Source organism: Lagenorhynchus albirostris, chromosome 3 (assembly GCF_949774975.1).
Source record: "Lagenorhynchus albirostris chromosome 3, mLagAlb1.1, whole genome shotgun sequence".
NCBI lineage: Eukaryota > Metazoa > Chordata > Mammalia > Artiodactyla > Delphinidae > Lagenorhynchus > Lagenorhynchus albirostris.
In genome coordinates, this window is record NC_083097.1 from 124,061,203 (window position 1) to 124,205,381 (window position 144,179).

General features: G+C 36.8%; 3 protein-coding genes and 1 long non-coding RNA gene across 4 annotated transcripts; 3 read left to right on the top strand and 1 right to left on the bottom strand.

Moving 5' to 3' along the window:
• The first annotated feature begins 13,973 nt into the window (after positions 1 to 13,973).
• Positions 13,974 to 83,770, top strand: SPINK5 (serine peptidase inhibitor Kazal type 5). The gene is made up of 26 exons (XM_060143921.1): positions 13,974 to 14,101; positions 15,408 to 15,433; positions 20,644 to 20,771; positions 22,622 to 22,691; positions 33,568 to 33,695; positions 35,421 to 35,487; positions 38,940 to 39,067; positions 40,493 to 40,567; positions 42,693 to 42,827; positions 44,301 to 44,382; positions 45,496 to 45,620; positions 46,058 to 46,139; positions 46,486 to 46,613; positions 49,588 to 49,636; positions 57,426 to 57,553; positions 58,204 to 58,264; positions 60,763 to 60,890; positions 62,455 to 62,566; positions 64,029 to 64,156; positions 67,771 to 67,843; positions 68,744 to 68,871; positions 69,025 to 69,103; positions 75,413 to 75,543; positions 77,988 to 78,075; positions 82,304 to 82,413; positions 83,467 to 83,770. The coding sequence occupies exons 1-25, from the start codon at positions 14,047 to 14,049 to the stop codon at positions 82,313 to 82,315; spliced, it is 2,346 nt and encodes a 781-aa protein (XP_059999904.1). The 5' UTR covers positions 13,974 to 14,046; the 3' UTR covers positions 82,316 to 82,413; positions 83,467 to 83,770.
• Positions 57,284 to 64,194, bottom strand: LOC132517190 (uncharacterized). The gene is made up of 3 exons (XR_009539620.1): positions 63,841 to 64,194; positions 62,202 to 62,317; positions 57,284 to 57,603 (listed from the first exon to the last, which is right to left on the bottom strand). It is a non-coding gene; the product is annotated as an uncharacterized LOC132517190 (long non-coding RNA).
• A 13,552-nt stretch (positions 83,771 to 97,322) lies between the features above and the next one.
• On the top strand, positions 97,323 to 102,570 carry LOC132518409 (double-headed protease inhibitor, submandibular gland-like). The gene is given in 4 exon segments (XM_060146372.1): positions 97,323 to 97,389; positions 97,992 to 98,005; positions 98,535 to 98,665; positions 102,525 to 102,570. Coding segments are annotated over 4 exon segments (258 nt in total).
• A 7,269-nt stretch (positions 102,571 to 109,839) lies between these two features.
• LOC132518522 (serine protease inhibitor Kazal-type 14-like) lies at positions 109,840 to 114,848 on the top strand. Its single transcript, XM_060146470.1, is given in 5 exon segments — positions 109,840 to 109,907; positions 110,755 to 110,800; positions 113,640 to 113,661; positions 113,664 to 113,775; positions 114,726 to 114,848. Coding segments are annotated over 5 exon segments (294 nt in total). The 3' UTR covers positions 114,772 to 114,848.
• Positions 114,849 to 144,179: the final 29,331 nt, after the last annotated feature.

The window sequence follows — 144,179 nt, forward strand, 5'->3', positions numbered from 1 at the left end:
GTTCTAAGTTACATCTCCTTTGACTCTCAAGAAGGACTTCAGCATGTATAACTTGAACAGCTACCAATAATAATAGTTGCTTTAGCCTTTTCACACAATCATGTCAATCTGCTCAACAATTCTGTCAAGTGAATGATACTCTTATCATGATTTGTCTGAGATCAAAATGCTAGCAAGTCACACATTTCCAAAAACCGCTTGTCTCCTGTGGTGCAGATTGGAGAAGTAATCTTCTCTGTCCAGACACTGTTGGGATCCACCTCCAGGAGATGGTCCAGGAAAATCCTGAGACACTTTGCTTTAGCATTATGAAGTGGGGGTTTGGAAGGATGAAAATCTCCCCCACCCCATCAAAGTAAATCATGACATTTACAGTTAGATCATATCGCTTAGGGGATGAAGGTACTGAGGATGTGTGGTTTTAATTGAAATAATTAGGAAAAATCATTCTATTTGTCTTAGCCCTCATATCTTCATCTGTAAACTAAAGGGGGGAGTTGGATGACTTTCAGTGTTCTATCTAGCCCTAAAAATACCTAAGGAATTTATAGAAATAGCATTTTTATTCTTAAAAATAATACCTACTTGGTACAAAAAACTTATCAGACAAGGAAAATGAAAGGAGAACATTAAAAAATCATAATTCCACCAGAGATAATAAATGTTAGGATTTTCTTGTAAATCCATTTCTATCTTCCTTAATACTTAAGTGTATAAATGTTTTTAAAATAGTATGATATTTAATGTCAGTTTTTTTCCAAAGGTAAGTTTATTGAAGTGAAATTTATAAAGGCAAAATTTAAACTTTTGGGTGTACAGTTACATAAGTTTTGACAATCACTTATGTAACTACCATCACCTCAAAATATTTTCATGTGCACCTTTGTGGTCAATCCTGTATCCTCTCCTTTGATTCATAGCCCCTCGCACCCTCTGATCTGATTTCTGCCCTTGTAATTTTGTCACTTTAAAAATGTCATATGGGGACTTCCCTGGTGGTCCAGTGGGTAAGACTCTGTGCTCCCAGTGCAGGGGGCCCGGGTTCGATCCCTGGTCGGGGAGCTAGATCCCGCATGCCACAACTGCAACTAAAGATCCTGCGTGCTGCAATTAAGACTTGGTGCAGCCAAATAAATAAATAACTATGTATTTATTTATTATGAATATTAATAAATATTTCATAATAAATATTTATCATTTCATACGAATGGAATTTTATATCTGGCTTCTTTCATTTAGAATAATGTTCTTGATGTTCACCCATGTTGGAGAAGGTTCATTTCTTTTTATTCTTGATTAGAAATCCACTGTAAGGATGTACAATAGTTTTTTTTTAATCCATTCATCAATTGATGTACATTTGGGTCATGTCTGTTTCTCAGTGATTATGAACAAAGTTGCTATAAATATTCTTTTGTAAGTTTTGTGTGAACATATGTTTTAATTTTCTTTTGAGTAAATACTTAAGAGTGAGATTTCTGGGTCCTATCGTAAGTACATGGTAAACTTTATAGAAAGAACATAGGATTTTGTAATCTACATTTTTAAAAACTTTGTTTGGAATTTTGCAAAGATAGTACAAAGAAGTCCTGTGTACTCTTTACCCAATTTCTCCCAATAATTAAGTCTTACATAATTATACTACAAAATCAAAACTAGGAATTTGATTTTGATGAAATGTGTGTGTGTGTGGTTCGATATTATTTTATCGAATGTGTAGTTTTGTGTAATTAACACATCAATCAGGATATACAATTTTCCATCACCACGAAGACCTCCCCCATGCTACCTCATTATAGTCACATCTACACCCCCCACTCCCCATCCAACAGCCATCATTAACCCCCGGCCAATATTAATTTGTTTTCCATGTCTGTAATTTTGAATGTTATATAAATTGAATTACAGTATGTGCGTTTTGGAGATAGCCTTCCCTTACTTAGCATAATGCCCTTGAGATCCATCCAAGTGGTTACATGTATACATAATTCATTCCTTTTTATTGCTGAATAGCATTCCGTGGTGCAGTGTACTAAAGTTTGTTTAACCATTCACCTACTGAGGGACATTTTAGTTGTTTCCAATTTGGGGCTATTACAAATAAAGCTACTGTGAATGATTGTGTGCAGGTTTTTGTGTGGATATAAGTTTTCATTTTTCTGGGATAAAGGCCAAGATGTGCAACTGCTGGGTAGTATAATTAGTACGTGTTTAGTTTTTTTAAGCAGCTGCCAACTTATTTTCCAGAGTGGTTGCACCATTTTACATTCTTACCAGCAACGTATGAGAGATCTGGTTTCTCCCAATACTTGCCAGCATTTGATGGTCACCATCGTTTATTTTAGCTACATTCTGACCTCCCACTCTTCTAAAATTACTTTCTACTCTTTACTTTCTCATATATTGATGCAGTCAAAAGGTATTACAGGGCTTCCCTGGTGGCACAGTGGTTGAGAGTCCGTCTGCTGATGCAGGGGACACGGGTTCGTGCCCTGGTCCGGGAAGATCCCACATGCCGCGGAGCAGCTGGGCCCGTGAGCCATGGCCGCTGAGCCTGTGCGTCCGGAGCCTGTGCTCCACAATGGGAGAGGCCACAACAGTGAGAGGCCCGTGTACCACACACAAAAATAAATAAATAAAAGGTATTACATAGTCTTTCATGGAGACCCCACATTATTTTGCTCCTGGAACTTTGCGTATGTCATTGTGCTAAAATATCAGTTACATTCCCATCACCACATGTTCAAATATTCTCAAGCCTCAAGGCCCACCCAATCCAAAGTCCACATCGTTCAAAAAAATCATTACTATCTTCCAGATAGAAATACTGTATCTTTCCTGGACACTTCATTTGGACTTATTTTAGGACACTTTAATATTTTGTTTGGGACTTCCCCAGTGGCGCAGTGGTTAAGAATCTGCCTGCCAGTGCAGGGGACATGGGTTTGATCCCTGCTCCGGGAAGATCCCACATGCTGTGGAGCGCCTAAGCCCATGTGCCACAACCACTGAGCCTGCGCTCTAGAGCCTGGAGCCACAACTACTGAGCCCACGTGCCACAACTACTGAAGCCCGCATGCCTAGAGCCCGTGCTCCACAACAAGAGAAGCCACTGCAATGAGAAGCCCGCGCACCACAACGAAGAGTAGCCCCCGCTTGCTGCAACTAGAGAAAGCCCACACACAGCAACGAAGACCCAACGCAGCCAAAAAATAAATAAATAAATTAATTAATTAAAAAAATTTATATTCTATTGAATTATTTCTGAGGCAAGTATTGTCTTCCTTACCAGGTTGCTGGATTCCTTAGCGTAGAAAAATTTTTTATTTTTTTCTCCTTACTTCCAGCACCTATGGTTTTCAAGCTTTCAACTACTGAAATTCAACATGACTCCTACAAATTGATACTGATCTAAATTTTTGATTGGCATTAATATCCTTATAGATAAGTATACAAGAGAAAAATGCTTAATTTCACATCTCTGTGTTGAACATTTTCTTAATCCTATACCATCTTTATCTTCATTGCATCTAGTTAATTTCTACATAGCGTTCAAATTTTATAGTTTAAAATCCACTTATTCTACCCTAGGCCCAGATAGTAGCAGCCCATGCATGTGATCTATTAAGTGTTACTTATGGTTTTTCTGCCATCCCCAGAGGCATAAAAGACAATCTCTCCAAGGCAGCCATGTGCTTTATATCTGGACAGATTTCATTGTTAGAGAGCTTTCCCTTTCAATGGAGTCATAACAGCCTCTTACTAACTTCAGTCAGGTTCTAGCTTTACTTTCTTGGGTTACATGGAGTAAAACTTTTTCTTTTCTGCTTGATCATAAAGAATTTCAAGACTTTCCTAAGTATTCAAAATGCCAATGAGTAACAATTCTGGCTTAAGGTGAGTTATAAACAGATACTATGATTTATAAACATATGAATGCTTGGTTTTCATCTAATGAAACAATAAGAAATATTCTCTCATGTAATTTCTATAACTCTTGACTACCTCTCCTTTGTTAGGTACAAACACTTTGAGTGGTCAAAATGTCCTCTTGGTGAACTGATATCTTTGTCATCATGAAATGATTCTCCTTATCTCTGGTAATATTCTTTGCTCTGAAATCTAGATTGTCTGATATTCATATAGCCAATCAAGCTTTCTTTTGATTAATGTTAGTATCATATATCTTTTCCCGTCCTTTTACGTTTAACCTATTTCTATCTTTACATTAAGGTGTGTTTCTTGAAAGCTGCAAATAATTGGATTTTCCTTTTTTTATCTAATTTGACAGTCTGTCTCTTAATTTACATATTGACATATAACACACATGTTTATGTCTAATACATTTATATAGAATATATTTACATTTAATATATATTTTACATAAAATATATAGGTTTAAATATAATACAGATTATTGATATGGTCAGAGTTGAGTCTGCCATCTTTTTGTTTTCTATTTGTCCTTTCTGTTTTCTTGTTACCTTTTTCCTTTTTTCTGCTTTTGGATAAATCAAGTATTTTATGATTTCATTACATCTCCTTTGTTAATTTACTACCTATAGATCTTTAGTTCTTACTATTAAAGCAGTTATTTTTAAAAGAGATTTAAATAATAAGGAAAATTCTCATATATTTACCCATGTCGTTATCCTTTCTAATGATTTTCTTTCCTTTGTGTAGATCTATATTTTCATGTGGTATGTTTTTTTCTCTTGCCTGAAAATCTTCCTTTAATATTTTTTCCAGTAAACGTATGGAGTAAGGGATGAATTCTTTTAACTTTTATACATAAAAAAGTCTTTATTTCACCTTCACTTTTAAAAGATGTTTTTATTGGGCATAGAGTTCTAGATTGACAGAATTTTCTTTCAGTACTTTAAAGATGTTGCTTCACTGTGTTTTTACTTGTGTTATTTCCAAAGAGAAAATCTGCCGCTTTCCTAATCTTTATTATTCTGTATATAACAGAGCCTTCTCTCCCTGCCCCACTCACCCACCCCCTGCAACTGCTCTGAAGATTTTCTCTTTCTCACTATTTTTGAGCAACTTGATAATGATGTGCCTTGGTATAAGTTCTTCACATTTCTTGTTCTTGGAGTTCATTGAGATTCTTGACCTGTTGGTTTATAGTGTGGAAAATTTGGGGCCATTACTACATCAAATATTTTTTTCTGCCTTCCCAGGCCTACCTTTGGGGGCTCCAATTACACTTATATCAGTCTTCTTATATTAGTTGTCCCACAGCTCACTAATGCTCTTGTCTTTAGGTTTTTTTCCTCTGTGTTTTATTTTGTATCATTTATATCATATGTCTTCATATTCATTCATCTTTTTTTCTATGACATCCAATTTATCATTAATCATATTTAGTATATTTTTCATTTCATACTCCAAAGTCCAATTTGTATTTTGTTTTTATGTTTTCCATATCTCTACTTTATATTTTCGAATATATGGAACACATTTATAACTGTTTTAATGTCCTTGCATTCTAACATCCGTAACAGTTTTGAGTTAGTTTTAATTGATTGATTTTTCTCCTCACTATTTTCTTGCTCTTCATATTTTCTTGCTTCCTTAGCATGCTTGGTAATTTTTTATTGAATACCAGACATTGTTAGTTTTATATTATTGAGTAGTGAATGATTTTGTATTTCTATAAATAATTTTTAATTTTGTCCTGGGACACAGTTCTGTTAGGAAAAGTGTATGTATCCTTTTGGATCTTGCTATTACCATTTGTTAGGTAGGACCAGAGAAATATTCAGGCTAGAACTAATTATCCCCTACTACTGAGACATAGCCCTTTTGAGTACTCTATCCAATGCCTTATGAATTTTGAGATTTTTCCAGTGTGGTTGACAGGAACAGGTACTAGTCCTGACCCTGTATGAACATAGGGTGCTATTCTCTCTAATTATTTCAGGTGGATCTTTCTTTGGTCTTGAATAGTTACGTCATGTGCCTTTGGTGATCCATACTGTGCTGAATGCTTAAGTGTTACTCATATTTCTAGGGTACCCACTCTGTTCAGCTCTCTCATCTCCAGTATTCTGTTTTGGTAAATTCCAGCTGCCTTCATCTCTCTGGAATCTCAGCTGTCTCCTTAACAGAGTCTGTATGGCTGTGCCTGAGTTTCTCCTTCATTCTCTATGACTTGGAAATTTTCTTAAGACAGTAAGTTGGGGCAATTTTAAGTCGCAGCTTGTTTGTTTACTATCTCTCATGGATCACTTGTCTGCATTTCAAGAGACTGTTGTCCCGTATCTTGAAAACCATTGTTTCATATATTTTATGTTTGTTTTTATTTGTTTGTTTACTTATTGCAGGCAGCAATATAACTCCAGTTCCTATTACTTTCTTTTGGCTAGAATCATGAGTCCAGTCAATTCTTTTGATTGATTTTTCTTCTTAACATAAATTCTATTTCCTGTTTCTTGGTTTGTCTGATAACTTTGGATTGTATGCTAGTCGTTTTATGTTTACTTTGTTCAGTGATGAATATTTTTCTTTCCTCTAAATGTCCTTGAGGTTTGTGCTGGGACACAGTAAAGTTACTTGAAAATACCTTGATCCTTTCTAGCCTTGCTTTTAAACTTTGTTAGGTGGAACCAGAGCAACCTTTTGTGGTTAATTTTTTCTCACTACTAGGGAAATACCATTCTCAGATCTCTAACTAAATGACAGATTTTTCCCTTTGATTGGTGGGAACACAAGCCATCTCCTCTCCTCTTTTACTCTGGATATTATCCCCTCTACTTCTTAGCACCCTTTTTTCCACAGCCTTGAGTAGTTTTCTCACACACAGTTACTATCACTCAGTTGAAGACTCTAGGTGGACAATTTGCTGCAAATCTCTCTTTGAAGTTCTCTCTTCTTGGTATCATGCCATGTAAATTTTACCTCCCTTGGTCTCCTCAACTCTTAGCTTTGTATCCTCATCTCAGGGAGACTGCTGTGCTCTACCTGTGTTTTCTCTCTCTATTCAACAGACTGGAAACTATAGACAGTAAGCTGTGGCAATGTAGAGCTAACTTGGGTTCTATTCCCACTCCCAAGGATCATGACCTGCATTATCTAATGTCCAGTGTCAGAAAACTCTTGTTTCATGGAGCTTTTTTTTTTAACTAATTTTTTTCTTTTATTGTTTCAGGTGGGAGGAAATATTCTTTCCTTGTTACTGCATTTTGGCCAGAAGTGGAAATCTTATCATTAAAAACGAAACAAAACAAAACCTGGTATATCCTGGTAAACATATTTTTTTGTTTCTCTTTTCAGAAAATAACTCAGTTATTTTAGTTTTCTTATTTGCCTTCTCATCATTTTCTTCCTAATGAAATTATGAAAGCTTCAAGCATCTTTCACAGTGTTCCAGAAGGTTTATTCTGTATAAACTACATGTTAGTCTTCAGTAGAGTATCTTTTCCTTTTCTTTTTTCCCCGCTTTTTCTTTCTTTTTTCCCCTTTTTCCGTTATTATTATTATTTTTTTGATTTTGGTTGTTTGATGTGCAATATGTTTTTGTATGCAGGTAGTAAATAAACTTTGATCTTCAAAAAAAAAAAGCCAAAGGGCATAGTGAAAAGACAATGGAATCTTGACTGAGTAGACTTCAGTCTGATTCCAGCTTTCACCACTTACTGTTTGTATCTTTGGGAACGATCTCTCTAAATTTTAGTAAAATGGGGATGCTAGCAATAATGTATGTCCAACCTACTCAGAAGGTTGTTCATGAGGCCCAAATGAGAATATTAAAAATTGTAATTTGTAAAGCATTTTACATGTTAATATTGCCCTTCATCACCAAGATTGGTTCAAACTTGATTTTTTCTCTCTTTCAGTATATTTGGTGTCCTTCTGTTCCTTTATTTTCTTTCTGAATACATGCCTCTCTTTTGTACTCTTTCCATGTTTTCTTCTTTCCTATCCTAATCTCACTGAATTTGTGTTTAGACCTCTGTTAAATATGAGAGAGTGTGAAAAAAATATATCAGAACAAATACATATATATATATATATCAGGAAACTTGAATTGCTGTCACAGCTCTTCCACTTATGGCTAACAGACTTGAGGAAAATCATTCAACCATGATGATTTTCAGTTTTACTGACCATGAAATGGAAATAAGATATTATCTGCTTACCTCAAAGAGTTAATGTGAGGATCAAATATATAAAATATAGACAGTATATAAATATTTTTATATATACATATTGTGTACAAATTAGTATTGCATTCTATTATTATATAAATATCCTATTATAAAAATAAATTTTATATGCAATTGCTCTATAAGTACAATAATAATAAGTATATTAGTAGCCTTTATTAATGTTAGTAACTGCATAGAATTCTTAAATAATTTCCTATACAGTTTTATAATACTTCTCAGAAGCATAAGTAGTATTTTCTATCTAGAAGTGACAGAAAAAATAGACTAAAGCTGGTTATTGCATTTTCCAAGGTTGTGTATGTAGATGACAAATGTCCACTACTTACAGCTTCTTGCTCAGAAATATTAAAATTACTTTCTGGAAAAATACCTTCTTAAATAGAGGTGTTTTATAGTAAGGACGTGGTGATGAAGTGCATTAATATCATGTGGGAGGTGTCACTCAAAATAAACAAAAAACCCACTAAATGCAAAATAATTTCTATATTCACTTTTAAATTCACTTTTAAATAACTCCTGCCCCCGTCCCCAATAGTGTTAGTTAACTAACTAGTAATATAGTGGAAACTAAAATTCAGGTAAAAGAAATGACTACAGCAAAATTTCATTCTCTGATTCATTTAAAATATATATTTTTAAATTTTTATTGGAGTATACTTGATTTACAATGTTGTGTTAGTTTCAGGTGTAGAGCAAAGTGAATCTGTTATACATATACATATATCTCTTCTTTTTTTTTTTTTTTTTTTTTTTTTGTGGTACGCGGGCCTCTCACTGTTGTGGCCTCTCCTGTTGCGGAGCACAGGCTCCGGACGCGCAGGCTCAGCGGCCATGGCCCACGGGCCTAGCCACTCCACGGCATGTGGGATCTTCCCGGACCGGGGCACGAACCCGTGTCCCCTGCATCGGCAGGCTGACTCTCAACCACCGTGCCACCAGGGAAGCCCCCATTCTTTTCTAGATTCGTTTCCCATATAGACCATTACAGAGTATTGAGTAGAGTTCCCTGTGCTATACAGTAGATCCTTATGAGTTATCTATTTTATATACAGTAGTGTGTGTGTGTCAATCCCAATCTTCCAATTTATCGCTTCCCCTCCTTTACCCCCCCGGTAACTATAAGTTTATTTTCTACAAGGAATGATTCATTTGGATTAACTGAATTTTTCAGATGATTGAAGGCTATACACCTTTTTAACCCCAGCTTATTTTTTTAAGAATTGCGAGTATCATCAGGGAATTCCCTTCTAGAGGCCAAATATCTGTATTATATGCTAGTTTTACTCTATGGACATCGTTTTTAAAAGATTTTCACAGAGTCAGGTGAACAATGATTTGTATGATTATTTTCTTCTTCCACTAGAGTATAATTTCTTAGAGATTAGAGACCACATCTATTTTATTCACAAGCTTAATGCTGGGCTCTCACGTGATAACAGATAATTGTATGCATTCAGTAAATATTTGTTGTATTCATGTGGGGAGTATTATAGAATCTATTGGAATACCATAACATCTAACTTTGGACTTATATTTTTAACTTGTTAAATCACATTTTGGTAATTTGGCCCCATACCTGAGGATTCTCTGATTTATTATTCATTCTTACTGCTTTTTTCTGTCTAGTGAATCAAGATTGTTGTATGACACAATGGTTGGTGCTATTTAACTTGCTACTTGTTTGAATGAAATTTTTAAGTCTTAAAACCTAGATGTGAGCCACAGCTTGACTGCTCACAAACCATGTGGCCTGGTGTAAGTGACTGTGCACAGGCATCCCTGGTGTCTCTCTCTACATCCAGATTTCCTCCTATAAGGGCACCAGTCAGTTTGGGTTAGGGCTCAACCCTAACGGCCTCATTTTAACTTAATCACCTTTGTAAAGGCCCTCTCCTCGAACACAGTCACATTCTGCAATACTGGGGTTTAAGACTTAAAAATATGAATTTTGGAGGGACACGGTTCAGTCTATAAGAGGAAGTGTCTGAGATAAACTAGTTATAGGTGTAAATAATATGGTCACTACAGTGTGTGTTACTTTAGAGCTTGGACTCTGGATTTCACTGCCTTTATTTTCATTGAGTGTTATCATTTGCAAAGACCACGGCTTACAGGCTGTATGACCTTGGAAAAGTTATAGAATCTCACCAAACCTCCATTTTTTAACCTGTAAAAAAAGAGAAAAATGATACTCTTTATTGTTGTACCTGTCACTTAGTAAGTGTACCATAAATGATAGCAAATTTCTTTGCAAATAATTTAATAAAGATATATATATACCACCTTTTTCTAATTTTGCTTATAAATCTAACAGTTTTCTTCTTATTGTATATACACACACATAAAAGTATTTCACTGTAAAATATGCGTTACTTTTTTGCCAAAACTCATTATACTAGCTACTTCAGAATTAATTCATTGTGATTTTTTTCCCAAAGGACTGTAGCTCCACAAACTTGTTTTCTACAGTCAGAATGAATCCTAGGAGACTTGAGAATGTACAGAATTTTCAAGTGATGGATAGTGTAGGGTCATGGAATAGGAGTTCCAGTAGCATCAGCTGTAGGGAGAAGCTGGATATTGTATTTAAGAACAAAATATAACCTGATACATAAAATTTAATACAGTTAAAAATTAGGTATTAAAACATTCCTGTTTTCTTAATCCTAATCTAACATAAGCAACAATTATGTCTATAAATAGTAGGGTCTGTATGCTTAGTGATCAAAGAATGCCCATCTCATCCTGTTCTTAGATAAAATGACATGCTTATCTTTATAGTTTCTCAGCCTTTCTAGACAAACAGAAAGGAACTCCCAGAGAAGGAGTAAAGGTACCTGTTAATGGGACATTTCAAGATAAGAAGGGGGGTAAAATCTATTTTCCAGTTAGTGTCTTTTAAAAAAGGAGAATACAGACATGTTAAATTAATGGGGGAAAACATGAGAATTTTAGGAAAGGAAATTAAAAATTAAGAAAATAAAAAAGAAATTAATTCATCTTCTAAGAACTGTTAGGACATATACTTTTTCAGTCATGGTCACAACGTAATTCTTTTTGTCATTATGGGTTTACGGTTGTGTGTGTGTGTATGAATGTGAGAGCAGCGGATAAACATAAAGGACTGCGTTAGCAGTAGAATGTTGAACCTAGTTTAAAGCACTGTTAACGTCCGGATTCTCTTTGAACTGTCTGAAATGCTATGCGATGGCCACATAGGGTGTAAAAGGTGAGAAAGTGGCAAGGCTGGTATTACCATCCAAGCTAGTTCCTACTCTGAGGTTTATTAATGGCGCCATTTTGGGCAGGTGAGGAAAGGACAATAACACCTACTCTGCTGCATCACTGCATTGCATAAACAAGTCATGAGAGCTAATGGATGACGGATTGTTTGGAAAGATGCGGAAGGTGATTTAATTGTAAGGGACTATAATTATTTATTATTGTGATCATCAAGGATATCTCAGCATTCAGAAGATCTGAACAATGATCTGCTAACTTTGGATTTTGGAAATAACCTTTGTCTTTAGTAATATTACTGATCTACAAAATCTTGTTTACTTTATATTTTTCTTATCTCTTCCCTCTGTGTCAATATCCTTGATGTGAATTCAGATTCTGGGCCACTCGATACATGTTTTGAATTGTAAAGCTTATACTTTTTACAACCTAACTCCATTCCTTTTTAATGAGAAGAAAAAGGGTTTTACACGTTTGATGAATAATTGAAAGAGCTGGCCACCCCCCAAAAAAAATAGAATTTAGAATTTCAGGAAAGTACTCTGATAACCTAATATAAAAGTACTCTATTAACCCAAAACTCAGTTCTCTAAAACCTCAGTCCCATTCATTTGAATTTAAAGTCCATGGTTTTCAAAAATAAGGAGTGATTAACAGAGTGTATGATTAATCACCTCTGGATTTACATTTCTAAAATGAAATGCAGAAGTAGGTCTGATGACAAGAGCCGGCTGACATGTACTTCCAGTATTGGGGGTGCTCACTGAATCTTCTCTTGGCCATCTTATTCTGCTGGAAGAGGTTATCAGTCTGAATCCTCTTATTCATCATTTCAGAAGGTTCTGGGTGTTAGTAAGGAACTCTTCTTCAGTAAGAAAGAAACCAACTCCTTCAACCTTCCCTCATAGCAGGGATACTTTAGAGATGCAATCATCTTTTGGTTCGTTACACCCTATCACTACTTCCACTCCTGGAAATACTGTCCATTTGGGCTAGATTTGGTGTTCATCAGAACATAGTACACAGTCACCAATTCTATTGTAAGGCATTAAACTTTTCTATCGTATGGTTGGGACACATTTCATATGGTCTAACAGAGCAAATGGAAGATTAAAAGATTAGTATTGGTATGTCATTATGCAGAGGAGGATTTTTATAGACATCAGTGATGACCGAAACCTAGCAATGACTTTGACAAAGTTTAGATGGTTAATACTTTGATCTATTTCAGGTGTCATGGTTTAGAACACAATGATAGGATGAAAAAGAGAACCTATATCCTGACTTTTTGATTTCACTTCAGAATGTTTGGGGATTGTTATTTCTATTCCGAGTAAACTTAAATCTGTCATTGTGGACCACGTTTAAGAGATGTTGACTTTTCTCGGAGTCTTAGAAATTACCTAGTAAATCACATCATTATAATGAGATAAAAATGCAAGGCCAGCTATCATTAACTATAAAACTTACCACATATGCTTGGAATTGTTCTAAACAGTACACGCACACACGATTTACCTCTAACTCTTACAACAATTGTACAATATAGTTTTACTGTATTTTACATATTAGGAAACTGAGGCTGAAAGCAAATAAGTGACTTGCCCAAGACAACATAGCTAGTAACTCGTGAGTCAGGATTTGAACCCAGATCTATAAATGCATCAAAGCCAGGTTCATTTCCATTACACTGTGTAGTTGCAAAGACAGGAATAGAAACAAATTTTCTGACTCCCTGTCCCATTCTTTTTCCATTAAGCTAAGACAGTCAATTTTCTAACCTGTGATAGTCATGCAATTTGAACTTGTTTTCCATGGGCACTAATTTCACTAACCCACTGGAAAGAAATAAAGCTTATAGCACAGACCTTAAGACCAATGATTATATTTTATAGGAAAGAAATTAATTCATGAAAAAAAGAAAGGGAAATATTCTAGCTTTGATGGGATTCAGAATATTGACACAATCTCAGCGTTGGATAGCCTTAGATCAGTTTTCTGGAACAATATTTAAAAGGGCTTTGATCCCATCAATTCTAACTTATATATGTGTCTGTGACACTGAATTGAGACACTTTAGAACAGATGCAGATGGAAGCAAACGGAATCCTAGGTGCTCTTGCTATATGCAGCTTTCTTCAGATGTAGAAATCTTTAAATCTTTACTTGGCTTGTAGGACAACCCATCTGTCTTCTTTTTCCCTCCCCTCCCACTTATGAAGGGAGCTGAGTTAGAAACATGTTTGTCTATGAGGAAATGTGTCTGGTGTTGGTGAGGAATTCAGTTCTGATATAGGATTATGGAGTACTAAACTTTGAGCAGGGTCCTTGGACATTATCTGTTGCATTCTAGGGGAGGTATCATGAAGACACATTAGAACTACTTTAGAAATAATATCTGTTCAAATCTGCCACCTTGACAGGATCCTAAAAGATGGAAACTAAATTGATGTGGTATATTAAGTTTAGCATGACCTTGAACAACTGGTTTTACAGTTTGGCGGCTGTTGTGGGTGTCACCCATAGTATACTATAAAAATGAGCTGCATCTCCACAGGTTCAGTCTTAGAGCACCAGCTGGTGAGCAATGCAAGGAGCAGTCGTGTAACCAACTTACATCGTCTTCAACATGAAGATAGCTGCAGTGCCAATGCTTCTGACCCTGGCTCTTTGCCTCATACAAGGTGAGCAATTTACCTGTAGTCTAAGCCTCTTGCCACACATCCTAAAGCTCTGGACAGGGACTTGTCTCTCTCCCTCCTTCTTCAGTGTGTGTGTGTATGTATGTATGTATGTATGTGTGTATATATATATATCCCTGAAATACCTTGCCAGACGTAGAGTTTTGAAGAATTACATATGTGGTTTTATAGCTATGTTATCTTTAGAAAAGACAAGTAGTTTGAGATAATCTGAATTTTTATCCATCAGAAATCCTTCCATTAATTCAACATTAATTCTGAAAAGCTAATAGATTCTTTTCCATATTCCCCTCACCAAACATAAAAGTTCATAACAATATGAATTATATATATTATACATATGTAGGATATTAAGCCTATGAATTGATGCTGATATGAATTATGTGTATAACAGATATTTAAAACTTACATGTACTTAATATGTATATTTTAATACTATATTTGTAAATAAAACATTAAAAACTCAAATTCAGTCATCTGTTTTTATTTTAAAGCAGTAGTGCTTTCTAGCAAATTTTATTTTTGTGTTTTCAAATCCTAAATGGATTGAAAATATTTCATCTAATTGGTAAGGGACTTCTGTGGGAGCTAGGAAGTAGGTTTTTGCTTTTGCTATTTGAATTTGAAGGGAACACAAGATTGCCTAGACTTAACCTGCTATGAAGCATTTACATATTTTAAAAGGAAACCTCAGAGATGGAGAGTGAGGAGACCATTATACACAAATGATGCCCACTTTCCTAAAAAAGTGTATAGGTACAAAAAAAGTCTGTTAATGAGAGAGTATATTAGTCTGTGAGTTTAATCTTAATATTTACCAGATCTCTAATTTTTGTGGCTATAATGAGGAGGCGGAGCTACCAGAATTCAGAAAATTTAATTTTATGTATATATATGATATAAACTTTATGCTACACTATACCTTAAAACTATAATTGATATATTTGATAGGTGTACTATGTTATAATTTTAAAAGAGGCCTGCAATACTTTGTTCTGAAAGGATCTTTTAGAAATTAGATATTTTGAGGGGGTAAGAAAGCATATGAGTAAGTATTATTTTTCAAAGTAATTGGAACTTTATGAGCGAGAGATCTTTGTGACTGTATATACTGCCTGGTGCAGTGCCCTCACTTCATTTGCCATGGTAAATTTTAATGTGTTCAAATCAATTTGTGGTTTTAAAATATACTGCCATTAAAATAAGCAAGATACTACACTCAGTAAATTGTTTTACTTATTAAATGTTTTACATTCCCTTAACTTTGGTTTCTGTATTTTTGTCCCAGATGCTGCCAGTGAAGGTGAAAATCAGGTTAGTCCTGCTTTTGCTCTTCATTGAATTCATTCCAAGATCCCTAAAGAAAAATGTTCTGTGGCCAACACCTTCATATTATAATACAGATATATAATACTCATGGGTACTAATAGCTTTTGTTAAAAACACAGAAACAGGTCTTTATGAATCAAGACATGAATCACACACACACACCAGTCAATGTCTTAATGATAATGGATATCTGCAAGAGGCAATCTACCACACTAAAGGAGTGCTTTAAAATTCCATAAACAAACACACTAGTGAATTACTATTGTTCAGTTTAACAGCTGAAAAGTCATGATACACATAGGAAGCTGAAATAACTTTTCTTGTGATCATTATGCAAAAAGGGGCTGTCTGTATCTTGTATATAGTCAGTGTATATATTTCATTCAATACATATTTACTGAGCATCTATTGTATGTCAGATCCTGTTTGAGATGCCAGGGATATAAAAACAAAAAAGAATGCTGCCGTCATGGAGCTTACATTTTAGTGGAAGAAAACAAACAAGTTAATAAGTAAATTAGTAAAATATATACAACATTAAATAATGATTAGTGCTAGAAGAAAAATAAAGCAGGATGGAAGACAGGAATTTCTGGGAATGGAGATGGTATCAGTTCTTATGAGATAGTCAGGTAAGTTCTCTCTGAGAAGATAGCATTAGAACATGGATCTAAAGGTGAGGTGGGAGTGAATCATGAAGTTACTTGTAACTCTCAGCAGACCAGGCAGAAGCACCTGTGATGGCAGAGGCCCTGACTCTGGAAGGGTCTGCACCAACTCTAAGGGATCTTTTGATTGAGAAATGAAGGAATCGTTTTCTATAGAAATTAAACATTTTTTAATCTATTTGAAAGACACGTTGAAAGAGCCAATTATACACACACACACACACACACACACACACACACACACACAACTGTGCCATTATTTCAGATTGAAAATATTTCTACTTATGTAGCAGATATTTGCTATGTTTCTCAAAGACCACGAACATTGAAAGAATAAAATAGTAAAAAGATTCTTTTCTACACCAAAACTCTTATAAATGTGGTTAAAATACTCTTGCTGTATTTTATTGTTACTTTTTTTTTAAAGAAACTTACAGGAATATTCTAGAGAATTCCATTATAGTCTCTATTATTTCATTTAAGTTTTTTTTTTTCATTTTAACATCTTTATTGGAGTATAATCGCTTTACAATGGTGTGTTAGTTTCAGCTTCACAATAAAATGAATCAGTTATATATATACATATGTTCCCATTTCTCTTCCCGCTTGCGTCTCCCTCCCTCCCACCCTCCCTATCCCACCCCTCCAGGCAGTCACAAAGCACCGAGCTGATCTCCCTGTGCTATGCGGCTGCTTCCCACTAGCTATCTACCTTACGTTTGGTAGTGTATATATGTCCATGCCTCTCTCTCGCTTTGTCACCGTTTACCCTTCCCCATAGCCTCAAGTCCATTCTCTAGTAGTAAGTCTGTGTCTTTATTCCTGTTTCACCCCTAGGTTTTTCATGACATTTTTTTTCTCTTAAATTCCATATATATGTGTTAGCATACGGTATTTGTCTCTCTCTTTCTCACTTACTTCACTCTGTATGACAGACTCTAGGTCTATCCACCTCATTACAAATAGCTCAATTTCGTTTCTTTTTATGGCTGAGTAATATTCCATTGTATATATGTGCCACATCTTCTTTATCCATTCATCCGATGATGGGCACTTAGGTTGTTTCCATCTCTGGGCTATTGTAAATAGAGCTGCAATGAACATTTTGGTACATGACTCTTTTTGGATTATGGTTTTCTCAGGGTATATGCCCAGTAGTGGGATTGCTGGGTCATATGGTAGTTCTATTTGTAGTTTTTTAAGGAACCTCCATACTGTTCTCCACAGTGGCTGTATCAATTTACATTCCCACCAACAGTGTAAGAGGGTTCCCTTTTCTCCACACCCTCTCCAGCATTTATTGTTTCTAGATTTTTTGATGATGGCCATTCTGACTGGTGTGAGATGATATCTCATTGTAGTTTTGATTTGCATTTCTCTAATGATTAGTGATGTTGAGCATTCTTTCATGTGTTTGTTGGCACTCTGTATATCTTCTTTGGAGAAATGTCTATTTAGGTCTTCTGCCCATTTTTGAATTGGGTTGTTTGTTTTTTTGTTATTAAGCTGCATGAGCTGCTTATAAATTTTGGAGATTAATCCTTTGTCAGTTGCTTCATTTGCAAATGTTTTCTCCCATTCTGAGGGTTGTCTTTTGGTCTTCTTTATGGTTTCCTTTGCTGCGCAAAAGCTTTGAAGTTTCATTAGGTCCCATTTGTTTACTTTTGTTTTTATTTCCATTTCTCTAGGAGGTGGGTCAAAAAGGACCTTGCTGTGATTTATGTCATAGAGTGTCCTGCCTATGTTTTCCTCTAAGAGTTTGATAGTTTCTGGCCTTACATTTAAGTTTGCTGATTAAAGAGAGGTTCAGAAACTTCTATTGCCTAAGTAGAGTGGGATGGTAGGGTAGAAAAAAAGCCTGGATTTTTGAGAATCGAAGAGCATGCTCATTTGGATATTTCATACTGGAAAAAGAAGGGTATTGTGTAAGTCTTACTGAGCATGAAGCCATGATTTTCTTTTTTCAGTGTCTATGATAATGGGTAGTATTTTCGGTGGATATTTCAAATTTTGCACTGATATTTCTCATACTGCTGAACTCTATTTCACTGAAAAACATTTTAAAAACAAATTTAGCCACCTCTCATGTTGGCATAAGCAAAAAAGAATATAAAACATAATTATTTATCTGGAAATATTTCTGATCATAGTCTTTGGATATTTTGTCAGAAATGACAACTATTAATTTAGTCTTTCTTATAGTGCTGGAAATTTTATTTTCCAAGTTCAGTAGCTCAAGTTCTTTCTAGTACAACATAAAAACATGTTGAATTTTACAAACATGAGCCAGAATAGCACAGAAAAGCACTGGAGTAATCTGCAAGGATCTTTACCATATGCTTAAATTTGTCATCCCAGAAGAGTTAATATGAAGCCATGGCAACCTTGATGAAGCTCTAACACAGAGCAGGGGTGATGCCAGCTCCTGAGGGGTTTATGGTGATGCCTGGGGAGGAAAAATGGAAAACACTGGGCAATATCACAGCCAGTGAAGGAAAACAGAAAGAGCTTGGCCCTACAGGGCTCCAGTTTCTCTGAGACAAGTGGAGAAAACACAAAGAGCAACTATAACAAACAAAACAAAACAAAAATGAGCCAAAGACTGGAAGTTAGATTGCAAGTAATCGGTTGCTGGGAAGTCATCTCACCAACTCAGGATTCCTTTACGGTCCAGACCTGTTCCTGTTTCAGCCCTCTCTATTATGGTCATTGGGAGGTTATTTCCTTTTTCCCAGAGAAAAACACAACTGCTGATTTCAAGTTTTATGGCCTTTTCCTATTTCCCAAAAGAACACACTGGATAACCTCATAACTCAGAAAAATAGCATCGAGTTCCATCTTTACTAATTACAAACTGTGAACAAATTTCTTACCTGTTCTCTGGGACTCAGTTGTCCATTCATATAAAAATAAAAGTGTGTCTTTCTAGGATTTAGGTATTTTTCTAATTATGACACAGGAGAAGTCCAATTCAGGAATTATCTTGATTGAGAATGTTCTTTTTCAGTTGACCACTAAAAACTATTTAAAGCTTTATTCTAGTGTTATCATGAATCTTTGTTTTCAGCACTTTCTTTAAGACCTACCTCACAAGGGATATATTTCTATTACAGAGTCACCAGGCTGTTCTGTGGTTCTATGACAATGTTTTTATCTGGACTTTATAGAATCAGTTATGTCCAGCCAGCTAAGCAGTAACTTGCAATACTGGCATAAGATACTATAGAATCAGAGACCAGACACGGATCTCAAGAGGCCCAGTTGTCAGTCTGTTGCCAGAAATTATTGCTCTGCTACTCAGATAAGATCACTGGGTGGTGGTAATACTCTTAGAGATGTTTTAGTAGGTCACCCTTAGCGAAATTTCCTAGGGCTGGTCTCTGAAATTATTTATTCTTCTTCACCATTAATCATTCATTCTGCAAGTGCTACCAACTGCCTTCTGTTTATAGGATGCTAGGTTAGTTACATCATTATCCATTAGATGGTAAGCACCATTTAGGCAAGGATCCTTCCTGCCTTATTTATTGCTGTATCCATGACACCCAGGAAAGTATAGTATCCTCATAATAAGTGTTTGTTGATTAACTGAATGATTATTATGAAGATATAGGAGGCTGAATAGAATTCTATAATCTGTCCTTTGGAAGAGGTTGCCTATGTCAGAGTTGGAGCAAAGGCTTGATTGATTTACTTATATTTTCTGGTGCAAGGATCTTTATGCTTTGTATTTTCAAAGTCAAAACAAAACAAAAAACCAAAAGAAAAAAAAAAGAAAACATAGATTACAAAGGCTTTAAAGGACCAGTGGATTTCCTAAACTAATAGGTAGTATAACATTTTAAATCAGTACTTTACTAGGTAGTGCAAATGCACCATTAATGTTAAGCTCCTAGAAAAAAAGTGAGTGACATATAGCAGGCCTTCATCAAATATATTGCAACATTTTCATATACCTTTTAATGGCCAATATTATTGAACTGTGTGCTAGGTATTTTATATGCATCATCTTAGCATATTCCAATAATAATGGCAATAGCAACAACAACTATAATAATAAAGCAGGAGGAAGAGGAGAGGTAGAGAATCTAATTATTGAATATCTGCTATGTATCAGGCACTCTTTGAGGGATTTACATGCTTATGATATTTAATCCACATGAAACTTATGAAACACATATACTTATATCCTCTGTTTTTACAGATAGAGTAAATGAGCCTTTGAGAAGTTCATTTGCTATGGCTATTGGGCTTGTAAGTGAGAACCCTGGAAGATAAGCTCAGATCTTTTGACTCCAAGTCCCTTGTTCTTCCATTTCACTAATGACTTTAGATGAATGCTTTTAGGTGAATTTTCAATCTCCAACAGACAATCCAGATTCATTACTTTTATTTGTATTATCTGTATCACCTGAGTGAATGTCTTCCATACAAAGCGGGTGGTGGTCATGAAATAATATTGTTCTTAGAAGGTAAAGTCTTGCTTTGATGAGATTTCTGTAAGCACTTTTTTCATATTTTCCTAAGGAAACATGCAATGAATATAGGGCACTGATGAAAAATGGAAAACTGTTCTGTTCCCGAGATAAAAACCTTTTTCAAAGCTCTGATGGAATAGTGTTCATCAACAAATGTGCCACATGCAAAATGATACTGTGAGTAAAATTAAATCTTTCTTTCAAGTGTTTTGAGTTACCAGTTATTCTCTGAACTACTAAATGTATTATTTTTATTTTCTGTCAAATATACTTTTCTAAATCTAAGTGGGTAAATAAAAATGCTTAGCAGATCACTGTGATACCTACCATCAAGTAAAGTTGGATAAATGCCACCCACTTGGAAAGATTTTAATAATCACTCATGGTATTCCAAAATATCCCAGAGGGCCTGGTATCAGTACCTCATGTAACACTTAATAGTTTTTTGAGGATGTACTTCCAAGTTGAGTTTTCTGACCCTGGGAGAAAAGAATTCTTGAGCCTGTTAAGACCTGACTCTGTTGTACCCCTGAGAATGATGCCAGACTCTTCTTGTGAGAGCCAACCAGGAGAATCAGGATACACCCTGACTCTGTGAGCTGCCAGTGTCTTCAGACATCTAGGATTATGCTAGCATGAGACGGACCCTAGGATTGACTGTGGCTTCCAACTCCCCACAACTCAGAAAGAATTAATATCCTGGAGGTTTACTGACATCTTTGCAATGCTTCTTAACTATTTCCTTCTCTCCAGTGACACTCCATAGGTGGTAAAGGCTTGAGTTATCAGTTGCAAGTCCTCAAATCAAAGGGACCGAATTTGGTTTTGAACAGGGAATTCATTCTCGGTTTCTGACCACCATCAAAACTTCAACTCTGGGGGCTTCCCTGGTGGTGCAGTGGTTGAGAGTCCGCCTGCCGATGCAGGGGACACGGGTTTGTGGCCCGGTCCGGGAAGATCCCACATGCCGTGGAGCGGCTAGGCCCGTGAGCCATGGCCACTGAGCCTGCGCGTCCGGAGCCTGTGCTCCACAACGGGAGAGGCCACAACAGTGAGAGGCCCGCGTACCGCAAAAAAAAAAAAAAAAAAACTTCAACTCTGGTACCAAGCCAACACAAAACTTACCCACTGAAGATAATTATATTATAATCAGCTTTTAAAATGCCAAGTTGGTAATGTGTCATTTAATCTGACATAGTCATTAATATTGGGATAACAAAGCTCTGATCACATGTGCTGCTCCTAATGAAGACACTGTAGGAAGATGAAGGAAGGCAGGGCAAAATTTAGGGAGGGAGGACTCCCAGGGCAAGTTGAACAATCCTTTCTTAGCCTCTTGAAAGCTGAATGTAAACCAGCAGGTGTAATATTTACTAAAGAGTTTCCTCCTTGTTACATAGGATGTTTTGTTAGGAGACTGAAACTATAAATAGAATAAATTTATTGAAAAATAATTTAAAATAAAAATTAAATGCCTTTAGACATACAAGGCGGGTTATTTATCACTTTGAGGTCACTCACGCAATTATTATCTTTATTACTTACGTAAATTATATTGGGATAAACTTGGCTTCTTAACCTGGAAAGGAGGAGACTGTATGAGGCATTAAAGTTATCTTTAAATTGCTGAATTTGCTCTGTGGGTCCTTAGAGATTGGAACCTCAGACCAAGACAGGTGGGTAGATTTTGGATCAATCTGAATATGGTCTTTCAAAGAGAGCATTCCAAAAATGATATAAATGGCTTTTAGAGTTGGTGACCACCTGGATGATGGAAGTATTTAAGGTGGGTAATCAGTTATACAGTTAACAGTAAAGATTCTTGCCTTTAATAGAACCACATTTGAGATATATTTCAGCACTGAGGAGAGATTTACAGTACCTGTGGTTATTTCCAGACATACCTCCATTTCTGACAAGCTAGATTAAGCTGAGAAGAATAGCCAAAATTAACTTTACCATGTATGATGTTAGACCTAAAATTGGTCAAGCATATCTGAGCTATTCTGTTCTTTGCTATCTTCCAGAGAAAAAGAAGCAAAATCCCAGAGAAGGGCCAGGCATTTAGCAAGAGCCAGGGCTACTGCCCCAGCAAAGGTGAGACTATTTGGAGTCAACTTGTCATATTTGCTTTAGAGATTATGTTCAACTCTATTCAGATCTCTTTATTTCTTAATTACTAGGTCATACCTGTTGTGAGGCCAGCTACTTAGAAGGGAGGGAACATGGCGTAGTCCAGGGGTAGGCTAAATATCTGGTACAGCTTGTCCATAGGTCCAACCCATGACCCAACTCTCTGAAAACATCTGGGGCACTGACAGATGCTAAGAGGTGGTGTAAGCCAGTGTGATGTCTGCCTTCCATGGCCATTTCTCATTTCTACTGTCCTGTCTTAGCTCCAACAAGAGAATTCACGGGACTGCAGAACTAAGTTCAAGTCTCAGAATTCGGACAATTTATGTATATCTGGGTCTCAGTTTTTTCACCTGTGAAATGGAATGTGGATCAAATGAGAAACTAAGTTTTAAAAGCCAGCTACAATGTTTAACATGTGTTAGCAGACATTTGACTCATTTTATTTCCTTTCTCTTTTCCTCTTTCTCTTCCGACTGAACATATTTTCTAATACTTGGAGATTTCCCCTAATTCAAGTAGACTTGCTTATTTGTATCTATTTTGCAAATTGGGATTCAGGCTAATATTTGTTGGAGAAAACTGTTCTGTGGTAAAAAATTGTTTTAATTAAATAAAATGAAAGAAACTATACAGATGCAACCCAACACATAACCATTTCCCTTTATAAATAATTTTTTATTATACAAAAATTCTTATTTATACAAAAAAATAAAAGTTATAGGCCCAGACTTGTTGAAATCTCTGTCTACAATGTCTTACAATAAGTTATTGACAAAGCTGGGGCTATTGCCAGGTATTCTGACAGCTACTCATATTATTCCAGGTCTCCTATGTAGCTTCTTCTCCAATATCTTCTTTCTCTTCCTCCTCTCCTGCCTCTGACACATAACTAAAATGATCAGTCAGGGAAGGCACACCCAAATTACATTAATATCCCTGGTCTAACCAAGCTACCATTCTCCTTGTCAGTGTTACTCAGGACTGTCTGAGCACCTCAGCCTCCGCAGTAGACCGAGTCAACCAAATCTTTGCCCGGGCTCAACCAGTCTCACTTTTAAAACAATGACATAGTCACCACACAATTGGTCAATAACTACAAACTCTTTGAGCAAAAGGGAGCTGCTTCTATGTTCCCCCAAATCTGTGAGGATCAGAAAACTTTACTGATACTTTTCAAATCTGCCTTTCTTTGTGACATTTAGAGAGAGGCTTATGCTATAAAATCCATTCTCTTCCTCCTCCTCTTTTTTCTTCATGAAAAACTGATATATCATTGGTGTTTAAAAATATAAAATACAAGAAAGTGACAAACAAAAATCCCCCAAATACATACACACACATACACACACACACATCATTCTTAAACCTACTGTTTTAAAACATTACTAGTGGTACGTTTTCATATGTAGACACACATTTACTGAATTTTAATGAAATAGGATTTTTAAGAAATAAAATGATAGAATATTAAGACATTATACTTCTCTGTTACCATTTTATGCCTGAATTATAATTTTGACCTCTAGATAAAGTTCCTATGGTTACATGTTTTGCTACCTAGGAAATTATTTACTTATAAATTAAGGCAGTTAATATTTGGCTGTTTGCCTTCAAGTAATTTCTGTCTAGATGTTTACTTGTCTGTGTGTGAATAGATTAATGCAATTATAGTATATTTTTATTGTTGTTATTTTCCTCTTAACTGTAAAAGAAAACAATCTACTTTCTCTGCTTAGATTTTTCCCATCAAAAATTAACCCTTTTCTCCACACCCTCTCCAGCATTTATTGTTTGTAGATTTTTTGATTATGGCCATTCTGACTGTTGTGAGGTGATACCTCATTGTAGTTTTTTTTTTTTTCTCATTTTAGTTTTGATTTGCATTCCTCTAATGATTAGTGATGCTGAACATTCTTTCATGTGTTTGTTGGCAATCTGTATATCTTCTTTGGAGAAATGTCTATTTGGTCTTCTGCCCATTTTTGGATTGGGTTGTTTGTTTTTTAGATATTAAGCTGTGTGAACTGCTTGTAAATTTTGGAGATTAATCCTTTGTCAGTTGCTTCATTTGCAAATATTTTCTCCCATTCTGAGGGTTGTCTTTTCGTCTTGTATCCTCTTGCACTGTTGGTAGGAATGTAAATTGATACAGCCACTATGGAGAACAGTATGGCATTTCCTTAAAAAACTAAAAATAGAACTACCATACGACCCAGCAATCCCACTACTGGGCATATACCCTGAGAAAGCCATAATTCAAGAAGAGTCATGTACCACAGTGTTCATTGCAGCTCTCTTTACAATAGCCAGGACATGGAAGCAACCTAAGTGTCCATCGACAGCTGAATGGATAAAGAAGATGTGGCACATATATACAATGGAATATTACTCAGCCATAAAAAGAAACGAAATTGAGTTATTTGTAGTGAGGTGGATGGACCTAGAGTCTGTCATACAGAGTGAAGTAAGTCAGAAAGAGAAAAACAAATACCGTATGCTGACACATATATATGGAATCTAAGAAAAAATTGGTTCTGATGAACCTAGGGGCAGAACAGGAATAAAGATGCAGATGTAGAGAATGGACTTGTGGACACAGGGAGGAGGAAGGGTAAGCTGGGATGAAGTGAGAGAGTGGCATGGACTTATATATACTACCAAATGTAAAATAGATAGCTAGTGGGAAGCAGCCGCATAGCACAGGGAGATCAGCTCAGTGCTTTCTGACCACCTAGAGGGGTGGGATAGGGAAGGTGGGAGGGAGACTCAAGAGGAAGGAGATATGGGTATATATGTATATGTATAGCTGATTCACTTTGTTGTAAAGCAGAAACCAACACACCACTGTAAAGCAATTATACTCTAATAAAGATGTTAATAAAAAGAAAATTAACCCTGCTTCTTACTCTCAGAATAAGACGCTTTGTTCAAGAAGTTTCCTCCTATAGACATCCTCTCTCTCTTGCATCATCAATTTATTCTTCATTACTATGTATGTCATCCTTTAACCTTATGACTCTGATATGCAATCCATCAACAAGTCTTGGTTTTGCATCCAACATATATTCCAATTTGACTCCTTTTCATGATTTCCATTCCTACCACCCAAGTTTTCTGAAATCCTCCATAATTTCTAATCACTAACATCTTTGGCCTATGTAGAAACTTTTGTTTTTTAATTGATCAATTCATTCATTCAGTGTTTCTCATTGATTTAAGTTGCCAACTTTGTAGGATATTAAATTCATAGGTGTGTATGTATGTGTTTCTAAGTTCCCTTTTTTGTTCATATTGTTCATTTCTTTAATAACTAATAAGACAAGTCCCCTTTCTTATCTCACTTTTTCAAAGTTGACTTACCTATGCACAGATACATATTTTTCCACATATATATTTGAAATAAAAAATTTACTAAGTTTATAAAAAATCCAACTTGAGTTTGAGAACTCAATGTGGTAAAGGCTACAGAGAATTTATAAATTAATTTGGGTAAAATTGACTTTTTACAATAGTAACTTGCCAAGTCAAAGGCATAGAATATCTTATTAATTCATATAATTTTTGTGTATCTTATGAAATCTATAAAATATTCTCCACAGGTATTTTTTGCCAATACCTAGAAAATTTGTAATTTTATTGCTCTTTTGAGTGGTATTTTGTTGTTTATGGTATTTATATCTGATTATTGTTGGCATAGACAAATTCTATTGATTTCTATAGGTTTATCTTCTGTTAAAAACCTTTATGATATCTTGTTAATTCTTATAATTTATCTTTTAATTCTGTTGTCTTTTTCTTGGAAGTTGATCACATCATCTGCAAATAATAGAAGCTTTATAACTTCCTTTTCAATCTTGTCACTTCTTTCTTTTTCTTTCCTTATATCATTGGTGAGGATCTAGAGTTCAATACAGTAGTTCAACAGTAGCAATGATAATGGACTTCAATCTGCCCTTTCTCTGCCTATATTAAATGCAATATAGCTAAAGTTTCTCCATTAAGTGTATTGTTTACCATAGGTGTTTTTCTATAAACTTTAGTAAGTTTAGAAGTTCCTTTCTGTTTTTATTCTTCTGAATATGTTTTGATCATTATCACATACCTTCTCTGCAACTATTGAAATAATATTACAATTTTTCTCTTTCAGTCTATTAACGTAATACATTTTTTGATAACCATGCTAAATGTTAAATCATTATTATTTTCTTAGGGTAAATCATAATCATAATGCATTTTTTAATACACTGTTGAATTTGCATAGTTATTATTTAGAAAATTTGAAACTATTTTTGTAAGTAAAATGAGTCTATACTTTCCCCTTGCTAATTATTCTTATCTGGTTTGGGAATCAATATAAAATTACCCTGAGGGGGTGGCACTTCAGACTATTGCTGAATAAGGAGGTCAGCTAATTCCCTCCCCAAAGAACAACTATAAGGCTACACAAAATTGAGTAAAACAACCATTTTAGCATTCTGGAAATTGACCAGCAGCCTATGTTAATCTGACAATCAGTTATGCTTGAAAAACTGTTGAACTCTGGGTAAGAGCAATGGGATTCTATGATGTTCTTGCTTAATGATAGTCCCATCTCACTCCCATGGCTTGGTTGATATGGAGGGTCTACCAAAACAGAGCAGGCTATGTGGATCAGCAACTGCACTGCAAATGTTGAAAGGGGTTTATTTAATTTTGAGTAGTGGGCAACTGACATATCCAGAGATATTTTTGGTTACTCCAGTAAGGAGAATGATCTTAGGTTATAGCAGTAAGCATATTTCTGGCTATGTCTTCATAACAGGGCAGCAGAGACAAAAAGGGACTAAGCAATTCATAAAGTCCTGGACAATCATAGGGATGTGTGCAAGCACTTAGAAGACACAAGAAAATCCCAGTGGAAAGCAAATGCTAGGGTAGACGTAAAAGTAGCCTGAAATTTGAATACCCTCTCCTACATACACAGGTCCATCTGTGGAGGATAGACACCTTACTAGCTTGAGCATAAACTCTGTCTAATCATTGGCCTACTGCTAAGTTACACAGATCCAGGGAGAAAAAACCTAAAAAGTCAGGCTTAAAAAAAACAAAAAACTATAGTCATCCCTCCATGTCTATGGGTTGCACATTCATGGATTCAGGCAATCACAGACCAAAAATATTAAAAACAAACAAACTCCAGAAAGTTCCAAAAAGCAAATCTTGAATTTGCCCCATGCTGGCCACTATTTATATAATATTTATATTGTACTTACAACTATTTACATAGCACTTAAATTATGTTAGGTATTATAAGTAATCTAGAGATAATTTAAAGTATACATGAGGATGTGCATAGTTTATATAAGGGACTTTAGTATCTATGGATTTTGGTATCCATGGGGGTCTTGGAACCACTCCCCCAATGGATACAAAGGTATGACTGAATAAACATTTTCTTAGCATACACATCAACAGCTGCACACTATGGGAGAGCAAGAGATCAGAGATTTAGCTCAACCAAAGAAGCAAACAATAAAACAGCGAAAATCATCTTTGGAATAAAATTATAAATTGAGTTGCTAAACTATATTATCCATAATGTCCAGTTTTCAACAAAAATTATGAAATAGGCAAAGTAAATAGAATATATGAACCATAGTTGGCGTGAAAAAATGTTAATGGAAACTGTCTGAGTGGTTCCAGATATTAGTTTGACAGAGACTTAAAGAAGCTATTTATAAGGTGTCCAACACTAAAGAAAACAATATTTGAAGAGTTAAAGGAAAACGTAATAACAATGAATAGAGATTTTCAGTGAAAAGTTATATATAACACCCTCATGTACACTTGTATATGTGTGTGTGTGTATATATATATATATATATATATACATATATATGTATGTATATATATAACCAAATGAAAATTCTGGAGATGAAGGGCACAATAACTCAAGTTTTAAAAATTCAGTAGAAAGGCTCAAAAGCAGCTTTGAGATTGTATAATAAAAGAAGAATTAGTAAACTTGAATAAAGATTAATAAAGTTTAACAAAAGAAGTACAGAAGGAAAAAATATTGACAAAAATTGCACAGAGTCGCAGAGTCCTTGAGACATCAAGAATGCCAGTATGTGTGAAATAGGAATGCCAGAAATAGAAGACAGAGACTGGATAGAAAAATTATTTGAACGAATAACGGCCTAAAATGTATCAAATTTGATGAAAGAATGAATCTTTATATTCAAGAATTTCAACAAACTCTAAATGGAACAAATCAAAGAGATCTACACTTGGGCTCATTATGATCAAAATGTTGAGATCAAGAGAATGTTTTAAAAGTAGCAAAAGAAAAATAACCCATTATATATGACTGGCTTCTCATTTAAAATAATGACGGTCAGAAGGCAATGGAAAGAGTTGCTCAAAGGGCTGAAAGAAAAAAAATGTTAACCAATATTCTATATCCACAAAAATTACCCTATAAAATTAAGGCAAAATGAAGATATTCCCATATCAATGAAATCTGAGAGAATTTGTTGCTAACAGATCTGTCTTATAAGTAATAATAAAGTTCTTTAAAGGAATGACCACCAGATGGTAACTTGGAATTAGAGAAAGAAATAAAAAGCACCAGAAATGGTAAATATAGGGGTTAATATGAAGTACTCTATAAATATGTGTCCCTTATTTTCACCTAGCTTCTTTTAAAGATATAATATTGTATATAGCAGTGATTATAATGATGTTTTATTGGGTGTACAAATATAACGTGTATGATAGTTACAGTACGAAAGGAGACAGAGAAAATAGAGCTACAATTGGGGCCAAGTTTCTATATTTTACTAGAATTAAGTATTAATTGGTAGTAGATTGTGATAAATTAGGATGCTTATTGTAATCACTAGAGTAACCGATCAGAAAATGACATGTATAATAAATGCATAAAATCAGCAGGAGAATAAAAAAGACGCACTAGTAATATTTAACCCAAAAAGAAGACAATAGTGGAAGAATAGAGAAGTAAAAAGAACAAGAGTATATTAAAAACAAATAGAAACATAGCATATGTAAATACAATCCTATCGGTAAATGGTTTTAACATCCCAATCAAAAGGCTGAGACTATTATATGCTAAAAAAAAAAAACCCCAACTATGTCTCCAGTACATACTCCTTAAATTCAAAGTTTTAGAAAAATGTATTTTAAGTCTATTAGAAATGGGGCATTTTGGGGAGAGAATATCTCAGACCAGTATATCAATTAGTTAATATACTTATTGATACATTCAACTTTCCTCCTGCTTAGTACACCATCGGAGGTGTTTTCTACTTTTTTTGTAGCCATGTCTCCATTTTGGTTTTCAAATGCATTAGCATATGGATACTCACAATATGCTTTCATTGTATTATTTCTTAATGTTCAGTTATTTCCAGTATCACTATATATATTTTTAAATTGTCATCTTCTCTTTCTTTTTTTTATCAGTTGTACTAGAAAACTATAACATTAGCTTTTTTATTAATTTTCTCTGTAGTTTCTGTTCTTTATGTTATTCATTCCTATTTGCTCTGCTGCTCATTTTACAGTGAATTGAGCAATACTTAGTCTTTAAATTTTAACTTTCTAAATTTCATGACAAGTGTATTTGAAGGTATCAGTGATCATCTGTCTCAGATTTGTACTTGAAGTGTTTTCATTTGTCATTCTTTGCCAAATATTTCTTAACTTTCCTCCCTCCCAAATTTATTTAGTAACACATTATTTGATTTAAAAATATGTGGTACCTTTTTTTCCATTTTAAATTAACTTAATTTTATTGAATTGTGGTCAAAGAGCATGGGCCATATGACACTGATCCTTTGGAATTTCCTAAGACTTTCTTTGTGGCCTGATAAATATTCTACTTTTATAAATGTTTTATATCTTCTGAAAAAATGTTTATTTTCCGTTTCTTGGATGTAGTTTTCTATTAAAATCTAATGACTTAAGTACCTTAATTTTTTCCTTTGATATATCAGCTTCTGAGAATTGTGTGCTAAAAACTCTAACACCATTTATTGATTTATTTAATTATATTGGTTATCACTTGACGTATTTAGAGCCTGTATTATTGAATGTATGCTCATGATTATTATACCTTCTTGTTCTTTTCTTCCTTTTACTTTATGTAATGTCCTTCTTTGTTACTTATGATGCATTTGGGACTGAATTCTATATATTAATATTTTTGCTTCTGCTCTCTTCTTATTCACTTTTGCCTTGTATCTTTTCTTATCCTATTATAATATTTGTGTGCTTTTTAATTTTTCTGTAGTAAATTTTTTTCTGCTAAAGTGAGTTAGAAAATACTGAAGCCAAGCTTCAGCCTCTGCCTCTCCTGGTTAAGTGTCAGGAGAGGACAAAGGATAAGACTCAGAGCTGAAGGTTCTAGAACCAGTGTTAACTCCAGTTTGCTGCCACTTCACCATGTCAAGAATCCATCTGTAAGCTCTCAGAAATTGTCAGCATCAGGAAGAATTGTTCTCTGTAGTCCACCAGCCCTTGGGGTTTGGAGGAGGAGGAGGAGGTGGAGTAGTAAACGCTTACACCTGTTTTCATCACCTCCCAGCTGGGCTTTTGATCTGTCCATCACCCTGCCAACATCTGTGACCTAGTAGGCTGCTGTTGATTTCACTGGTGAAGCAGGAGAGGAGTGATGGCCCCAAGTTGATTGCTTGGATCCCTATCCCCATGCTTCTGCAATTTCTCCAGAAATGATTTTTGAGAGAAAATCAGCAGCTTTTCCTTACGCTCCTGCTTTTTCCTTATGCTCCAAACACACTTCTCTTCTTTCTGCCCCTTAAACAGGAGAATCTAGTTCCTATCACAAATCTTTTGCAATTGCAGTTCTCCATGTCTGGAATGTTCTTTCCACAAGTCTTTAATGCCCGGCTCCTCCTCATTAATGCCATCTCACCTCAAATGTTACCTTTGCAGAAAGATCTTTCTTGACACTATATTTAAAATAGCCCCTATTCTGGGTGCTATCATATCGTGCAGTTTATTTTTCATAGCACTTGTTATAATTTAAAGTTTTTGTATTTACTATCTCTTCCCCTATTTAACGAATGTAAATCCGTTAGAGTACGTATTCCTTTTCTCTTTTTTTGCTGTGTCACAGTCTAGTGGAATGCCTAGAGCCTAGTAAATGTGTAATGGGTTTTGAGGAATAAATGAACAACCAAGTGAATGGGGTAGCACATATGGCCATGACTTAACCTGTTTTCACTCTATTTTTAACTTCTTCCTAAATATATGACATGAAGAGTGGGGTATGTTTCATAGATTTTCTTTTCTAGTTTAAATTCTTTTTCCTTTTTAATTGTCTTCTAGGAGAGTTCCTCAGTGTAATCTTCTGGTTCAAAAATTTATTTTACATTTGTGTCTATCCTACTTTATTCTTGATATTGTGTGCCATACTAAGTCACAGGTCCATATCCTAAGTTTTCCAAATCTATAATAAAGACATTTTTGTTATGACAGTAATGACATCAAAAAATTCGTTTTGCAGTGTTCTTTGGTTTTAGATAGAAATTAAGTTCTGAACCATATTCTTTGGTTTTAGATAGAAATTAAGTTCAAGTTAACTCTGAATCAGAATATCTAGCTTATGTCACAATGATGAGTTGCCAAATAACGTTTCAGTTGGGCTAACACCTTCTTTCTATGCTAAAATTCTGTGAGCCTGTGATAATAGGGGAAGTGAGTGAGGTTACCCCCATCAAGACATTTAGCACATTGTATTTTTTTCTTTAGATTTATTTAAACTATATTTTTTGTCTTTTTTAATTGAAGTATAGTTGATTTATAATGTTGTGTTAATTTCTGCTGTACAGCAAAGTGATTCAGTTATATATATATACACACACACATTCTTCTTTATATTCTTTTCCATTATGGTTTATCATAGGATATTAGCACATTGTATTTTTTTTAGCTGTATAGCATTATTTTTATGAGAAAAAGACAAATATATGTATATGTGTGTAAATATGCTTTTGCTTTTATATGCTTAGGGAAAAAAGGGAGATACCTAAAAAATCACAAATACATTTATCCCTGGAAAGTAGGATTACTCTAGGATAGTGGTTTTCAATGTTTTTTGTCTTAGGACTCATTTAAACCCTTAAAAATTATTGAGGACCCCAAGGAGCTTTGTTTATGTGAGTTATATCTATAGATATTTATTGTATCAGGAGTAAAAACTGAGAACTTGAAAAATATGTTTATTTTTCATTTTAAATTACAATAAACCCCTTACATGTTAACATAAATAACCTATTTATATAAAAAGCCACATTTTCCATAATTAAAGAAAAACAGTGAGAAGGTAACATTGTTTTATCTTTTGTAACTCTTTTATTGAAGTATAGTTGATTTATAATGTTGTGCTCATTACTGCTGTACAGCAAAGTGATTGTTATAGATATACATTCTTTTTTTTAATATTCTTTTCCATTATGGTTTATCATAGGATATTGAATACAGTTCTCTGTAGCACGTTGTATTTTAAATGTCTCTTTGTATCACCCAGTAGATTGTGAGCAAGTTGAGGGCAAGGATTGTGTTCTACCTTTGTTCTAACACATCATAGGTTATCCACGTTTACTAATAAATGAATAAACAAGTAAACGAGTTCTATAGTTAACCATGTGAATTATACAGTACTTACTGACCTACTTTTACATGACTGGCATTGCTCTAGGTAGCTAGTGTGCACTAGGCAGAGGGGCACTGGGCTCTATAAAATTTCTGAAAATGGTGTTGTAAGCATTACCATCCGGATGGTAAATGTGAAGTTTCTTTCCCTGTTCTTCAGGATATATGTAGTGATTTTCGGCCTTATGTGAAGGATGGAAGACTTGGATGCACAAGGGAAAATGAACCAGTTCTTGGTCTTGATGGAAGGACACATGTCAATAAGTGTGTGATGTGTGCTGAGCTATTGTAAGTATCATCACCCCCAAGCTGGCCAGCAGGTGGACCTGATGAGAATGTACTTGGTTGCTATCCTGAGAACCACTCCACAGAGAGATAAAGTCCTTTTCCTCAAGCATGTTATCCTTTGTCTTTATAAGGTGAAATGGGCCTTGCTCCCAGAGTGGCTTCTTCTCTTTTTAATTCATATTATCTGATAAAGTTTCTTTTTTTCTTTTTTCTTTTTTTTTTTTGCGGTACGCGGGCCTCTCACTGTAGATAGGGCTTCCCTGGTGGCGCAGTGGTTGAAAGTCCGCCTGCCGATGCAGGGGACATGGGTTCTGCCCCAGTCCAGGAAGATCCCACATGCCGCGGAGTGGCTGGGCCCGTGAGCCATGGCCGCTGAGCCTGCGCATCCGGAGCCTGTGCATCTGGAGCCTGTGCTCTGCAACGGGAGAGGCCACAACAGTGAGAGGCCTGCGTACCGCAAAAAAAAAGAAAAGAAAAGAAAAAAAAGGAGTAGATAAAGCGGTTATGCTAGTTATTTAATTTATTTAATTATAATGACTTGAAAATGCACAGTGTTTTATAAGGCATAATATTTCAAAATTTAAAAGGTGCTCTCTTGTGGAATAATCTAAGTCAGTCATTTGACATGTACTGCTTCATTCAGGCATGTATAGATACTCTCACTGAAGATGACAGTCTAATTTAAAATAATGTCATGTGGCTGGATTTATTAGTTGTATAAAAGGTGGGACTTTATGAAAGGGAAGAACTGTTGGGTTAATCTTTCTCTCAGTGCCTGACACTGCTCTGAGCACTGAGACACAGATATGAGTAAGATCCACAGAGTCTTTAATATTCTGACTGTTAAAGCATAGATTCTCTAATCCGTTTGTCAGCAAGCCTTAAAGTGCTCTATTTATATCACTGGATTTTTAAAATCAGGAGAGAGAAAGATTTAACAGATTAAAGGACTTCACATCTGTCTTTGAAAATTATAGTATGCTGTGTGGAATTCAAGGGCATGTCCTCTCAGGTTTAAAAATAGTTATTATATCTGGTTTCCAGACAGGAAATCATCCTCATTTCCACTTTCTTATCTAGGAGGCATGCACTTTTAGTGCTCAAACCTGCCCTAATTCTATGATTCTGTGTTTCTTTCCATGTGCTAGCTAAAAAAGAGAATCTGACCTCCCTGACTCCTGGTTGGTTTTTTCCTCTGTAGAACTAAGATAGTCTTGTCTATCTCCAAGTTGAACTGCAGTTAGATAATAGATCTGAAAGGACTTAGAAGCTCAGTTCAATGTAGCTTTTATTGACAAGGGTGCTTTTACATGAAGGCAAACAAGTACTTTACAAGGTTTAAAAAAGCTATACATAAGGGTGTGGATGACAACATGTACTTCAAATGCTTAGTTTGGTTTCATCCTTGTCACAGCATTGTTTTAAAGCTCTTGGTTCTTCCTGTTAAAGCAAGTTTTCGTGACAATCTTGTGTGTCAATCAAGGAGTCACACCCATCCAGTTTTACAGAACAAGGCTTCTAATTGATTGTCAGTGAGTCAGTTTCACACCCATCCTTATCTTTGGCAATTTTCTGGCTCAAACATTCAAGACAGGCAAAGCTTGTCTCATGTAAGTGGATGGGTTGAGCAAGTTGAGCAAAGGATATGGAAGTGCTTAGCACAGAACAGGACACTGAAGATATGATAAAGTCATAAACCGACCAACTATTTTCCTTTCTTAACAGCTTAAAAGAAGCTGAAGAAAATGCCAAGCGAGAAGGTGAAACCAGAATTCGACGAACTGCTGAAAAGGTAAATTTCTCATCAACACAATTTGGTTCTTGTGGACATAAATATTAACAATTTATACTTGAACCTTTAAGGTAATTCAATCATGTCATTGTTCTTCATTATTACATTGAACTTTTCTCCTTAATTTTAAAGTTTCCCAAGTTGAATTCCTAGTACAGTATTCCTAGTATAATATTCCTAAGTATATTAATCACTAGATTCAAAGTTAAAATAGCATTTCCCACCTAAAGCTCAAAATACTCTGCTTGCTTAAAAAAAACAAGAGAAGACAAAGTTTATGCAAATTAAATTCTGCTTAGTTTCCACCAGACTTCTCTTTGACTTAGTGTAAATTACTTTTGCTTTGAATAAATTAGTTAAAAAAGCAACTTAATATAAATTTGACAGGAATAACTTGAAAATAATTCCAGAATCTTTTAAACAGTATATCCACTGGTGTATTTTATGTATATTCCCACTGATGCAAATTAGTTATTCATTTTTCCATTATGGTTATTATGTTCAGAGAGGCATGCAATTATAAAGGTCATGCTTCTGATTAAACAAAAACCTCAAACAATTATTGATATTGTTTTTAAAATAACCTTAAAATTAAGGTTTTTCAAATTATTCGATGATTTAGTTTTTCAATCTAGTATAAAAAATTATTCCTTTCGTTAATTGAATATGCATTGTAGATAACACAGCCTGGATTTCTTAAATCACCAAGGTTATTAAACCCTACTTTCAATGAAAGTGATAGCAGCTACTTTGGTAATGAGTAGTCTTTTGTTGAAAAGTCAGAACACCTGAGTTTTAGTCCTTCTCTGGGTGTGTGAAACTGAGCAACTCATCTCTTCTGTCCAGGTCTCAATTTTCATTATTAGTAAAATAAGGAGGCTGGGTAAATGATCTCAATTTTACCCTCCTGTTGGATTCTGATTCTGTGTCCTGCACCCTTTGGTGCTAATAAAAAGATACTATTTTTGTGGATTGTAGGGCATATGTTTTCCTAAGGGGAGACACAGGTGCAATTTTTGGTATTTAAGAGCTGAACTTCCACTTCATAATGCCATTCAATGAAACAAATGTCCCACCCTAAATAGGGCATTCAGAATTTAAATTAAGAAACATAGAGCATTCATAATTATCCATAATGTGTTCAACACTCACTGAGATTTGAAAAGCAATTTTGTTGTGGTGGTTGTTAAATTTCAGTATAACACTTTGGGTCATCTTGTGATATTCAACATTTTATTACTTCATAAACAGGGAGTTTCTTTTCCCTTGTCTTTCATCATGCCTCAGCTACTTTTCCTTCTTTTTGTCTGTGGCTGGGATCATTGTTTTGGTGGGGTCATTGGACATGATTATGTTGAACAGGACTGCATTATTGTGATGGCTCAATATTTGCCCCATAATTAACCTGTCAGTGGGTTGATCACACAGCAGCATTTCTTTAGAATCTCCTTGGATGAATCACAACTTATAAACTGAAATTATCATTGTTTCTTTTATGGGAACCATTGAGCATCAATTTTATTACCACACTGTGATTATCAGGTGACTGTCTTCTGCGTCTGTATTCCTAGATTGTTACAACCAGGAAGTTCGGAACACACCCATTACTCCTCTAAAGACAAATATCTCCTCATTAGATTCTCTTTTAAAGTGTCCTAATGAAGTGTGAGTTATATATTTTTTAAAATCAGAGAATACTAGATCTAGAAAAGGTCCTAAAGAGCAGCTATTCTGAAAACTGCCTTTGTGTTGGTAGTGAGACTGAAGTCTCAAAGGTGATGTGACTTTGCTATGGTCTCCCAGTGAGTTAGAGCCACAGTTTAATTTCCCTTCTGACTCCAAACCACACTCTTTTTTAAAATAAATTTTTTAATTGAAGTATAATTGATATGCAATATGTTAGTTTCAGGTGTACATCACACTGATTTTGTATATATATATATATATATATATACATTTCAAAACAGTCACCATGATAAGTCTAGATACCATTTGTCACCATACAAAGTTCTTATAATATTATTGACTATATTCCCTTTGCTGTACATTACATCTCCATGACTTATTTATTTTATAATGGGAAGTCTGTACCTCTTAATCCCCTTCACCTATTTCCCCTACCCCACTGGCAACCACCAGTTTGTTCTCTGTATCTATGAGTCTGTTTTATTTGTTCCTTTGTTTTGTTTTTTTAGATTCCACATATAAGGAAAGTCATACAGTAATTACCATTCTCTGTCTCACTTATTTCACTTAGCATAATACCCTTTACAACCCATCCATACTGTCACATGGAAAGATTTCATTCTTTTTCATGACTGAATAATATTCCATCCATCCATACATACACATTGTATATATGTATATATCACATCTTCTTTATCCATTCATCTACTGATGAACACTTAGGTTGTTCCACGTCTTGGCTATTGTAAATAATACTGCAGTGAATAAACCATACTCTTTATGCTCACATTTTTTTAGCTGAAATGGGAAGATGAGGGTCATACAGTTGAAAAAGGCCACAGGGAAGCATTTTTATAGATTATATTATAGTAATATATGCTATCAAGTAGTGTTTTGGTATAGTGTTTTAAAGTTTATATATATATTTATCATATATAATTAAATATAACTTTTGTATACACACATACCCACACACACATATATATGGCCCTTATCAAATAGAATTTTCAAAACACAGAGAGAAACTTGAAAATACTGAATTCAAGCATCAATCAGGAAATTTGTGTGTATAAACCTCTTCTGAATTTTGGGAGGAAGTCACAACATTTTTAGGTTTTCTAAATAAAGATTAGTCTTGATGGTCTGCATTTCTAAGTGGGTAATGAAGGAAAATTAGGTTCACTCCTGAGGTTTCCACCTGCAGTGTTAGAAATGAACATTGATAAAGGTGGCAGAGTATATATAAAAATGGTCCACAGATCCACAGAGGAAACAAATAGAGTAAGCATAATGCTGTTGGATACCATCTTATTCCTTTTTCCTTGCAAACTAAGTAAATTGTTCTTGACTTGTTCCATATTAAGTAGCTCTTAAGTATCTCATCTTACAGATTCTATATTCTGCTCATTGGCAACACTTTTGTCTTGGCTGCTGTGTTTTGTTACGTCTTTGTTGGAACCTCATGACAGATCTTTTATTTATTATCTTTTTCCATAGATTTGAAAGTGAACAAAAACTATCTGATTTTAGAAAGTATTTGCTCAGCCTTATTCTTTCCTAGGATCTTTTACCTTTTAATAAATACACGACATAGTATATACAGGTACCGAGTAATTTGACAATGTAATTACTATTTCTCATTAATACGTTGTGTGTGTTCACCAACACTTTCTAGATATGACATTCTTTGACTATAAATCCATGATGCACATTTTCTAGATTAAAGAATAGAAAAGTGCTAAATGTAATTACTTGTCTTTTTAAAGGATTTCTGCAAGGAATATGAAAACCAAGTGAGGAATGGAAGACTTTTTTGTACACGGGAGAGTGAGCCAGTCCGTGGCCCTGATGGCAGGATGCATGGCAACAAATGTGCCCTGTGTGCTGAAATTTTGTAAGTATAGATGTGGTTTCTTTGGAGTTACTCAAAAGGTGAAGTGGAGAGTGACTAAAATGATGAATAAGAACAATGTTCATGGGAATATTTGTTGTTGAGAATTTTTGAGCTGTTTTATGTCCTCTACAAATCATAATACCACCTAATAAGTAGGCTCTAATGCTATACATTTCTTTTTTAATACAAATGGATTCTAATTTCCAGTAGGATGACTGGATTACAAAATACTTGTTTACATTTCTCCCATGACCTTTGTAGGCCTTTTTATGAGCTAGTCATAGTACAGAATGAGGGTTAAAAGCAGGCACTAGGACTTTGATTCTTTTCCTTCAGTAATTACCCCATTGTGGCAGAATAGATGGGATGCCCACAAAAAAATCCATGTTCATATGTGAACTGGATTAACTCTATCTTTTCATCTTGGACATCTGACCCTGGGGGAAGAGCAAATCCCACAACATATAAATTATGGCACTTATAAAGATGGCTCAGGAAAGGTCTCATCACATTTTTTTTTAGATCCTTGAACTCTATGAGCTCTTTCCTACACTTTCTGACTGCCAGTTCTTGTTTTGGCCAGCTAATGTCTCTTCTATGGTTTGCATTTCAAGATTATCCTTCCTTGGATGAAATCTCCTAAAATCACTAATTAAATTCAATCTTTATAACACTTGATAATTTTATTTTATACTAGTCATCATAGCTGGTATTTGTATAATTATTTCTAGTACTATTTGTTGACTGTCACTCTTCTCTACTGGTCTGTAAGTTCTAAGAAGATAGGGTATGTGTTTATACTGTAAACTACTGAACTATATGCCCAGAGTGCTTTCCAATGCTTGCTGAAAAATAATTACTAACCAAATGTTGAATAAATAAGTGAATGAATGAATGTATGGACAAAGATCCCTGCTCTCAAGAAGCTTAAGGCTAATAGCAAAAATAATCCTTGGATGTACACACACACACACACACACACACACACACACACACACACACACACACACACACATACACATACATTGCAAGACAGAATGAAAACTATCCTATAAGAGAAGAATATACAAGTATGAAAACACACTGAAAGATGTAGAACTCATTTCCACTTTGAGGTATGGGATGTCTTCTTAAAGAAGGTAGAATTTAAGCTGGGGAGGTTTAAAAGGGAAGATGACAAAAAAAAAAGAAAAAGATTGTTACAGTGGAAGGAAATGGCAAACTTAAAGGCAAAATGCAAGGGGTTCTTTGGGGAAATGGTGAAGATTTCAATTTCATAAGGGGCTTTAGGGTGGTTTGAAAATGTTTGTTCTAAAACTCAGGAACACTTAGCTGTTTTTTTCCACTTGCATCTAAATGACCATTTTGTAGCTTGAAGATTCAAAACATCTATATTCACTTCCTTATTTTTGTTTCTTACTCCAGCAAACAGCATTTTTCAGAAGAAAAAAATAAAGCAGATGAACGCCTGAGAAAGGCTAAAGAAAAAGTTAAAAGAAACTGAGGTGAGGATTAGTTTGATCAATTCAGTTACGACTTTTGTAGGGTGTGCATGTGTGTACTTTACTCTAGAATGCATTTTCAATATTTATTTATTTTTCCTCCACTACTAATGGGTTTCTGGAGACTAATTTTTAGTTACTATTTTATAAGATTTAGAATACTTATGACATTACAATTTTCAGCTCTATTTGGAGGAAATTAAGGCACATTAATAAAAACAGTTCTACACTCCTGAATGAAGGTGATATATCAAGGCTTATCTGAATTCAAAGCTGATATACATTCTTCAAATGTGTGACAGTTGTTTTGGGGTTTTCATTTTGAAAGCAATAGCAATGTAAAATTTTAATATGATCGTTTTAAAATCATACGACATTCTACTTTTAAAACACCTCTTAACTAGTCATCTCCCTTTTTTCCACTGCTGTCATCTTAGCACAGATACCTAATAGCTTTCTTTTGCATTGATACATTAGCATCCTGCCTGTTCTCTATACTTCTAGCCAACATCTTCCTCAATCTTCAAGATTCAATTATTCTTCCATGTTGTTTTCACAGAGTAGGAAATACTTCCATGAACCAATGGCATTATGAAAATCTAATGTTTACAGGTATTCTAGAGTGTATTTGGACCATTTCACTCCATTAAAGAGACCCTATTTAACTTATTCCTTAGAGTTATCCCACCTTCTATGAAGTGTAGTTCAGTTTCATAAAATAGCTCATTCCCGTAGTCCACCTTCTGCCTTCATGTAACTATATCTTAATTGCTAAGGCCTGTTTCAACTGCTTTCTTTCCTTCAGTCCTAGGTTACACAGTCCTTTTAATTTTAGCTGTTAAATGTCCCTCAACTATCCTATCTTTCACTTTCAATTTCTTCCTTCCTTTCTCTCTTCCTTTTCTTTTTCTCCCTTCCTTCCTCCCTCCCTCCCTCCTTCCCTCCCTCCCCCCTTTCTCCCTTCCTTCCTTCTTCCCTCCTTCCTTCCTTCCTTCCCTCCTCCCTCTTTCCCTCTCTCCCTCCCTCCCTTCCTTCCTTCTCTTCTATAGTTTCCCTAGCTTCAGTCTTTAGTCACTTAAACCCTCCACACATCCGACTGGATAATCTTTCTAAAACAAAGATTTGATTAGGTCCTTCTCTGCTATAAATATTGTTTTCCATTTCCTAAGAATAAAGTCCAAAGTCCTTTCAAAGTTTAGTAGTCTGATTTTGACTTTCTTCAAGGTCTCCTTTTAACGAGTTCCCAAACCTTCCTCTTTGTGTCCTGCTAATTCTTTAGCCACTATACTCCTGACTGTAATAGATTATCTCAAAATAACATATTCTTTTACGCCTGTGTCTTTGCATATCATAATTCCTCCTGGAGGACTTTTTTGCCACATTGTTCTCCTAGGCACATTCTAAAGATACAACTCAAATATAAGCTCTTCTCTGAACTTCCTTGGATCATTCTTTCCTATATGCTAGTGCATACTTAATTTAGACATGTGTCATATCCCTTAGCTTTTTATATTGCAATTCCTTATCCTTTTCACTTGACATAAAAGCGCTAAATCACATTCATATTTAATCCCTTTAACTTAATATATTTGTTGAACACTTAAATGGATGAATCTTAATTTATTTTTTAAATTATTTTTGGCTGCACTGGGTCTTCATTGCTGTGCACAGGCTTTCTCTAGCTGCAGCGAGCCGGGGCCACTCTTCATTGCAGTGCACGGGCTTCTCATCGTGGTGGCTTCTCATGTTGTGGAGCACGGGCTCTAGGCGTGCGGGCTTCAGTAGTTGCAGCATGTGGGCTCAGTATCTGTGGCTCGTGGGCTCTAGAGCGCAGGCTCAGTAGTTGTGGCTCATGGGCTTAGCTGCTCCACGGCATGTGGGATCTTCCCGGACCGGGGCACGAACCCGTGTCCCCTGCATTGGCAGGCAGATTCTTAACCACTGCGCCACCAGGGAAGCCCCAAATGGATGAATCTTACAAGAAGAGAAATATCACAAAACTTTTGGACAATTATACATCCTAAATGTTTTATTTTTTTATCCTTAATTCCTCTTTTCCAATATCTTTGATAAAGAGTATCTAAAGTTTATAGAGAACCATATCTAAACTGTCTTATTTTCTTTATTCAGAAACTCTGCAGTGAGTATCAGGATCATGCAATGAATGGAATCCCTTTCTGTACCAAAGAAAATTACCCTATTCGTGGCCCAGATGGGAAAATGCATGGCAACTTGTGTTCCATGTGTCAAGACTTCTAGTGAGTACAGAGTTTTAAAATGTCGAAGAGAAAAGGGAACCTACAGTAATCTAATAGAACTAGCTTGTTTCATAGATGGGCAAACTGGGAAGGGAGTTCAGGAAATTACATGGAGAATGTAAGTAATAGAGCTGGGAATAAGTACCTAGAGCATTTATGCCAAGATGTCTGTTAGCCCCGACACTCATTCTCTTAGCACTGGAACATCCTGACTTATGCAAATATCAAATTCTCCCTACTGCTGAAGCTTCATATTGTGAACCCGTTGTACAAGTTTATAGGCATCTCATCTTCCAGAGAGGCAAAGACCCAAAGTTAACACTTACTGCAGAAACTGATTATTGAAGTTGCCCATGAAACAACCATGAACTCTTATTAAATTACAGTAAATGTTACTTCATATAATGTGACATTTCTCAGTAAGTTATAACTGAGTTTGGTTTCAAAATTTGGGACTGTACTCAGTTTATCTGATTGAGTTCAGATTAAGTAGTTGACTACATTTACAATCTTTGGTCTTTTGTAATTTGATTGACAACCAGGTATGGTTGAAATACCATCAGTTAACTGTACATACCATGCAATTCCATTGTACAAAGCAAATTTGGCTCATTTGGTTTATCAATGTATGGAAATTATTATTTTTCCACCCATCCTACATTTTCTTACAGATAACACAGCCATGAGTAAGCAATACAGGTAAACTGAATTAATAAAGCTACGGCATACACGACGTGGTAGACAGAACATAGACTTGAGAGGAGAAATTTGGGTTAGTTGTTGTCATATCCTGAGATTATAAGCAAAGCCCTCACCACCTCACCTTGTCTCTGTGAAACAAGGGGACCAGTCAATGTGCTTTATTAAGGCCACTTTCAGGCTCCAGGTGTAATGTCACCGCAGTACTAGTTCTTTTTTGTTTTTTTTTTTGCGGTACGCGGGCCTCTCACTGTTGGGGCCTCTTACTGTTGTGGCCTCTCCCATTGCGGAGCACAGGCTCCGGACGCGCAGGCTCAGCGGCCATGGCTCACGGGCCTAGCCACTCTGTGGCATGTGGGATCTTCCCAGACCGGGGCACGAACCTGCGTCCCCTGCATCAGCAGGCGGACCCCCAACCACTGCGCCACCAGGGAAGCCCACGGTACTAGTTTTGATATCTCCTTGATGAACGCTGATGATGTTCCTTTTCTGACCACAGCCAAAAAAGGTAATTTACAGAAAGCAAGTCTCCCAAATCCACAAGTAACGCTATCTTTATTTCAGTGTTATGCAGAAACTATGAAGAAGTTCTGGTATCTTATACTGGAGGCTGTTTTGTTGCTTCTCATTAGTATGTAGTGATAAAGGGGCAAAGTTGCTCCTTCTTCAGGAGGGAGGACAGATTAGCAATGCAGAAATGTGGAGAAACCATTGACTGTGTTTGGTCCTATGGATCTGTCCTGTTTTTGTTTTGTTTTGTTTTTTCTAATTCAGCCAAGCAAAAGCTGAAGAAAAGAAAAAGGCTGAAGCAAAAGCAAGAAGTAAAAGAGAACCTGGAAGAGTAGACTCATATGCAGTGAGTAGACTGTAATTTGAACACACTTCAAAGAGCCTAAAGGCTGGAATATTGCCCTGCAAAAATCCCCAGAAAACCTTAATCTTTCAATCTGGAGATGACATTGAGATGAATGATATGGGAGTGGATCAATTCTTGCTGCTTCAGAGACTAACTCTGTACAGTAAAAAGAACTTATTTGCAGTCTGAAAAAAAATGATTTCTAGTTCTAGTTTCATCATTTACAGACTATGCTAGCTTTTGCTTACCACTTTCCTGAGACACTTAGTGTATATTTTCTACATGTGAATTTTTGAAATTTCACATCTGAGTTGGGTTCAGAATACATTGTACACACACAGAAAACATAGTTTTTACCTTTGAAATATTACAATATTCATTTTCATGGCTTTATATAAGTTACCGTTAACTTCTTCTTTAGATGATGAAAGTCTCCTAATCTTCCCTCTAAGTTCTATTCTTTTTCTTATCCAACCATCCTCCCTAACACAGCTGGAGTAGTTTCAAAATATTAACTAGATCATAATACTGCTCTTCTTAAAATGCACAAATAACTCATTATCAACTAAAGGATGCATTTCAGTCTCCTTAACTCTCTTATTTGGCTCCTTACCGTCATTCAGAAATTCATGTTCTGCTATAGGCCATGTAGTTTCTGACATGTGCTTCTCAGCTTATTTTAGCAATCTAAAATGTGTATTTCTGAATCCATTTCTTAACCAGGAAAATCCTATTTACTCTTCAAAGTCTCACTCAAAGTATCCTAGTTCCCTGACATCTTCCCTGATTTCCACAATCAGATTTCATGGTCCCAACCTCTGAGTTCTCAGATTTTCTTGTACCTGTATGTTTGCACTTATTTTATTCTATTTAGATTATAGTGGAGTTTACTTATCTACCTCTTTTATTATACATCCTATTATATCTTATTTGTTTCCATCTCTTAGCAAATCACGAGGGTTTTTTTTGTTCAATTGAATTTTATATTTGAGAGAAAACACAACTAAAATCCTGGGCTCAAAGATTAGTTTCTACCAATGTAGATGCTTCAAACTTCTGCTCTGAATGGGAATAAAACGTGTGTCCAAATTACCTTCTCTATCTTGGCAAAAGCCGTGCAGACCATACCTCAAGTTTATGACAAATGGAATACTCCCCTGCACCAAAGAGATTAACCCCACCAAGGGCCCAGATGGGAAAATGTATAACAGCCCCTGCTCCATGTGTGCGACTATGCTGTGAGTAGAGCTGCTGCTGGGAAAATGAGGGAGGGTTTTGTCCTTTCTGCTTCATTTCTCTTTTTTGGAGCTTTATTCTATTTTGTTTCTTAAATTGTGTTTGTTTCTTATCAATGGCATTTTTTTGTGACACATTTTTGCACAATGTCATAATTGTCAAAGAATGATTCCTGCATATCAATCACTGGTTGAGTTCCCGTGAAAGTGTAAATGACATGAAACAAGGATCATACCCTTGCAGAGTGGGATATGAAATCATCTGAAAACACGACACATCACTAGCAAACATATCAATATGCCAAACAGTACATCAGTTCATACGTGGTTCATAATATATATAACTGTAATAACTGAATGATATTTGAGTATTTTAGATCACTTTCAATCTGGAGATTCTATGATTCTTACTCATCTCTTTTTAAATCACTCTTTTTTAGCCAAGCAGAAAAAAAAGAAAAGAAAAACAGGGAAGATGAATCAAAAAATAAAAGGCAATCTGAGAATACATCTTCCTTTGAGGTGAGGGGAACTTCTTCAACAAGTCAGAGGCATATGGACCTGGGATCCATAGATGGCGTTCAGGGAACCCATCAATTCCCTTAAACTGTATGAAACATTGATACAGTTTGTGGTTTGTGTATTTGTTTATATGTGTGCATGTACACATGTGCATATGTGACTATTTCTAGGTTGAGGGTCTGTAACTTTTATCATTTAAAAATATTCACGTCTTCAAAGTTAAGAACTATTCTAAAATTTGCTAAGTGCTGACCGCCATTTAAGAAAAATGTATAAACTTGAGCAGTTTTTGCAATCTGATCCAACCCGTGTTCAACACCTCAAACTTCCCTCCTTGATTTCACAGGAGTTGTGCAGGGAATACCGCAAATCCATGAAGAATGGACATCTTCTTTGCACTAGAGAGAACGACCCCATCCAGGGCCCAGATGGGAAGGAGCACGTCAACCTCTGCTTCATGTGTGAGGCTCTCTTGTGAGTAGAGCTTGGGGCTTCTGAGGCAGTGGGGACAGGGAACTGCTAAGGGCAGTTTTCCAACAATTATGAATAATGCGTTTTCCTCTTCAGTGTAAAACTTCAGTGTAGTTTTCCTCTTCTTTTTTTTTAAATTTTTTTATTTTTTGCGGTACGCAGGCCTGTCACTGTTGTGGCCTCTCCCGTTGCAGAGCACAGGCTCTGGACGCGCAGGCTCAGCGGCCATGGCTCACGGGCCCAGCCGCTCCGCGGCAAGTGGGGTCTTCCCGGACTGGGGCACGAACCCGTGTCCCCTGCATCGGCAGGCGGACTCTCAACCACTGCGCCACCAGGGAAGCCCAGTTTTCCTCTTCTTGTGTGTCACATTTAAATGAACTAAAAAACAAACAAACACACAAAAAACTCCAAAACCAAGTGGAGAGCTTTCAGATGATAACTACTGTGATATAAAAAATGCAGAATAATTTCAGGACATTTCAGAAAGAACTCCGAATCCTTTTTTCAGAGAAGAGAATACTCTATGACAACCATACTAATTGCTTTTAGTTTTCTGAAGGATTATCAGCTGAAAGAGGAAATGCATGAGATTACATGTAATATATTGATATCATTATGGTGCATGGCAAATTTTAGGAATTTTTGTTTTGTGTTGGTTCATGATTTTTATTTCTACTCGTTCTGTGTGACCTCAAGGAACAGAATTAAAATTGATGAGAGATATAGGGAGACAGATTTGGGCACAACATGAAGATGAACTCTGCAATAGTTAGAGAAAGGCTGCTTCAGGAATGATGATTTTGTTGTATAGGAGTTGAATACCTCATTTACAGGGGACTAAAGTATGACTTTAGAATAGACAACATGGTATGTCCTCTCAAACCAGAGTCTGCTGTATTCCTTAAGTCTTTGTCCCAAGGGATACTCTATTTTCTAGATGCCCAGAATCTCTGAAAGGATTCAGTCATTCCGTCTTCCCTAGCGGAGAGCAATACAACCCAGCAGATTTGTCCCATAGTGTAAGTGAGCCATGGAAGCATTAAAAAATCTGTTAGATGGAAGTCATGACGATGACCATATAATTATCATAACCAACATTTATTGGCATATAATCGGCATATACTTGGGTTTTGCTACCCAATCTCATTTAATCTTCACAACAACCGTATGAAATGGGTTCTGTATTATCCCAAGTTATAGATGGAAAAAAATTAAGGCCCAGAGAAGATGAGAATGATGGAAATTTCGGCCCAGGAAAAATGAAGAAAATGATAAGATTTCTCAGTGTAGGGTGTAGACAGGGTATAATTATTTAGCAAAGCCATTATCAACTTCTGGTAGTAACATCTGCCTGTTACGCTCATCTCAGTCTTTTTCTTTACCTTAATCTTTCATAGATAAGGAAGTAAGTCTGCCACCTAGTGGTCATCTCTGCTGTTTCCTCTGACAAGTTTCCATTATGAAAAGAAAATGCTTCTTAAATTTTATAGTCAACTTAGACTCACAGTAAAGTTTGGATCAGTATCCATATAAAGAAGTATAAGAAACCCCACAATTTTGGAGTTATTTTAGTTTGTTCCATCAATATAAAAATTCCTTATCCAATTAAAATTTTATTGCCTCATATTTTATGGATATGTTAGCAAAGGCTATTGCCTTTCTTAAGAACCATACTTCCCTCCACAGTCATTTCTTAAACACTTTAATATCATATACAAATAGTGTTTTCAACTTTTAAAAAAGTTTTAAGTTGATCAATGAGCAGTTTTTACGTTGACTGTAACGTATGAAAACGTTTTAGCAAATTATTTTTGTCTCTACAACATGATTGAATTATCTGCATTATAGATCTAATTATGCTGCATACTGAGTATATTAAACTTAATTTCTAACACTGTTACTCATCCAAAATGGTTAATAGCTATTACTCTCATTTCATTTTCATCATGTGCCTGTTATTTTGTTGTTTTTATTTATTTATTTTATTTATATAAATAAAAGTTATTTATTCATTTTTGGCTGTGTTGGGTCCTCACTGCTGCACACGGGCTTTCTCAAGTTGTGGTGAGCAGGGGGCCACTCTTCCTTGCGGTGCACGGGCTTCTCATTGCGGTGGTCTCTCTTGTTGCAGAACACGGGCTCTAGGAGCACGGGCTTCAGTAGTTGTGGCACGTGGGCTGAGTAGTTGTGGCTTGGGGGCTCTAGGGTGCAGGCTCAGTAGTTATGGCACACGGACTTTTAGTTGCTCTGCGGTATGTGGGATCTTTCCAGACCAGGGCTCGAACCCGTGTCCCCTGCATTGGCAGGCGGATTCCTAACCACTGCGCCATCAGGGAAGACCAATATGCCTGTTTTTGGAGTGTTCACTTTCAATAATGCTTACAATGCTGATGATGACAATCACTTTTATCAATCACTTTATTATGTACCGGATACTAATTCTAACTGCTTTACATGTATCAACTTATTTAATGCTCACAACAGTCCTATGAGAGAAGTATTCTTATGACCTCTTCTATCCCTCCACTCCATTTCCCCATTTAAAGATGAGGAAAACACAGAGAGGTTAAGACACTTTTTGTGTTCCTTATTCTATTTGGCTGCAGAGTCTTTCTTCTTAACGTTCTTCTTAATCACCATGCTATACTGCCTCCCAGAAGCTAAATATCACCACTTTATAAAGAGTTCTGCACCTTTTGAAGATGTAAAAGAATCAGCAAATAAGAAAGTCCTATTCCAGGATATTTGCTGGGAAGCTAAATAGGTTTACTCATTAATTAAGGGGTTTTCCCTTGAACACCATTCTCTTGAGGTGTGGTAAATCATTCTAATTATTACCCAATAAAATTACACCTACTATGAGTGGATCTTTGGAGTTGCTTGAGAATAATCATAGCAATGAATGATCAACCTGTGAATGTTAAGAATCTATACTACTGTATTAAGATTCTTCTCTCTTTTTTCCTGTTTCTTACAGTCAACAAGAAGAAAGAGCAAGAGCAAAGGCTAAAAGAGAAACTGCAAAGGTAATCTTCTCACAAATTCTTATATTATACCCTGACATTTTTTCTCTGCAATAACATTCTAGATATCTCATTAGCATAAATGTTTTCCTGTTTTTGGGGGGACAGAGAAAGATAAATATCATATGATATCGCTTACATGTGGAATCTTAAAAAATGGTACAAATGAACCTATGAAACAGAAATAGAGTCACAGATGTAGAAAACAATCTTATGGTTACCAAAGGGGAAATGGCGGTGGATAAATTGGGAGACTGGAATTGACATATACATAGTACTATATGTAAAACAGATAACTAATAAGAACCTACTATATAGCACAGGGAACTCTACTCAATACTCTGTAATGACCTATATGGGAATAGAATCAAAAAAGAGTGGATATAGGTATATGTATAACTGATTCACTTTGCTGTATAGCAGAAACTAACAAACATTGTAAGTCAACTATACTCCAATAAAAATTAATTTAAAAAATGAATAAATATAACCTTTAACCTGGAAAAAAAAGTCTTAAGTACAAGTTTCCTGAGTATCAATTTTATTTCATGATAATTCAAACTTTAAGGTTTAGTTCATAAAAAATGGAGTTTAACTTATTTGGCTTTTCTTAAGATTTCTGTTGTCAGGCACAGGTTATTACTATCAATTTTTACAATTTACTAATTTCAGGTTACATAATTCCTACCTCTTAGCTATTTTAAAGAGAGCACAACATCCCTATCATTCACATTAGTTCAATTTACAAAACAAAGAGCACACATATTTTCATATTTGATCTTTGTCAGCACCCAGCTATGGAGGAATACTAGTATTTTCACTTTCAATTATGACTATTAATTAAATCCTTTGACTTTCTAATTATTTTTAATCTACTTCACATTTCTATAATTTTACAATTTTATAAGTAGCAGAGCAAAGTCTGTCTTTACATAGATGTAGGATTACTCTCACATAGCCTTACACAAGGTTTACCTTTATTTATTGTTTCCTAACAACAGCTTCAAAAGTATAAGCCTAATAATTTGGGGGGGAAAGTTGACAGTTTAAAATGTTGCCTTTAAACTGATTCATTTTCTCAGTAACTTTGTTACCTGGAACCATCTTTTTATTAGTAATTCAGAATTGAAAATTTGTTTTATCCATAATGTTTGATCAGTTTCTAAATCCTATTAGATTTTTCAAATGTTCTTAACACATTCCTCCTCCTCTCCACTCCCATTGTTACTCTTCTGTTTCAAATATGCATCCCCCATCCCTGGACTTTATCAAGTAACTCCCAGAAAGGTGTCAGTTTCTCCAGGCATCATACTTTCATATTTGTTCTCTCCCCCATATCTTTGTTTCAGATATGTCTTTCTTTCTTTTCTTTTAATAGATCCTTATTGGAGTATAATTGCTTCACAATACTGTGTTAGTTTCTGTTGTACAACAAAGTGAATCAGCCATATGCATACATATGTCCCCGTATTCCCTCCCTCTTGAACCTCCCTCCCATCCTCCCTATCCCACCCCTATAGGTTATCACAAAGCACTGAGCTGATCTCCCTGTGCTATGCGGCTGCTTCACACTAGCTATTTTACATTTGGTAGTGTATATATTGTCAATGCTACTTTCACTTCGCACCAGCTTCCCCCTTCCACCCTGTGTCCTCAAGTCCATTCTCTATGTCTACATCTTTATTCCTGCCCTGCAACGAAGTTCATCAGTACCATTTTTTTTTTTAGATTCCATATATATGCATTAGCATCAGTATTTGTTTTTCTCTTTCTAACTTACTTCACTTGTATGACAGACTCTAGGTCCCTCCACCTCACTACAAATAACTCAATTTCGTTTATTTTTATGGCTGAGTAATATTCCATTGTATATATGTGCCACATCTTCTTTATCCATTCATCTGTCAATGGACACTTAAGTTGCTTCCATGTCCTGGTTATTGTAAATAGTGCTGCAATGAGCATTGTGGTAAATGTCTCTTTTTGAATTGTGGTTTTCTCAGGGTATATGCCCAATAGTGGGATTGCTGGGTCGTATGATAGTTCTATTTTTAGTTTTTTAAAGAAACTCCATACTGTTCTCCATAGTGGTTGTATTAATTTACATTCCCACCGGCAGTGCACAAGTGTTCCCTTTTCACCACACCCTTTCCAGCATTTACTGTTTCTAGATTTTTTGATAATGGCCATTCTGACTGGCCTGAGGTGATACCTCATTGTAGTTTTGATTTGCATTTCTCTAATAATTACTGATGTTGAGCATCTTTTCAGGTGCCTCTTGGCCGTCTGCATGTCTTCCTTGGTGAAATGTCTATGTCTTCCACCCAGTTTTTAACTGAATTGTTTGTTTTTTTGATATTGAGCTCCATGAGCTCTTTGTATATTTTGGAGATTAACCCTTTGTCTGTTGTTTCATTTGCAAATACTTTCTCCCATTCTGAGGGTTGTCTTTTTGTCTTGTTTATGGTTTCCTTTGCTCTGCAAATGCTTTTAAGTTTAATTAAGTCCCGTTTGTTTATTTTTGTTTTTATTTCCAATACTCTAGGAGGTTGGTCAAAAAAGATCTTGCTATGGTTTATGTTATAGAGTGTTTTTTCTATGTTTTCCTCTAACAGTTTTATAGTGTCTGGTCTTACATTTAAGTCTTTAATCCATTTGGAGTTTATTTTTGTGTAGAGTTAGGTAGTGTTCTAATTTCATTCTTTTACATGTAGCTGTCCAGTTTTCCCAGCACCACTTATTGAAGAGGCTGTCTTTCCTCCATTGTATGTTCTTGCCTCCACTGTTGTAAATTAGGTGCCCATATGTGTGTGGGTTTATCTCTGGGCATTTTATCCTGTACCACTGATCTATATTTCTATTTTTGTGCCAGTACCATACTGTCTTTATTACTGTAGCTTTGTGGTATAATTTGAAGCCAGGGAGCCCGATTCCTCCAACTCTGCTTTTCTTAAGATTGCTTTGGCTATTCGGGTTCTTTTGTGTTTCCATACAAATTGTAAAATTTTTTGTTCTAATTCTGTGAAAAATGCCACTGGTAGTTTGATAGCAATTGCACTGAATCTGTAGATTGCTTTGGGTAGTATAGTCATTTTCACAATATTGATTCTTCCAATCCAAGAACATGGTATATTTCTCCATCTGTTTTTGTCATCTTTGATATTTTTCATTAGTGTTTTATAGTTTTCTGAGTACAAGTCTTTTGCCTCCTTAGTCAGGTTTATTACTAGATAAGTTTATTCCTTTTGTTGCAATGGTAAATGGGAGTGTTTCCTTAATTTCTCTTTCTGATTTTTCATTGTTGGTGTATAGAAATGCAAGAGATTTCTGTGCATTAATTTTGTATCCTGCAACCTTATCAAATTCATTGCTTAGTTCTAATAGTTTTCTGGTGGCATTTTTAGGATTCTCTATGTATAGTATCATGTCATCTGCAAACAATGACAGTTTTATTTGTATTCCTTGTATCAGTTTTTGTATTCCTTGTATCAGTTTTATTTGTATTCCTTTTAGTTCTTTTTTTCCCTCTGATTGCCATGGCTAGGACTTCCAAAACTATGTTGAATAAGAGTGGCAAGAGTGGACATCCTTGTCTTGTTGCTGATCTTAGTGGAAATGTTTTCAGTTTTTCACCATTGAGTATGATGCTTGCTGTGGCTTTGTCATATATGGCCTTTATTATGTTGAGATAGGTTCCCTCTATGCCCATTTTCTGGAGAGTTTTTATCATAAATGGGTGTTGAACTTTGTCAAAAGCTTTTTCTGCACCTATTGAGATGATCATATGGTTTTTATTCCTTAATTTGTTAATGTGCTGTACCACACTGATTGATTTGCATATACTGAAGAATCCTTACATCCCTGGGATAAATCCCACTGGATCATGGTGTATGATACTTTTAATGTGCTGTTGGATTCTGTTTGCTAGTATTTTGTTGAGGACTTTTGCATCTATGTTCCTCAGTGATATTGGTCTATAGTTTTCTTTTTTTGTGATATCTTTTTCTGGTTTTGGTATCAGGGTGATGGTGGCTTCATAGAATGAATTTGGGAGTTTCTCCCCCTGCAATTTTTTGGAAGAGTTTGAGAAGGATGGGTGTTAGCTCTTCTCTAAATGTTTGATAGAATACACCTGTGAAGCCATCAGGTCCTGGACTTTTGTTTGTTGGAAGATTTTTAATTACGATTTCAATTTCATTACTGTTTATATTGATAGGTCTGTTCATATTTTCTAATTCTTCCTGGTTCAGTCTTGAAAATTGTACCTTTCCAAGAATTTATCCATTTCTTCGTGGTTGTCCATTTTATTGTCATATAGTTGTTTGTAGTAGTCTCTTATAATCCTTTGTATTTCTGCAGTGTCATTTGTGATTTCTCCTTTTTCATTTCTAATTTTACTGATTTGCATCCTCTCCCTTTTTTGCTTGATGAGTCTAGCTAAGGGTTTACCAATTTTGTTATCTTCTCAAAGAACCAGCTTTTAGTTTTATTGATCTTTCCTATTGTTTTCTTCATTTCTATTTCATTTATTTCTGCTCTGATCTTTATGATTTCTTTTCTTCTACTGACTTTGGGTTGTCTTTGTTCTTCTTTCTCTAGTTGTTTTTTTTTTTTTTCCGCACGGTACGCGGGCCTCTCACTGTTGTGGCCTCTCCCCTTGCGAAGCACAGGCTCCAGACGCGCAGGCTCAGCGGCCATGGCTCACGGGCCCAGCCACTCCGCAGCATGCGAGATCTTCCTGGACCGGGGCACAAACCCGTGTCCCCTGCATCAGCAGGCAGACCCTCAACCACTGCACCACCAGGGAAGCCCTCTCTAGTTGTTTTAAGTGTAGGTTTAGATTGTTTACTTAAGATTTTTCTTGTTTCTTGAGGTGAGATTGAATGCTATAAACTTCCCTCTTAGAACTGCTTTTCCTGCATCCCATAGGTTTTGCGTTGTCGTGTTTTCCTTGTCATTTGTTTCTGTGTATTTTTTAATTTCTTTGATTTCTTCAGTGATCTCTTGGTTATTTAGTAGCACACTGTTTAGCCTCCATGTATTTGTGGTTTTTACAGTTTTTTTCCTTTAATTGACTTCCAGTCTCATAGCGTTATAGTCAGAAAAGATGCTTGATAAGATTTCAATTTTCTTAAATTTTCTGAGGCTTGATTTGTGACCTAAGATGTGATCTATCCTGGAGAATGTTGTATGTGCACTTGAAAAGAAAGTGTACTCTGCCACTTTCGGGTGGAATGTTCTATAAATATCAATTAAATCTATCTAGTCTATTGTGTCATTTAAAGTTTGTGCTTTCCTATTTATTTTCTGTTTGGATGATCTGTCCATTGGTGTAAGTGGGGTGTTAAAGTCCCCTACTATTATCATGTCACTGTCGATTTCTCTTTTCATGGTTGTTAGCATTTGCCTTATGTATTAAGGTGCTCCTATATTGGGTGCATAAACATTTGTAACTGTTATATCTTCTTCTTGGATTGATCCTTTGATCGTTATGTAGTGTCCCTCCTTATCTCTTGGAACAGTCTTCATTTTAAAGTCTATTTTATCTGGTACAAGTATTGCTACTCCAGCTTTCTTTTGATTTCCATTTGCATGGAATATCTTTTTCCATCCCTTCACTTTCAGTCTGTATGTGTCCCTAGGTCTGAAGTGGTGTCTTCTAGGCAGCATATATATGGGTCTTGTTTTTGTAAACATTCAGCTAGTCTGTGTCTTTTGGTTGGGGCATTTAATCCATTTACATTCAAGGTTATTATCAATATGTATGTTCCTATTACCATATTCTTAATTGTTTTGGGTTTGTTTTTGTGGGTCTTTTCCTTCTCTTGTGTTTCCCACCTAGAGAAGTTTCTGTAGCATTTGTTGTAAAGCTGGTTTGGTGGTGCTGAATTCTCTTAGCTTTTGCTTGTCTGAAAAGCTTTTGATTTCTCCATCAAATCTGAATGAGATCCTTGCTGGGTAGAGTAATCTTGGTTGTAGGTTTTTCTCTTTCATCACTTTAAGTATATCCGGCCACTCCCTTCTGGCTTGCAGAGTTTATGCTGAAAAATCAGCTGATAACCTTCTGGGGATTCCTTTGTATGTTATATTTTGGTTTTCCTTTGCTGTTTTTAATATTTTTTCTTTGAATTTAGTTTCTGTTAGTTTGATTAATATGTGCCTTGGTGTGTTTTTCCTAGGGTTTATCCTGTATGTATACTCTCAGTTTTTCCAGGAAGCTTCCCCTTCCAGGCCTGTTGAATCTCCTCACCTTGATCTTTCCTAGCTTTTATAGACTGTGATGTGCAACACATCATAAACATATATATTTTATATTGCTCTCCACCAATTTTATCAGCCTTCTTCTGCACCAATATTTAAGCACCCTCAAAAGAATGCTGATGGTAAATATTTACAGATCCACTATAGTGACATCACAATTCTGAGTCTATGATAGAAGCCTTTTATTTTTTTATTTTTTTAAATTTATTTATTTATTTATTTTGGGCTGCATTGGGTCTTCGTTGCTGCACACGGGCTTTCTCTAGTTGCAGTTGGGGGGGGCTACTCTTCATTGTGGTTCGCAGGCTTCTCACTGCAGTGGCTTCTCTTGTTGCAGAGCACGAGCTCTAGGTGTGCAGGCTTCAGTAGTCGTGGCAGGCGGGCTCAGTAGTTGTGGCACACGAGCTTAGTTGCTCCATGGTATGTGGCATCTTCCCAGTCCAGGGCTCGAACCTGTGTCCCCTGCATTGGCAGGTGGATTCTTAACCACTGCACCACCAGGGAAGCCCCGATAGAAGACTTTTAAATGCTTACTGACTTACTGCTACATGTAATCACTTTTCTTTTTACTTCTTACTCTGCATTACTTGTCTTCATAATAGACAAAAGTGTAGGGAGGATAGGAAGCCACTCTGAGAAAATATTTTCTTCATTTTCCAGGAACTCTGCAATGAATGTCTCTGCTTTTTCTAGCTTCTAGAGGGCGTTCATGTTCCTTGGCTCCTGGACTGTTTCCATCATCTTCAAGGCCAACAACATTACATCTCTAATTGTTCTTCTGTAGTCATATCTCCCTCTCACTCTCTCCCGTCTTACTCTTCCAGTTTTAAGGACTGACCCTTTTGATTTCATTGGGCATACTAGGATAATCCAGGATAATATCCCTATCTCTAGGTCCTTAACTTAAACACATCTGCAAAGTCCCCCCTGCCCTGCAATATATTCACAGGTCCTGGATATCAGGACTTGGACAAATTTGGGGGCAGGAGCTATTATTCTGCCAACCACAAATTGCTTTACGAAAGGGACAATAAATCATTCTTTTTTGTATCTCTCACAGTGCCTAGCCCAGAATAATATTCGGGTAAATTGAAGGTTTTATAATTAGATAAGTGACAGCAATCTCATATTCCAAACAATGTGTGACCTAGGCCTCTGAACAGCATCTGGCTAATACTAACCTTCTGCATCGTCTTCTTGATGCATCCATTATGTTTGGGACATTATATCATAGTTTTCAGAGGGGTAATGTGGAGGAAGCTTTCAATATTTAGTTACCTGATTCTATTTTTTTTTGTGTGTGTGGTACACGGGCCTCTCACTGCTGTGGCCTCTCCCGTTGTGGAGCACAGGCTCCGGATGTGCAGACTCAGCGGCCATGGCTCATGGGCCCAGCCACTGCGCAGCATGTGGGATCTTCCCGGACTGGGGCACGAACCCATGTCCCCTGCATCGGCAGGTGGACTCCCAACCACTGCCCCACCAGGGAAGCCCTAGTTACCTGATTCTTAAACCCTCCCTCACTTGGCAGGAGCTGTGCCGTGAATACCGTAACTATGTGAGGAACGGACGTCTTCCCTGCACCACAGAGAATGACCCCATCGAGGGCCCAGATGGGAAAATCCACGGCAACACCTGCTTCATGTGTGCAGCCTTCTTGTGAGTAGACCTGCAGTCACTGCTCCTGCTGAGTGTCGGAGAAGACAGGCCTGTGGTGGGCAAGAGAGATGATATTGAAGGTTTTTTCTAGGAGGCAGATGGCTATCTTTGCACTGAGTTTGGGGATTTACTCTTACAAAGCCATATACTCGGTGCATTTCTTTGTAGTGTTCTCAGTGTTCTGAAAGGTACCTGAATTGCCATTAAGGGAGGACCATGTGCTAAGAGGAAACTCCTCCAGAGTTAATGGCATATAAGGATTGGAATTTTTGTTCTCTGCGTACATACTGTCATGAATAATCCAAAGATGTAATCACTGGGTGCTAGCAAATTAAAAATTTGCTAATATTTAGTCATTTTTTAAGTATCCTAGTTGCTTTCTGAGGAGAAGGCCGATACCTTTGTTTTCCAAAATAAACAGAGTAGTGAAAATTTATTTACTGTCTGGCCATGGCATATGTGTCTTACTCTTTAAGCAATACTAAAAACAAGAAGAACAATATGGAGAGGTGTACATTTACCTTTCTACTCCCAAGCTAAGTTGGTATAGGTGTACAAGTAATGGAATATATCTATCAAGAGAGATTCCCCTTTAGGATAATATGTATTGGGTACTAGGAATGATTGTTCCCCCTGCCTTTCTCTTATAGCCAGCAAGAAGCAAAAGAAAAAGAAGCTGAATCCAAAAGACCTAAGAGAGGAGCTGAAAAGGTAGTTATCTTGGAAGCTTCATACCACAATGCGGTTTGCAGTTTCTCTTTAAAAATAACTCATGTGGGGAGGGTGGGAGGGAGGGAGACGCAACAGGGAAGACATATGGGAACATATGTTTATGTATGACTGATTCACTTTGTTATAAAACAGAAACTAACACACCATTGTAAAGCAATTATACCCCAATAAAGATGTAAAAAAAAAAAAAACAAAAAAACAAAAAAAACTCATGGAATCACTGAAGGCCTATGTGAGAGAACTCAAGGTTTAGTTAGTCCAGTGGTTGATAAAATTTTCTTAAAGGGCCAGACAGTAGATATTTTAGGTTGTGACCATTCAGTCTCTGTCACAACTACTCAACTCTGCTATTGTAGCTCTAGAACAGCCATGGATGATATGCAGATAAATGGGCATGGCTGTGTTCCAATGAAACTTTACTTACACAAAAAAGGTGGTAGGCCAGATTTTGCTCATGGGCCATAGTTTGCAAACCTCTGATTTACTCCATGCCCTATTTTTAAATGAAGATTTAAAATCCAGAAGGAGGAAGAACTTGCTTACAAAGGTAGTGAGACTATTGGTATCAGAATCTTCATACTGTTTCAAAGTTCTCACAGCTGCAAAACAGAAACAATTCAAACTTAGACTTCCTGACACCAAATCTAGCATTATTCCTAACACACTATGTAGCTTTGGATGAGCACATTTGGTCAAACCAGGTGTGTTCCTTGCTTTAACTTTAATTATCTCTGGTGTCAGCAGTTGGCAGAAAAATAGAAGAGCAACTTTCCCCAATAATATTTTCTTGGTTTCAAAATGAATGACTCCAGGTAGATTTTTCCAGGTTTGTGGATATTTCCTTGCCCCCATCAAAAAACTATTGATATTAAAAATAATCTATAATGAAGTATCACTTGGAATTCTGTATGATTGGTTTGTTTACAGTTATTTTCCCCACAATTGAGAGCCTGAATTTAAAAATAATATGAGCTCATATGCTTCCCTTTTCAACATCAATAAGAAAATATTCTTCAGTATCAGACGATTTCTGATTTCACATTAGCTACTATCCATAAACTATCCTCTCATATCATATTTCTTTTGCTAAATATGACCAGTTAGGGAATCAGGCAGTGAACCTTGAAGGAAAGCTAGGAAAAATCTCACTCTTGTCCTGAGTTTTGACTTGAACTAAAAGATACAGAAAAAAACACAAGTTCAGTCTTACTTGCCACCAGTAATTAGTTATATGATCTTAAGTGATTTGCTTATTCTATCTCAATTCCTCATAACTCTGAAGCTAAAATTTATTGAGTACTTCCTAGATGTCAGTCATTGTAGATATAGTAGATATACATTATTTCACATTATTCTCATAACAATTCAGCACATATATTGAATACTTAATAGATATTGGCCATTATTATTTTAACTGTGTGAAACAGGTACTATCATTATTTCCATTTTATAGAAGAGGTAACTGAGGCACAGAGAGGCAAGACCCCCTCATCCAAGGTCTCTTGGTGACAGAATGGAATTCTAACTAATGATATTATATAGCTGTCAACATATTGGGCTTGTCTGGACATACCTGGAATATTATGTTGAAAGGGAAGAATTAAGAATGCAAAATGGTGCAAATGACTGAAACAGATTGGAACAGAAAGACTGAAGTATCTGGGGATGCTTTGCTCTTGGAAAAGCACATAGGGAGCTATGGAGAAGGACAAGAAAGCTTTCTCCAAATATATGAAGGACTTTCTGCGTGCAGGAAGGAAAATATACTCAATTTTTCTGAGGGAAGTAAAATATGTTGACTTTGCTTACTGGTTTGAAAGAACGTATTCATCCCATGCAGTGACATCTTAGAAAAATAAAACTCTAAGGATAAGGATCCTATAGGATTGATTAGAGATATTTTCCAAGATCCTCCCAAAGTAGCACTATGGCTAATCTGTGGGAATGATTTAAGAAATTTTGGAATGAACTATCTGGAGGGTAACGAACTCATCACTGCAGGTATTCCAGTGCAAATTAGACCACTTTTTGGCAGGCATGACATAAAGGGGATTGAGACGTAGTACAGATGGTTGCACCAGGTGAACTTCAAAGTTCTACCTAAACCTTAATTCTTTAAACTTCTATGCCATGTGCAGTGTTTTTATTGCATTATAATATAATAGAGAGGGACAATAAAATCTTGACTAAGGACTGTGACCAGTCTGCAGAGAACCCAGGTTATTAAGAGGTTCTTGCTTGTGTGTGACTGCAGGTTCAGTCTGGATTTGGAGGCTATATCTCAAGGACAAAGAAACAGAAACCTCTTTTTAAGTCCTGTGTGCTTACTAGGATTTGAACAAAACAGTTGCCAGAAAGAAACATTCATAGGTCATTTTCTTTTTTTTTTTTTTTTTTCCCAGGAAGCACTTAGTAGGGACCCAACAAAGTAATTTCCAAGAAAATACCCAAGCTCTTACCTTTTCTCCTCCTTTTAGGATACATGCAGTGAATTTCGGCGCCTTCTGAAAAATGGAAGTCTTTTCTGCACTCGAGAAAATGATCCTGTGCGTGGCCCAGATGGCAAGACCCATGGCAACAAGTGCGCCATGTGCAAAGAAGTCCTGTGAGTGCACAGATGAAGCCCATGCTGTGGGTGGCAGAGCCGGGAAGATAATATAGATTGTGTTTGTCCTTTCCTTACATGTAAAAATGACAAATGATGATCTCTAAAGCATTTTGGGGTGAATCTCTCTTTACAGAGGCTAAGATTCACAATTCTAGAAATAGGCAATAGGTGACTAAGTTATTACACTACATTCTCCATTAGTTCTGGGGTAGCACCTTACAATGATCACACCATCTTTCTTGGTAAAATCTTAAGCCCTTTGCTGTCAGGTGGATCCCTTTTCTGGATTATTTTGTAATCCCCATCGGGAAGAACATACACAGATTTTACTATCAATCTAACGCCTCTACCTGCATTTTTGGAAAAAAAACAATCACACTTCTAGGAAACTAAAAATAGCTTTACACAAAGTTTGGAAGTACACCTAAAATATTTGTCATTAACAGTCATTTGCTGAACATGTACAATGTATAATGTGTATAACGGTTGGTTATACAAAGTTGAATGAAACAGTATTACCAAAAATCATATAGTTCAGTAAGGTTTAGACATGGGCATAAATTAATATAACACAAAGGAGGAATTGCTAAGTGAAAAATGATATATACAGTGTGTTATGGTAGTTTAGGAAAGGGAGCGTTAATAGAAAGTTTTATGGAAGAATAGAACTAGATCTGGTAATTTGGATCATATGTGAACAGTATGGGAAGGAATGAGAGGAAGAAGGAACAGTGTAAGTAAAATCTAAAATTAAAGAAACTGTACTGTATGTACATAAAGAGAGCAAGTCATTTTAGTTTAGTTAGAGCTTACCCACTTCACCAACTGTGAATGCCAGATCATGGATTTTGAAGTCAATTCTATATACAGTGGCAAGCTGCTAAAATTTTTCAGCTAGGAGAGTAAGTGGCGTAAATATGGTTCCTTTTGGAAGATTCATATGTCAGCAGTAAAAAGGAGAAAAGAGGAAGGGACTAAAATTCAGAATACCGCTGGCGGTAGTAGGGGATTACAATAATCCAGTGAGAGGTAACTAGAGCAAGGGAGCTAGAATAGAAGGTGAGTGGGTCAACATGGGAGACACTGAAAGTGAAACCAACGTCCTGTGGCAACAGCTATGCGAGCTGAAGGAGAGGGAGCGGTTAGGGATGGCTCCAATGTTTTGTTCTTTGTGAAAGAGAATCCAGGAGGAAGAACACATTTGGCAGAGAAGATAATTATTTTGGGACCTTTTGAACATGAGGTATTTGAGAGAAATCCAGCTGGAGGTTCACATGAGCATTTACAAAATGCTAATTAATTGCTCACCTAGTCTTGCTTGAGGTTATGTAAACGCTGGTTTTCTTCTACTGCAATGAGAGCTCTTCCAGGCAAAAGGATGTGACATAATTCATCTTTCTATTGATATTTTCAAAGAAGAGGACCTGCAATGTAATAGGTGTTCAATAAATGCCGGTGAATTCCATACAAATCTAATCTGGTCATATGATGAGAAACTCACAGAAATGCATTCCACTCTCTGTAATCTATTATTCCCTACCTCCCACTTTCCAATTTCCAGCCAGAAAGAAGATGAAGCAAGAAAGAGAAAAGAAAAGGAGAGAAAAGAAAAGGAAGATCAGAGAAAAGCTGTACGGAGTGGTTGCAAACGTGGCAGAAGAGGGAAAGCTCAGGTGAGAGCAGCCTCTAACTTCCATAACCAGAGTGGGCTCAACTCAATGGCACTGGGACCCCGGCAGACCCTATGGTCAAAGGCTATGAATGTGTGTAGTGCTGAGTTGGAAAGCATCCTTGGAAGGACAGGGGATTTTCCCCTTAAGACTGTAGAGTAATATCTGAGCAATTTTTAGTTTCTCTAGGGCTCACTTTGACTTCTTTAAACTTGGAAATAATTAACATGAATACCAGACCCCAGTCTCTTGACTCCTCTTTATATCATCTAGCTTTCAGGCCAATAAATGATCCTAGGAGAGTAAGTGGTATAAATGTGGAGATGTTCCACATCAGCATCACATGCTCTTCATTTCCTTTCATTATTCTCTCTTTCCCTGAATGGAGCCACTTTTTGGAAGTATATTTTCTATTGTTCCTAGGCAGAATAATATGGTGAAAGAGCACAGGTTTTCGAGTCAGATAGTTTGAGGTATCATCCTACCCATGCCACTTGGACTTGCAAAGCACTGAATAAATCACTTCATCTCACTCAACTCTAGTTTTTCTTACTTAGCACTACTCTTATAGGGATACAATAAAATAATTTAGGCAAGTGTTTAGCACATTTCCTGAGACTTTTTTTTTAAGTGTCAGCATGACAGTGTTGCATGTAAGCTCACTCCTCGTGCATGTGAACACAACTGCCTGAGATCACAGCCACCTTATTTCTATTCTTATGACCTGGGGATATCAAGACCATCTCTTTGCCTCCAGATCTGACACAGGCCCAATATCTGCCTTTGATAAATTTTGGCTTTTCTGTTTTTCCATATTTTCTCCTGTAGGAACCTGAGTTCTCACTCTCAAATGATAGACTTGTTAAGACCCTTTTTCTATCTTCATAATTTGCTCAAGCCTGTCTTCCTTGGCATTTTGCATGATTCTGTGCTTTCTCCCAGCACTTCTTTCTCCCTTCTATCTACATTAGAGGTCAGCAAAATTTTTTTTTTCTGTAAAAGGCCAGATAGCAAATATTTTAGGCATTACGGGTCACACGGTCTCTGTCGCAACTATTCAACTCTGTTGAATAGCCACTGTTGTGGGAAAGCAGCCATAAATAATATTTAAATGAATGAGGGTGCGCTTCAAGTTTTATATATGAAACTTCTTATGTAAGAACAGACAGCAGGACAGATTAGTCCTGTAGGCTATAGTCTGCTTACCCTTGATTTGTGCGATTAAATCCCAACCAGCTTTATCATTTCCCTTTATAGAACCTTAAAAGCAACATTACCCATGACAACAGATGTCTTAGAATATGGATGATTCCAGCCCCTCCTCTTCTGTAGACAGCAATCCTAGATGTTACATGCCTTATAAGAGAACATAGACAAGAACTTCTTACTCAAATTATTTAACAAACTTAATAACAATACAACAGACCAAGTCATCCAAGAGGCCTGCTCTCTTCTTCCCTTTCAGGACCAATGTGCTGAGTATCGGAAACAAATGAAAAATGGACCACTCAGCTGTACTCGGGAGATTGATCCTGTACGCAATGAAAATGGCAAATCATACAACAATAAGTGTGCCATGTGTAAAGAGAAACTGTAAGTAATTCTCTCAACCTGCATGTTTAAAAGATAGCCACCTGTTCCTCCTGAATTAATGGTTATTTCTCATTTGCCTATAGCTCCTTTCGTGAACACTACCCTTTTTGTTAATTCTCAAATATTATCTCTTTCTCTTGCATCCCCTAAGGAACAGTGAGCCCTAGTAAGGGCAGCTAATCAGTGGCTGATTCCTACTCTATTTTCTATCATAATTCTGTGAACTGTGTCATCATGGTAGATAATTGCTCTTTAGAACACATCATGGCTAAATCCTAAGGATGGTTTGCAATGGTCATTGGAATAGTTAACCAACATAGTTTAAGAGGGTGGCTTCATGTCGTATGTATGGGACACATTTATTGCACAATCCAGGGTTTGTTCCTTCTATTTATTTTCTTTTGGTGAATGGTACTGATTGGAGTGGTTAATGATCCAGCTCAGCCACTCTTGATTTGTGTTACTGCAGCAAGTAACATAACCACTATTGGTCCCATCTGTATACTGAGGTAGTTTTCTAGGTAACCTTGAGGGGTACTTATAGTTCTAAAATTTGATGCATATATCACAGTGTTATTAATTATGGTATTTAATTGATATGCATTTAATGAGCACTTAATGCTTCTCCACACACATTTTTTTTCTCCTTGAAAAAAAATCACAATCTTGTGATTGTGGTACTACAGGCCATGTGATAAAATCTAGTTATTCCAAGTGCTGCATTTTACAGATGAGAAAAACTGAATTTTTTTTCTTTAAGTACAAGGTCTCATGGGGGAGTGACTTCAGAGCTGAAACTAGAATCCAGTTCTTCTGAATACCAGCCTAGTATTTATTCCATGTCATAATATTCTTTAATAGAAGCAGGGTGGCAGAATGGGGCAGTGCTAGGGTATTAGCATCATATGGTTATTTCAGCTCCATGTTCTTGGACAGGTTATTTCACGTCCCTAGGCTTTAATCTGCTCATATTTATAGTGGGGGTGGGGCAGCCATAATCATAGTAGCCACATGATGTTTCTTTTGAAAGTTAAATGAGAAAAACTATGTAAAACTCTTAGCACAGTGCCTAGCACAAAGGAGGTGCACAAAAAATGTGAATGGTCACTATTAGCACTGTCATTAGTGTTCAGCAAATAACAGGTGTCGCCATTAATAGCAATAAAAGAATGACTATTATGATCTCTTATGCTACCCTATGTTGCCCCTTTGCACACCTCATACTTCGTAGGTATGATGTACATAATTGAGATAGCTCTTCACATATGACTATTTCTTTCTGCATCACATATTAATAGTGGGTAATTTTGTGAAGGAACAAATGATGAATCTCAGATGCAAACAATTATTAAGATAAAACTTTGCTGATACAATCCATGTCATCTATGTTATAAGATACTTAACTGGGGCTTCCCTGGTGGCGCAGTGGTTGAGAGTCCGCCTGCCGATGCAGGGGACACGGGTTTGTGCCCCGGTCCGGGAAGATCCCACATGCCGCGGAGCGGCTGGGCCCGTGAGCCATGGCCGCTGAGCCTGCGCATCCGGAACCTGTGCTCCGCAACGGGAGAGGCCACAACAGTGAGAGGCCTGCATACCACAAAAAACAAAACAAAAAGATACTTACCTGGTACTCCAGGTAACAAAATATTTAACAACATAACAAAGTATTTAACAACATAAATCAAATAATTTTACAATCTTTGGAACCCATGCATCTGACAATAAATGGTTTTTGATGGCCTACTATATAATAGGCACTCTTCACGGACAGGTGCTCTTCAAGTGAACAAGACAAAATTCCTGCCATATGGAACTATAATATAGGAAAGACAGATTATAAACAAATAAGTAAAAAGCTACATAACAAGACCAGGTGTTGATAAGTAAAGCAGAGTAAGGCAACAGAAAGGGATTGGAGGTGCTACTTTATGGTGTTTGGGGAAAGCCTGACAGTAAGGGAGACCTGAAAAAGGGAGTGAAATGAGCCAGCTGGCCATCTGAAGGAAGAAAGTTTCAGGCAGAGCAGGAGCCACTGCAAGTTTCTGTATATATATATGAAATTCACAAGCTCAGGAAAGAGAGAGGAGGTCATTGTGTCTCAAGATTACTGCGTGGAAAATTGCAGAAATTAATTTGGAAAGATCACGTAAGGCTTTTTTGGGCCAAGAGAAGGACATTGGATTTTATTCTATGTGTGATCAGAAGCCACTGGAGATTTCTGAGCAGAGCTGTGATTGTAGATTGAATTCCACCAGACTGAATCATTACAGGTGGTCTCTTTTTCCTAGTATTTGAGTAAGATGTCATGACTTTATTATATTTGTTTGAATCCTCAGGATACATTTACTACCACTTCCCTATTTCTTATATATGAAAAGGGAGCTCCGTAAAATACACACACACACACACACACACATATTCATGTTATATACATTCATACACGTTTCTTTTAAGCATAAAGCCAAAAGAAACTTTTTTTTTTACATCTTTATTGGAGTATAATTGCTTTACAATGGTGTGTTAGTTTCTGCTTTATAACAAAGTGAATCAGTTATACATATACATATGTTCCCATATCTCTTCCCTCTTGCATCTCCCTCCTTCCCACCCTCCCTATCCCACCCCTCTAGGTGGTCACAAAGCACCGAGCTGATCTCCCTGTGCTATGCGGCTGCTTCCCACTAGCTATCTATTTTACGTTTGGTACACAGACCTACTAGAGAATGGACTTGAGGATACGGGGAGGGGGAAGGGTAAGCTGTGACAAAGTGAGAGAGTGGCATGGACATATATACACTACCAAATGAAACTTTGAAGGAGAAATACGTGTACTAGAGTTCTGCAGTATTTGGATCTTGGGTCAACTGCATCAGAATCACCTGGCTTGCTTGTTAAAAATCAGGTTACTGAATCCCAATGTAGATCTTGTCAGTAAAATTGTTGGGATTGACGGTGAATCTGATTTTAAAAATCTCGTAGCTGATTCTTAATGTACATGAAAACTTAGGAACCACTGGCATAAATATTTTATCAGAAAGGTGAAAGGTTAAAAAAAAAAACCCAAAAAACCATGATCCTAAGGTACTTCCTATATCACTTGTCTTCTTTCTATCTTGGGCTCCAATGATATTATAATGAATTGAAATAGTACTATAATAGATTGACCTACAAATTGAGGAATAAGAATGGTGAATTGGTAAAGAATTAAAACCACAGCTTATGATAAAAAGGTGAAAGAACTGAGGAAGGCAGACTTGGAGACCTGAAACTTGCCTTTAGATATCTAAAGGATTAATATCAGGAAGAGGTAATGGATTCAGCAGGCTTGTTCTGTGTTTTCCTGAGAATGTGAAGTAAAACTAAAGGATGAAAGCTATAGGGAGATGAATTTGGATACAAATAAAGGAGACTCTGAGATTAATTTGACTTGATCTGCCTAGAATATCTACCCTGTAATGAGGGAGCTTCTTAATAACCAAAGTCACTGTCCATCTGTGAGAGGTGCAGAGAGGTTCTCTGTGAAGGAGGTGGTTTAGTATACATAAACTCTAAGGCCCCTTCCAAATCTGAGTATGTGTCTGCAAGATGACTACTGACTCTTTTTTCTTTTCCAGGCAAAAAGAAGCAGAGGAAAACAAAAAGAATTCTCGGAACAGATCAAATGGGAATGAATCAGCATTAGGAAAGGTGAATCATTAACTAGGTTTTGGCAAGAATGGTCTTTCTGTAAGTCATTACTTAACTATCAAAAACGTGGAAAGAGGTTGTCAATGTTACCAGTCAGGATATTGCCCTTAGAACATCAGAAGTCATCATTAATGGGAATATCTATCCCTGATAACTTTTTCAGTGTAGAAATTTAACACCAGATGGAAATCTTTCGGTCTAACACTTTATAAAACAGTTTTATAAATAGTAGTTTAAGTATCTCAATAGCCTGGTCAACTAAGTTTTTTTTCAACCTCATTTTATAGATGGGGAAAATGAGGTTCGGCTGCTGTAACAGATTACTACCAACAGTGGTAAAGCAACCCAAATTCATCATCATACATTTCTGGAGTTCAGAAGTCCTAAATGGGTCTCACTGTGTTACAGCCGAGGTGTCAGTAGGGCTGCTTTCCTTTTTGGAGGTTCTGGGGAAGATCTATTTCTTTGCCTTTTTAAAAAATTTCTAGAAGTGCCTGCATTCCTTGGCTTGTGGCCATCTTTAAAATCAGCAGAGGCCAGCTGATTTTTTTTTTTAAGCTGCATCATTCTGACACTGATTTTCCTGCCTTCCTATTTCACTCATAGGAATCTTTGTGATTACCCTGGGCCCACCCAGATAATCCAGGATAATCTCTCCATTCTAAGGTCACCTGGTTAGCAACCTGAATTCCATCTTCAACTTTAATTCCTGCTTGCCATGTGAGGCTACATATTTTCAGGTTCCAGGAATTATAACTTGGACACCTTTGTGGTCCGTTATAGAGCCTCCCACAGCAAGGTTAAGTGGCTGCCCAACTCCTGAGTCAAAATCTTCCAATTTTCAAGCTCAAATACTATGTGAAAATAGCCATTTCCAATGTAATCCTTCCTTCTTTTCAGGATGTATGTGATCAGTTTAGAAGTCAAATGGAAAATGGACAACTTACTTGCACCCAAGAAAGTGACCCTGTCCAGGGTCCAGATGGCAGGACACATGGCAACATATGTGCTATGTGTAAGGAAAAACTGTGAGTTATTTTTCAAAAATGGGCCTTTAGTTGTGAGTCTTAAAGGAAATAATCATTTCTCATCAGCTTGAGAAAATGACAATTATTTTTAAAGTACACCTGAGGTGTTTGTTCACTTTAGTTGAAGCGTTTCTTCTCATGTTTTTCTTCAAGGGGAAGGGAAGCAGCCAAAAGAAAAACGAAAGAGCAGGACTACATGACAAACACAGTTGAAAAGAACAATGGAAAAGAGGTAATATATGTTAGATGTGCTTATACTTAAATTTGGATGATTGGTTGCAAGATTGATTCATTCAACAAATACTTATGGAATGCCTACTCTGTCCCAGTCGTTGTGGATATAATGATAAACAAGAAAGACACGGCCAGAACTTCAAAGAAACAGCATGGAATTCAATGCCCTAAGAGCAACTCTGATGCAATTACCACACATTTGCAGGAACAGTGGTAATTGTAAAATTATTGTTATTATCAAGTGGATTTTTTTTCTGAAGTTTTAAAACAATTAAGCAAATAGATGCCAAAATTACACACAAGAAAAAAAAGTATCAAAAGCTTGGAGCTCCAGATGATAAATTCTTGACTTGGCATTCTAGTGCCATCTTGTATTCAATTGGGGGTTTTAAAAATAAGGTTCAATGCTTTATGATAGCAGCACATAGAATATGACAACAGCACAATCTCTTCTAATCCATCTATGGACTTCAATTAGAAAAGTGAAATAGTGAAATTTCCCCAGGAAAGTTTTCCCATTAATGAGGCAACTTTTCATTAGTTCTATACTGACTACACAAAATGAAACATTAATAGTAATGTTCATTTTTGAAAAGCATGTTGGGAATTATGCATTTTGGTAGATGAATAGCTTTGAGAAAAGACTATTGTACAACTTCAAATGATCTCTACTGGATATCTATTCTATTTCTAATATTGATCACTTTTTTTCAAGTTTTAAAATATCTATTTTAGCAATTTCAAACAAGAAGAAATACTCTTTCAGCAGACCAGAAAGGCTCTTCACCCAACTTCCTCCCACTCCCCGTCCAAACCAAGTCCTTTTCCCAACAGCCTGGAATGCGATGCTGAACTTACTTATACTGATTATATACGTATGTAAATATAAATATGTAATTTTATACTTATTATATTTACATTGAGCCTAATGGGATTGCTTTTTTAGAGCTTTGCCAAGGTCAGGAGTAGAAAGAAGTAAAGAAGATATGAGAGCATGAAGTATATTCATTCACAAAGTGCAATCTTGAATTGGGTCCTAGAAGGGAGACTTTAGCACCTAATCTGATGACCCAAAAAAAGAAGAAAGAAAGGTATCAAACATGAATTTTATCTAATTATTTTCCCAAATCAAGTAGAATAATAGATGAGTTACACTAGTGAAATACATAGTAATTACATATTTCTAGTAAATTAGGCACTATACTAGGGATCCCTAAGCATGGAGAAGAGCTGTTCACAAAATCTGCTATTTTCCCCCCAGCTTTATTAAGCTATAGTTGACATAAAACATTATGTAAATTTGTGTACAATACATTGATTTGATAGACTTAAAGAATGTAAAATGATTACCATTATAGTGTTAGCTAACACCTCCATCACCTCACATAATTACCATTCCTTTTTTGTGGTGAGAATATTTAAGATCTACTCACCAACTTTGAGTATATAACACAGTATTATTAGCTATAATCACCATACCATATATTAGAGCCCCAGAACTTATCTTTTAACTAAAAGCTTGTACCCTTTGACCAATGTCTCCCATTTTCTCCAATACCATCCCCTGGTTAACGACCCTTCTATTCTCTGTTTCTATGAGTTCAGCTTTTTTAGATTCCACATATAAGTGATGTCATACAGTATTTGACTTTCTTTGTCTGACTTATTTAACTTAGCACAGTGCCCTCAGGATTCATCCAAGTTGTCACTAATGGAAGGATTTCCTTTTCTCATGACTGAATAATAGTCCATTGTCTGTGTCTGTGTCTGTGTGTGTGTGTGTGTGTGTGTGTGTGTGTGTGTGTGTGTGTGTGTCTTGGCTCTTGTGAATAATAAAATCTGTTTTTTTTCAGATTTTTATTGGAGTATAGTTGATTTACAATGTTGTATTAGTTTCAGGTATGCGGCAAAGTGAACGAGTTATACATATATCCACTCTTTGTTTTTAGATTCTTTTCCCATATAGGCCATTACAGAGTAGTGAGTAGAGTTCCCTGTGCTATACAGCAGGTTCTTATTAGTTATCTATTTTATATATAGTAGTGTGTATATGTCAATCCCAATCTCCCAATTTATCCCTCCCAAAATGTGTTATTTAAAAAAAAACATTTTACTGAAGTATAATAGTCATATAGAAAAAGTGTATATATCATAAGTGTACAGCTATTACTAAGTGATCATATCTGTGATATTAACACCAGATCAAGAAATAAGATATCACCAGCAGACCAGAAACCCGATCATGCTTCCTCCTGAATAACCTGGTTTTGAGCTGAGCTTTCTCTTGGGGAAGAAAACAACATTCATTATTCATTTTGTCATTTATTTAGCTATCATTTATGCATTCTACAAATAATTATTAAGCACCTACTATTTTCCAAGCATTACTGTGCATATGAGAACAATAGCCATAAACAAAACAGATACAACTCTCTACACTTATGGAGTTTATACTGGAAGAACACAGATCATAGATGATGCGAATAAATAAAATGTAATAGCAAGGGGGAAATAAAGTAGAAAAATGCTATAGTAAATGCTGGGATACAATTTTAAGTAGCTTGTACAGGAAAGAGCTCTCTGAGAAAGTGACATTTGCACCTCCTAAAGGGATCAATTCCATACATGTAAGTGAGGGGAGAACATTCCAAGAAGAGGAACAGCAAAGCCTTGAGGCAGGGATCACAGTACAGCAAGGAGCCCAGTACAGTTGACAGAGTGACCACAGAGACAGTTATAAAGGAGGCAATCATTAAAGTAACAGGAGGCCATCTTATGTAGGATTTTGTAGACCATTTTAAAGGCGTTAGCTATTATTCTGAATGAAGGTTTTGAAAAGAGCAGTGACGTGATGTGATTTATGTTTTGAAAGAATGCCTCTGCCTGCTGAATTGAAAATACACTGCAGAAGGACAAGAGAAAAAGCTAGACAGCTAGTTAGCCACAGCAGTAATCCACAGAGGCTGGTTTATACTATGGTGGTAGTGGTGGAGGTCATGAGAAGTGGATGAATCCTAGGTCTGTTTTGGAGGTGGAGAATTTGTTCAGAGTTGATGTGCTATGTAAGAAAAGAGAAGCATAATTCTGTCTTTGTTGCTTCTTTATAATCCTTTATTTTAGTAGTTCAATCTTGGGGCAGCAGATACCTGAAAAATACTAAGGATATACCTGGTTCAGTCCTACCTTTACCAGTGATTCTTAGAAGGGGCTTGTCTAAACTCTCCCTGAATTATCTCTATTGATAAGGAACTCACCAGAGTCTAAAACAGTCCCTTTAGATGTTTGAATTATTTAACAAAACAAATTAGAAAATACTTCTTTATGCCTCTGAAATAATTATCAACAGACTACTATTACATTTTCTATTTCTTCTCAGAAAGTGGTTTTCAAGGAATTTGTTAATTCCATCTAAGTGGTCAAATTTATTGGCACACAGTTATTAATAACATTTCCACATTATCCTTTTAATATCTATATTTATATAGTGTACCACTTTTTATTTTTAATATTGCTAATGTGTGTTTCTTGCATTTTGTCAATTTTGTAAATAGTTTATCGATTTATTAATCTTTTCACACAACCAATGTTTGGCTTTGTTCTGTTTTCTATTTCATAAATTTCTTTTCTTTATTATTTGTTTTCTTCTATTTCCTCTGAGCTTAATTTGCTTATTATTTGCTAGTTTCTTGAAATGGAGGTTTATTGATTTTAAAACTTTTTATGTATTTACTTAAAACTCTCCTTCAAATCACTGAGTTAGCTACTGAGTTTTGATATTTTGTATTTTCATTATCATTCAGTTCAAAACACTTCTACATTCCATTATGATTAGAGTCATGAGTTCTTTAGAAGTGTGTTGCTTAATTTCTAAATACTGAGGAATTTTATAGCTATCATATTTATTACTATAATTATTCCACTGTGATCCTAAAACTTACATTTTATGACTTCAATTTTGAAATTTATCAACACTGGCTTAATGACCCAGAATATGGTCTATTTTGGCAACAACTTCATGTCCACTTGAAAGGAATGTATAGTCTGCAGCTGTCAGATACAGAGGTCTATAAATGTCATTTAGGTCAAGCTGGTTAATTTTGTTTTTCAAATATTATACATTGATATTTTTTGTCTGGGGTATCAATTATAAAAAGAAGTATGTTAATATTTCCATTTATGTTTGCAAATTTGCCTATTTCTCCCTCAGTCAATTTTTGCCTCAGATATTTTGAAACTATAGGTACATAAATGTTTGGGATTGTTAATTACTGAACTTATTATTTTATAATTAGAAATTCTCTTCTTTATCTCTGCTATTACTTCTTGTCCTAAATTCTACTTTGTGGGATATTAATATAGATATACCACCTTTTGTATGATGAGTGTTTGCATGTATATATTTTCCATCCTTTTACTTTTAACCTACTGGTTGAAATATAAAGATATAGTTAAAGAATCATTAGAGAAATGCAAATCAAAACTACAATGAGGTATCACCTCACACCGATCAGAATGGCCATCATCAAAATATCTACAAATAATAAATGCTGGAGAGGGTGTGGAGAAAAGGGAACCCTCTTGCACTGTTGGTGGGAATGTAAATTGATACAGCCACTATGGAGAACAGTATGGAGGTTCCTTAAAAAACTAAAAATAGCACTACCATATGACCCAGCAATCCCACTACTGGGCATATACCCCGAGAAAACCATAATTCAAAAAGAGTCATGTACCACTATGTTCATTGCAGCTCTATTTACAATAGCCAGGACATGGAGCAACCTAAGTGCCCATTGACAGATGAATGCATAAAGATGTGGCACATATATACATTGGAATATTACTCAGCCATAAAAAGAAATGAAATTGAGTTATTTGTAGTGAGGTGGATGGACCTAGAGTCTGTCATACAGAGTGAAGTAAGTCAGAAAGGGAAAAGCAAATACTGTATGCTAACACATATACACATATATATGGAACGTAAAAAAAAAAGGTTTTGAAGAACCTAGGGGAGGGACAGGAATAAAGACGCAGACGTAGAGAATGGACTTGAGGACACAGGGAGGGGGAAGGGTAAGCTGGGACGAAGTGAGAGAGTGGCATGGACATATATACACTACCAAATGTAAAATAGATAGCTAGTGGGAAGCAGCCACATAGCACAGGGAGATCAGCTCGGTGCTTTGCAACCACCTAGAGGGGTGGGATAGGGAGGGTGGGAGGGAGATGCAGAGGGAGGAGAAATGGAGATATACATATAAGTATAGCTGATTCACTTTGTTATATAGCAGAAACTAACACACCATTGTAAAGCAATTATACTCCAATAAAGATGTTAAAAATAGTTATTATTAAAAAAAGATATAAAGTATACTTCTTGTAAATATTATAAATTGAGTCATTTTGTTTCTTCAGTCTGATAATGTCTGTTCTTTAACTGAAGTACTTGGTCCTATTAATATTTAATGTAATTATTGACACCACTGAATTTTAGTCTTTCATAATCCTATTTTTAAAATTTCTCTGTGTTTTTTTCCCTTTGGTCCTACTTTAAGATTAATAAAGTTGTTGTTATTATTATTATCATCATCATCATTATTAAACTCACACTTCCAAAAGACTAGCAACAACAAATAATGTTCCTTCTTCTACATGAAAAATCTATGTATTTTTCACCTTGGGAAACATACTGACAACTAACATATACTGAGCACTTAGTGTGTGCCAAACACTGTATTATGTATGCATATAAATGCATTATCTGATTTGATTCCCTAAAACAAATGAGGCAAGAGCTATAATTATTCATGTTTTTCAGATGAGAAACTAAGGCTCAGAGAAGTCAGATAAATCACTTCTCTAATTAGTGGCAGAGCTGGGACTCAAAAACCCATATGGTTACCCAGCATTTACCTCTGAGTCTCTCCTTTCTAGATTGTATATAACCAGTGTCTTCATTTAAGAAAGAAAAAAGGGATATTATTTCTTGCATGGTAGTTTTTGTCCTATGGGCATACCTCAGTTTATCTGTGCCCAGTATCATGTAGGATTTCTGTTTTCTTATTGCTTTGTTTTTCCTTGTATCTTGGTTTAGCTACTTAACTTCCCTAGTAAAAAGAAGCCAAATCTAGGAGGTTAAATCTACCTAACAGTGGTGTGAAACGAATATGTGAGTTTGTATAACCTATGTTACAGTTCCTTTACTAACCATTTATTCATACATGATTGAGGAAATCAAGAGGTTTTCCCCAAGCTCATATCTCTTGAGTGCCATTGAGCAAATGTACTTTATGTTTTGCTTGTTCAGAACTCTGAGATGTGCAAACACTACCGAGTATTACCCAGGATGGGTTACCTTTGTCCAATGGATTTACAGCCTGTCTGTGGTGATGATGGCCAGACATACGGCAATCCTTGCAGGCTCTGTCATGAAAATCTGTAAGTATACAAGTCCAATGAATCCATCTTCCAGTGTAGAGGCTCTTGATGACAGTGCTGACCCACAGCAGTGTACTGATATGAATGTGAGGTGTGTTGCAGACAATTTACTAATCGTAGCAGTTAAAATTCAAATGTTGTGAATGATCTTATTCATGCATAAAATAGAGAGGATTTAAGGTTATCCCTTTAATAAAACTGTTCATATAGTTTACTGAGTGGAAGAGAAAGGAAAAAGTGGTGGGGTTACAATAATTAGAGAAAATCTAAGCCCATGTGCACTCATGGGAGCGTGAACATCATCTACCCTTCGTGTAAAGAGAAAAAAGTTGAAAATCATTGCGATACAGAGTCAGCCCAGCCTCTAATCTCTAATGGCCTTATGACTACCTGATAGTCACAGATTTCCCATCCTCTCCAAGTCTTCTTGGAGCAGGAAGTGCTATCGTGCAGAAGAAAGCACACTGGAGCAACCGGCAGACCTATTCTCAATTTATCACAATCTATCTGCAGGCATATTATCTCATCCTGAGATTCACTTTCTTCCCTGGAAAACTTGAGATAGTTCTCTGGGCCAGCTGACTTCACAGGATTATTGAGAAGAATAGCGATTTTTATTTTAGTTAAATACAAGGAATTTGTTTTAATACTTTAATTATTGGTTGTAGATTTGTTGTTGCTTTTCTGCTCGAATGCTATTTACTCTCACCTCCATTCACATTCTTCACCTGTTCCCAGCCTTCATTTGACCAGCTTTAAATAAGGGCATGGTGGCAAATCTTGACTTTTCTACCCCACCCCACCTCAGACTTACATTGCAGTCCATATATGTTCATTCTCTCCTTCTTAGAACACTGTAAGCAAGGCCCAGAATTTGAGGATGGGACTGATATTCCTGCTTTTCAATCCCAGGAAAATATCTGAATTTACATTTATTTCCTTTTAAATCAACTAACTCACAAAAGCAAGAGCCATTCTGCAGTTCATATACATAGACTAAAATCTGAATATGAGTGCTTTATGTGTTATATCTGTAAGTCAGTCACTTTCATATTCACAGTTTCACTGAATCCTCACTGCTCACTACAGAGTGGTATCATCTTCATTGCACAGATGGTTAATCTGAGGCTCAGAGTCCAGGTAATTTGTTTAAAATGACAAAGCTAGGAAGTAGATCAGACTGGATTTTAATCTTGTTGATTTGGGTCTAAACACAGTTTTCTTTTCTCTCCACTACACTACTGTTATATCCAAGGCAGTAGTTCCTTAAACATTTGGGGAGCAAAGATTCCTTTGATAATATAGAGAAAGTTACCTCTTTCCACAAAGGAAAAGAAAATGCTGAAACATTAAAAATCTGTATGCATAATATCTGTGGGCACATAAATCTCTTGAGATCTATCCATGGATCTTACAGAGTTTTAATAATTAAGGAATCTTAATTCTTAAATGTCTTAAATGTTTAAGGAATGAGTACAACCATTCATGAATCTGTTGCTATATATGTCTTATTTTCACCCCAGAAATCCTTCAACTTCTCTTTATTGTAAATGTCAGGCCCTAAGTTATCCATCCAGTGCTCTACAAGCATTCCATTCACTGTATAAACCCACAGTAAGTTTACTCAAGGGAGCTTCAGAAATTACAGAAATGCCCATAATAAAAATATTGATAAAGGCTTGTTTAGCTAAAGAACTGTGAGTATACATTAGGAAGAGAAGATTCAGGCTAACCCAGGCAAGATGGAACATTATTGGTTTCCATGGTCTTAGAGGAAGTTATAGGGAAGCAGTTTCAACTTGCACAATGTTCAAAGACAAAATGAACTGTCCTGATAGACAGTGAGTTTCCTATCACCAGAGCAAACAAGTAGATGTTTGCTATATAATATTTCTTACGAGAAAGGCATTAAAATTCATCTTTTAAGATTCTTTCCAACTATTGATATAAAATTCATACTCTATGATCATATATTGTTATATTTTATAACATACATATAGAATTTATATATATTTATATAAAGTACATTTTACAAAATATATTCTATTTTATAATCTCCAAGTCACATTATAGGTATCCAATAAAGTCAAACTTCTCTCTGGGATCCGGTTTTCCCATCTATAAAATAATGGCTTTTGCTCTAGATGATCTCCAAGTTTATTTCTGACATTCAACAATTCCATGACTGTATAGTGTACAGGAGAATGAAATGTGATGAAATAGATCCAGGCCTGGAGCACAAATCTGGGGCTCAATCAGGAGAGAGAGAATAAACCTGAATGATGCCTACTGGAAAATAGTTGAATGCAGATCCCGGCCCCTACCCCTAATTTCAGTTCTGGTTTGATGCCCAAATGTCATATTGATCCTTGGTTGTGTTTTGTCTTTTTTTTTCATTATAACTTTGAGTTTTCCCATCTTTGAAACTTCCTCTTCTGTTTTAGAATACGCCAAACTAATATACGCATACGCAGTGAAGGAAAGTGTGAGGAGAGCAACCCAGAAACAACACCTCTCAGCATGCCAGCATCTGTAAGTACACCGGTGTTCATGATTACAGTGTCAGAACCAGGTGGTTCTGCTTCTGTTCTCTTGAACTGAGTGATGGACAGTTCTCTGGCCAGGGAAATGATACTAGGTTAGATAACCCCAGAATTGGTCAAATCTTCGTTGTGAAGATAAGTGATTACTGAAATATGTGGAAATAAAAATATAGTAGTTAACATTTTTAAATGTTTACAGTTTACTGGGATCAATGACAGACTATGAGCAATGTACATAATGTAACACTTCTGCAGAGTTGATTTTATTTTCTGTGATCTGCAATACAAAGATGAGACAGAGACCAAGCGAGGTCAGATACTGAAAGAAGTGGACTTAAACCTTATATCCTCGTATCAATACTTTGCATTAAGCTGTTTACCAACATGAAAAGTTGCCTTTTTCATTTAAATCCCTACAAGGATGTTATGACACACATTACAGTACTTTCACCTTATCTGAGGTTTTTCTTTCCATGGTTGTAGTTACCCAAGGTCCAAAAATACTAAATGGAAAATTCCAAAAATAAACAACTCACAAGTTTTAAATTATGTGCTGTTCTGAGTAGCATGATGAGATCCTGTACCGTCCTGCTCCATCTCACCTTTTTCCAGCATAGCCCACCTCTTAGTCACTTACTAGCCATCTAGGTTATCAGATCAACTGTCATGACATCACAGTCTTTTGTTCAAATAACCCTTATTTGAAGGAATAATGCCCCCAGAGTGCAAGAGTAGTGACACTGGCAATTTGTATATGCCAAAGAAAAGCCCAAAAGTTCTTCTTCTATGTGCAAAGTAAAAGTTCTCACCTTAATAAGGGGGAAAAAAAATATTGTGTGCTGAGGTACTCAGACCTTTGGTAAGAATGAATCTTCTATCCACGAAATTGTGAAGAAGGAAAAAGAAATTTATGTTAGTTTTGCTGCTCCACCTCAAAGTGCACAAGTTACAGCCACATTGTGTGATAAGTGCTTAGTTAAGATGGAAAAGGCATTAGATTTGTGGGTGGAAGACATGAATAGAAAATGTGTTCTGACTGGTGGCAAGGTGCTGGGCCAGAAAGCATCAAGCCTCTACCAAGACTTCAGCAAGGGATGCCGTGAAATCAGTGACACCAAGCCATTTACTACAAGTAAAGTATGGTTACACAGATTCAGGAATAGATTTGGACTGAAAAATATAAAAATTACTGGAGTGGCTACGTCTGCCATTGAAGAAGCTGCTGCCACATTTCTGACAGAGTTGAAAAGGTTGATTAAAGAGAAAGGATGTCATACAAAACAAGTCTTCAATTACAATGAGGCTCCTCTGAAAGAAGATACCCAACAGAACCTGCATTCATAACAGTGCAAAGGAGGCACCAAGGCATAAAACGTGGAAAGCCAGATTAACTCTGGTACATACCACAGGGCATATGATTAAGCCAGGCATAGTATACAGAGTGAAGAACCCACTTGCTCTCAAAAACAAAAATTATCTGCCTGTGTTCTGATACCATCATCAGAAAGCATGGGTGACAGCCATCTTGTTTATGGAATGATACCACCAATGCTTCAACCCAGAAGTGAAAAAATACTTGGAAGAGGAAGGCTTGGAATTTAAAGTCCTCCTAATAACAGACAATGCACCTGGCCATCCTGAATCTATTTGCTATGAAAATGAAAATTTCAAGGTTGTATTTTTGCTTCTATATATAACCTCATGACTTCAGCCCCTTGACCAGGGCATCATTCAATTTGTCAAGGTCACATACACCCGCCTGGTATTTGATCAGCAATTGATGCAGACCCTAATCTGGACAAAATGCACTGCTGGAAACCATTCACTATTGCTGACACAATAACATTCCTCGAAGCTGCAATGGATAAATTAGACCTAGAAACTGTAAATGCCTGCTGGAAAAATGTATGAAGTCATGAATGATTTTAAAGGCTTCCTGGGGATCAATGGAGAAGTTAGGAAAATCATTCACAGGGCAAGACAAGTAGACAGAGAAGGATATTCTGACATGCTCGATGAAGTGGAAGAACATATTGAAGGCCACTGAGAAGTGTTAAAGACTGAGGAATTGGAAGAACTTACTGAGTCATCTACAGAGGGAGAAGAAGATGAAATTGAAGCAGAACCAGCAATGTGAACATTACCAAAATTTGCCAAAGTGTTTCAAATTGCACAGATATTAAAGGAAAAAATTATGGAATATGATCCTTGGATGGAACACAGCATTAAAGTCACCCGTATGATCACCAAAGGATTACAACCTTTGCAGCAACACTTTGATGAGTTAGAAAAAAAGAGTGACGCCTTCCGATTACAATGTCCTTCCAAAAGTTTTTGGCAAAAAAATCCTTCAGCTATCAAAGATTCCCAACCATTGACATTATCTGCTCCTGTCATCCAGACGTCAACATCGTCATAGTTTGATGGATTACCTGAAGCAGATGATCCTCCTTACCTATTCAGAAGGTCAATGGTAGCCTAATGCTATGTCACAGTACCTATGTCATTCACCTCAATCTCATCACATAGGCACTGTATTATCTCATATCACCACAAGAAGGGGTGAGTACAGTGCAATAAGATATTTGAGAGAGAGAGAGAGAGAGAGAGAGAGGACCACATTCACATAACTTTATAATTGTTCTATTTTATTATTGTTGTTGTTAATCTCTAACTGTGCCTAATTTATAAATTAAACTTTATCAGAGGTATGTATGTATAGGAAAAAAACATAGTATATATGGGGTTGGGTGCTATCTGTGGTTTCAGGCATCCACTGGGGATCTTGGAACATATATCCCGAGGGTAAGGAAGACCAATGTGTTGAGTTTAACATTCTCCCTGGTGATGGCATTTGAGGAATCTCTTCCTCAGGCAAGATGATATGTGACCTGGGGAAAAAACTAGGAATTTTCAAATAAGAGAAAACTTTTTGTCACCAGATAAATATGGGTTCAGAGTTTTTGATGTTTTTCATATGAGACCTTTGGCAAATCACCTAAATACGTAAACCAAAGCTCTCACTGAGTTATTGAAAATATTTAATAAATACTTTTAAGCATTTGGCCCAGTGTTTAAAAAGCAATGGCAAAAAAAAAAAAAAAAAGCAATGGCATTTATTATTATTATCAGGCCTAGGAGCCTAAAGTATGAATGTAGAGAAACAGACCCTGGCACAATGCTTATTTCTTTTAAATAATTTTAATAAATTTATATTTGGTATTAAAATATACTTATCTTTAATAAAACAATATTTTAATAAGTTAAGATTTGATAGCTAGTTATTATTATTCACAACTGTTCTTACTCTATTCCACTGGCACAGAAAGCTTTGGCAATAATGGAATTAAAGACAATTCTGCCAGACGTGAGGATCTTAAGCAATACTAGATGAGACCATATTCAAGAACTCAGCGAGCCTTGATATGGGAAAGTGGAAAAACAAGAGCTATAAGCTAGGTGTTTCTGGTTTCACACTGGCAGCTGGAACGCAGGGTAGGAGGCAGGGTACTGGAATGAAGTCAGGAGACCTTCACTGTTTTCTCATGTGGGTTAAAAAAGTCATTTATCTACTCTGGGCATTACACATATATAAAGAGAGGTTTTAAACTTTTGCTCTAGTCCCTATGTTGTGTTGGCTATCTTCTTATCTTATTAGATATAAACTGTTAGTGGTCTGCTTCTCATTTTATTGCCAGAATATCCTGTCTCCCCATCTTAAAAACATACCTGGTCATGTACATCTCAAACAGGGAGGTAAAAATAATCTTTATGCAAGTCTTATAGACCACACCTTAGACTATGCCTTGCTGTAATCTCATGTAGACAACATGATGCAAACTACTTTATGAGGAATTTGCCATAGAATAATACTTATAAGATGTATTTATTCAAATAATGAAGCATCTTGCCAGAGCTAAGAACAAAAGGTTTTGCAACTTCCTTCCTTTCATTTTGGGGTGTTTTTTTTCTCGCTAGAGTTATATAACAGGCATTATTAATGACAGGGATTATTTATGGTTTTATCTGATGGAACAAATCATTAGAGCAAGAGGTGTCCTGGGCATGGGTTCAATTCCTGCTGTATGATTCAATTATGTGATATTGGATACCCCAAGGTGATATGGGTGGGTCATGGCTCAGGACTGCTCTGATAACCATTATGGGTGTAAATCCTGGAGGCTGGAAACTATTGCCTAAACCTTGTTCCTCTGTAGAAGATTCTCTAAGAGAGTCTGGAATCCCAAGAATGAATAAAAGGCCTGGCAGTCACAACTTTCCTGGAAAAATAGACTGAAAATCCTACTTTTACTTCCTATTCTACGAGGTACCTTTCATTATCCAGTAACTACTAAGATTAATTTAATATAGAGCTTTATCTGCTCTTTCCTTCTGCGTCCTCACAGTAAATCTGTTTTTAGGGCAGGGATCATTATCTTTCCCACTTTACAGAAAATCAGCCTGGGAGAAATCCTGCAATTTACCAAAGTTAATCAGTATTTGTTCGGGGTCCACTGTAGCCCTGACTTCATTTCTTGTGCTCTGCCACCATCCTTTAGTTGTCAGGAGATTCTGAAAACCAAGGGCTCTAGAAAAGGCATTATCTCAATTAAATAAAGATTAGCTACACTGGAAGGAAATTCCTATGTTAAGAAAAATACCAGTACTGTTTTCTGAGATGAATAAATGACTATTCTCAATTCCATGACAAAGATTTTCCAGGATTCAACAAGACCATAGCTTGCCAACTCAAATCAAAGGAAGCCTGATGGGGTTAATGTGAGAACTAAAATGGAGGTTTGAGTTTGGAATAATAATGCTGCTAGTGTTCCAGGTAGTACCAGCAGACAAGATGCAGTTACCTTTTTAAAAAATTTAAACGTTGATTTAATGTTTTAAATGTTGATTTCAAGAATATACAACTACATGGATGAGTCAGGCAGGAAGACAGCTGATTAAAATCTCATGGCCTAAAACAAACTATAATAGTAAAGCATTAATTGTTAGAGGAATTAGACTTAAGTCCTGACCAAATGTGACATCTTGGCAAGTCAGTGAACTTCTCTGAAGTTTAATTTATTCCTTTGTGAAAAGATGTGAATGACACCTTCCTTTTTTCATTACCATGACGGTCTCATGTAATCAAGAGCAGAGTTCATTTTTGTATCCACCTCAACAGGTAGTATATACTAGATACTCAATAAATACTCACTGAATCAACTGAATAAAATGTGAAAGTGATTTGAAATTGTGCATTCTTAGCAGAATGCAGGAATCTATGGATTTCTTTGACTATGTTATTACCATCATAAATGTATAGCCTGCATTTCTACAACGTCTTTGAGTTTCTAACATCTAACCTACCCATCTTCTCTTGTAGGTCAAATGATGAAAGAGTTGGTGAAAGCCATGAGGGAAAAATGTGTATTCCAATTCTGAATTGCCTACCTTCACCATCTGTATATACAAAGAATTCTTCAGAGCTCGTCTTATTTACTATAGAAAACAATACAGAACTGTTGGGGGAATGGACTCACTGACTTTCAGTCTTTTCCATCTCTTTCCTCCTAGATTCTGTGATCTGAGGGCACAGAGACATCTTCACCCAGTCTGTGCTGTAGAAACCTCCTGATCACAATGCTGTCTGTCCAACTGCTTGTTCAATAAAAGTAAACCCCGCAGAACGCCATTTCTGGGATTTCTTTGTCACTGCCTGGAAAATAGGAACTTGTTTTTGCAGAAGCTGAATGAACTCTACCTTTTTGTTTTTCTAAGCCTATAGGTGGATGGAGAATGCTTTCTTCAAATTCAAGTTGCTGTCACGGCTGGGAAGGAATGTCTAGAAGAGAGGTGGGGATGTAGGGGTTCCCAGGCAGCCAACAGCTATATAAAGCCAAACCAGATATGAATCAATAATTCATAATTTCCTGTATCAGGGCCTTGGACCCATACATAGTCTGGGGGAAGACCAAGGCAACAAGAGTTACCAAGCCCCATGTCAAGTGCTCAAGAGCTACATGTATTATAGCTAGAGGCTACTAAACTAGACAACGACCTAATACACATGAGAAATCCACCAGAGAATATAAGCACTAGATAGTGGATGGAACACGTATAAGCTCCTGCCTCAATGCTGAAACACTCTCATGCTCAGAACCTTGCTACTGGTGTCCTGTGACAGTATCTAGTTACATTGTTCACTTGCAGATTCCAGGCTAATGCTGAACACACTGTAGATGGAGGAAGCTGTGGGGAATCCACCATGCTTCTAGTTGTTCTCAGCTCTAGAACTGTGCTGGGAATGGCAGGCCTACTTGGATTTGGGGAGTTAATTTTTGTATTGATTCCTCTGCCCTTTTTCTTTTAGATAAGTTGCCACTAGGCCCATTATAGTAGGATTTTATGATCTTTGTCCTCTTTAACTGAGTGAAGATAAATCATTCCCTATTTTTTTTTCTTTTTATGTTATCATTAAGAAAAAAGAAAGAAGACTTGTAAATCATTTTTCAAGCAGGAAAACACAGAGCCATTTCAGAAAAAAAAAAAATGAGAAAACAATGTTGCTATTTTCTTTGGTAATTCCAGGACATACAGAATGGGTTTACAGATACTATAACATCTGAGATTGTATCTCCTTCTTGGTTATTTCTAGGAAATCCAGAAATACCATTTTCCTGGCCAAGACATATGATTTTTGAGAAGTAGTCACTTTATGTCATTTTGAATATTTTATTGAGATAACAACAACAAGCCCCCTGGACTGCCTTCCTCATTATTATTTTGATTATGATTATCAGGTAATATGCACAGAAGACTATGTTCTCTCACACTCAAGGCTTAAGCAACCCTTGATAATAATTCTGAGCACCAGGGAGAAAGTGTGGCTCAGGGATATGGTGAGGTGAAGGATAGGGTGGTCTAGAACAGGATGAGACACAGGAATGGAGAAAATTCCAGGGACCCAGTCAAAGTCAAGGGTGAAGAGGGGGACAGAGGTCAGGGATGAAATGAGAACCAAGGAAAATAAAGCAGGGAATGGACTGAGGCTCTGGGATTGGGGTTAAGAGTGTGAATGTGTTGAACACATTACTTGAGATTAAAAAAAAAACAACTGAAAGTTGTTTATTTTGGAGACACAATCTGGAGGCAAATATAAAATGTCATCTGTGTCAAAATGGTCACAACAAAATAGCTGTATTAACTATCAAGTAAACTGATTTTTGAGTTGCTTCCTGAGTTACATCTTGACATCCGAATGGGAGGTAAATGAAAACCAGACCCATCTTACTGATGTTTCACAAACCAGCCCTAAAATTCTAAACCGGGAAGTGACAAATGATCCTGAGATGGACCTAAAGAAGGCCAGACTATTTCTATCACCTCTTCCTGGTCACTACCACAGACTTACGCATTTCTCTATAACTATACTTCAGATTCCACTTTCAGAATGTGGGTTTTCATAGAAGTACCACTGTTAAACTCCTTATTTTTTCATGTCAGGAACTCACCTGAAGTCTCCCTCTCTCTCTCAAGGCTTCAGAAACAAGTACAGAGAGCACTTGTATAGACTACAGGTCAGAAAACTTTTTCACTAAAGAGCTAGATAGACTTTGTGGGATAAACAACCTCTGTCACAACCACTCAATGCTGCTGTTGTGTTAATATAATGAATTTACATTATGTAAATTCATATGCATAGCTATGTTCCAATAAAACTGTATTTATAAAAACAGGTGGTGGGCCAAGTTTGACCTGTAGGCTGTAACTCAGTTATAGTTAAGAATCTGTCTCTTTAGCTACATGTAAATCAATGAAATTAGAACATTCCCTCACACCATACACAAAAATAAACTCACAAAGACATGACACCATAAAACTCCTAGAGGAGAACATAGGCAAAACATTTTCTGACATAAATCGTAGAAATAGTTTCTTAGATTTGGCTTCCAAGGAAAAGAAATAAAATTTTTAAAAAATCAAATGAGACCTAATCAAACTTAAAAGCTTTTGCACAGCAAAGGAATCATCGACAAAACAAAAAGACAACCTACCGACTGGGAGAAAATATTTGCAAACGATGCAACTGACAAGGGATTAACTTCCAAAACATACAAACACCTCATACAACTCAATATAAAAAAAAACGCAATCAAAAAAAGGGCAAAAGATCTAAGCACACATTTTTCCAAAGAAGACACACAGATGGCCAACAGGCACATGAAAAGATGCTCAACACATCACTAATTATTAGGGAAATGCAAATCAAAACCACGATGAATTATTACCTCACACCAGCCAGGATGGCTATTATCAAAAAGAACACAAATAAACAAACGTCGGCAAGGATGTGAAGAAAAGAGAACCCTTGTACACTGTTGGTGGGAATGTAAATTGGTACAGCCGCTACAGACAACAGTATGCAGGTTCCTTAAAAACTAAAAATAGAACTACCATATGATCCAGTAAATCCACTCCTGGACATATATCCAGAAAAGATGAAAACCCTAATTCAAAAAGATAGATGCATCCCAATGTTCATAGCAGCACTATTTACAATTGCCAAGACATAGAAGCAAACTAAGTGTTCATCAACAGATGACTGGTTTAAGATGTGGTATATATAGGCAGTGGAATATCAGCCATAAAAAGAATGAAATACTGCAATTTTCAGCAACATGGATGGACCTATGGAATAGCATACTAAGTGAAGTCAGACAGAGAAAGAAATATTACATGATATCACTTACATGTGGGATCTAAAAAAGAATATAAATGAATCTATATACAAAACATAAACAGATTCACAGACATAGAAAACAAACTTATGATTACCAAAGAGGAATGGGAGGGGTGGAGGGATAAATGAGGAGTATGGGATTAACAGATACAAACCACTATACATAAAACAGATAAGCAACAGGGATTTACTGTATAGCACAGGGAACTATATTCAATATCTTACAATAACCTATAATGGAAAATAACCTGAAAAAATATATCTCTATATACATAGATATAGATGTAGATAGATAATGACTGAATCACTTTGCTTTACACCTGAAACTAAGACAATATTGTAAATTAACTATATTTCAATTTAAAAAAAAGAATCTCCCTTATCCTTCTTCTTTGTAACTTAATTGTCTTCTTTGCTCCCTTCTGTACACTTAAACACCAACCACACTTCTTATTCTATGATAATAATAGAAGATAATAAATGTTGACATCTCTAAACATTTAATATGTGCTTACAAATGAGAAAAGCACATTCAAAATGCACATTTGTACTCCAATCCAATACTCTTTGTGGCCTTGCTGGTTGACTTTGTCCAAGGCCAGTCTCATATATAGCACAATTAGATCATGGTAAATGAAGGGAATGTGCCCTCAAATAGCACTCCCTGTGGCCTTTACCAATGATGGATAATACTTGTTTCCCTCATAGTAAAAAGCATAACAAGACATCCTGTTCTTTCTCTGTTACCATCCTGGCACACAAGTCCCTTTTTCTTTCCAGTATTGAAATTAAAGTTAAATATAAATAATATGTGACTATAAATCATTCTTCAAGCATGAAGGGAGAATAGAAAGAAAGACTCGGTCATTTGAAAATCAGTCCCAAGAAAAAAAATCTCATAAAACATTCATCATCCTTGATGGACTTTTCACTTGACAGTAGTTCCTTCTGGATTATTTTGAGGGATGATGAGCTGTCTTCCTCCAGGCTATTCCATGCACTCTATCCTTATCTGTTACAGTCCTTGTAAATATCTTTCTAGCCTAAAGACATTTACCTTATTTTTTTTCTTTAATGAATTTTAGATCCCCTTTTTCATTTCAGTGGACTTTTCAATGGCCTAACAGACTTGCCTGTCTCCATCCTTTACAGCTTTCTTGTTTTTTAATCTCCAAATGACCTCTTCAAAACACAGATCTGTTTAATTCCCCATTTTAATTTTTTTTGAAAACTCCTACTAAGCAGCCACACTGCACTAAAACACAGTAAACCGAGAAAAACCTGAAACCCAGGCATTATCTTCCCAGATACCTTTTATCCTCTGTACAGTTAATCACTAAATCTATTAAATCTTTGGTTTAAACCATCATCAATCGTTCATGATTGACCAAAACAGCCTTATACGTGATTTCCCTGCTTCAGCCTTCTCCCATCCATTGCATTCTCCACTGCAGAGTGATGATCTGAAATCCAAATTTGATAGTAATATGCATGAAACTTTTAAGTGGCTTCTCTAGCCCCCAAGATGAACACCAAACTCCTCCTGACATGCAAGGCCTCTCTGTCCACCTCTTCAGGCTCAGCTCTTACACTCTCCTCTTTCCCTTCTACCCTTGAATAATTTCCTTAAACTTGTTCCTTTATGTCCTCTCCTCTTAACATATCCTCCTTATCCACCCCTGGTCCTTCTCCCACTTTTTCCTTCCATCTCACAAGGTTCATTCCTTCAAACTCTAGAATAATTTTTTCTCACCTCATTAAAGGTGTAGCTTTTTTCTAGAAGCCTTCCATGACTTCTTTCCCCTCTGTGAATTAGTTATTCCTTTCTTATGCTCCCATAACACCCTGTCCTTACACCTATATTACCAGCTGTCACTGTTTCCTAGTTGCTTATTTACAAGTCCATTTCTCTCACTAGACTGTGAATTCTTTAAGAGAAGAGATGGTTTAATGTTCTTGTTTTTATTTCCAGTGCCTAGCAAAATACCTAGCATGGAGTGTTGCTTATTAAAAGTTGTTGACTAAAGCTAGACCCTTAAGAGACTTAAAAGAAAATTTAAAACAGGCACTCTCAGTTATGGTCAATGACATAAAGCCTGCAAGGACTTTTGTTTTCAAAGAACTTAGAGATTCTGCATTCCCTTCCTGGTACAAATTTAAAATTGCTGGCACTGATGGTTGGAAACAAGCTAAAATTACCTGAAAATACGAACTTATAAAATGTATCTCCTCCCCAGATGAAGGCTAGATTCATGAGATGTTTCTCAGAAATATTAGAAAAGGCTGCAGCTAAAGAGGAATGCAAAAGCAGTAGGAGCCCAGAAAAAAAATATGCTGTGAAGTGTATTGTTATAATTAGCCTTATTGTAACTTTCAACTAATTAATTTGCTCTTTATCAGCTAAATATATGATATGTAGTTATAAAGAAAATCTCAATCAGGGAAAGGTTATTTTATTTCAGATTGATAAACTCCCAGGCTGACAGAGCTAGAAGAAAATTAGAGATGATTTATCCAGCATGTTTAGTATATGGGAATCCTGAAGCCAAAAGAGGGGAAGTGATTTTTCTAAGCTTTCCCAGATGAGTGCAAAGGAGAAATACAAATTCAAGTAAATGGTTTTTAATCTCATGTCCCTTACACCACTCCCTCTGGCCTCATGAACCACAATTCCATGCTTTTCATGTAAATAAAATTATCTATCTGATTATGTTTTCAGACAAAAGGGTGGATTTTGTATCAAATGATCCTAGAAAACTTCATTATCTACAGAAACAGTCACGTCTGTTAATCTGTGGAATACTTCACTTCCAAATCTATGGATCACGTGGCAGGAGACAGTACACATGCAGATTTTTTAGCATAGAGTAATGGGATTAGCAATGAAAAGTGAATTCTAATGGCTTGACTTAACACGAAAGAAGTCCTGGGAGCAGTAATAAAATGGAAAGTTGCCAGCTATTATATTCTCATCTCTGGATCCACTTTGCTCCTTAAATTTTAAGTTAGAAAGTTGCCAGAACTCCTACTGCCAAGGTCTCTAAAAATGAGCTCTGACAAGTTGTGTTCACAAAGGATATTTGCTTAGGTCCTGGCCTCTGGTCACAAGACAGACATGGATGATTCACGAAGGAAATGCCCCATCGGTCTCTACCCAGAGGCTATTCCCAGGCACCCAGGAGAGGTGTAGGTAGTTGGAGAACCTCCAGTTATAAGTACCCACTGAAGAATTTCTGGTGGAGCTGTTTACCCCCAGGTTAGCACTTATCTGGAAGCACAAGGTAGGTTTCTAAAGATGAATGGAATTTTGACATAGTCATTTTAATGTCAATATGTCAAACAAGAAGTAATAACACAGCATCAACAACTAAGGCAGTAGTTAAAAGCTATTAACTAGTTTTCTCTTTATCTGTCCTTCACTCTTTATCACAAAGCTTGAAGAAAAAGGTATGTATTTTTACTTTACAGGATATTTGAAATAAACTGGACAAAAACATAAAAAGGGGCAAAAAATTACTCTTAATGGCTTGAGTACATTAGAAAGTAATCAAAGTAGAAGAAATTAAATTTTCAAAAGAAATCAAAGGGACGGAGTATTGACCAAGACTGCTGCCCGGCAGCTTCCTGAAGAGGAAGAGACTGCTGAGTGTATGACTATACAAAGTATCTGCTGAACCCTAGATTCATGGGGTTCTCAATCTCAGTCAAAAATCACCCTGTCTCATGGGTGGTACAGAATCATGGAGCAGCCTCAGTGAGGGGAACCATTTAAGGCTGGCTTGCACTGCTGAGATGCAGGCAGCAACCATGCCTGTTCAGAGATAATAGGGCCTGTTCTCATTTTCTGTGCACTGCTTAAGCATCTCAGATCCTCATAAACTCCTATAATGAATGAGACCAAATCTCCCCAGATCTAGGCAGAATGAAGACCTCAGAGTCAGACATAATTTTATTTAGAGAAAAAGAAACAGATGTTTTACATATACACTTATTGATGGAAACTGACATCTACTCTGTGTGGGACCCATGTTGGGGATTGCTAGGAATTCCTGTGCAGTGCACGTCCACATTAAAGGCTGGCTGCCCCAGAATCACACCTAATCAATTAGTTTTGGAAAAAAAAAAACTGAGCCTGTTAAGGAACTGGTAATAGAGATGAGCGTGGATTTGTTGAAGGGTTTTTTGATTTGGGCAATGTATGGTGATGATGTTGAGTTTCAGGTAATTCTATATACTGTTTTTAAATCCTTAGTTACTGAGTAGATGGTGAAAGGAAAATGCAGTCATGTTAGTTTGTTGACCAGATTAATTCTTCGTATAAGTATTTCCAGAAAGAGAAGAACATGGGTAGTGAATTTTTAGATCATTATTCTTGAACCCTGAATTTTTTAACATCTTTATTGGAGTATAATTGCTTTCAAATGTTGTGTTAGTTTCTGCTGTAAAACAAAGTGAATCAGCTATACATATACATATATCCCCATATCTCCTCCCTCTTGCATCTCCCTCCCACCCTCCCTATCCCACCCCTGTAGGTGGTCACAAAGCACTGAGCTGATCCCCCTGTGCTCTACAGCTGCTTCCCACTAGCTATCTATTTTACATTTGGTAGTGTATATATGTCCATGCCACTCTCTCACTTCGTGCCATCTTACACTTCCCCTTTCCATGTCCTCAAGTCCATTCTCTACATCTGTGTCTTTATTCCTGTCCTGCCTCTAGGTTCATCAAAACCATTTTTTTTTTTAGATTTCATATATGTGTGTTAGCATACAGTATTTGTTTTTCTGTTTCTGACTTACTTCACTCTGTATGACAGACTCTAGGTCCATCCACCTCACTACAAATAACTCAATATCGTTGCTTTTTATGGCTGGGTAATATTCCATTGTATATATGTGCCACATCTTTATCCATTCATCTGTCGATGGACACTTAGCTTGCTTCCATGTCCTGGCTATTGTAAACAGAGCAGCAATGAACATTGTGGTACATGTCTGTTTTTGAATTATGGCTTACTCAGGGTATATGCCCAGTAGTGAAATTGCTGGGTCATATGGTAACTCTATTTTTAGTTTTTTAAGGAACCTCCGTCCTGTTTTCCATAGTGGTTGTATCAATTTACATTCCCACCAATAGTGCAAGAGGGTTCCTTTTTCTCTACACCCTCTCCAGCATTTACTGTTTGTAGATTTTTTGATGATGGCAATTCTGACTGGTGTGAGGTGATACCTCATTGTAGTTTTCATTTGCATTTCTCCAATGATTAGTGATGTTGAGCATCCTTTCAAGTGTTTGTTGGCAAACTGTATATCTTCTTTGGAGATATGTCGATTTAGATCTTCTGCCCATTTGTGGATTGGGTTGCTTGTTTTTTTTGATATTGAGCTGCGTAAGCTGTTTGTATATTTTGGAGATTAATCCTTTGTCAGTTGCTTCATTTGCAAATATTTTCTCCCATTCTGAGGGTTGTCTTTTCATCTTCTTTATGGTTTCCTTTGCTGTGCAAAAGCTTTTAACTTTCATTAGGTCCCATTTGTTTATTTTTGTTTTTATTTCCATTTCTCTAGGACGTGGGTCAAAAAGGAACTTGCTGTGATTTATGTCATAGAGTGTTCTGCCTATGTTTTCCTCTAAGAGTTTTATAGTGTCTGGCCTTACACTTAGGTCTTTAATGTATTTTGAGTTTATTTTTGTGTATGGTGTTAGGGAGTGTTCTAATTTCATTCTTTTACATGTAGCTTTCCAGTTTTCCCAGCACCACTTACTGAAGAGGCTGTCTTTTCTCCATTGTATATTCTTGCCTCCTTTATCAAAGATAAGGTGACCATAATGTGTGGGTTTATCCCTGGGCTTTCTATCCTATTCCCTTGATCTATATTTCTGTTTTTGTGCCATTATCACACTGTCTTGATTACTGTAGCTTTGTAGTATAGTCTGAGGTATAGTCTGATTCCTCCAGCTCCGTTTTTCTTTCTCAAGATTTCTTTTGCTATTCGGAGTCTTTTGTGTTTCCATACAAATTGTGAAATTTTTTGTTCTAGTTCTCTGAAAAATGCCATTGGTAGTTTGATAGGGATTGCATTGAATCTGCAGATTGCTTTGGGTAGTACAGTCCTTTTCACAATGTTGATTCTTCCAATCCCATAACATGGTGTATCTCTCCATCTGTTTGTATCATCTTTAATTTCTTTCATCAGTGTCTTATAGTTTTCTGCATAGAGCTCTTTTGTCTCCTTAGGTAGGTTTATTCCTAGGTATTTTATTCTTTTTGTTGCAATGGTAAATGAGAGTGTTTCCTTAATTTCTCTTCCAGATTTTTCATCATTAATGTATAGGAATGCAAAAGATTCCTGAGCATTCATTTTGTATCCTGCAAGTTTACCAAATTCATTGATTAGCTCTAGTAGTTTTCTGGTATCATCTTTAGGATTCTCTACGTATAGTATGTCATCTGCAAACAGTGACAGTTTTTGTTCTTCTTTTCCAATTTGGATTCATTATATTTCTTTTTCTTCTCTGATTGCTGTGACTAAAACTTCCAACATATTACTATGTTGAGTAATAGTGGTGAGAGTGGGCAAACTTGTCTTGTTCCTGATCTTAGAGGAAATGGTTTCAGTTTTTCACCATTAAGAACGATATTGGCTGTGGGTTTGTCATTTATGGGCTTTGTTACGTTGAGGTAAGTTCCCTCTATGTCTACTTTCTGGAGAGTTTTTATCATAAATGGGTGTTGAATTTTGTCAAAAGCTTTTTCTGCATCTATCAAGATGATCATATGGTGTTTCTCCTTCAATTTTTTAATATGGTGTATCACATTGATTGATTTGCATATACTGAAGAATCCTTGCATTCCTGGGATAAACCCCACTAGGTCATGGTGTATGATCCTTTTAATGTGCTGTTGGGATTCTGTTTGCTAGTATTTTGTTGAGGATTTTTGCATCTATGTGTGTCAGTGATATGGGCCTATATTTTCTTTTTTTGTGACGTCTTTGTCTGGTTTAGGTATCAGGGTGATGTTGGCCTTGTAGAATGACTTTGAGAGTGTCTTCCCTCTGCTATATTATGGAAGAGTTTGAGAAGGATAAGTGTTAGCTCTTCTCTAAACGTTTGATAGAATTTGCCGGTGAAGCCTTCTAGTCCTGGGCTTTTGTTTGTTGGAAGATTTTTAATCACAGTTTCAATTTCAATGCTTGTGATTGGTCTGTTTATATTTTCTATTTCTTCCTGGTTCAGCCTCAGAAGGTTGTGCTTTTCTAACAATTTGTCCATTTCTTCCAGATTGTCCATTTTATTGGCATATAGTTGCTTGTAGTAATCCCTCATGATCCTTTGTATTTCTGCAGTGTCAGTTGTTACTTCTCCTTTTTCATTTATAATTCTGTTGATTTGAGTTTTCTCCCTTTTTTTATTGATGAGTCTGGCTAATGGTTTATCAATTTTGTTTATCTTCTCAAAGAACCAGCTTTTAGTTTTATTGATCTTTGCTATTGTTTCCTTCATTTCTTTTTCATTTGTTTCTTTATGATTTCTTTCCTTCTGTTAACTTTGGGGTTTTTTTTGTTCTTCTTTCTCTAATTGCTTTAGGTGTAAGGTTAGATTGTTTATTTGAGATGTTTGTTTCCTTGAGGTAGGATTTTATTGCTATAACTTCCCTCTTAGAACTGCTTTTGCTGCATCCCATAAGTTTTGGGTTGTCGTGTTTTTATTGTCATTTGTTTCTAGGTATTTTTTGATACAAACTCCATGTGTTTGTATGTTTTACAGATTTTTTTCCTGTAATTGATATCTAGTCTCATAGCATTGTGGTCGGAAAAGATACTTGATACAATTTCAATCTTCTTAAATTTACCAAGGCTTGATTTGTGACCCAAGATATGATCTATCCTGGAGAATGTTCCATGAGCACTTGAGAAGAAAGTGTGTTCTGTTGTTTTTGGATGGAATCTCCTATAAGTATCAATTAAGTCCATCTTGTTTAATGTATCATTTAAAGCTTGTGTTTCCTTATTTAGTTTCATTTTGGATGATCTGTCCATTGGTGAAAGTGGGTGTTAAAGTCCCCTACTACGATTGTGTTATTGTCAATTTCCCATTTTATGGCTGTTAGCATTTGCCTTATGTATTGAGGTGCTCCTATGTTGGGTGCATAAATATTTACAACTGTTATATATTCTTCTTGGATTGATCCCTTGATCATTATGTACTGTCCTTCTTTGTCTCTTGTAATAGTCTTTATTTTAAAGTCTATTTTGTCTGATATGAGAATTGCTACTCCAGCTTTTTTTTTTTTTTTTTTTGCAGTACACGGGCCTCTCACTGTTGTGGCCTCTCCTGTTGCGGAGCACAGGCTCCGGACATGCAGGCTCAGCGGCCATGGCTCACAGGTCCCGCCGCTCTGCGGCATGTGGGATCTTCCCGGACCAGGGCACAAACCCGCGTCCCATGCATCGGCAGGTGGACTCTCAACCACTGTGCCACCAGGGAAGCCCTCCAGCTTTCTTTTGATTTCCATTTGCATGGAATATCTTTTTCCATCCCCTCACTTTCAGTCTGTATGTGTCCCTAGGTCTGAAGTGGGTCTCTTGTAGACAGTAATATATACAGGTCTTGTTTTTGTATCCATTCAGCCAGTCTAATGTCTTTTGATTGGAGCATTTAATCCATTTACATTTAAGGTAGTTATTGATATGTATGCCCCTATTACCATTTTCTTAATTGTTTTGGGTTTGTTTTTGTAGGTCTTTTCTTTCTCTTGTGTTTCCTGTCTAGAGAAGTTCCTTTAGCATTTGTTGTAAAGCTTGTTTCACGGTGCTGAATTCTTTTAACTTTTGCTTGTCTGTAAAGGTTTTAATTTCTCCGTCGAATCTGAATGAGATCCTTGCTGGGTAGAATAATCTTGATTGTAGGTTCTTCCTTTTCATCACTTTGCATATGTCCTGCCAATCCCTTCTGACTTGCAGAATTTCTGCTGAAAAATCAGCTATTAACCTTATGGGGATTCCCTTGTATGTTATTTGTTGCTTTTCCCTTGATGTTTTTAATATTTTTTCTTTGTATTTAATTTTTGATAGCTTGATTAATATGTGTCTTGACGTGTTTCTCCTTGGATTTATCCTGTATGGGATTCTTTACGCTTCTGGGATTTGATTGACTATTTCCTTTCCCATGTTATGGAAGTTTTCAACTATAATCTCTTCAAATATTTTCACAGACTCTTTCTTTTTCTCTTCTTCTGGGACCTCTATAATTCAAATGTTGGTGCATTTAATGTCCCTGGGTTCTCTGAGACTGTCCTCAATTCTTTTCATTCATTTTTCTTTATTCTGCTCTGTAGTAATTATTTCCACTATTTTATCTTCCAGGTCACTTATCTGTTCTGCCTCAGTTATTCTGCTATTGATTCCTTCTAGAGAATTTTTAATTTCATTTATTGTATGTTTATCATTGTTCGCTTGCTCTTTAATTCTTCTAGGTCCTTGTCAAATGTTTCTTGTACTTTCTCCATTCTATTTCCAAGATTTTGGATCAGCTTTACTCTCATTATTCTGAATTCTTTTTCAGGTAGACTGCCTGTTTCCTCTTCATTTGTTTGGTCTCGTGGGTTTTCACCTTGCTCCTTCATCTGCTGCATATTTCTCTGTCTTCTCAGTTTGTTTAACTTACTGTGTTTGGGATCTCCTTTTTGCAGGCTGCAGGTTAGTAGTTTCTATTGTTTTTGGTGTCCACCCCCAGTAGGTGAGATTGGTTTAGTGCCTTGTGTAGTCTTCCTTGTGGAAGGGACCGGTGCCTGTGTTCTGGTGGGTGGGGCTTCCCAGACCAGGGCTCGAACCCACGTGTCCTGCATTGGCAGGTGGATTCTTAACCACTGCACCACCAGGAAAGCCCAAAAGAATATACTTAATTTTTTTGTTTTTGTTGTTTCATCTGCAGAATAGCAATAATACTGCTCTTCTTGTTTCATAAGGTTAATCATTTAACAAGCCTTCATAAAATGTTGTAAAGTGTGTTCATGCTCTAGATAAGCAAGGTTTACAGTGCTATTAATGTTGTCTACTACAGTACATTTTAAAGAAATGTGCTTCTATGATCCTTTTCAACTTTCCTGCATCTAATATAATCTTAATGCCCTTTACACGTCATTTAAATGTCTATTTGCTCTTTACTACACCTATGATTTTATTTGTTCTCAAATATAGCCACACCATTATATTTGCTGAGTGATCAAAGGGATCTTCTGGTAGATGAGTTTCAGGATGTAACTATTCCAAATGTCTGTAGCTCAAGATAATAAGGAAGCATTCCTTGACAAATGAAATAAATACCCTAGCTTGGATTAATAGCCAATCATCATTGCCAAGGCCAATTTTAAGGAGGATGAGACCCTGCCCTGAGTATATATATGTATATTTGGCAGACTGCTTTTTCTCTCTTTCTCTCTGAACTTCTTGCCTCAGAGCAGCATCTCTCTACTACCCTCATTCATCATCACTATGAAGAGCATCACTGCTTTTGTCATCCTTGCTCTGGCAGCCACTACATGGGCTGTCACTCCACCTGGTAAGTTAGGATTCCTTTTTAATATTCATGCAACGTTAACTGCAACATATTCAGCCTTCAGTAATTATAGAATGTTAAAGTCAAAAGAAAATTTAGAAGACATCTATTTTGATTGGTCTAATCAACAGAGTGGGGGTGAATCAGACTTTGAGGAAGAGGAAGAGGAAGAGAGACTGAGAAGAATAAAAGGATTGTGAGCTTTCTGCTCAGTTCCTCATCGGGATCTCTCAGGTTTCTGACTTGGCCTTTCAGAAACCACCTATACAACTTTGAGACCATAACCCCAACTCTACCCTGGGCATGCCCACAGGATCGCCTGGACAGCCCTTTCTCCAATGACCAGAGATTCCCCCTACCACCTCATTTTTTTTGTTTGTTTTTGGTCAGAATCATATATCTCTGACTTCCCCCCGAGTTGGCCCTGAGTAAAGAAGTGACCTCTTTTAGGCCTGGCCTGGGCAATGGATGTTGGGAAATGGGTTTTAGTTACTGTGAACAATGAAACAATGAATTGAGCTTTGCATTTCTAACTGTGGAATTTTCTATTTCTCCAATTCCTTCTCTCGAAATGAATCTCGTCCTACTCTCTTCTGGCCATCAAGCAATAGGGACAGAGGTGAGTACCTTTTCGGCATGCTCTTGGCAAAAATGAAATCAGAGCTAATGCGTAAATGAGTCGTGAAAGTAGCTAAACTGACTCACAGTGGGCTGAAATAATTCCCTAGGATGTAAAACTGTTCCTACTGTACTTTCCTGGTGGTGTTTCTTTCTTTAAAGGTTACAAAATGAATCTCCTTGAAAAAGGAGAAGAGCAGATAAAGTAAAGTTTTACCTTTTGGTAGCATTTTAAACTTTTCTCAGTATTTTTCACATTCATTATCCCACTGGACTCTCATTATAGCCCTAAAAAGAGAGATTAATATTTCCTTCTTAAACTGCTAATTCTCATTTAAGGACTATTCTACGTCTGATTTATTTTTGCAGCACAGCACCTGGTCCATAAAAGATCTTCTAGACATGTTTGCTGAAAAGTTAAAGAGACTAGTACTCTTTCCACTCTCTTCTCCCTCTTTACCATCTCAATATGAGAATGATGCAGAATTGAAGGAAGAGAATGTAGGGTATTATTTTTCTTCCAATTACAGGTGGACTGCACCAAATACAACAGAAAAAGTGCCAGGATTGCATGCACAAGGGAATGGAGACCATTATGTGGCATAGATCAGAAAACTCACAGTATTGAATGCATGTTTTGTATGCTAAATCAGTAAGTACAGTACTCAATTTGGAGCCCTGTTTTGCTTTTGTTTTATGATCACAAAATTCACATTGGCCAAAATCTGCTTGGTTTTTAAAAACATGGTTTGACAAACCTTACCTTTTGTCATGATCCTCCAGTACTCTTTGGACAGTGCTTTGTTTTGAAAAAATAGCTATATGTAAGGATATATATGTGTATATATTTCTTTGCTATCCAGCCAAATTCTCATTTATAGTCTACAATGTCCCTCAGATTAGCTGCTACATATAGACATTTTTATTCCCACATTACATTTAAGGAAACTGGGTCTCAGGTGGGAAATATATTCTTGGTCAAAGTTTCATGAATTTCCTGTGTTACATCTTTCTTATCACTTAGTGGAAACTCAGAAGACAGCTGTCTCTATTTGGGCTGTTAGCCATGGACACTGTTATAAGACTGATCTATCCTTCATACCCCAGAGGAGAATCATGTTGCTTCTCTGATTGTCCGGATAAGTCTAGGGAAGAGAATGAAAGCCCAAACGCAGAGTTGGAATTAGTTGGAATCCTCACCACCACCAGCCCCACCCATTAAATATTAAGTCCTCACTATAAACAACATCTCAGCTTCTAGGAGATTTTAAGAATGGTTATTACCAGCCATTCCAACAACTTTCTTTTTTTTTTTCATTCCAACAACTTGAATTCACTCCTTTCTGATTAGTAGTTAAAATCATAGGCTTTTTATGCTAAAAACCCTGCAGAAAGTAGGCATAGAGCGAACTTTCCTCAACATAATAAAGGCCATATATGACAAACCCACAGCCAACATCGTCCCCAATGGTGAAAAACTGAAAGCATTTCCACTAAGATCAGGAAAAAGACAAGGTTGCCCACTCTCACCACTCTTATTCAACATAGTTTTGGAAGTTTTAGCCACAGCAATCAGAGACAAAAAAGAAATAAAAGGAATCCAAATCGGAAAAGAAGTAAAGCTGTCACTGTTTGCAGATGACATGATACTACACATAGAGAATAATAAAGACGTTACCAGAAAACTACTAGAGCTAATCAATGAATTTGGTAAAGTAGCAGGATACAAAATTAATGCACAGAAATCTCTGGCATTCCTATACACTAATGATGAAAAATCTGAAAGTGAAATCAAGAAAACACTCCCATTTACCACTGCAACAAAAAGAATAAAATATCTAGGAATAAACCTACTTAAAGAGACAAAAGACCTGTATGCAGAAAATTATAAGACACTGATGAAAGAAATTAAAGATGATACAAATAGATGGAGAGATATACCATGTTCCTGGATTGGAAGAATCAACATTGTGAAAATGACTCTACTACCCAAAGCAATCTATAGATTCAATGCAATCCCTATCAAACTACCACTGGCATTCTTCACAGAACTAGAACAAAAAATTTCACAATTTGTATGGAAACACAAAAGACCCCGAATAGCCAAAGCAATCTTGAGAACGAAAAATGGAGCTGGAGGAATCAGGCTCCCTGACTTCAGACTATACTACAAAGCTACAGTAATCAAGACAGCATGGTACTGGCACAAAAACAGATTGATAGATCAATGGAGCAGGATAGAAAGCCCAGGGATAAACCCACGCACATAGGGTCACCTTATCTTTGATAAAGGAGGCAGGAATGTACAGTGGAGAAAGGACAGCCTCTTCAATAAGTGGTGCTGGGAAAACTGGACAGCTACATGTAAAAGTATGAGATTAGATCACTCCCTAACACCATACACAAAAATAAGCTCAAAATGGATTAAAGACCTAAATGTAAGGCCAGAAACTATCAAACTCTTAGAGGAAAACATAGGCAGAACACTCTATGACATAAATCACAGCAAGATCATTTTTGACCCACGTCCTAGAGAAATGGAAATAAAAACAAAAATAAACAAATGGGACCTAATGAAACTTCAAAGCTTTTGCACAGCAAAGGAAACCATAAACAAGACCAAAAGACAACCCTCAGAATGGGAGAAAACATTTGCAAATGAAGCAACTGACAAAGGATTAATCTCCAAAATTTATAAGCAGCTCATGCAGCTCAATAACAAAAAAACAAACAACCCAATCCAAAAATGGGCAGAAGACCTAAATAGACATCTCTCCAAAGAAGATATACAGACTGCCAACAAACACATGAAAGAATGCTCAACATCATTAATCATTAGAGAAATGCAAATCAAAACTACAATGAGATATCATCTCACACCAGTCAGAATGGCCATCATCAAAAAATCTAGAAACAATAAATGCTGGAGAGGGTGTGGAGAAAAGGGAACACTCTTGCACTGCTGGTGGGAATGTGAATTGGTACAGCCACTATGGAGAACAGTATGGAGGTTCCTTAAAAAACTACAAATAGAACTACCATATGACCCAGCAATCCCTCTACTGGGCATAGACCCTGAGAAAACCATAATTCAAAAAGAGTCATGTACCACAATGTTCATTGCAGCTCTATTTACAATAGCCCAGACATGGAAACAACCTAAGTGTCCATCATTGGATAAATGGATAAAGAAGATGCGGCACATATATACAATGGAATATTACTCAGCCATAAAAAGAAATGAAATTGAGCTATTTGTAATGAGGTGGATAGACCTAGAGTCTGTCATACAGAGTGAAGTAAGTCAGAAAGAGAAAGACAAATACCGTATGCTAACACATATATATGGAATTTAAGGAAAAAAATGTCACGAAGAACCTAGGGGTAAGACAGAAATAAAGACACAGACCTACTAGAGAATGGACTTGAGGATATGGGGTGCAGGAAGGGGAAGCTGTGACAAAGCAAGAGAGAGGCATGGACATATATACACTGCTAAACGTAAGGTAGATAGCTAGTGGGAAGCAGCCGCATAGCACAGAGAGATCAGCTCAGTGCTTTGTGACCGCCTGGAGGGGTGGGATAGGGAGGGTGGGAGGGAGGGAGACGCAAGAGGGAAGAGATATGGGAACATATGTATATGTATAACTGATTCACCCTGTTATGAAGCAGAAACTAACACACCATTGTAAAGCAATTATACTCCAATAAAGATGTAAAAAAAAAAAAAAATCATGGGCTTTGGTGTCAGACATCTGGATTAGAATCCAGGCTGCAGTTAGTAGATCTGTGACATTAGGCAAATACCCAATTCGCTACACAATTCTGTATTCAGTAAGACAGAAATTATAATAGTGTTTAGGATTCTCTGTGATAAAACATGTCAAACCTTAGCTAAGCAGCTGACACAGAGTGAATACTCAAAGAAATAAACTCTTCTTCCTTTTTATAATTTTCCTCCTTCTTTTCTAGACCTTCTGAAATTTTACAAATATAATAGCAAGTGTTATCCAAAATAAAGTCTCTCAGGATATGCAAATTCATGCCCTAATAAAACCATCAGAGACTGAAGACTGAGATGGTATTGATTATATTCTCTCATATCTTCTTTTTAGAAGGAAGAAATCTAATACTCAGAAAGGAGAAATGACTATAACAAAATTACATAAACTGTAAATGCCAGAGATGTATGTGTGCATATTTTCTTTTAAAACTGCAGAAATGCTTGCACACTATATTATGCTTTTGATTTCCATCTGAATATTCATGGACTATTTTTAAAGTGCCCAATCTCCTTTTAATGTTGATCTTATTTTTTATATTTTTATTTGTTTGCAAAATGATCATCTATCAAGGATGTTAATGGTAAATATCAGCTAACTAGGGTAGAATATTAACCAGCACTCTTCATTCTTAGTTCAGGTCAGACAACACAAAATGACATATGACTATGTTTTACTCTGTAGATTATAAAATATCAAATAACTGTATGACCCACTCAATAAAATCTACTTTTCCAGACAGAAAGGATCTCAACTCAGGAAACTTCATGATGATGAAGTGTAAGTAAGTATAGTATATATACTATATATATACTACAGTATATATACTGTATATATACTATATATATGTATATATATATAGTAAGTATACACAGAAATTTTATTTATTCTTAATATAAAATGTTTTAACAATTTCTCACTTTCATCGAGAAAAAGTGTTTTCAGATATGTATTCTAGAAATGATCTATGACTATGAGTAGTCATAGATAAGACACCTGGCCAGCCTAAACAGAAAACCTAAAGTATAATTTATTTACCCAGAGGAAGACTCCACAAACTTTATTCGTAGCCCTTAACTGGGGCAGATTGATATACATGTGGTTATTTTCTAATACTGCAACTAATTAGCAGGTTAAGAAAAGAACATTAGGGACTTAAGAACACTAATAACAGTAAAAAAGTTATTTAAAAAGCACGAAAAAAATTCAAGAACACAAAAGTAGAGATAATTTAGGGGTAAAGAGCTATGTGAGTGGAAAGTCAATAATTTTAATAGAGTTTGAAATGTGATACTATAAGAGAACGGCAAACATGGGGTTGCGGTAGTAAAGACAGTTCATTTTAAGGATGGGCACCTAACCCATTGTGGTGGGTGAGGGAGAGAAATGCGGCCATGAAACTGTTACAAAAGTAAAATGATATTTGAAGGAGAAGTAGCGGTCAGTCTGATGGATGAAGTGGGTAAGGGCATGCAAAGTAGGATAAATATGAGAAGCAAAGGCACAGGGATGTTCAGGAGCAGGAAACACTGGGAATTCAGTCCTTAAATTCAGCTGGGATAAAAGGCAGAGCAGATGAGACTGGAGAGATAAGCATGGGTCATGAGGGGGCTTTCTGTTGATGGAATCAGTTAAATATTTGAACAAGATCAGATTTGGTTTCTAAAAATATCACTCTGGCAACAATGTGGAGCATGAGTGAGGGTGCTGTTAGCCATATAATGAGCTAGTGTATTAGTATTCCAGGCTGCCATAACAAAATACAGATCTTCCTCCATTTAGGATGGGGTTATATCCCGATAAACCCATCATAAATTGAAAATATCATACGTTGAAAATGCACCTAACCTACCAGCCTCGCCTACCTTAAATGTGCTCAGAACTCTTACATTAGCCTACAGTTGGGCAAAATCATATAACACACAGCCTATTTTATAAAGTAATAAGGTGTTGAATATCTCATGTAATTTATTGAATACTGAAAAAGTGAAAAACAGAATGGTTGTATGGGTACAGAATGGTTGTCAACATACGGATTGTTTACCCTGGTGACCGTATGGCTGACTTGGGTGCTGTGGCTCACTGCTCAGCATCACAAGAGAGTATTGTACTGCTTATCACTAGCTCAGGGAAAGAGCAAATTTCAAAGTACAGTTTCTACTAAATGCATATTGCTTTCACATCAGCATAAAGTCAAAAAATTGTTATTTGAACCATCATAAGTAGGGAACTGTCTATACCACAGATTTGGTGACTTAAACAATAGGAATTTATATTCTCACAGTTCTAGAAGTCCAAGATCAAGGCACCAGAAGATCTGGTGTCAGGTAAGAGCCCACTTCCAGGTTCACAGTCTACTATCTTCTTGCTGTGTCTTCCCATGGTAGAAGGGGCAAGGTTGCTCTCCGGACACTGTTTCATAAGGGCACTAATTCCATTCATGAGGGCTATGCCTTCACGACCTAATCATCTCTGAAGAGTTCTACCTCCTAATACCATCACATTGAGGATTGACTACAACATATGAATTCTAGGGGATTATAAATATTCAGGCAGTAACACATGCGAGACCTTTAGGATGACGGTCATGCTAGCTCATGACTGGAATGGTGGGCACATGGGTGTTGACCCTGTAATAATAAATAATTTGCTTAACTATAAACAACAACAATGACAAAGTCTACATATTGTAGAGTGGATATATTGTAGAGTACATTATATAACCTATGTTTTAAAAATATATGTAATTATACAATAATTACATAATTTTCTTTTTTAACCTATAAATTGAAAAAGTGAGTTTACTTACATAAACTCTGCTTTTGTCTAAACAAAATTTTCCTAGGCAGATATGCAAGTCTGGACAATGTTGTCCTGTGGCTTCAATAAAAAACCCTGAGAAGGGAAAGACTTTCCCCTATGGTCCAGGGTGGGACCGATCACTTGTATGGTGGCTTTCCTGTGATGGAGAAACAGCTCTGAGGACCTAAAGAATGGCAGATTAGTACTGTGGTGGAGTTATAATTGGTTAAAGAATGGACTAGACTGTGAAAGTTCTATGGTTTGGGCAGTGGAATTGACTTTCCTTTCTACTGGAGAACATGCAGTCTTAGGTAAAATCCTGTGAAGGATTTTCACATCCCTAATGGTGGTGAATCTGCTTTGGCCACACACCTATGGTCAATTAACCTTCAACAAATGAGTCAAGAATGTACAATGGAGAAAAGACAGTCTCTTCACTGAGTGACACTGGGAAAATTGGACAGCTACGTGTAAAAGAAAAAAATTAGAACATTCTCTAACATCATATACAAAAATAAACTCAACATGGATTAAAGACCTAAATGTAAGACTGGATACTATAAAACTCTTGGAGGAAAACATAGGCAGAACACACTTTGACATAAATTGCAGTAATATGTTTTTGGACCCATCTCCTAGAGTAATGAAAATAAAAGTAAAAATAAATGAATGGGACCTAATTAAACTTAAAAGCTTCTGCATGGCAAACAAAACTATAAACAAAATGAAAAGACAACCTGCAAAATGGGAGAAAATATTTGCAAATGATGCTACTGACAAGGGATTAATTTCCAAAATATACAAACAGCTCATATAGCTTAATATCAAAAACAAAACAAAAAAAGAAAAAAACTCAATCAAAAGATGGGCAGATGACCTAAACAGACATTTCTCCAAAGAAGACATAGAGATGGCCAACAGGCACGTGAAAAGATGTTCAACATTGCTAATTATTAGCGAAATGCAAATCAAAACTACAATGAGCTATCACCTCACACAAGTCAGAATGGCCATCATTAAAAATGCTGGAGAGGGTGTGGAGAAAAGAGAACCCTCCTACACTGTTGGTGGGGATGCAAATTGGTGCAGCGACTACAGAGAACAGTATGGAGGGTTCTTAAAAAACTAAAAATAGAGCTACCATACGATCCAGCAATCCCACTTCTGGGCATATATCTGGACAAAACTATAATTCAAAAAGACACACACCCCTAACTTCACAGTAGCACTATTCACAATAGCCAAAATATGGAAACAATCTAAAGGTCCACTGACAGATGAATGGATAAAGAAAATGTGGTACATGTATACAATGGAATACTACTCAGCCATAAAAATTAATAAAATAATACCATTTGCAGCAACATGGATGTACCTAGAGATTATCATATTAAGTGAAGTCAGGTAGAGAAAGATAAATATCACATGATATCACTTGCACATGGAATCTAAAAAAAAAATGATACAAATGAACTTGTTTAAAAAACAGAAACAGACACAGAAAACAAACTTACGGTTACCAAAGGGGAAAGGGTGGGGGAGGGATAAATTAGGAGTTTCAGATTAACAGATACACACTGCTATATACGAAAGAGATAAACAACAAGGACCCACTGTATAGCACAGGGAACAATATTCAACAACTTGTAATAACCTATAATGGAAAAGAACCTGAAAAAGAATATATATATATGTATTATAATATATATATATATATAACTGAATCACTTTGCTGTACACCTGAAACTAACACAACATTGTAAATTAACTATACTTCAATAAAAAAATAAACTTAAAAAAAAAGAATCTGCTTTGGACTGTAGAGTGAGGAGTTGGTTTTTTTAAATATTCGTTTGAGGTGACACTGGAACATACAAACTGAATTACTTCATAGCTAGGAATAGGAGCCTGACATCTAGGAACAAAGCCCCAAATTGTAGCTTCTGGAATTCAACCATGGGTATGAGAGATGATGAGGAAGTCAAAGACTAAGGATTCTTTGAGGAAGATGGGATCCCTCAGTCTCATTTACTCTCCTCTCCCAATATTAGTTCAACTGGAATTTGGAAAAGCTAAAAATATTTTAGCTTGATTTTTTCCTATGTTTTTCTTTTTCTTCTATGTATTTTCCTCTATGTATTTAATCTACAGGATTAAATACTGTTTGTAGACCTCTCTCTGTTATCTTATTTTTGCAGCTATTAAACAGGGTCACATATTGACAATATGCAATTCCTTTTATCTTAGGAAAGTCTGCTTCACTTTTACCTAGTCAAGATATTGGATCTGTGGAAATTATTGTTTGATTTCTCATTGCTGTTATGGATGAGTATCAGAGGGGCCATGATTCATACTGGAATGTCGCAAGAGTCAGGAAACTCAAATGTTAAAATCTGCTTCTTCAAGTCTGCCTTCCACGAGTAATTATTTGTTTAATAATATTCTCCTGCCAAGGTATAAGCTCCATTAAGGTCAAGAATATGCCATTCTTTTTCACGGCTGTATTTCCAGTGCCCATACAACTCCTGACAAACCAGAATCCCAGACAGTAGAAGGCCTACGGGAACTCATTTAACCAGTGATACCCTGCTAATAACAAAATCTGTGACAAAGCAAAGTTGAGAAAAATGTAAATTATTTATTATCAGGTGGGAAGTAATTTCACGCTCATTATTACCTTTGAATACTCATACAATGCAATCAATCTGTGGCTCTGAGCCTATAAAGCCCATATCAGTAGCGGAGGCAGGCAGTTTTCCAAGCTGTTTAAATGTTAGCTCACTTAAACCTCCAAAGAGTTCCTTAAGGAAGGTTTGATTACCCCATTGTGAAAATGGGAAAATTCCGTCCAGAGAGGAAAAATTACTTTTCAAGTTGACAAAAGTATTGTTAACTTGATCTTTTGCTTTTATGTCCAGAATCCTTCCTAAACAATGGGATGCCTCTACCTCTCTGAACTGGGAGATGACTGATTTACTTAGGAAGATGACAGGGTATTTTCAAATTGTTCCATATTAGACTTACAGAGCCCACAGGTTGGATGAAAACCACTTCTTTCATATTCTAAGTGACCCAGGTCCTTTCTGGAAGTTTCCAGTAGGTCTGTTTTTAGGCTTTTATTGAAATGAAGTAATGAGACAAATTAACTGAGGTAAATAAAAATTTGTTCATTCCAGTATTGTTAAGAATAATGAAATTGAAATCAGCCTAATTCAGCAACTATGGAAGAATATTAATATAATAAAAATCCATATATGTGATAGAATATGACACTAGGCATCTAAATTCATGTTCTATATGACTATATTTAAAGATCAAGAAAATGTCACAGTACATTTCTAAGTCAAAAAAGTGTAAAACAATATATACTACAAAAATTTGATCAAATATGACAAGAACATGTATATATGTTCATTTCTGTGTATGTATATATAGATTTTTTTTAAAAAAACTGGAATGATATAATTCAATACAGTTTATGTTTCACAGTTACCTATGGGTTTTGAGGTTTCTTGTCTTTTTATTTCTTTTCTAATATTTCTACTTTTTGAACTTTCTAGACTAAACTTGTATTTCCTTGACATAAGAAGAATTGCTTTTTAAAAAATGTAACATAGTGGCAGGAAGTTCAGAAATTAGGAGGAAACCCAGCTCTGATAAGGTATCTTCCTTGTTACAAAGCTGCAAAGGTGAGCCACAGACCTCATCTGTCACTGCAACCTCCTCTCTTCCTCAGCTGTTTCCACATTTTTCATTCTGGCCAAAGGCACTAATTATTGTTGTGGAACATTCAATACTTCTATGCTCTTTCCTACTGTGGTATGTTTCTTCTGCTACTGCCTCTTTGGATTGCCCACCCAGGGCTGCCCTGGCCAGCGATCCGTTCCCACCACACAAGTCTTGTAGGCATCTCTGTACTCCCTTCCCCAACACCTCCTGCTGAGTTTGTCTTTGACTCATCCTAAATGTTTGGCCTCCCAGGGCCTGCTCAGCCCAGCACACAATGCATCAGTGTCTTCCCTCTCCTACACAGCTATTCTATCCCCTCTTGAGGCTCTAACACATGCTCCTTAAAGGAAAGGCACCAGCCACAAAGAATTACATTACATCTCACTTCCTTTCTGAGGTGAGTCAACCTGGGTACACGTGGTAGGGAGAGTGGGCATCTGGCATTGTGTTCTGGTACAGCTGGATCTTCCACTGTTGAAGCTCCATTCCTAAAGTAATCCAGGGAAGACGTCAGGAAGAGATGGGGATGTATTTAGAAAAACATGGAGTCATAGACTGTCTCAGGAGCGGGCCAAGCAGACAGCTCTGGACATTGTGCCAGGAGCCTCCAGACATCCTGGAGAGTGGAGCACTGTGGAAACATCTCAGTGTCTCAGATAACAAATATCACACCATAGCATAAAGGCAAGTTCATGTATATTACCTATCAACATATGCTACAGAGCAGAGAAAAAGGCCTCTAGGACATAGGGAGGACCAGGTCACTTTTGCAGGAACAGGAAGACAGGGAGAGTTCAATGTGGTCCTTGGTCAGGACCTGGAACCTCCATATACCATTCTTTAGGGTCAGAAAGGCTGCTACAAGGAAAGGCAATCCCAAGGGAGGATTTGCTCACTGAATTCTGGATGAAATAGCTTGGGAACTCCTGTGAGATAGAGTATTTCTTTTTTTCTCCCTATGCAGTCTCTCAGAATGCTCCAAGAGGGTTTAGCTTTCCAAGTCAGAAGATTCTCAGCACGGCCAAGTAGGCCTGGAGTATTAGAAATCTTTGTCTTAATCTCAAGAGGCAATCTCTGCTTCATGACCAAGTACAGACCTGCTTCCTCTATTGAGAAGCCCTTGTTGTCTAGAAGCCTCTAGCAGCCTCATCATTTTCTTTGTATCCTTTCAAATAAAAAAATTTTGAGAGAATCATCAGGTAAGGTGCCTTTTCAAGACACTTAAAATATCTCCATCCTAACATAATAGTTATTCCCAAACAGTAACCTCTGATTTACTTCTGTCTTCTAAGTAGTCACAGGTCTGTCACTGAGATCTATACATTTATTTATAACTAACCAAAGTTTATTCCTGAGCATTTGTTCTCGGAGAAGGAGCATACAATACGTATACTGGAGATGAGTATTCACTTCAGAAGTGGTCTTAATATCCTGATAACCTCTTCTTTTGTGATTGTATCAAAAGGCAACATCCTGAAGCAGTATCACAGAGAATTATTCTAAGGACACGCCCGGAGGAAAAATGGCCAAATCCTTCCCAGTACTCTGCTCACTTCTGTTCTTTATCGTGATACATTTGACGTTACCTTCTGGTGAGTAATGTAGCTGTTTTGCGCAGGGATGTAAGGTTGATTGCTGGGCTGTGACATGATAATCTAGAAGAGAATGCTTTGAGATTTTTGTGTATATATATTTTTATTAAGTGTATCATTTTACTATACTTATATATCTGTATATATAGAGAGACAGACAATGGAGTGTGATCAAAAAAAAAAAAAAGGCTCTGGGCCAATGGGCAGGGGCCTTAGCTTTCCCATCTATTAATGCAGACTATAAGACCTAACTCGTGGGGACCAGGGGCTTGGGTGACTGGGTGAGGTAACGTGTGAAAGTGACTGGCAATATGCCTCCAAGACAGCGCATCACAAAAATTCAGAACTTTTGAAAATGCTCTGCCATATATTTGACTGGGTCGTTATCTTTTGTGTCCTTTTTTAGAGAAGTCATGTAGAGCGACCTAGCTTCAAAGACTGAAGAGCTTAGTTTTCTTACATATCTGCCATGAATTCTTGGGCATTTCATAAGATATGGGGATTGGGTTAAAAGATCTCTTTAAAGTTCTAGCATTTCTTAATTTCTTTCATATATTGGCTGTCAGCTCTGAATCCTCTCAAGCCCAGGCTAATTACTGTTAATCAAAAAATTATTTGGTACACTGGACTGCCAGTGATGCACCTATATAGTCTTCTGTTGATTAACTACCAGGAGTAAAAGAGTTACCCCACATTTAAAAAAATGAATGAATATACGTATAAATGAAATAATGCTTTCAATTATTGCAAGCTTTCTTGGTACTACATAAAACTCTTTTATTCTGTCAACAAATTAAGCTATGACTTACCAGATACTAGATTCTTTAACTATTTTCATTTGTTATGGTTTCAGGCCCTCCACACTGGTGGCCACCACATGGAAATATTAAGGTAATTTTCCTCTAAATTTCCTGGGAACGAGACTCTGAGTTTTCTTTGGAATTACTATTTTAGAACCTTACTGAGGCAAGTGATGTCCTTCAATGTCACATGAATGTGGCAGGTACACTGTAGGTATAGGAGCTCAGAGGAGAGTAATCCAAACTGGGACCCAAGCTGAGATTTGGTCATAGGTATACCACAGAGCCCTCGGTAGTGCCTGGAAAATGTTTATGGACACTGGCGGTTGCCAGGGGACAGGGCAGGTTCTTATATGCCCACAGACTTGGGCATAACATGGTTTCTGCTGTGGAGGGGCTCACAGTTTGGTGGAAAGAATGCTCCTAACTGCCCTGTGATACGCAGAGAATGCCTATGGGAGTTGTGAATGGCAAACGCCAACTCTAAGATATAGACTGAGGAAATGTGAAGGAACAGGAAATCTGAACAGAGTCTCAAATTCTGTTTCCAACTTGTATGAGGGCAAAGTGACAGAGACACCTTTTTCATTTTCAGCTATACCTCTGAGCACTGAATATATTGTGGGGTAAAATAAATGTTTAATAAATGGGGGAAATAGTGAAATGAAAGATTGTTTTGGTTTTTTGATGTGGATTTGCATCACTGTACTCCTTCACTTCAGGAGCACTTGCACTTTAAGCTTTTGTCTCATTAGTAAATTTTAAATTTTACTTCTTAAAAAAATATATTCATGAGTTGACTGGTGAGAAAGATGTTTTGAGGGCAGCTTGGCCTTCAAGGGACGCAGAGATCAGAGTGTAGAACCTGTCAGAGGCTATAGCTCCAGCAAAAAAGTCTATAGAATTTGTCCAGGATTTATACTCTAGTCTCACAGAGTTGAGTCCTAGAGTTTTCCTCTTAAGAAGGTTGCCTGCAAGAGTAGTCCTCCACTTGTCCATAAATTTATAAACAAAAATAACCTTACTCATTCTTACTTATTTTCTCATGAAGCTTACAAAAATAGCCAGAAAAAAACGAAGAGAGTGACTGGTTTTATAGTAAATTCTATAAATAATTCTATAAATAAAAGAAATAGGATGGTACAATAGAGAATATCTTTTGAAAGTAGAGATACTACTATCAACAATGTGGTCAGTGAAGGCTTCTTGGGCATGGGGATATCTGAGATGTGAAGGGTGAGAAGGAGCCACCCAGATGGAGAGCAGTGAGGAAGATTTACCTACTTGAGTCACTGATTAAAGACCTGTGTGACTGGAACACAGAGAGGGAGGAAGAGGGCGCAGCAGACGTTATAGTTACACAGCAGATGAATACATAGCCTACTCACCCGATGAATATACATCCTACTCTAAAGAGAAAGAAAAGCTATATTTAAAGATGATACTAATTACTCTTGCTATTATTTGACTATATTCATTCCGTTTGAACTATTTAAAATCTTATTCATTTTGCACATATTTATAGAACAAGACTAAGTGCCAATATATGTGCTGGACACACAAAGGTTAGTCTAATCAGAAACAGACCTTACCCTTATGGGCTTATAATTCTTTGGAGTGTGGAATTAGTCAAATAATTGTATAAATGCTTTATTACACACTGATTAGAGATACTAAAAAAGGAATGGAAAGTTGGGATTGTATTTTGGGAACTCTCTGAGAAAGTAGGTCATAACTTGAGCTCTGAAGGCAGAATGAGTTTAGGTTCAAGAAAAAGACAATACATTTGATGGGGGGGGTCGTGACAAACCACAAGACTCTGAGATGGAGGGACTATGGAGCACTTGAAGCAAAAACAAAACAAAATTTTTAAAAAGACAAAAAAAAACATGGAAAATGGCAAAGAGCAAGGTGGTATAAGACAAGGTTGGAAAAGTCAGAAGGGTACAGATCACATAGGGTCTTTTAGCTTATACTAAGAAGAAATTTTTTATGTGCAGTGAAATGCAATTAAAAGAGCATAAGTACAGGAATAATATGATTCAATGGACGTTTAAATTACAGAAATTAGAGGCTACAGAGGAAAGGAGAAAGTGGAGGGAGTAGTTGGGTGACAGACAGATGGTGGTGACCTGGCCATGGTGCTGGTGTTGGATAAGGGAAGAAGGGAGAAGAGCTCAAATATGATCCCTCTTTCTCTAAATAGCCCAAACTCCTACCCACCTTGTATTGGAGGTACTTTATCTACCTATCTTATGGTAATCATAGAGCCCCTGAGACTATCATCGTCAAGCTCAATCATCCCAGAGTCACTGCTCTCAAGCCATCACTGATACCAACATTGCAAGCAGACATGGGTTCTGGTCCCACTGAGACATGCCCCTTCCTTTGTTTTCAGTTTTCCCTACAAAATCAGGGAGTTACTCTAAATGATCTCATGTTTCACACCTTCAAGATAAGAGTTAGCCTGGAGATACTTTTAGTAGATAAGATGTGATAAATATTTTAAGTCAAGGCATATAGATTTCAGTGAAACATCTTTTCCAATTATGGGGCTTCAGTTTCCTTAGCTGAGTTACCACAGAAAATCTCTAAGACTAATTCCAGGTCAAATAGTCTGAGAATGAAGGAGATTGAGAGAGAAGCTAAATTTCCCAAATCTGTCCTGTTAACGCACTCTTCCTTTTCCCACTATAGCATAGCAGGCCTCCTTTCTCTCTTCCTGTCAGGAGGTCCTGACAACAAGGGCATCACGTACGTTGTTAGCTGATGGACATACGTGGGTTCTGGTTCCCTTGCTTTGTGGAGGGGGAAGCTAGAGAGCTTTTGTCAGACTAGGATATGATTCTATGTTTAGATTTTCCTAGTAAAGTCCAGGGGTGTCTGTGAGTGTAATTCTAATCATATCATTCTTTTCAACTCAATTTCAGGTGAAATGTCCATATAAGAAAGTAGATTGAGTTGGTTCAATGGAACAGTGAACCCCTGCCCTGGTATATATCAACCCATCTGTGGCAACAATTTGTTAACCTATGAAAATCCCTGCATCTTGTGTGTTGAGAGCATGTGAGTAATACTGGGAGAAAAGAAGAGAACAATGAAAAAGCTTAGTGCAAGGTGATTACCTCTTCTACCAAGTACAACAGCCTTGAAGCCAGGAATTTGCTCCAGTTTGCTCAGATAATAATCAGTCCCTGCTCAGGAGAACATGCGGCAATACAAAGCCCACTGGAGTAGAAAGCAGACTTGCTGTACTCAGTAGTGTTTGCTAGGCCCTTTCTTCTCTCAGCCTTCTCATTCCCATATGCCAATTGATAGATTTTTTTTTCACTTGAAGCTTTAAATATCCCTTTGAGTCCTTAAAATTCTTTGATTTTAAAACAAACTATACTTCTGCCTTCTCTCAGATATCTTCAACTTCATATGTGTCTGAAACTCTGAGCTAGGATAGATGACTATAAAGTTTGGGTCCTCTGGCTAGTTTAGTTTTTGGATTTATGTGACATGATTATCAGTGATTAGACACTAAGTCTCACTAAACTGTGGCTTCAGGGTTGATCTCTGTATAAGACAGTGAAGTTCACAGGGAGAAAAACTCTCCCCGTGGCACCAGACTGAAGCCCTCCACAATGATCATTTTGTAATTTTCACAAAGAGCAATGAGACAGGAATGTGTAAACCTCAGGCCACCCCCACTAATGAGGAATTCAGCCAAAGTGTAAGAGTATTGACAGAGTAAAATGAGGACTGATATGCCTCATATATCATAAGCTGAGGCCTGATTAAGTAACTTATTTTCAAAGAGCTTATAATATAGGTCATAATATCTTCAGTGGCATCTTGGAATCATGGAAGGATAACAGGGTAGGAAATCCAATAACCTGGCTTTTGTCTGTAATCAATGTCCTTTATGCTCTTAGTTTCCTCAAATATAAAATAAGGGTGATAGATAATTTTACAAGTATTTTTGTAGCTCTGACATATTAATGAAATATTTATTCTGATTCTTCCTTCAGGAAATCTCAGGGAAAAATTAGATTTCTGCATGATGGAAAATGCTGAGTGGACTCAGACATGAAAGAAGTACCTTTTTTTAATCTTTCCATTGAGAAAATCCTTCTCTTGCAACTCACCCCTCCTTAGATGTGTTCTTAGTGACAGAGAGCTACCCCTAGTGAGCTTGTAGACCTCTCCCCTCATTGATTCGCTGCCTTCCATATTCTCCCTAATAAATAAACTTTTCTGAAAGTCTCATTTAACATGGGTCTCAGATCCGTATCTCAAGCCTCAGAAGTAGAACAAAATGAACATTTGAGCCAAAGGTCAGAGACAAACACAGGGCTTAATCAGGTCTCTGATACTGTAAACTGTGGAATAATCTATCAATATGTAAAGGCTCCTGGTTGTCTTCCAAAGAACACAACAGAAATTTCTTCCATATTCCTTCAGAATTAAAAAGATATATATATTAATAGGAAATGTGCCTAAAATAACCAGCTGAGCTTCCCCTCGCAGCTGTAACCAGAGTAGTCATCCATCCACCACCTCTAGTTTGTCTAAGACAGACTTGGAATAGAAAAAGTACACCCTGGGAGAGTGCTCTAAGCTTTCACAGCTCTTGTCTGAGAGGAAATTGCTATCTAGAAATTAAATGAAGGTATAAGAGCATTCTTAGAACTACCAGTCTTGCCTGAACCAAGATGGCAGAGTAGAAGGACGTACTCTCACTCCCTCTTGAGGAACACCAGAATCACAACTAGCTGCTGGACAATCATCGGCAGGAAGACACTGGAACTCACCAAAAAGATACCCCACATCCAAAAACAAAGGAGAAGCCACAGTGAGATGGTAGGAGGGGCGCAATCACAGTAAAATCATATCCCATAAATGCTGGGTGGGTGACTCACAGACTGGGGAACACTTATACCACAGAAGTCCACCCAGTGGAGTGAAGGTTCTGAGCCCCGTATCAGGCTTCCCAACCTGGGCGTCTGGCAATAGGAGGAGGAATACCTAGAGAATCACACTTTGAAGGCTAGTGGAATATGACTGCAGGACTTTGACAGGACTGGGAGAAACAGAGACTCCACTCTTGGAGGGCACACACAAAGTAGTGTGTGCATCGGGACCCAGGGGAAGGAGCAGTGACCTCAGAGGAGACTGAACCAGACCTACCTGCTAGGGTTGGAGGGTCTCCTGCAGAGGCAGGGGAGGCTGTGGCTCACCATGGGCACAAGGACACTGGCAGCAGAAATTCTGGGAAGTACTCCTTGGTGTGAGCCCTCCCAGAGTCTTCCATTAGCCCCACCAAAGAGCCCAGGTAGGCTCCAGTGTTGGGTTGCCTCAGGCCAAACAACCAACAGTGAGGGTACCCAGGCCCACCCATCAGCAGTCAAACGGATTAAAGTTTTACTGAGCTCTGCCCACCAGAGCAACACTCAGCTCTACCCACCACCAGTCCCTCCCATCAAGAAACTTGCACAAGCCTCTTAGATAGCCTCATCCACCAGAGGGCAGACAGCAGAAGCAAGAAGAACTACAATCCTGCAGCCTGTGTAACAAAAACCACATCCACAGAAAGACAGACAAGATGAAAAGGCAGAGGGCTATGTACCAGATGAAGGAACAAGAAAAAACCCCAGAAAAACAACTAAATGAAGTGGAGATAGGCAACCTTCCAGAAAAAGAATTCAGAATAACAATAGTGAAGATGATCCAGGACCTCAGAAAAAGAATGGAGGCAAAGATCGAGAAGATGCAAGAAATGTTTTACAAAGACTTAGAAGAATTAAAGAACAAACAAACAGAGATGAACAATACAATAAATGAAATGAAAACTACACTAGAAGGAATCAATAGCAGAATAACTGAGGCAGAAGAATGGATAAGTGACCTGGAAGACAGAATGGTAGAATTCACTGCTGTGAAACAGACTAAAGAAAAAAGAATGAAAAGAAATGAAGACAGCCTAGGAGACCTCTGGGACAACATTAAATGCAACAACATTCACATTATACGGGTCCCAGAAGGAGAAGAAAGAACCCGACAAAATATTTGAAGACATTATAGTCGAAAACTTCCCTAACGTAGGAAGGGAAATAGCCACCCAAGTCCAGGAAGCGCAGAGTGTCCCATACAGGATAAACCCAAGGAGAAACACACCGAGACACACAGTAATCAAATTGGAAAAAATCAAAGACAAAGAAAAATTATTGAAAGCAGCAAGAGAAAAACGACAAATAACATACAAGGGAACGCCCCATAAGGTTAACAGCTGATTTCTCAGCAGAAACTCTACAAGCCAGAAAGGAGTGCATGATATACTTAAAGTGATGAAAGGGAAGCACCTACAACCAAGATTACTCTACCCGGCAAGGATCTCATTCAGATTCAATGGAGAAATCAAAAGCTTTACAGACAGGCAACAGCTAAGAGAATTCAGCACCACAAAACCAGCTCTACAACAAATGCTAAAGGAACTTGTCTAAGTGGGAAACACAAGTGAAGAAAAGAACCTACAAAAACAAACCCAAAACAATTAAGAAAATGGTCACAGGAACATACATATTGATAATTACCTTAAACGTGAATGGATTAAATGCTCCAACCAAAAGACACAGGCTCGCTGAATGGATACAAAAACAAGACCCATGTATATGCTGGCTACAAGAGACCCACGTCAGACCTAGGGACACATACAGACTGAAAGTGAGGGGATGGAAAAAGATATTCCATGCAAATGGAAATCAAAAGAAAGCTGGAGTAGCAATACTCATATCAGATAAAATAGACTTTAAAATAAAGAAAGTTTATAAATAAAGAGACAAAGAAGGACACTACAAAATGATCAAGGGATCAATCCAAGAAGAAGATATAACAATTATAAATATATATGCACCCAACATAGGAGCACCTGAATACATATGGCAACTGCTAACAGCTATAAAAGAGGAAATCGACAGTAACACAATAATAGTGGGGCACTTTAACACCTCACTTACACCAATGGACAGATAATACAAAATGAAAATAAATAAGGAAACAGAAGCTTTAAATGACACAATAGACCAGATAGATTTAATTGATATTTATAGGACACTCCATCCAAAACCAGATTACACTTTCTTCTCAAGAGCACACAGAACATTCTCCAGGATAGATCACATCTTGGGTCACAAATCAAGCGTGAGTAAATTTAAGAAAATTGAAATCATATCCAGCATCTTTTCAGACCACAAGGCTATGAGATTAGAAATGAATTACAGGGAAAAAAACGTAAAAAACACGAACACATGGAGGCTAACAATACATTACTAAATAACCAAGAGATCACTGAAGAAATCAAAGAGGAAATCAAAAAATACCTAGAGACAAATGACAATTAAAACACTATGATCCAAAAGCTATGGGATGCAGCAAAAGCAGTTCTAAGAGGGAAGTTTATAGCTATACAAGCCTACCTCAAGAAACAAGAAAAATCTCAAGTAAACAATCTAAACTTTCACCTAAAGGAACTAGAGAAAGAACAAACAAAACCTAAAGTTAGCAGAAGGAAAGAAATCATAAAGATCAAAGCAGAAATAAATGAAATAGAAACAAAGAAAACAAGAGCAAAGATCAATAAAACTAAAAGCTGGTTCTTTTTTTTTTTTTTTTTTTTGAGGTACACAGGCCTCTCACTGCTGTGGCCTCTCCCATTGCAGAGCACAGGCTCTGGATGCGCAGGCTCAGCAGCCATGGCTCATGGGCCCAGCTGCTTTGCGGCATGTGGGATCTTCCCGGACTGGGGCACAAACCCACGTCCCCTGCATCGGCAGGCAGACTCTCAACCACGGCGCCACCAGGGAAGCCCTAAAAGCTGGTTCTTTGAGAAGATAAACAAAGTTGATAAACCACTAGCCAGACTCATCAAGAAAAAGACGGAGAGGACTCAAATCAATAAAATTAGAAATAAAAAAGGAGAAGTTACAACAGACACCATAGAAATACAAAGCATGCTAGAGACTACTACAAGCAACTCTATGCCAATAAAATGGATAACCTGGAAGAAAAGGACAAATTCGTAGAAAGGTATAACCTTCCAAGACTGAACAAGGAAGAAACAGAAAATATGAACAGACCAATCACAAGTAATGAAATTGAAACTGTGATTAAAAATCTTCCAACAAACAGAAGTCCAGGACCAGATGGCTTCACAGGTGAATTCTATCAAACATTTAGAGAAGAGCTAACACCTATCCTTCTCAAACTCTTCCAAAAAATTGCAGAGGAAGGAACACTCCCAAACTCATTCTATGAGGCCACTATCACCCTGATACCAAAACCAAAGATTCTACAAAAAAAAGAAAATTACAGACCAATATCACTGATGAATATAGATGCAAATATCCTCAACAAAATAGTAGCAAACAGAATCCAACAACACATTAAAAGGATCATACACCATGATCAAGTGGGATTTATCCCAGGGATGCAAGGATTCTTCAATATACGCAAATCAATGTGATATACCATATTAACAAATTGAAGAAGAAAAACCATATGATCTTCTCAATAGATGCAGAAAAAGCTTTTGACAAAATTCAACACCCATTTATGATAAAATGTCTCCAGAAAATGGGCATAGAGGGAACCTACCTCAACATAATAAAGGCCATATATGACAAACCCACAGCAAACATCATTCTCAATGATGAAAAACTGAAACCATTTCCTCTAACATCAGGAACAAGGCAAGGATGTCCACTCTCACCACTATTATTTAATATAGTTTTGGAAGTCCTAGCCACGGCAATCAGAGAAGAAAAATAAATAAAAGGAATCCAAATTGGAAAAGAAAAACTGTCACTGTTTGCAGATGACATGATACTATACATACAGAATCCTAAAGGTGCCACCAGAAAACTACTAGAGCTAATCAATGAATCTGGTAAAGTGGCAGGATACAAAATTAATGCACAGAAATCTCTTGCATTCCTATACACTAATGATGAAAAATCTGAAAGAGAAATTAAGGAAACACTCCCATTTACCACTGCAACAAAAAGAATAAAATACCTAGGAATAAACCTACCTAGGGAGACAAAAGAGCTGTATGCAGAACACTATAAGACACTGATGAAAGAAATTAAAGATGATACCAACAGATGGAGAGATATACCATGTTCTTGGATTGGAAGAATCAATACTGTGAAAATGACTATACTACCCAAAGCAATCTACAGATTCAATGCAATCCCTATCAAATTACCAATGACATTTTTTACAGAACTAGAACAAAAAATCTTAAAACTTGTATGGAGACACAAAAGACCCCGAATAGCCAAAGCAGTCTTGAGGGAAAAAAACAGAGCTGGAGGAATCAGACTCCCTGACTTCACACTATGCTACAAAGCTACAGTGATCAAGACAATATGGTACTGGCACAAAAGCAGAAACATAGATCAATGGAACAGGATAGAAAGCCCAGAGACAAACCCACGCACCTATGGTCAACTAATCTATGACAAAGGAGGCAAGGATATACAATGGAGAAAAGACAGTCTCTTCAATAGGTGGTCCTGGGAGAACTGGACAGCTACATGTAAAATGAAATTAGAATGAATGAAATTACAACACTCCCTAACACCATACACAAAAATAAAAACAAAATGGGTTCGAGACCTAAATGTAAGACCAGACACTATCAAACTCTTAGAGGAAAATATAGGAAGAACACTCTTTGACATAAATCACAGCAAGATCTATTTTGACCCACCTCCTAGAAAAATGGAAATAAAAACAAAAATAAACAAATGGGACCCAATGAAACTTCAAGGCTTTTGCACAGCAAAGGAAACCATAAACAAGATGAAAAGACAACCCTCAGAATGGGAGAAAATATTTGCAAACGAATCATCAGACAAAGGATTAATCTCCAAAATATATAAACAGCTCATGCAGCTCAATATTAAAAAAACAAACAACCCAATCCAAAAATAGGCAGAAGACCTATATAGACATTTCTCTGAAGAAGACATACAGATGGCCAAGAAGCACATGAAAAGCTGCTCTACATCACTAATTATTAGAGAAATGCAAATAAAAACTACAATGAGGCATCACCTCACGCCAGTTAGAATGGGCATCATCAGAAAATCTACAAACAACAAATGCTGGAGAGGGTGTGGAGAAAAGGGAACCCTCTTGCACTGTTGGTGGGAATGTAAATTGATACAGCCACTATGGAGAACAGTATGGAGGTTACTTAAAAAACTAAGAATAGAATTACCATGTGATCCAGCAATCCCACTACTGGCCATATACCCAGAGAAAACCATAATTCAAAAAGACACATGCACCCCAATGTTCACTGCAGCACTATTTACAATAGCCAGGTCATGGAAGCAACCTAAATGCCCATCGACAGACGAATAGATAAAGAAGATGTGGTATGTGTATACAATGCAATATTACTCAGCCATGAAAAGGAACGAAACTGGGTCGTTTGTGGAGACGACGATGGATCTAGAGACTGTCATACAGAGTGAGGTAAGTCAGAAAGAGAAAAACAAATATCGTATATTAACGCATATATGTGGAATCTAGAAAAATCGTACAGGTGAACCGGTTTGCAGGGCAGAAATTGAGACACAGATGTAGAGAACAAACGTATGGACACCAAGGGGGGGAAGCGGCCGGGGGTTGGGGGTGGGGGTGATGTGATGAATTGGGCGATTGGGATTGACATGTATACACTGATGTGTATAAAATTCATGACTAATAAGAACCTGCTGTATAAAAAAAAAATTAAAATTCAAAAATAAAAAAAAAGAAACGTGGAGTGTTGTGCTCTTCCTGGCCATTCCTGTTTCCCACTTTCCACATTAAACAATCTCACTTTTGGACTCAGCCTTTAAGCAGAGGCATTTGTGCATGTCTGGCTTGGATCAGCAGGGCCCTACATTTTCACCAGCCCCCCTTTTCTCCGTAGAGGAGGTCTACATTAATGGTATTCATGAATGTCCCATTGATCGTTGGTTTTTTTGGGTTTTTTTGCGGTACGCAGGCCTCTCACTGTTGTGGCCTCTCCCGTTGCGGAGCACAGGCTCCGGATGCGCAGGCTCAGCGGCCATGGCTCACGGGCCCAGCCGCTCCGCGGCATGTGGGATCTTCCCAGACCGGGGCTCGAACCTGTGTCCCCTGCATCGGCAGGCAGACTCTCAACCACTGCGCCACCAGGGGAGACCCTGATCATTGGTTTTTTTCTTAAGTTCTCTTGACACTCTTGACACATTTTAACCTTTGAAACATATAGGGACATGTTCTTCTTTGGGTTATATTCTCTCCCTCTCTCTCTGTCTCTTTACACACACACACACACACACACACACACACACACACACACACACACACACACACACACACACACACACACACACACACACACACTTTATATGGAAAGAAGACTAACATAAAACTAACATGTTGTCTTTTCCTCAGCGGCTTGCTCCTTACTGGCCTGGGAAAGAATATCTCTTTTGACTCTGAATATCCTATAAGACTGTTATCAGATTGCTTATATGTTCTGTTGGCTCTTTAACCTTAACTACCATGTTGATTACATGGGGGGACACATGGCTCCAGGGTCCTCTTAAAATTATCTCAGCATCTTATTAGAAAGAAGCCAATGGGCTTCTCCCACTGACACTTTGGGTATCTGTTACAGAGGCGCCAAGGGAAGGATGCCATCTGAACTGGCACAATATGCAGTCTCTACCATACAGAGCTTAGGGTAAATCAGTGGAAACAACCACCTTGGGTCTATCATCTTTAGAATATGAAAAGCAAATAGCTCTGGGGAGAATGGCAGTCTCTATCTTTATAGTGTGTCAATTTCCACTGCTCTGAGTCCTGGGCTGTGCAGGAACACCAAGAACTCCAGGGAGGATTGGTTTCCAACACTATTGCTTTGACTTCATGTTCACAAAATTCTTCCTTCAGTAGTAATCCATCTTCGATTAACACCATTCAGTAGCTTTTTCATCTCAAACATTTTAATTTTGATCTCTACAAGTTTGATTCATATCTTACATGTTCTTAACTTTTTTTAACATCTGGAATACAGTTACAATAACTATTTTTATGGCTCTATCTGCTAATTCTAATATCTGTGTCCATTCTGGGTTTGCTGCTTTTCTTCTCATTATAGATTATATTTTAGGATATTAGACATTATGAATTTTACCTTGTTTGGTTCTGAATATTTTTGTATTTCTAGAAATATTCCTGAGCTTTGTTCTGACACATAGCTCAGTTACTTGGAAACATTGTGATCCTCTGGAATTTTGCTTTTAAGAGTTAGATGGGATCAGTGCAGTATTCACTAAGTGGGCTAATTACTCCTCATGACTGAGGCAAGACCCTTTTGAGTACTCTACTCATTGCACCATGGATTATAAGGTTTTCTGGTCTGGCTAATAGGAACAAGCACCGTTACCAGCTCTGTATGAGACATGGGCTCTGTTATCTCTAATCCTCTCTGGTGGTTCTTTCTTAGCCTTGGGTAGTTTCCTCACACATAAGCACAAATCAGTACTCTGCTGAGCTTTCTCTCCAGTTCTCCCATGGTCCTGCAAACTATAGCCACTTTGGTCTCTCTCCTCTCAGCTCTGTCTCCTCAATTCAGGGAATCCACTTGCCCTCTCGGGGCTCCTCTTTCCTCTTCCTAGAATCTCTCACAATGCAGAAACCAAGGCCAACCATAGAGCTTACCATATTTGTTTCCCATCTCTCAGCAATCAGCACTCTTCATTGTCTGACTAGACAGTGTCATTGTTTCATATATTTTGTCTGATTTTTTCTTTTCAGGTAGGAAGCATAGCTGGTCTCTCTTACTCCATATTATCCGAAAGTAGAAGTCAGCTTTATCTTTATCATGTCATTGTACTTATGTTTTCCTCTGATATCTTCTAAAGTCTAGAGTACAATATCATTATTTTACTTTTTCTAAGGACTCCAAAAGATAAGATCATGCTCTGTAATAATACAATCCCCCCCCCAAAGAGGATAATAACACGTTTACTTAAATTTGCTATACACAACAGTAAGAACTTTCATAATAATATTATTTTCTGTTATTTGAGAGTAGACATTTTCAAAAAAGGAAAGGAGATGAGCATATTTACCTAAATGCAAGACTTCCTTCCTTTTAGTGCAACCCCTAAAAGATGATCAATTCCACAAATACCCCACCATTGTCAACATGAAAGGAGAGTCCCCCTTAGCGTTCCTAGCTTTGACAACAACTGCCTGTGCTTTCTCTCCCTCTCCCTCTCCCTCTCCCTTCCTCACCCCTCCCCCATCCCACTCTCTGGCAGGTGTTTTGAATTTTGAAATCCCTCTGTCTGTCTGAAATCCCTCATTGTTGATCAGTCCCAGGTTTTTGTCATTGCCATCTTCTCTTTACCCATCCCCACCTCCTCTGCTTGACAATCCCTCTTAACAACGATAATTACTCTATTGCCTATATATACTTACAACTCACATTTTCACATCATGAGACGGTACCCATCTTCTTAGTATCAGATAGTAAACATCTTAATTTCACTGGCTCAGAATTTTAAAAATCAATCTATCCAATATAAATTTTATTTTTTCCTTTCTAAATGTGCTCCTCCATGTGTTTAGAGTTAATGAAAGTTAATGTCACTACTCTGAGTCCTTTCTCACTCAAACTCAATTTCAATATATAATTTCTATATATTCCTTATTTCATCTTAAGTATAAATTAAACCCATAAACATGTATTTAATCCAAGTCTTCATCACATTTCATGGTTTATTTTTATGTTCTTATTATTACCTCAGCCTCCATTCCCTTCTCCCAGACATAATTCTGCCTCCATTCTATAATGATTTAAATATGATCTGTTTTAAAAAGCACTATTTTTTGTCTTATAATACAAACATCTTAGTATGACTCATAAGACACGTTTTTCATCTGCTACAGGCACTCTATGCCCAACTTTAACCATAATAACTCTTGAAGGACTTTTAACAAACCCCATTTACCCATAAGGTGGCAGTAAAGCACTGCCGTTTAAATCAGTAACTTTGACTAGACCTATGAGCAACTCATAACATACCAATAATATGATTTTGAGGCAAGTTGCTAATGCTCAATGAGCTACATATTTCTCACCACTTAAAATGGTGATAATACAGGGCTCAAGATGGCGGAGTAGAAGGACGTGGAACTCACCTCCTCCCACAAACACATCAAAAAATACTTCTACAAATGGAACAATTCTCACAAAACACCTACTGAACACTAGCAGACCTCAAACACCTGAAAGGACGAGAAAGATCTCCATGTAACCAAATAGGATGAATGGAAAAAAAAAAAAAAAAAGAGGAAGCAGGACAAGACCTGCACCCCTGGGAGGGAGCTGAAAAAGAGGAAAGGTTCCCGCACCCTGGGAAACTCCCTCACCTGTGGGGAGATCAGCTGGGACAGAAAGAGAGCTTCAGAGGCTCAGAGAAGAGCATAATAAACAGTTTGTGGCAGGCCGAACAGAGAGAGACCTATACAGATGGTCATGCCACCACCCTGTGCGCCCCAGCCTGAGACATGCGTCTGCTGGTATGGGTTGGGACTGGGTGCTGAAACTTGGGGTTTAGAGGACAGACCCAGTGAGAGGAATGCGGTTGGCTGCACAAAGACAGCCTGAAGGGGCTGGAGTGTGATATGGTCTCATCTGGGAGTCTCTGCGGAAGAAGCCCAGGCCTGCCATAGAAGCAAAGTGCCATTGCAAAGTGGCATGCAAAAGGGGGGGGTGGGGTCACCTTAGCAGCCTCTTTATCCACACGCCAGCCCCCACCTCCAAAGGCTCCAGGAGAGCACGCCCCAGCCACTGTCTTAGGGTTTCCCTCCTCAGCAGATTATGCTCCCCAGCTGCCACCTCAGTGGGCTCTTGCACCCCAACTGCCACCTTGGCGGGCTCCAGGAACAATTGCCAATGGGTTGCCCACATGCAGAGGCAGGGCTGAAACCAGAACTAAGCCCCAGGGGCTGCACAAGCTAGGAAGCAAGGCTAAAGTGTCTCCCCGCTGCTGCGCAAGCCTCAGAGTTACACCTCCACCACTGGCTTTCTAAATTCAGCACCTGCAAGACATCCGAGTGGACAATGGGTGCTCCTGTGACCAAGATGGACCTGGCCTTAGCAGCTGTAGGCCACAGAGGGTCCAGGTGCATGACTACAGCAGCCTTGGGACCTGACTTCAATGGCTCTGTGCTGGTGGCCTTGTGAAAACAATGCCTGAGGGACACTAGGGCTGAATGCCGACATTCCCATGGTTGAGGCAGGGCCAAGGGCAGTGCCAACAACAGTGTATTTTGGGAGCTTGCACAATGGGTGACAGGTGAAAAAACAGAACACACTCACTGGTGAACAGCTCTGGCAGAGGAATACTCAGTAGCTCCTTTTCCAGTGGGAGCACCCCAATCCCACCTACCTCCCAACACAGCTCAAAAATGCAGCTCAGAAATGGATCTGGGGCCCTCTACTACAACAACGAGGGAACAGACCCAGCCCGTGACAGGGCAGTGACAACCACAGTGCAAAGAGGAGGTCCTGCTCAATATCCAGTGCAGGCTCTGGTCACAACACCAGTCACACCTCCCATCAAGGGAAATAACATCCAGCACATACTGAGGAAAGAGGTAACAGGCATCCACACTAAAAATAGCTCTCGCAACAAAATATATTAAATCCACACAGGCTAAACAGGAACGCTCCCACATAAAAATAGCCCTCCAAGACCATAGTATATAATAATGGTTTCTCCCAAGCTCATACAGCCAGAGAAATATAAGTAAAATGAAGAAGCAGAGGAACCACTCCCAATTAAAAGATCAAGAGAATTCCCCTGAAAGAACAATCAATGAAACAGACCACTTTAGTCTAACAGACATCGAAGTCAAACAGGAGATAATGAAAATACTGAAGGAATTAAGAAGGACTATTGATAGAAATGCAGATTACTATAAAAAGGAACTAGAAATTATAAAAAGGAACCAAGAAAAATTAGAGAACTCATTTGCAGAGATGAAAGCTGAGCTAAAGGCAATGAATACCAGACTGAATAATGCAGAACAAATAAATGACCTGCAAGATAGAACAATGGAAATCACCTAATCAGAATAGCAGACAGAAAGCCAAATGAAAAACAATGAAAGCAATAGAAGAGACCTATGGGATAATATAAAGCTTGCCAATCTACACATACTAGGGATCCCAGAAGGAGAAGAAAGAGAAAAGGGGATTGAAAATGTATTTGAGGAAATTATGGCTGAAAACTTCCCAAACCTAAAGGAGGAAACCGATATCCAGGTACAGGAAGCACAGAGGGTCTCAAACAAGATAAACCCAAACAGCACTACACCAAGAAATACTATAATAACAATGGCAAAAGCTAACAAAGAGAGGATTCTGAAGGCAACAAGAGAAAAACAAAGAGCTAATTAAAGGAAACCCCCAGAGGACTACCAGCTGACTTCTCTACAGAAATGTTGCAGGCCAGAAGGGAGTGGCAAGGAATATTCAAGGTCCTGAAAGGGAAAAATCTACAACCTAGGATACTCTACCCAGGAAGATTATCATTTAGAATAGAGAGATAAAGAATTTCCCAAACATGCAAAACCTAAAAGAATACAGCAATACTAACCCTATCCTAAAGGAAATATTGAAAGGTCTTCTCAAAATAGAAAAGAAGTAAGAATCTATAGGACAGACAAAATCATAATTGGAAGGTATATCACTCAAATAAGCCAGTACACAGATTTTTTTTTAAAAATCAAAAAATTTCTATGAAAGCGATGATAACCACAATGAACAGCAAAAGGATGAACATCAAGATATAAAAGAGGACATCAAAATCATAAAATGTGGGGAAGAGAGTAAGAAAATGTAGATTTCTTCCCCCAGAATGTGTTTGAGGGTATATAACTACCAGTCTAAAGCAAGCAGACATAGGAAGAGATTAATATATTCAAAAGACAGAGTAACCACAAATCAAAAATATACAATAGATTCACAAAAACTGAAAAGAACACAAGCATAATACAAAAGAAAATCATCAAACCACAAAAGAAAAAGGGACAAAGAAAAAAATATAAAATCAATGGGAAAATAAGGTTTAAAATGGCAATAAATACATGTCTATTAAAAATTACCTTAAATGTCAATGGATTAAATGCTCCAATCAAAAGACACAGAGTAGCATACTGGATTAAAAAGTAAAACAAAACCAAGATCTTACAATATGCTGCCTACAAGAGACTCACTTTAGGGCAAAGGAAACACATAGATTAAAAGTAAGGGCATGGAAAAAGATATTTCATACAAACGGAAATGAGAGGAAAGCAGGGTCACAATACTCATACCAGACAAAATAGACTTTAAAACAAAGGCTATAAAGAAAGATAAAGAAGGACACTATATAATGATAAAAGGATCAATACAAGGAGAGGATATAACACTCATCACCACTTATGCACCCAAATACATAAAACAAATACTAACAGACATAAAGGGAGAAACTGATGGGAATACAATAATAGTAGGAGACTTTAACCCTCCCACTCACATCAATGGACAGATCTTGGAGACAGAAAATTAATAAGGCAACAGAGATTCTAAATGATACAATAGAACAGTTAGACTTAATTGATATTTTCAGGACATTACACCCCAGAAAAGCAGAATACATTCTTTTCAGGTGCACATGGAACATTCTCTAGGACTGACCACATACTAGGGCACAAAACAAACCTCAACAAATTTAAGAGTACAGAAATTATTTCAAGCATCTTTTCCAACCAGAATGGCATGAAACTAGAAATCAGTCACAGAAAAAGAAATGATAAACAATTACATGGAGAATAAATGATATGCTTCTAAAAAAACCAATGGGTCAATGAGGAAATCAAAGAAGAAATTAAAAAATACCTTGAGGCAAATGACAATGAAAACACAACCACACAAAATCTATGGGGAATTCCCCAGTGGTCTAGTGGTTAGGACTCAGCACTTTCACTGCCATGGCCCAGGTTCAATCCCTGGTCAGGGAACTAAGATCCCACAAGCCATAAAGGATGCAGCAAAAAGCACTTCTTAGAGGGAAGTTCACAGTGAAACATGCCTTCTTTAAGAAACAAGAAAAATCTCAAATAAACAACCTAACCTACCACCTAAAAGAATTAGAAAAAGAACAACAAACAAAACCTAAAATCAGCAAAAGGAAGAAGAAAATAAAGGTCAGAAAGAAAATAAAGATTTTAAAAAATAGAAAAAAATCAATAAAACCAATAGCTAGTTCTTTTAAAGGGTAAACAAAATTGACAAACCTCTAGCCAGGATCACCAGGAAGAAAACAGAAGACCCAAATAAACAAAATAAGAAATGAAAGAAGAGAAATCACAACCGATACTGCAGAAATACCAAAAAAACATAATACTATGAACAATTATGTGCCAACAAATTCAACAACCTGGAAGAAATGGCAAACTTTCTAGAAACATACAGTCCACCAAACTGAATCAAGAAGAAACAGATAACTAGAACAGACCAATCACTAGAAGCAAAAAAGAATCTGTAATAAAAAACAAAAATAAGAATCCCTACAAACAAAAGTCCAGGGCCAGATGGCTTCACAGGCAAATTCTACCAAATATATAAAGAATAACTTATACCAATCCTTCTTAAACTCTTCCAAAAGACTGAAGAGGAAGGAACACTCCCAAAGACATTCCATGAAGCCACCATCACCTGATACCAAAACCAGATAAAGACACTACCAAAAAAGAAAATTATAGGCCAGTATCTTTGATGAATATAGATGGAAAAGTTCTCAACATTAGCAGATTGAATCCAACAACAAATTAAAAAGATCATACACCACAACCAAGTTGGATTCATCCCAGGGTCATAAGGCTGGTTCAACATATGCAAATCAATCAACGTGTTAAACCACATCAACAAAAGAAAAGACAAAAACCACATACTTATCTCAATAGATGCCGAAAAAGCATTTGATAAAATTCAACATCCATTCATGATAAAAACTCTTACCAAAGTGGGTACTGAGGGAACATATCTCAATATAATAAAAGCTAATTATGACAAACCCACAGTCAATATAATACTCAACAGTGAAAAGCTGAAAGCCTTCCTGCTAAACTCTGAAAAAAGACAAGAATGCCCACTCTTGCCACTTCTCTTCAGCATTGTACTGGCCTAGCCACAGCAACCAGACAAGAAAAAGAAATAAAACGTACTCAAATTGGTAGGGAAGAGGTAAAACTGTCACTATATGCAGATGACATGATACTATATATAGAAAACCCTAAATACTCTACACAAAAACTATTAGAACTGATAAACAAATTCAGCAAAGAAGCAGGATACAAGATTAATATACAGAAATTGGTTGCATTTCTTTACACTAACAGTGAAATATCAGAAAATAAATGTAAACAAACAATCTCTTTTCAAATCGCATCCAAAAAAATAAAATATTTAGGAATAAACTTCATCAAGGAGGTAAAAGATTTATATGCTGAGAACTACAAAACATTAATAAAGTACACTGAAGATGACTCAAAGAAATGGAAAGATATGCCATGCTCTTGCATTGAAAGAATATTATAAAATGCCCATGCTACCCAAAACAATCAACACATTTAATGTGATCCTTATCAAATTATCCATGACATTTTTCACAGAACTAGAACACATAATCCTAAAGTTTATACAGAACCATAAAAGACCCAGACTTTCCAAAGAAATCTTTAGGGAAAAAAAACAAAGTAGGAGACATAACCCTCCCAGACTTCAGACAATAATACAAAGCTCCAGTAATCAAAACAGCATGGTAATGGCAGAAAAACAGACATATGGGTCAATGGAACAGAATAGAAAGCCCAGAAATAAACCCACACACCTATGAACAATCTTCAACAAAGGAAGCAAGAATATACAGTGGGAAAAAGACAGTCTCTTCAGCAAGTGGTGTTGGGAAAGTTGGACAGCCACATGTAAATCAATGAAATTAGAACACTCCCTCACACCACACACAAAAATAACCTCAAAATAGTTTAAAGACCTAAATGTAAGACATGACACCATAAAACTCCTAGAAGAGAACATATGCAAAACATCCTCTGACATAAATCGTAGCAATCTGTTCTTAGGCCAGTCTCCCAAGGCAATAGAAGTGAAAACAAAAATAAACAAATGGGATGTAATCAAACTTATAAGATTTTGCACAGCAAAGGAAATCATAAACAAAATGAAAAGACAACCTATGGACAGGGAGAAAATATTTGCAAATGATGCAACTGACAAGGGATTAATTTCCAAAATATACAAACAGCTCATACAACTCAATAACAAAAAACAAACAACCCAGTCAGAAACTGGGCACAAACCCTAAAATAGACATTTCTCCAAAGAAGACACACAGATGGCAATAGGCACTTGAAAAGATGCTCAACATCGCTAATTCTTAGAGAAATGCAAATCAAAACTACAATAAGGTACCACCTCACATAGGTCAGAATGGCCATCATTAAAAAGTCTACAAATAATAAATGTTGGAGAGGGTATGGAGAAAAGGGCACCCTCCTACACTGTTGGTGGGAATGTACATTGGTGCAACCACTATGGAATACAGTATGGAGGTTCCTCAAAAATCTAGAGTTATCATATGATCCAGCAATCCCACTCCTGGGCATATACCCAGACAAAACTATAATTCAAAAAGATACATGAACCCCTATATTCACAGCAGCACTGTTTACAATAGCTAAGACATGAAAACAACCTAAATGTCCATCAACAATTGAATGGATAAAGAAGATGTGGTGTATATATATGTGTGTGTGTGCACACACACACATACACACACACACACTGGAATATTAGCCATAAAAAAAGAATGAAATAAGGCCATTTGCAGCAACATGAATGGACCTAGACATTATCATACTAAGAGAAGTCAGAAAGAGAAAAACAAGTACCATATGATATTACTTATATGTGGAATCTAAAATACAATACAAATGAACATATCTACGATACAAAAACAGACTCACAGACACAGAGAACAGACCTGTGGTTGCCAAGGAGGAAGGGGGGCAATGGTGGGAGGATGGATTGGGATTTGGGGATTAGCAGATGCAAATTACTATCTATAGGATGGATAAACAACAAGGCCCTACTGTACTGCACAGGGAACTATATTCAATATCTTGGGATAATCCATAATGGTAAAGAATATGGAAAAGAAATATATATATAACTGAATCATTTTGCTGTACAGCAGAAATTAACACAACATTGTAACTCAACTATACTTCAATAAAATAAAAAATAAAATGGTGATAATAATAGCATATACTGGATTTTGAGGAGAAATGAAGGTCCAAAAAGTTTAAATAGGTTTAAACTTTAAAAGGTTAAATAGTTTAAATAGATGTCCAGGTGAGTAACAAATGGGGGCAAAATCTTAGGTAGAAACAAGAGGGCCCCTCTTTCATTGCCTACTTGTTAATGCCCATTTCTGAACCCAGTTAAGGGAGAAAGCTTGAGATGGAGAGAGATGTCAGCAATTTCTGATGTTACTTTTCTTTCTTTCTTCTTCCCAGGAAGGTGAGAGCTCCTAAAATAGTCCATGCTGAGCTCTTATTCGGGTTTCACATTAGATGAGAGTTGAGAAATGTTTCTAACTAATGAATGAAACATTACTCTTACAATTCTATGGGCTTATTTTTTCCCCTACTGATTAGATCCTTTTTACCCGAAGAAAATCAATTCAAAGAGTCAGAACTGAGTAAACTGTTAACCATATATTTTCCAAACAAAAATTAGGAGTTAGTTGGAGTGTGGGTCTGTGTAGGCAGCCAAAGAGGTTCATTGTTATTTGAGACAGCATGCAAAAAATAAGACAACCTACACTGCAGTTAGTTTTCTTCAATTTAAATTTTAAATCTGTATTTCAATGTAATTTTGCTTTGAAATAATAATATATACTCTTCAAGAAGAATTTAAAAATACAGAAAAGTAAATTTTAATTAAAAAATAAAATTAACCAAGCTCTAACATTTGTAACTTGGCATAATGAAAAGGCTTATACATGAAAAAAATAAAAAAATAAAATAAAATTAAGCAAAACATTAAAACTAAGACACACTGTCATTAATATTAGATGAAAATCTTTCCTGAACTCTTCCTGTTCCTCTCTCTCCCTTAATGACTAAGTATATAGATTTAGTGCAATGGAAATGATATCATAAAAACAGGAACATGCTACTTTTGAAATGAGAATTTGCTGAATACAAGGTCCATATGCAAAAAGAAGAAGAAATCAGGGACTTCCCTGGTGGTGCAGTGGTTAAGAATCTGCCTGCCAACGCAGGGAACGCGGTTCGATCCCTGATCCAGGAAGATCCCACATGCCACGGAGCAACTAAGCCCATGTGTCACAACTACTGAGCCTGCGCTCTAGAGCCCACGAGCCACAACTACTGAGCCCGTGAGCCACAACTACTGAAGCCCGTACACCTAGAGCCCGTGCTCCGCAACAAGAGAAGCCACCTCAATGAGAAGCCCACACACCACAATGAAGAGTAGCCCCCGCTTGCCGCAACTAGAGAAAGCCTGTGCACAGCAACAAAGACCCAAGCAGCCAAAAATAAATAAATAAATAAATTTATTAAAAAAGAAATTATAATTTAAATGTGTGTAATAAATAGAAGATGAAACATTTAAAAGATATTTCTCAGAAAATCAAAAATAATAAATGTATAAGGAAAAACTCTAATAAAAAGCGTGTATCATATCTACTCTGAATATTACAAAACTTTCATGAAATATTTTGTTTTAATCTCTAACTAAATGGAAGTATATACCCATTCATCAATTAAACAATTCAATATTATAAACAGGTACATTCACTCTAAATTGTTTTGTAGATTCAATATAATCTTACTCAAATAGGTAGCAGTTTTTTTTTGAGAATAACAATTTGATTTTCGAATTTATATGAAAATGTAATAGGAATAAAGAGCAGACAATATAATCTTGAAGAAAAACAAAGATGAAGGACTTACACTACCAGATAACAAGACTTATTCTCAAGCAATAATAATAAAGAAAATATATTGGTGCAAAGATAGACAAAGACACCACTGGGATGGAATTTGGAGTCTAGAAACAGACTCATACATATATGATCATTTGATTAACAACAAAAGACACTGCAAAATTATGAAAGAGAACATCCTTTCATATACCCATGGGATATACCCGTTGGAGAAAATGAATACTGACTCATCTTAATTTGAATTGATACTTATAAAAACAATTCGAAAAATCTTTTTTTTTTAACATCTTTATTGGGGTATAATTGCTTTACAATGGTGTGTTAGTTTCTGCTTTATAACAAAGTGAATCAGTTATACATACACATATGTTCCATATGTCTTCCCTCTTGCGTCTCCCTCCCTCCCACCCTCCCTATCCCACCCCTCCAGGCTGTCACAAAGCACCGAGCCAATACCCATGTGCCATGCGGCTGCTTCCCACTAGCTATCTACCTTACTACGTTTGTTACTGTGTATATGTCCATGCCTCTCTCTCGCCCTGTCACAGCTCACCCTTCCCCCTCCCCATATCCTCAAGCCCGTTCTCCAGTAGGTCTGTGTCTTTATTCCTGTCTTACCCCTAGGTTCTTCATGACATTTTTTTCCCTTAAATTCCATATATATGTGTTAGCATACGGTATTTGTCTTTCTCTTTCTGACTTACTTCACTCTGTATGACAGACTCTAGGTCTATCCACCTCATTACAAATAGCTCAATTTCGTTTCTTTTTATGGCTGAGTAATATTCCATTGTATATATGTGCCACATCTTCTTTATCCATTCATCCGATGATGAGCACTTAGGTTGTTTCCATCTCCAGGCTATTGTAAATAGAGCTGCAATGAACATTGTGGTACATGACTATTTTTGAATTATGGTTTTCTCAGGGTATATGCCCAGTAGAGGGATTGCTGGGTCATATGGTAGTTCTATTTGTAGTTTTTTAAGGAACCTCCATACTGTTCTCCATAGTGGCTGTACCAATTCACATTCCCACCAGCAGTGCAAGAGTGTTCCCTTTTCTCCACACCCTCTCCAGCATTTATTGTTTCTAGATTTTTTGATGATGGCCATTCTGACTGGTGTGAGATGATATCTCATTGTAGTTTTGATTTGCATTTCTCTAATGATTAATGATGTTGAGCATTCTTTCATGTGTTTGTTGGCAGTCTGTATATCTTCTTTGGAGAGATGTCTATTTAGGTCTTCTGCCCATTTTTGGATTGGGTTGTTTGTTTTTTTGTTATTGAGCTGCATGAGCTGCTTATAAATTTTGGAGATTAATCCTTTGTCAGTTGCTTCATTTGCAAATATTTTCTCCCATTCTGAGGGTTGTCTTTTGGTCTTGTTTATGGTTTCCTTTGCTGTGCAAAAGCTTTGAAGTTTCATTAGGTCCCATTTGTTTATTTTTGTTTTTATTTCCATTACTCTAGGAGGTGGGTCAGAAAGGATCTTGCTATGATTTATGTCATAGAGTGTTCTGCCTATGTTTTCCTCTAAGAGTTTGATAGTTTCTGGCCTTACATTTAGGTCTTTAATCCATTTTGAGCTTATTTTTGTGTATGGTGTTAGGGAGTGATCTAATCTCATACTTTTACATGTAGCTGTCCAGTTTTCCCAGCACCACTTATTGAAGAGGCTGTCCTTTCTCCACTGTACATTCCTGCCACCTTTACCAAAGATAAGGTGTCCATATGTGCATGGGTTTATCTCTGGGCTTTCTATCCTGTTCCACTGATCTATCTTTCTGTTTTTGTGCCAGTACCATACTGTCTTGATTATTGTAGCTTTATAGTATAGTCTGAAGTCAGGGAGCCTGATTCCTCCAGCTCCTTTTTTCGTTCTCAAGATTGCTTTGGCTATTCGGGGTCTTTTGTGTTTCCATACAAATTGCGAAATTTTTTGTTCTAGTCCTGTGAAAAATGCCAGTGGTAATTTGATAGGGACTGCGTTGAATCTATAGATTGCTTTGGGTAGTAGAGTCATTTTCACAATGGTGATTCTTCCAATCCAAGAACATGGTATATCTCTCCATCTATTTGTATCATCTTTAATTTCTTTCATCAGTGTCTTATAATTTTCTGCATACAGGTCTTTTGTCTCCTTAGGTAGGTTTATTCCTAGATATTTTATTCTTTTTGTTGCAATGGTAAATGCGAGTGTTTTCTTGATTTCACTTTCAGATTTTTCATCAGTAGTATATAGGAACAACAAAAGACACTGCAAAATTATGAAAGAGAACATACTTTCATATACCCATGGGATATACCCGTTGGAGAAAATGAATACTGACTCATCTTAATTTGAATTGATACTTATAAAAACAATTCGAAAAATCTTTTGAAGGGAAATATGTCTTCATGAACTTAGTGTAGGCAAATATTATTTAAACTGGCAAAAAAAAAAGCACTAAGTCTAAATAAAAATATGGTGAACCATGCAATATTAAAATAGAATGTCAATTCATCAAAATACACCATTAGTAGAGTAAAAGGTAAACCACCAACCAGGAGAAAATGTTTCCAATACATATATCCAACAAGTGGCTCATATTAGAACTATGTGGTGTCTAAGTTTTAAGATTAAATAGAGAGGTCAGCTAGAAAGAATATACTCACTGCTGGAAGAATTAGGCTCCCTCTGCTTTCTCTCCTTTTTTAAAATTCACATGAGCAGTAATATATCTTAAGCACACAGAAAGAATAGCTTAGTGATTCATTTATTCTCCCATTTTGGTGCGGAACTTCGGAGTTTAACTTTCCGTCAGAGATGACTAAATCTAATTTTTAAATTCATTTCTTTCAACCTTTATTTCATGGTGTCTCTCTTCATTCTTCCCCTCACCTACCCAACCTATCAGAAGAGGAAAACAATAAAACTGCCCTTTTCCAAATCTTCAAATAGTCTTATCTGTGAAAAATTTGCAGAATTTTGTCATCTCATTATTTCTGCATCTGAGGTTAAATTTCAGGTTACGAGTTAAGCTTTGACATACCAGACACCTTTTTCTTTCCTTATTTTCAAATTTTGCAATGTACTTTATAACCTGGTCCCCATGTATTTTTTTGGATGCTGATGGAAAATTTTGACACATTTTTCATTTTTGTGGTTCATTTGTTTAAATCTAGAAGGAGTCAGTTCTATGACCTGATTTCACTCTGCCACTGTGCTTTGGTTATCAACTGCTGGATAGCAAATACTCCAAAACTGAGTGACTTAAAACAATAACAACAATTTGTTATTTTCACAATTTGGGGGATTGACCAATTAATTCTGCTTCACATGGGGTCAGCTGGAGTACTGGTGTGGCTGGAAGCTTCAAAATAACCTCATTCACAAAGCTGCAGTTGGTACCGCCTGATATCATGGAGCTCAGCCATAACCATCACCTGGGAGCATCTGTTCTATTCAGCTTCTCTGCCATAAATAATATTAATTCAATTTTAACATATTTTTTTCTGGCTGGAGAGAATTTCCTGAACCCTGAGCTTTTCATCTACACTCTTCTTGAAAAATGGGCAATTCTTTTAGTTTACTTCTCCCTTCCTTAATCTTAGTGACAGCTAGAAGAACCACATGGCAGACAAAGAAGACTTCAGAATAAGAAATACTACCAGGGATAAACAGGAACATTACATAATGATAAAGGAGGCAATTATAGATGTGTGTTCACCTAATAACAATCCTAGATGTGTGTTCATCTAAAATCAGATTATCAAAATATATTAAGCAAAAATCAATAAGACTCTAAGAAAGAATTTTAAAAATTAACAAATATAATTGGAGATGTCAACACTTCTCTGTCATTGATAGAACAAGTGGATGGAAAATCATTAAGAGTATAGAAGACCTGAACAACACAACCAGACAAATTGTTGTAATTGATATGCATAGAGCACTTCACCAAACAACAGCAGATTACATAATTTTTTTCAATTGCACATAAACATTCACCAAGATAGACCATATCATGAGATATAAAACTAATTTTAAAAACTTCACAGAATAGAAATCACACAATGTATGTTCTCTAGAAGAAATTAAATTAGAAGTCTACAACTGAAAAATATCTCAAAAATCCCCAATTATTTGAAAGTTAACACATGGTTTCTAAATAACCCATGAGTTATAGAGAAAGATTCAAGCAGTTTTTAACAGAATGATATATGAACACAATCTATCAAAATTTGTGGGTTGCATCTAAAATAGTTCTTAGAGGGAAGTGCATAGCATTTAATGGTGTAAGTAAAGAAGTGTATTAATCGGTAATCTAAGTTTTCCATTTAAAGAAACAGGAAACAGAAAAGTAAATACAATCTAAAGCAAGTAGAAGGAAGGAAATAACAAAGGTAAGGGCAGAAATCAGTGAAATTGAAAGAAGGAAAACCACAGATAAAAATCAGTGAAACAAAAAGCCATTTATTTTAAAATGGTTGCCAAAAAGGGGGGCTGGGGCAGGAAGGGAGTAAAAATAACCAGTATCAGAAATAGTGGAGGAAACTCACAGATACTAGTTGGATAATAATATGATGAATGCACTCCATGCACATGAATTGAAGTGCTTAGATGAAATAGACAATGTATTGAAAGTCACAAATTATTAAACTCACTCAAGAAGAAATAATGTGAACAGTTCTATCTAGTTAAAAATTTTTTCAATAAAGACATTTCCAGGGCCAGATGGATCAAATATAAATTCGACTAAATATTTAATGAAGATTTAATCCAAATCTACACACTCTCTTCCACAAAACAGAAGAGGACGGACCACTTTCTAACTCATTTTATGAGGCCAGCATTACCCAGACATCATAGTCAAAGATAAGAAAAAAATCAATACACAGAAATTTTCCATAAAATATTAGCAAATCAAATTTAGCAATATGTATTTCTGGATAAAACAAAATCAAAACAAAAACTCTCTGCCAACTAGATATGGAATGGAATTTCCTTAACCAGATAAAGGGTATCTGTGAAAAATCTGGATCCAGCATTATACTTAATTATGAGAAACCTAATGTTTTCCCCCTAAAAACAGAAAGAAAACAGGGGTTTCGGCTCTCAACACTTCTACTCAATATTGTATGGAGGTTCTAGTCAGTACAATAAGGCAGGAAACAGCCAAAAAAAGGGAAAGAAAAGAAAAAGCATCCAGATAGGAAAGTAATTAATAAAATTGTCTTTATTTGCAGACTACGTGATCATCTATATAGGAAGTATGATGGAATCTACAAAGCAACCTATTAGAACTAGTAAGTTTAGCAAGGGTGGAGGGTGTAAGAACAAAATACAAAATAAATTCTATTCCTATATACTAAGAGGAAATAATCAGCAATTTAAATGAAAAATAATGCCATTTCTAACAGCATCAAAAATATGAACTATTAGGAAATATGCGATGAAAGTTGTGCATGTCCTGTATATTGAAAAAATAATTTGCTGAGATAAATATAAAAGTCCCAGAGAAGTCAAAACAACATCGAAAAAAGCAAAGTTTGAAAGCTAACTGGTTTTAAGAATTGTTATAAAGTTACAGTAATCAAGACAGTGTGGTATTAGAGTCAGAATAGACAAATAGATAAAAGGAAAAGAATAGAGAATCCAGAAATAGAGCCATACACTTATAGATAACTAATTTTTACAAAGATGCAAAGACAATTCAGTGGAGAATGATAATCTTCAACAATGGTGCTAGAATGATTGGATGTATTTAAGCAAAAACAATGAAGTTCAATCCACAGCTTACATCACATACAAACGCTAATTCAAAATGGATCCTAGAAGTAAAATATAAAACTATAAAAAGTTTAGAAGAAAATATTTTGTGACCTTAGGTTGGCCAAAAGTCTAAGATATGACACCAAAAGCATTATCTATAAAATAACTAGTTGCAACATAGACTTCATCAAAATTAAAATCTTCTTTTTAAAAACACTTAAGGAAGAAAGATGAGACAAACTAGAGAAAGTATCAATCTTTACAAAGCACATATCTGATGAAAGAATGGAATTTAGCTCATATAAAACTCTCAAAACTTAATAAAAAGAAAACTAACAACCAAATATAAATGTGCAGAAGATCTGAATGGACATGTCAAAGCATATATATGGATGGTAAATAAGCCAACCAAAAATGTATATTTGGAAATCAAAGGGATGGATCTAAAACATTATGATATGTGAAAGAAGCCAGACAAAGAGTACATCCCGTATGATTCCATTTATGTCAATTCTTTTAAAAAATTGCACGGGAATTCCCTGGTGGTCCAGTGGTTAAGACCACTTTCCAACACAGGGGGTGCAGGTTTGATCCCTGGTCAGGGAGCTAAGATCCCACATGCCTCCTACAATTGTTTCCTTCTTACTGCTCCCCAACTCATAAAATGGCAACTCCAGTTTTTCCAGTTGCTAAGCCAAATCCTTGACTATACTCTTTTTCTCACACCCAACGTGTGACCCATCAGCAAATTCTTTTGGCTCTATCTTCAAAATATGCCCTAAAGCTAACCACTCTTCATCAAATCCATTGCTAATCCTCAGTTGCAGCCACTGTCTTGTTTCACTTGAACTATTACAATCTTCTAATTACCATCCTTGCTTCCTCTTTCAGTACGCATTCAACATTATACATCAACACAACACATTCAGCCAGAATAATTATGTCTAAATAAAATTTTTATCATGCCACTTCCTTCATCATAAATCTCTAATAACCAGGTTAATTCTTTGATGAAGGCCCCATACTCCTACCTGGGAGCAATTCTCTGTTGTTTTTTATTTTGTCCTCTGGTCCCTTGGTTATTCCCTCTGAATCACCTCTCCTCCCCTGGAGAACCCCCCCATAAAAAATGGCTTATGTTTACAGCTAAGTAATTTTCTTAACCTACTTTCTGCCCATAAATATTTTGTATCACATTTCACAAAACATGGCTTCTTCATTTTTTACCGTCTGTCCCTTTCAGCCTAGGCTTGCTTAGTTTCTTCAAAAATGTTTTGGGTTCTGCAGGTACCATTTTGCATTACACTTTACTGGACAAAAGGCACATTTCAAATCTATTCGAGAGAAGTCCTTCTCAACCTCTGGTCCCTGTATGGTTACTGTCAGACAATGCCAAGTAGGTGCTCTATTGTTTCACAGAGAGTTGATGAGATATATCCTTAGGGTCCTTAGAAGGTCCTGACTAACTAGTACAAGGGGCTTATGAAGGATCATCTGAAAACCATCTGAGGTTTAAGAGGGTTTGATAGTTTCATACTTGTATACACCTTGAGATGTTTTACTGGAAGCAACCACGCTTTTATTTTTGTCCCGAGTCTCTTTCTGAGAGAGACTAGGGATGAGAGACAATTGTTTAAAATCCAGAAAGCCGTAGGTTTTTATATCCCCTCTAGATTCTGCTTGAAAACTGAACAATTCCTTCTTTAGCTCAGCTCTCTTTTTTCTGTGCCTCTTGATGAAATCAGTTGATATTTTCAACATTTAACCTAGAAATCTCCTTAGCAAGATTTATCAGTTTATTAGATGACATTTTTCCTATTTTCCATGTTTGCTAAACTTTTCATCACTAAATTTTTAAAAAAGCCTCCTTTCCTCCAGCTTCTTGTAACATTTTTGTCATTTTTATTTAAGCGCTCTCCAATGGCCTCCTTGAGGCTCATCAGCCTTCTGCTAATAGTTTCTTCTAGGCCCTTCTAGCTTCTGCCTACCACTCAGTCCCAAAGCCAGTGCCATATGTTTAGATGTTTGTTATATGTATTTGTTACTTCCACACACAACTTCCAGATACCAAATTTGGTTATACTTATTAGTGCTACATTATAAACCAACTTTAAATCAGTGGTATAAAATAACAACCATTTGATAGTATTCATGGATTCTATCAGGGCAGGGAACAGACAACAGGCAATATAATTTCTCTCTGGTCCATGACATGGAACTTCAGTTCCAGAAGATTCAAATGCTTGAGATGACTTGAATGACTGGGAAGGAAAATCATCTGGAGGTTCTGACATCTGGCCAGGCTGAGTTCAGCTGGGACTTTTGACGGGAACATTTATGTGGGACACTCTCAGGTACCTTGGGCTTCTTACAGCATGATGGCTGCATTCTAAAGAGGTACACACCAAGAAGGTGATCCTGTTCAAGCTCCCCCATTACCTACTGAGTATGAGGAGATGATGGGGGCTGACAACATGCCTTATAATGTATAGGTCTCCATAAAGAGCTGCTTTCAGTAATCCTAAACTTTTTGCTGGTTGCAGTGACTGGGTAACACTTTATACTGTCTCCTTTGAGGAGTGGAGTGGGTATGTCCTAAGTGTGGGGAAAAGGGTGTGCAAAGTTATCTAGTAGTCACAGGGGATAATTGTCTACAAAATTCATACTCCACTGTTAGAATATACAATCATTGCTGGGAAGTGGAAGCCCAACAAGGGAATTGATTTTTCTACCCCAAATTGCATGTAACTGTGATCATGTGACTAGTTCTCAGCAATGATGAGTGTGTTGTGTTTTACTTTTAAGCCAAGTTGGTAAAAAATCATGTGTGACTCCTTCGCAATAATATTCTTCTTCCCATCACCTTGATGCAAATGAGCATGGCAAATTCGAGCCATGTGTTGAAGTCAGAAATGAAAGAGGACTAGGTCTCTTCATCACAGCTTGGAGAGAAGCTGCCTGTAAATCAGGGATAGTCATCTGGACTTGACACAATTGAAAAAACAGACCTCCTCCTGTGTAAGTTATTATGCATTGGGGTAATTTGTTACAATAACTGAGATTATCCTACATAAAACAATTTGTAGGGAATTCCCTGGCGGTCCAGTGGTTAGGACTCTGAGCTTCTACTGCAGGGGGTATGGGTTTGATTCCTGGTCAGGGAACTAAGATCCCACATGCCACAAAGCACGGCCATAATTTGTAATAAAAGGTATGATGTGAAATTTACCTGCATCAAGAGTATGGAGATAAGGGGGTTATTGGGTTGTACTATCCGACAGATACAGGATGGATTCAGTTTTTCGTATACTCAGGCAACAAGACCAAGTCATACATATTGACTTCTATATGTAACATAACTGAATAAAATCTAGCTTTTGTAAATTGAATCATATAAGCATTGATCCTCCCACCCAACATAGTTAGCTTCTACTATTTTTTCTAGTGTTTAGGAAGGATACTGGCATATGACAAATAAATCTTCACCCTCAAAGGCTACAGAGTAATAATGAGTAACATCTATAAGTTAGGTATATACTCATAATATAACACATGTTATATGCCATGAAAGGTAAAATGTTATGTTTTATTATAAGTCAGAAGAGAGAGATTGATTTCTTCTTGGGCAACTGTGGAAAACATTTCAGAACAGTCTTTATTTTAGCTTGTTCAGGCAAGTTGAATCAGATTCTGATAGGCAGGGGTAGCAACAATTGTTTTAGAGAAAATATTAATGACCAGAAGTGCAGGAAGAGAAAATACAGATTACTCAGGAGTCTAGTGGTACGAGCCTCTGATGCTTGGAAAGGAAACCAGGAGATGAAATTGAGACAGAAGGTAGGCCAGATCACAGAAGAACCGTGAATCCCAAGCTAAGGCTCTTTAACTTTATTGGCTAAGCTTTGTAAGCAATGGGGAGGCACTCCCAGTTACTGTTTACCTGGAGTAACTTGTCTGGACCAGAGCTGATAGACATGGGAGAGAATCTGTGTAGCAGAAATAACAGTATTGTTGAACTTAGAAATAAAAATTCTTGCAGAAGCTTTTCTCTAGTTTAGGGCAAACCTAATAATGCCTTGTTCGAACTAAATCACTTGACCTGTGAAATACTGCTTCCTTGTGATTTTAAAAGACTTTGGCAAACTTTCCCCCCATATGGTAGAATGTATTAGCAAACATTTAAGAGGCTTCCTCTGATGGTTATAATTAAGCTTCAAAGGGAACAGGCAAAGTCAGACATTGAGTTGGGCTGAAACTATTTCCATTTTCCTATTGTTACCAATATGCAATCTACCCTAGCTTGCTTTCCATCATATTTTCCAGAGGGTGAATAAAGGTTCCGATTTTGTTTGGTGGTAGAGAAAATCAGTATGCCAGCAAGAATTTTTAATGCTATATGATTCAGAGCTAGTTGAATCACCTTGGGCCACTGTACACTCTGTAAACAGCACGACACTCTGAACTTTTGGGTCCTGGCCTATTTTCAATCTCCTTTTCAGCTATCTTGACCAGGTATCCTATGCTTCAGCCTACTGAACTATTTGGTATTCATATAGTCAGTAGTCTT

What these genes read in the sequence shown, in the direction of transcription:
- SPINK5 (XM_060143921.1), top strand. Translation starts at nt 14,047, where the DNA reads ATGAAGATAGCTGCAGTGCCAATGCTTCTGACCCTGGCTCTTTGCCTC. An exon ending in GGGCTACTGCCCCAGCAAAG is followed by an intron (nt 22,692 to 33,567) that starts GTGAGACTATTT and finishes CCTGTTCTTCAG; the next exon opens with GATATATGTAGTGATTTTCG. An exon ending in GTGATGTGTGCTGAGCTATT is followed by an intron (nt 33,696 to 35,420) that starts GTAAGTATCATC and finishes CTTTCTTAACAG; the next exon opens with CTTAAAAGAAGCTGAAGAAA.